We start from the raw sequence: 131,828 nt of genomic DNA, 5'->3' as shown, positions 1-131,828 counted from the left end.
TACTAATGCTATTTGCATTTTTTTAAAAAAAAACTTGTATGTTAAATGTAAAGTTATGGTACAGAAATTATCAAGCACCTGGTAGCTCACAATATACCCTATTTTGATGCATAAAAGTCATATTTTTCCCTCAATTTAAGGGGGAGGCAGTGCAACTATTATGCAAGGAAATATGGTAGGATTGGAGGGCCTCCCCCAAACTGGCAGCCAAAGGAGGCCCTGTAGGCTGCCTGCTGAGTGAGGCCTCCTAGTTCTCATCCTTTCACCTGCCCGCATGCCTGCCTCTTGAATCTATGGGGGCTGCTCCAAGGAACAAGCACATGAGCAGGGGTGAGGCTATTATGTAAGAAAAGCCAGAATTCGAATTTTGTCACCCCAAAAATGAGGTGTGACTTATATGCAATAGCAACTATTATGCAATGAAATATGGTGTGTATGATGCTTTAGGAGAGGGTTACTACTTTAACCTGTTGATGCAGCAGACACATGCACAGAAAAGCCTTGAGCAACTTAAGAACTAACATTCTTTGCAACATAAACATTCAGCTTGACTAGGTAGGTTTGCTACAGCTTTGCTTCTGCTCCTTTAGCAGCAACCCGTGTCCTTGTGATATAGCAGGTGATGCTTCTAATGATATACCAAGGAGGGCTTTTGTTGTCATTGTGAGCTTTCAAGTTGTTTCCTACTTACTGCAGCCTAAAGCCACCTTATCATGGGTTTTATTGGTAAGATTGATTCAGAGGAAATTTGCCTTTTTTCTGATGAAAGAGTATTACTTGGCAAGGTCACTCAGTAAATTTCTATAGTTGAGTGGGGATTCAAACTCTGACCTCCAAAGTCATTGTCCGATACTGAAACCATACATCATGCTGACTCTCAAGAAGAGCTTTACCTGATAACTGTCCATGTTTTACAGTCCTGCTAAAACATAGGACTATTTAAAAACACATATGGGAGCTCGTGGCCATCTAGATGTTGGAGAACAGCAGCTTCCATCATATCTGGCCAGTACAATTCTAAACATGGCAGTTGCAATCCAATTTCTAAACAGTCACATCTTCATCAACCCTTTGTTGTTATTTACAAACACAGCAATCCTAGACCAATCCATATAAATGCATTGCAACCAGAATGTGGAAAATGGTTCATTGTTGCACTAAAGTTCCTCAAATGCCCTGCCAAACATACAAGGATTCTGAATGCAATGTTTAAAAGTTCCTGTTGTGGCTCTGCAGTTACCCGACACATGTATTCTACTCTCATTTTTCAATTGTACTGAACTAAATGTATTAATAAATATATTGTGAACTGCAGCATGTGGCTGGTGGCAGAACAAATTGGGTTGGTTTGTCCCGAATGCTAGCAGCTTTTAGAAGCCTTATCTCAGATCTGGTGTGATAACCGTGTGCATTGTGGTTGGACACTGGAGAAAACAAGCAGCTCTCTCACTTGCCCTGTGGCTAAGCCTTTGTTCATCCTGAGAACATATTCCAGGCCTTGGCTGAGTATAAAGCTGCAGAGATACACAATTCCATTTATGTGAAAGTTAGAGCCATTAACCCCAATGCACAGACCTGGACTGCAATAAATCTTTGGGTAGCTATGATTCCTGAACAGGTTGGGAGGCATTTCTTACCACACAAGTTCTTCAAAGTAACTGGGTGCAATCAACTAAAATAAGAAGCCAAGAGCTTAAGATAAGTATTTCAAGGCATAGTATGCTGGAGAGAAAATAAATCTAACTGGTGGCAACATATCCAGAGATAGCTATATTAGCTATAAAGCAAAATAAAATATCCAAAACCCACAAAACAGTGATACCTTTATTAGGTAAACTAAAAAATGCACAAAATAGCACTTATTCTGATGACATTTTCCCCTTTCTCTTTTCTTTTGAGCAAACTTTTTCAAGTAATCCCTGAGATAAGTTTGCCTTAGGGTCACCACAGGTTGGAAATAACATGAAGTCACACAACAATAACAATGATTTTTAACACCTCTACCTGCTGAAGAAGCCAGAAGCTTCGAAAGTTTGCATGTGAAGATTGAGAACCACACACGGTCATCAACGAAAGGAGTCAGCTTTTTTTTTCTGACCAGCAGCAGTGTAACAAAGAAAGCACTCACTCACAGGGTAAAAACTTTTAACACCTTTTTATTAGGAAGGATGGGTTTTTCCAGCCACAATATATCTTCACTTCACTTCACTTCACTTTATTTCTTAGTCGCTCTCCACCAGAGTGCTCTGAGCGACTTACAATATGTTGTTGTGTGCCTTCGTGCCATAATGCAAAGGAGTTTGGAGACTATTAGGACTTATTAGCTTTAATAGAGCACCAGTGGTAACTGTACATGTATAACACTCTATACTTTCGTAAAATACATGTAACAAGTTCACAGCTCTTTAAAAAGAAAGGGAATAAGAGTTCAAAGAGTCAGAAAATGGCAGCTCATTTGAGTGACAAATTGGCATCCAGGTGCTAAAAGGATTTTCTTGGAAACTGGAGATCAAACCAGTGAAGTTGGAAGATCTGTGTATTTATAGATCTGTCCTAGGGATGTAGAAAGATAGCGAGGGAAAGTTATTTTTACTAAGAAATGGGACATATAGATAAGAAGCACAAAGCCTTTTCTTTCTCTTCATTTCCTTTCCACACAGTCTGTCTTTATTTCTCAGTGTTAGGTGAATGTGAGGATGGGGCTGATGAGTGATTTCAGCTAACGGCAAAAAGCAAATCTGAGCCGGGTGTGCTCCACTACTGCCAATAATTCAGGACCTCATCAAATGGGGACAGTGGGCAAAGTTGTGGGGCAGTATCTAGCTTTGTTCCCTTCCCATAGATGGTCGTGGCCTACCATCCCACAACATTTCCTGGCTGTCCCTGGCTTTCTTGTGTGCTGTCCCTGGCATCTTCAATGAGGATATGGGGAGTCACCCATATCCTCATTTCTTTCTTTTAACATGCTGCCAGGATAGAGCCCAAGAGTCTTGCTGGAAGTAACCTTATGTCATATGATGGACCTTGGCAGACTCTGTCCATGCCCCATCCTGACAGCATGCTGAAAGGAGAAAAAAAATCACATCTGGTAAGATCCTAGTAGTCAAGAAATAAACCAGGTTTGAAGGCTACAGGAACAGAGATTTATTACTTTCAAGCCTGAAAGGATGATGTCTGATACAGAGTCTTCACTCAGAAAGATTGGACATAAAGCATACAATACAGGAGATTTTATTCACTTTGATAGCCATTCAAAACACCAGGACCTTCCCCTGATTGGTTGAAAAGCCAGCCCGGTTTTGATCTGGGCATTTGTTGCTGGGGATTCCTCCTGACATCAGGAGAAAAATAAACAGCTGTCATGTGTGGGTTTGAAGTTGGAGTCCTTTGGTGGGTCCACCCCAAGAAGAGTACAAACTGGTGAAATGTGTTGGGAGCAATATGCAAAGCAGTCCATTATGAGATTAATTGCTCAGTGTAGTTTACACAAAAGATGAGTTTCAGTAAACACAATGGGTTTTACGTAAATGCAAAGAGTTCAGTGGAAAGTACACAGTTAATCTGAGTGATGATATCTGGCAGCAACTTGCCTCTGGATTCCCTTGGGAAATTTGGAAAACTACTTTACATGATAGCATTAACTTCACATGCTGGTATTGTCTTCTCCTAATGGACCCAACCTCACAATAGGTGGGAAGCTTGAAGAAACCCTTCAGGTATACACATAGATACATCGTATGATAGTTTCCCATGAAATAAGTGCTGGATCATATCAGCAGATATACTGGTAGTTGCTCCACTTCAGTGCATCTAGTTACCTTTATTAATGTATGTGTGAACTGCTAAAAAGACAAATAAATGGATACTAGAGAAGATCATGCCTAAACTTGCCTTAAAAGCCAAAATGATTAAACCAAAACCATTGTACTTTGAACTTATCATGAGAAGACAATAATGCTTGAGAAGGTGGAAGGCAGAAGGAAAAGAGGAAAACCACATTCCAGTTGGCTAGGCTCAGTCACAAAAGTCATGGCCCTGAGGTCTGCATGACCTGTGTAATTAAATAAAGAATAGGGGGATTGGGTAGTCTCTTATTCATAGGGTTGCCATAAATCAAATTAAATTGGACTGCCATTTAATTTGACTTATGTGAAGTCAACAACAAATGGTCAATGTAGGGAAAAAGTCTGTAGTCTTTTCGGAATCCCTCTTGTGCTGCTCCAAACAATCCCTTTCATTTCTGTTTCATTCCTCCCTCCCAATGTTTAGGATTGTCATCCTAAACCAATTCAAAACTAGTTGAGAAATGGCACATTGCAGATCTCAATTAGATTCCCTCCTTGATGAATGTGGAATAGGAAATTGGACCTTGAAGTCTTATTTCCAATTTTATTGCTCTTAAATCTATAGAAGAAGAAAAAAGGCTTGTCAGTAAAACAAATTAGGTTCTTAGGAAAATGTAAATAATGAAAGTTGCTGTTCAATGCTAATAATACAGATGTGTACATTTGAAATTGACTAACGCTTTCTCCTTGATGCTCTTTTTCTTTTTTGTGGGGCCCCAGGTTCTAGGTCTTTTCATCTCCACTGCTCTCATGGGTCATGATGTGTGTTAGAAATTAGCATTGCTGAGAAACTGCCAGGATCAACAGCTAGTCACATGAATTTTCCAAATTTGCTGCTTTTCATTGTGGCTGTTTTTGCTTTCTGGCTATCTACCAAGGAACAGACCCTCATAACTATGCTTCACTATAATTGTGGTGTCCTCGGGACAATAAGCACTACTGACTTTCTGCTACACATAGAAATTTGAGATAAAGCCAAAAAAAATAAAATGTCAGTCTCAGATCACTGAACTTTTTTCCAGATCTTTGCTTTTTCTCTCCTATGCCAGTTTGTAAATTCCCAATAGATTTCGGGATAGATTTTTTTTCACCAATGTCTTTTTTCCCATTTTTCCATAAAGTCCAGCTGTGTAGAACATTCAGGTAATATTGAGTCTATAATTTATTCTCCCTTGATTGCAACTTTATTCATCTTCTTCAGAGTTACCACTAGCCTCGTGAAAAGTCCCCTTCCTCCTTTTGTGGTTTAATGGTCAAGCAAGACTTACATACACTAAAGGTTTCAGATTCCATTGAAAGCTAAGCAGAGTCAGCCCTGGTAGTAGTTGGATATGAGCCTTTCAGAGGATGGAACGAAAAAACCACTTCTAAGAACATCATTAGATGGGCAGGGGTAAAGTGGGGGACAGCGGAGGGAACTGTCAGACTTTGTTCCCTCCCGTTGGGCCCATCTTCTTTCTTCCCATGTAATTTCCCTGTCATTCCCTGTTTCCTCTTTGCCTTCTTCAGTGAGAAATCAGCTAAACTCCCAACTCCTGTGGGCTCAATTTCTCTTCCCTGCCAAAACAGAGCCCTGCGGAGTCCTGCTGGAAGTAACCCTGCCTCATGTGATGGGCTCCCTGGATTCTGTTCCAGAAGATGTTCCTCTCCCTGCGTCTGATAAGGTCGTAAATATTCCTTGCCCAATAAAACCCAATCACCTTCAAGCAATCACCATAAGTAAACTGACAACCTGAGGGCAACACAAGAGACAGAAAAGCACCATGCTGCCATCAAGGCACTCTTGGTCTTCATTGTGCTCTTTGTTTAGATATGCTCTTCACCAAGATACAGTCTTCACCAAATTCCATGCCTTCCAGAAACAAGTGTATTTGATATCACAGAGCACTGGTATTATACATAGGTGAATTTATGACTTAATGAGACCATGGGTTGAACCAAAACTTCTTGCATGCATTTCAGAAAATGGGTGAAGACTTATATAATTAACAATACTGATCTATTTTTTACATATTTCACTTTTGTACCTCAATAAAAACATTTTGCATTTTGAAGTGTTGACTGTGTTGTGTACATTCAATGGTAATAATTCCAACTGGATCCCGTTTTAGATTGTTCCACACAACAAAATGTGAAAAGTCAGGGGTAGGGAGGAGTAATTCTGCAAGTCCTGTGAAAAAGTGCTCAAGAAAATCGGGGGGAGGGGGCATATTTGTGGCAGGAATGCTGGTATCAGATTCTGTTAAAAACAACTCCCATGAAGTCCTGGTCAGTATGGCATTATTCAGGAATTTGGAAGCTCTACTCAGTAACATCAAAAGGCACTAAGTTGCCTGTCTCTTGTGGTTCTCAACCATAGAACAATTTGGCTATTATATTCCTGAACTCATCATACAACAGGGAGAAGCATCTTATGGTTCAACAAAGCTTATATGGGAAGGCAACCAGGCTCCAATCCTAATCAGGTTATTTTTGTGCTACTCTCATGACTTACCATGTATCAACTGGATCTATCTACCTTTGTGCTCTTGCATTTTTCCTGGTGACTATTTAATTTGACATGAAGGGTGTGTTGTGTTTTTCTAAGTTGGTTTTGCACCATTTCACATTCTTCCATGCTGATCTCCTTGTGATACTACAAACAAATAGAGTTAAAGGGATTTGGCTGATAAGGACAGAAAATTAAAGCCAAAATAGACAAAAACTGCTTTGTTTGGCTCGGGTTAGCCTAGGATTGTATAAACAAGGGTCATATATTTTGAAGGCAATTCAAATGTAAGCTTTAAAAAATTAAAGAGAGAACTTGCCAGTATATCCAAATTATACAAGTATGTGCTCTCATAAGTTGCAGTGATTACAGATGATCAGCCTTTGGCTAGCAAAAAGGAATAACTGAGGTTAAAGAGCTTATTAGGGAAGCTTTGGTATGGAACCTACATTGAATGCAAAAGACGGAGGATGTTGGAAAATTGAAAGAGACATCCACTGTGCAATGATGAACCCTTAAATGAATGTTATGGGGTGTTCTGACTTAGGAAATTTGCCAGAGTTCTGAGGATATACCTGGAAAAAGTCACAGACCTCACCTGCAAATGTGCCATCAAATGTGCAGCTGAATAGGAAGAATAACAAAAGCACCAGTAGTCCCTACAAATAGAAATCTAGCCCAGTTGGGAGAACACAAAGCTTGAATTTCTCTTCTCACTCTGCTGACTGGATTATGTTTTTCTAAGAGGGTTTTATTTAATATATGAGAGTATTTTTTAAAATGCTATTCAGTCTTCCAAATAGTCAAAGTTTACAAAATTTGCATTTTTGGGGTTATAATTTCCAAAATCCCCCAACCAACATAACTACTGGACCTCAGAATCCTCCAAAAGGAAATGTTCCAGACTCTGAAAAATAGTATGTATGTATACGTCAGTCCATTTCCTCAGTATCCTACCAGAGGAACTGGAAGAGTGGGCGAAGGTTAATACCTCCTTGGAACAAGGCAAAGTTCCAACTTGCCTAAAAGAGGCAGTTGTGAGACCTATATTTAAAAAACCATCCCTAAACCCCTCTATAATGGACAATTATTGGCCAATGTCCAACCTCCAAATTCTGAGCAAGGTTCTGGACCCAGGGATTTCTAGATGAGATGGATTACCTAGATCCATTTTAATCTGGTTTCAGGCCTGGCTATGAAACAGAGGCCACTTTGGTCGCCTTGGTGGATGACTTCCGCGGAGAGCTAGACAGGGGGACTGTGTCCCTGTTGGTTCTCCTGGATCTTTGGCAGCTTTCGATGCCATCGACCATGGTAGTCTTCTGGGCCATCTCACTGGGATAGGACTGGGAAGCACTGTCTTACAGTGGCTCTGATCCTTCCTGGAGGGCTGTACCCAGAAGGTGGTGCTGGGGGACTCCTGTTTGAACCCCTGGCCATTGACCTGCAGGGTTCCTCAGAGTTCTGTTTTGTTCCCCCTGCTGTTCAACACGTACGTGAAACTGCTGGAGTTTTGGAGTATGGTGCCATCTTTATGCAGATGACACACAACTCTACTACTCCTTTCCACCCAAAGGAAACTGTCCTGACTCTAAAACAGTGTCTGTCCTCAGTAATGGACTGGATGAGGGAAAACAGATTGAAACTCAATCCAGAGAAGATGGAGGTGCTCCTGGTTAGTCGGAAGGCAGACCAGAGAATAGAGCCCCAGTCTGTGCTGGATGGGGTTACTCTCCCCCTGAAGACACAGGTCTGACCTTTCGATCAGCAAGTTCAGCAGCATGGCGGTTTAATCCGCTGTGCCATTGGGGGCTCCACATAAACTTTCTCATGTTTTAATGATAGAACCAATTAAGAAATGACATTTATTACCTAGGAACAAATATCTTGTTACATAATGTAACAACCCTATTGAAACGAAAGACTTCCAGCCCCAAAATACCATAATTGCTTGAGGACCTAGAAAATGCCCAGAGATGACATATTTTCTCAAATATGATTAAACGAAACTCCATATACCAGTCCTGTGGAGCCCATACATAAATGTAATCCACACATCCCACCCTCACCCCCCAAATCTGTATTTCTGAGTTAATCTTCTGAGTTAATAATGGATAGCTGAAAAATTAATAATTGAAAATCAGCTAAAGTCTAGTGAAGCTTTCTTGCAATTGCTTACCTGGACTATAAGTGCCTCCATAGAGTACTTTACGAACGGGGAGAGGAAAAATAAGCAAATTGTTTCCTGATCATTGCACAGAAGTTCCTGGGCCTGTTCTGGGTGCAGCTTTCCAGGGAGCTGGGAACAATGGCAGTGATTGAAATTAGCAAATTGCTTTTCATCTTTTCATGCCAAGGCAGTAAATTGAACTTCGGTTAAGGATACAATGGGTTCCAGGGCCCCTCATGAATACCAATATTCACGGTTGTTCAAGTATGAATGGCACAGTGAAATTCTGCCTCTCATATAAAATGGCAAAATCAAGATTTACTTTAAAAAAAAAATAAAGCTATGGATAGTGGAAGATATGGAGGACCAAGTCCACGTACAATACTGCCATATACTGAACCAGATTATCAGTCCATCTAGTCAGCCACTGTCTTCTGTGTTCGTTGCAGTTCCTTCCAGGATGTCAAGTAGAGGGTTATCATATGATCATATCATCTCCCCCTACCAGTCATCTTTCTTCACTGGAGATGCCACAAACAGCACCTGAGAACTTTTCCATGGAAAATGTATGCTTAGTTACCACAGAATCATGGCACCTCTTTGAGTTGTATGATGAGCCATCATTAGCAGGTGTTAAGCATGACTGGTGCTGCAATTAAGCAAGAGGAAGGAATAACCTCAGGTAGCAGATGCTGGAGGAGATTGTTGTGAGATACATGACCATCTTCTGTTTCTTAAGCCAGATCTCTGCTTTCAGGTGTTTTATGGATGTTAGGTTCCATTGTCAGGGTTGAAGAAAACATTCAACAGACCATTCAAATGGCTTCCATACATAGAAGAGGAGGGCATACCATATTATTCTTAGCATCAGGCAATAAACTGTTATGTGTTAGTCCATTCATCATATTTACCTCCATAGGGTAAAAAAATGAGAGCCACTGTTAAAGGCACACAAACAAGCCAGAGTGATATTACATTTCTGAGCAGTCTTAATGTGGGGGAGTAACTACAAGAGCAATACTTGCCAAAGGCAATTTGCATTCCATGGCATTGCTAGAACAAATTACTTTTCTTTTCCACTGGCATTTTTTAAAACCGATATTTTATTACTAAACAGTGTGTGGAGTTCTGAGCATATAAGTACTTAGACAGCACTAAGTAAATACTCTGTAGCCAATGTGGGCTCTAACCATTAATGTAAGCCAAGGTAATGTGTGTTACAGGTCTCTAATAGGAAATAAGTTCTGAGTAGCAATTAAATGCTCATGTAATTCTTGGTTTCATGGGCTCCAAGAGAGAGATTAACTTTGTTTTTCGTCCAAGGGGGTCTCTTGGTGATTCAGAGCTGTGACCCATTAAGAAAACGAGTAAATACAAAGTTTCTCTCTCTCTTTCCAATCACATAATTGAATAGTATTGCTCCCTTGCACTTGGAAAACATGTTTATTTTTGGAAATAAAAACACCACAGCAAAGCACCATTAAGGAGATTGTGCTTTACAAACCTTTCCAGATGATTGGTAGTGGAACAAATAGATAGTTCCAAGTTACTTATTTTACCCAAGTCTGATGAAGCCATTGTTTGCTGCCGGAGGCAGAGCATAAACCTATGTCAAGGTATATTACACTTAAAGCCAGTCAAACTACTTTGACATATGAGGCAGAAAATTCTTACAAGGATCTCTCCCAAGGGAGTAAAAATGCATTAGTAACAAATTAAATAACAAGCAATTTGCTGCCCTTGTGACATCTGAAATGTGTTGCGCAAAGTCCATGGCTCACTCTCCTTAATGGCAGACTTGACTCTACCTGTACTATATGATTTGGTCATCATTTGTCAAAGAAATGTTTTCCTTGGGCATGTACAATTTCCTCAGTCTGAAAACAAAATGCATATAATTGCTGGAAGCAAAGTTCATTCTTCCAGATGAGTTAATATCTTAGGGATACAATTAAACCTACCCCAAATATCTGTATGCCTTCAAGTCATCTGTCAAGTTATGGTGACTCCATGAATGCATAGGGCTTTCCTAGGCAAGGAATTGGCTTTTCCAATCTTTCCTTCTGAAATACAACCTACAGCATCTGGTATACATTGGTGGTCTCTCATCCAAGTACTAACCAGATCTGACCCCACTTATCTCCTGAAATCAGACAGGATCTGGTGCCTTTAAGGCATTATTTGGGAGCAAACCACCTCCAAGTTTTTCTTGCCCAAGAGAATCCCATGAAATTCTTAGGGTCACCATAAGGTAAGAGGCAACTTGAAGGCACATGCACACACTCAAGCCCTATTAAAAACAGTATAACTCAACTTTCAATGAATTACATTTTCTATTGAACTGACTAACAAATTATGAGGGTGTTGTCAAAAACCAGACTCCAAAATGACGAACCCCATAGTCTGCGGCTTCATACGGATGAATTAGGGAGTCTGTCACAAGCCTCAACCCCGAAATACCAGCAGAGTGTTACTCAATGGTCCAAGGTCAAGTCGATAGTCCAGCAAAGATGCAAGCCTTAACAGGATAAGACAACAGAAAAGCTGAATGTCTGTTCCAGGTTCATAAGCCAAAGTATCCAGACTACAAGGTTGAATTCGAATCTGTAAGCCAAGGTAATAGGTAAGTCAAGCATTGAAAATCACAAGATAACAGCAATCTGAGATCTCAACTTTAGAACTGATGTTGCAGCCAGGAACAAGTTTCTAAATGGTTTTCATTAAGCCCCCTGGAATGGTGCAGACAAACACACATCAGACCTCAGGGGATGGCAACATCTTAAGGTGTTTCCAGACAGCAATTTATTTCAAGCAAAAACAGGTTAAAGTAACTCATTTTTGCCCAAGTTGCTGTCCTCATGGGCACCTAAAAAAAGCGGGCTTTCCCATGGGTTGTCCCCACTGCAGTGCAGTAACTACTGTGCTGGAATAGGAACAACCCAAATCCCGCTTTCCTGCTTTGTCACAAATGATTGTTTTCCTGCTTTGTCACAAATTATTACTCTTTTGCCAGAGGCGTCATTTGGACGCCTCTGGTAAAAGTGCAAGAGCTCCTAGTTTACATAATCCCCTCACAAAGCTCCATGAAAACATATGGGGCACACAATAGGCCTGTATAAGAGCCTCTGGGTCTTTCTCTGATTTTTCTTGATCTGATCTGATTCATTCTTGTGAATGTTTCCTCATCCCTGCCACCAAATCGGAAACTTCCAATGAGATAGCCAACATCCTGAGCACCCTATTGTTTCTGGACAAGCACTCATTGTATTAAGTGGAGCTGTGATATCAAAACCTACTTCATCCCATTATCACCTACCCCATCATATTCCTTTCTGATCGCTCCCCTCTCCTGGGTGGATCACTAAATGGACACAAAACTTCAAAATAAGTCAATGACAGTTTATTAAAGTGTCCTGCCACCACTGGGACCAATGAGTGATGATATCGGATGGAGCCCCAGACCAACCAGCCAGCCACCTTTTGGATCAATCAGTAGCCAGCACGGTAGACTTGAGTAGCTGTCAAAGTGCTTTAAATAAACCTGTATAATTTACCTTAAGATTTTACAAATTAAGCACCAAAACATCATGTTTTACAACAAATCAACAGAAAAAGCAATCTCGACTGAGCCCCCATATGTTTTGTGCCCCAAGCGACTGCTTAATTTGCCTCATTGTTGGACAGGCTCTGATGGCACTTAAAGTGGTGTCAACCTGCATTATTTCTAGTATAGATGCATTCTATGTGGGCTTGCATATTCCTAAATGGCCCTGCCTTCCACTGTGTAATTTACAGACTACTTTTTACATTAGGATCATTAGAAGACTAAAATGTTTTGTGCCCATTTTAAACCTGTATGCATTCATATGTCTGGTGAAGCCTACAGGAAACAGCCATATGACTAATCTTATGGTCACAGAAAGGACCAGAATGACCTGGTTCATTGATGCTCTCATTATTATTCCTTCTCATACTTCCTCTACAACAAGGTTTGTAACAAGATATTTTATTCGTTTGCCTGAATCATCTGCATTATTGTTCTGAGGAATCCATTGCATTTTCTGCCCAGTTTATTCTTGATCTCTGCTTGAGGTACACTTTAATCTAGATGACAGGAGTCATGTGATAGCCTAGGTATCAATTAATATAGGGAGGATCCCACCTTAAGAATAGCAGGCCAGACCAAATGATCTGGACTAACTCCCTGCTTCCTGTGTAAGATGAGCTAGAAATAAGTAAGCATAGCACTGGAGTTGTAAGGTTTTCTTCTATAAAGGTTTAGGGTTCAGTTCTCAGTATCTCACAATGCGCTAAGTGTTTTACTCTTTCCCTGTTTTACTCTTTCTTTCTTTCTTTCTTTCTTTCTTATTTAGATAACACTGGGTTAACTGCCCCATCATAAAAAACACAGCTTCGTCTGTGAAATCCATGATATATTTTTAAACCCATTTGTTATTTGAACGCTCCCCTTCATAGTATAGCAAATATGTCCTTGTTTGGACCGCAGATAAATGGAGCAGTTCTGTCATTAAACTATACAAACTCTTTTTAAAGAATCAAGCAGCTCAATATCAACAGCTTTAAAGCACTATCGGCTTTTCTGCTGTAAATGATTAACAAGATTAAACGGGACGGATTGATTGGATTTGGGGAATGTCTAAGTATTAGGGGCCACAGGCACCTGGAGAAAGAAGTTCATTGCTTATAAGGCAAAGACACCTCACAGGTAGGTCATTTTTTAAATCTAATTAGCAGCTATTTGAATACATTTCCTGAGTTACCCACTTTCAGAGGACAATGGTGATTTGTACTTGCATTTTTCTTCTTACTTACTTACATATTTTCCCTCTCCTAATGGGACAGAGTTCATGTATTGCTAAAGGGGTAGGAGAAATGAAAACTCATTTCACTGTGTTTTTGTCCCATGGTGCTTTGATTTGGTAACATAAGACTGCGTTACCAAACAAGCAATGTCTGGAATTGAGAGAGAAGTTACCAAAGCAAGAGAGAATCGCAGGCATACCTGATCAGTGTGGCAAAGTATAAACATTGCTGATGCAATGCGGGAGCAAACTATGAGGAAATATTGGGTTGTTGTGAGTTTTCTGGGCTTTATGGCCATGTTCCAGAAGCATTCTCTCCTGACGTTTCGCCCACAACTAAGGCAGGCATCCTCAGAAGTTGAGGAGTCTGTTGGAAACTAGGCAAGTGGGGTTTAATATCTGTGGAATGTCCACAGTGGGGGAAAGAACTCTTGTCTGCATGAGGTATGTGTGAATGTTGCCATTAAAATGCCTAAAAGATGGCAAATTGCAACATTTGCACTTACCTCAAGCAGACAAGAGTTATTTCCCCCACCCTGGACATTTCACGGATATATAAACCTCACTTGCCTAGTTTCCAACAGACCTCACAACCTCTGACGATGCCTGCCATAGATGTGGGCGAAATGTCAGGAGAGAATACTTCTGGAACATGGCCATACAGCCCGGAAAACTCACAACAACCCAGTGATTCCAGCCATGAAAGCCTTCGTCAACACATATGGGGAAATAGTTTTCCTCCTCTGTTTTTCTACACACCTCAAAGGCGTCAAAGGCGGACTCCCACGGAGTCAATCAAACGATGAAGAACTGCTTCGGGTGGTTGTCGTGGGACTCTGTCTCTGCAGCATGTAGAAATGGGAGGATTTCTAAACTGGACACAAATCAACTCCACTCCATTGCTTGCGTGTAGAAATACCTAAAAATGGGTGTCTGTCCAGGGGATAGGAAGTGGTGGATTTCTCAGTTATACTGTGTTTTATGAAGTTCCCCTCCATGATCCTTCTGTGCATAAGTGGTTTAATAAAGACAGTGTGGGTCCTATTGAAAGACATGTGTTTAAAAATGTGCTGGTTTTTTCTAGAGAAGGGATTCAAAGGGTGGGGGGAGATCATGGGAAAGGGTGTTAAAAGTCTGATGGTCTACTCAAGAAGAGGGGATCGAGAAAAAGAGGGGAAGATCCCATTTAAATTAGTGGTTTAAAACAATTGCCAGCCTGTGTGATGGGAAATTAAGAAGATGGTTGAGCTAGAAAGGAGAGGAAGCAGTTCTTTGTGATGTAGGTGAGTAATTTCTCCATCTTCTTTAAAGAAGATGGACATGAAATGCCATGCAAAAAGGACAATTCCCCTCGCTTTCCCCACAAAATGATGATGATGTCCACAGTCATTATACAGTGCCTAGTATTCTAACTACCATAATATCTATTTATTTATCTATCTATTTATTATATTAATTTGAATCTCACTTTTTTCTAGTGAACTCAAGGTATAGCTCTCATTCTCGCAACAAAAATCACAAAAAGTTAAGCTACGGCTAAGAAAATTACAGATCCAAAGTCACCCAATGAATACTATGACTCAGTAGAGACTTGAATGTGAATTTATGTATTTATATTTCATGTCATTAATATGGATGGTACATCACATAATAGAACCCCCCATAATAAAAATTAATATGATAATAGCAAAAGAAGAAATGAAAGAAGACTTATTTTACATTACAAAGAAATTATTATTTTATTTATTTATTTATTTATTTATTATTCAAACTTATATGCCGCCACTCCCCTACGGCTCAGGGCGGCTTACAAGAACAGGCTAAAATCTAACAATTTAAATACTTCTTTAAAACATCTTTAAAAACATCTTAAAAACACTCCCCCAGCGCTCAGAGTGGCTTACAAAAAGAAGCTAAAATCTAATCAATTTGAAAACAGCAGCAATTAATTATATGTGTCAAAATGAATGAGAATTTAAACCACCAAATGATCAAATAAAATTTTTGATTAACAAAACCATTGATTAACAACCATTATAATAATATATGCATTGCACTGTATTCAAAATATAGGCATCAGAGATATGACATGATTGTAATGTTAAAGTATAGTATGAATTGGGGAGAGATGGGAGGGGATGTGTTTCTTTGAAATGAAGGGAGTAATTTGCTGCAATAGAAATATTGTTGACTGTCAGTTAAAGAAATAAAAAGGCAATAAAAAGACAGCCAGGAATACCAAAGACATACAGATTAAAATTTTACTTTTGCACATGAGACAGAAGAAGATAAAAAATAAAACCAATACAATTACATCATGAAATTAATTATACCAATACAAAAACAATACAATGCAGGCTAGCCTATACACATAATCATGTGCAAGATTTAGAAACTAAATTAAAGTAGAATTCCAAAAACTTTGTAAATCAAAATTTGTAACTGAAATTTGCAACAATGTGGAAAAACAACACCCAGAGAGTGAGGCATGTTTAATTTGTTTTTAAAAGATTTAATTCCAGATCTCTTTCTCCTTAATTTGTAATTAATAAATGATGTGTGCCAAATACCAAACTGTTAGGAAGGCATTTCTAATGTGTTACTTCAAACTTCAGTGCTACAATATTACTTTGTTAATTACAGACTTAAAAATAATACATTGCCCAAATGCACTCAAATTAATCCTCAGATACAACATTGTAGGAAACAGCCCCACAAAACAAATTATAGGAGTCCAGTGTTATCCCTCGTATCTGTGGAGAATATGTTCCTGGAGTTTACATGGACATGCTAAAGCATGGATATGCTAAACAAGCCCTATCGAAATGAAGGATGTCCAGCCCAAAGATACATATAGAATTGAGCTGGAGGACCTGGAAAATGCCTAGAAATGCCATGTTTTTGTCAGAAGTGGATGAATGAAACTGCAGGTTCTGGTTTGCAGATTTGGGGGGGAAGGGGAGGAGGTGTCATGCTGTTTTTAATCACTGTTACTGGTTGACCAGAAGAGGAAGAGAGAGAAGCATGCTATGTCTATGTGTTATGTTGCCCTCAGAAATAAGGCATTGAAGGTAATGTCAGTATATGTGTTCCTCCATAGTTGTAGTTTTGATTTTTGCAGATTTGATTATTCACAGGCTTGATTAAAAATGTTCTTTCTAGGAATCTTTAGGGACCTCATCACACTTACCAATTTAAGCGTCCTAAGACGCTTGCCAGGCAGTTGAGAGACAGACGGACACACAGCCCATCACATGACGTCTCTCAATGTCTGGCGGAGGCCCCACCTCCAGGCTGCATGGAAGTGTCCTAGGATGCTTCCTCATCAACACAGGAATGCTCCCATTGGAGCCAGCACACTTCTGTCGTGGTTGGGCAATGCTTGCCCTTTCTGATGGGTAAAGCGTTGTCGCACCTGCTGTTTCGCCACACTTGCTATGAAACAGCCAGGGGGGGATGTGAGAGGGGGATGTGATAAAGTCCTAAGTCCTCTGAAGTGATCAACTTCCTCCTGTAATTCTGAAGGACCTAGAGATTTCTAGAAAGAACATCTATTTAGGAATCTCTAGCTCCTCCAATGCAATCCAGAAATTGCCCATAACACAGGGGTGGTTCAACCATTAGGCAAAGTATGCGGTTGCTGAAGGCGCCATCCTCCTGATTGGTTGCTTCAGATACCTGGCTTGAGGGAGGGAGTCACTGGCCTGAAGACTTTCTGAAACTCCCAGGATTTTATAGCATTGAGTAATGGCAGTTAAAAGTGCTGCCAAGTTGCATTTGTTTACTTTACAGCAGGCAAAGGCAAACTTCTGCCCTCCGGTTGTTTTTGACTTCAACTCCCACAATTCCTAACAGCAAGGGGCAACCATGAAAACTATTTGCTCAACTATCTATGGCAGGCATGGGGCAAACTTCAGCCCTCCGTGTGTTTGGACTGCAACTCCCACAATTCCTAACAGCCGGTAGGCTGTTAGGAATTGTGAGAGTGAGTCCAAAACACCCAGAGGACCAAAGTTTGCCTCATGCCTGATCTAAGGCAAACAATTGGCATAATAAAGCATACTGGGTTCAAGTTAACTAGCAAAGAAAGTGGGATGATGGTCATATGGGGAGTCAAGGCTCTTCTGGACTCTTGGACCATTTCTTAAACACACTTTGTGTAGTCCAAGTAGACTGAAACATACTTATGGATTATCTGCCTTGATATTCTGGGTCATATGGCTGTGTGGAAGGACCCTCAGGGCTCTTCCACACAGCCATATAACCCAGAATATCAAAGCAGAATAACCCACAATATCTGCTTTGAACTGGGTTATCTGAGTCCACACTGCCCTATATCTCAGTTCAATGTTTGGTGCTAAATTCACAAATATAGTAATTCCTACATAACATTACCATGTATTGAACTGCTTTTTCTGTTGATTTGTTGTAAAACATGATGTTTTGGTGCTTAATTTGTAAAATCATAATGTAATTTGATGTTTAATAGGTTTTTCCTTAATCCCTCCTTATTATCCAACATTTTCGCTTATCCAATGCTTTTATTTTTCAGTGATTGGTTTGGGGGGGGGGGGGCACCAAAATTCTGTTCACTTACACTTGAAAATTACCTAGGGCCAGCCCTGCCATAACATCATTCTGAAAGACCTAGAAATACCTAGAGAGGTGTTCTTTTGTGCAAAACAAAAATAGTGCTTTCTTTAATCACAGTCTTTCATTGGGTCTTGCGCTTCTAACTACAGCAAACTGGAGGGCTGACTGAACAGGGCTACACTACTTTTTAGTACTGGCAGTATCCTGGCCATTTTGTCTCAGTGGGCTTGCTGTTTCTTTCCTGCAGGTCAGTGATTGTACATCCCTCCAAATGTCAAACTCCATTTCCAGCATTCCTCACTATTGAATCTGCTGTTTGGGGCTTCAGGGAGTTGCAATTCAATGATGCCTAAAGACCAGCTGGTGTCTCTCCTACATGTCGAATGCTGGAGACTGGGATTGCTCAGAAATAAGGGAAACAATGCTTCCACCAAACAGTAGGGCTAATAGGAAGCCTTGGTTGAGGGTAAATCTGTGGGACTGGGCCCAGAGTCTTTTTCCCAACTCTACCATGTGTTTATCACCTTTGGCAATGTTCAAAATACCACTTATCAGAAAAAGGAAAGCTCAAGTGATTTCCCAATTTGCCAATGTGCCTGAGGTGTAAAACAGGAGAGAGGGTATGGTTCAGCAGCTACAATGGCTCTATATGAAAGAACTAATAGTGTTGATAAAAGGAAACACGTGTGCTTGCAGTTGGAAAGAGAATTGCTCTTTTTTCTTTTTTGGTTTGCCCAGGGAGCAATGTTTGCTTTTGCCTGAGGCACTGAGGATGCCTAGCTCAGCAATGACACATTTAGGGGAACTAAGCACGCACAACTCTCGCTCTCTCTGTTACACAAGCATTTTGTATTGAGGATATTGATGTCTTTATTAAATCAGACCATGCATCTATTTGTGCACCCCAAGTAAGAATATAACATGACAGTCTATTTGGGACAATATTGCAGGTATTCACATCTGCTTTTAGAAGTCTGATTCTGTACATTACCTTTCAGAAATGAAATGGGAAAATCCATTGAACTGAGGAAGAGGGCAATTCTGGACAGTGGTGATATAGTGCATACCTCAAGGCCCTTGGAAACAGTGGAAGTCAGTGGCAGAGGGAGGGAGGGAGGGAGGGAGGGAGAGAGAGAGAGAGAGACGCCTAGTTCAGACTCCAGATATTGGTTCAGTACCACTACAGACTGACTGGGGGGGGGGGGGTGTCAGCTGGCAAGTTCAGATTTCTGGTTTGTCTCATTCAGGAATATATATATATATTACAGTACTTATATCCCACCCTTCTCACCCATAGGGGACTCAGGGTGGCTTACAATAAAACACATATATAAAAATAATACAAACAATTCAATCAATTAAAATTAAATACATTGAACATTCTGAAAACTGGGTCTGTCATTGAGTTCTAAGGGTGGTAATAATTGATGCTGTTGTTATTGATCGAAGGCCTGGTCCCACAACCAGGTCTTAACATTTCTGCGGGAAGATAGAAGGGAGGGAGCCTGCCTGACATCATTTGGGAGGGCATTCCATAGGCGGGGAGCCACTACTGAAAAGGCCCTGTCTCCCGTCCCCGCCAGCCGCACCTGTGAGACTGGCGAGACCGCCAGCAGGGCCTCACCTAAAGATCTTAAATTTTGAGGTGGGTCATAGCGGGAGACACATTTGGACAAGTAAGCTGGGCCGGAACCGTTTAGAGCTGGCGTAACAGAGGAGTAGTACACTCCCTGTATGCCGCTCCGGTTATTAACATGGCTGCCTCTTTTATATATCCTGAAATATGAAAATAGCTTAGGACTTTGTTGCTCCAAGGCCATGGAGCCAAATGGCAATCCTTCAGTAATACCAAATGAAACAAATCTTGGTGTCCTGTTCTTTGAAAGAATACAGCTGGCAACAAAGCCAATGATAAATTACATTGGCCATGCATGGGATATGGTCTTCATGTGCAGGAAGGAGGGAGTCCATACTGCAACTTTGTAGTGGGTTACAAAATATGTTATGTCCATTCTTGTACTGACTTGGAAACAAACTCAATGGGAAATTTGAGCAGACTTGCTGGGAAGCAGATTAATCAACCTACAATTAAGATGTTTTTTACTGACATCCGTCAGTTAACAACAAACTTATGAAAAGTCACTTAGCAAAGGTTGCTTAGGAAGCTTCTGTACTAGGCTGTGATTTGAATCCAGGTTTCTCTAGGTGTTTTCTGTCTGTCTCTCTCTCTCACACACACACACACACCAACCCACTCAACAACACCTCTACAGGGAAAACTTTCTTATAAAATCTAGGAAATAATCAATACAGTTCAGATACTGTGAGAAAACTCTTAATCGTACCTAGGATCATTGTGATTTTTTTTTTCGTGTCAGGAGCAACCGGAGTTGCTTCTGCAGTGAGAGAATTGGCCATCTGCAAGGACATTGCCCAGGGGACGCCCGGATGTTTTGATGTTTTACCATCCTTGTGGGAGGCTTCTCTCATGTCCCCGCATGGAGCTGGAGCTGATAGAGGGAGCTCATCCGCGCTCTCCCCAGGTGGGATTCGAACCTGGCAGCCTTCTGGTCAGCAACCCAACCTTTAAGTCACAAGGCTTTTATCCCCTAGGCCACTGGAGGCTCCATCATGGTGATGACTGATGATGGTAACACTATGTAACACACTTTTTATTCCTGGGTTATAAATGTCATTTCTTAATTGGTTCTATCATAAAAACATTAGAAAAGTTTATTAAACTGCAAAAAACTTTGTTTTTGTAGGCCATCCTGCAGCACATTTTGCTATAGTTTTTCAATTAATACCTCAGAGTCTCATCCATACGTAGTGTGTGGCAGCCAAAAAAAAGGTTTCTGTGATATAACAATTACTTTCAAAGTAAGTACTGCACAATTAAACAGGAAATAACACTTTCAAACCAGGAACTGATTTTTTCCCCTAAATTTTGTTACATAGTGTAATAATTAATGATGACAATGATTGATGATAAAAACATAATGTTGCTTTTTGAAATATAGGACAGAGACTAGGAGAAATGTTTTATGCTTTTTCCATAGGTTTAGAAGGATTTGTCTCCACTAGAGCTGGTAGTTGTAAACCCTCCTGAAATCTAAATCCAGGGGTCATGCAGTTGTAATGTCCTGGGCTTAGACTTAGGGGAGCCTATATTTGAGGGGGGAAATCCAGTTTCCTTCTTTATTAAATAAAAGCATGAAAATAAAGCATGCTGGGGAGAGAGATCTAAAACATGACAAAATTATATTGTGGATTAAACATTAAAAGGGAAACTGGGAGAAGGCTGGCGGTAGATCAGTCTTGTGTGTGCACTTTCAAGTTGCCATTGCCTTCCTCTGTGGCCGAGAGAATGTAACTTGTCCCATGTCACCAAGTGGGTTTCATGGCTGATTGGAGATTTGAGCCCTGGTCTCCAAAGTTTTTTTAAAAGGTTTTTTTAAAAAAAAATTGAATATGTATGTAGGATATCTCAATTCACAATCACATCACTGAAAAGTCAGAACAAATAAACAGATGATTTTCCATTCAGTTCTTGATCATTTTGGTATATCCTATTCTCTTGACCTTTCCATTTCCATACATATCTACTACTTATATCTACTACTCCATTCATTCCACGTATCAACCTTGCATTGCACTTCCTCCAAGAACTGTGCAAAAGAAAGAGAAAAGGAAAAAGAAAAAAAGAAAAAAAAGTATTTCAGTGCTCTAGTCTGCAAAGTCAGGATTTTGTCCCATGAGCTCACTATTCTATTGCTGGCATGTTATCATTGTTAATGAATACATATTGAGGACCCTTGATTTTGCATCTCTCTTTATTGATACAATTGTGCTGATTTGTCACACAATCATACACCTCACCTTCCTGCACTACTTGTTGTTGTTTATTTGTTCAGTCGCTTCCGACTCTTTGTGACCTAGCCCACACCAGAACTTCCTGTGGGCTGTGGCCACCCGCAGCTCCTTCGAGGTCAAGCCAGTCACTTCAAGGATACCATCCACCCATCTTGCCCTTGGTTGGCCTCTCTTCCTTTTTCCTTCTATTTTCCCCAGCATCATTATCCTCTCCAAGCTTTCCTGTCTTCTCATTATGTGGCCAAAGTACTTCATCTTTGCTTCTAATATCCTTCCCTCCCGTGAGCAGTCGAGCATTATTTCCTGGAGGATGGACTACTCCTGTACTACTGCTGTTCCTTATTTTTTAATTATTTTAACACAATTGTGTGCTTCCAGCATCCAAAACAAAAAAGGCAAATATAAGTATAAAATATAAAAGAAAAGCAACCAGCTTTGGAATAGCATGGGGGGTGAGAAAAGGAGAATCCCACCCCCTGATGTCCCTTTATTGCTGAGGGCATGGAAGAGGAAAGGATCCATTGCACCGAGGTAGGTGATGGGAACATTCTAGGAGCACATGCTATTAGCAGGTTTTGTCTGTTAATAGCTAGGGCAGTGGTTCTCAACTTGTGGGTCCCCAGATGGTTTGGCCTTTAACTCCCAGAAATCCTAACAGCTGGTAAACTGGCTGGCATTTCTGGAAGTTGTCTACCAAAACCCCTGGGGACCCACAGGTTGAGAAGCACTGAGCTAGGGATAGGGGAATCACTGGGAGGAGGCAGACCGGCAGTGGGATGCACACAACATCATTCCAGCCCCAGTGCCTTTTTGTGTGCCTCCTGGGATCAAGTCCGTAGTCCAACACTCTGACCCCTACATCACACTAGCTCGTGTCAGTCTACATTTTAGATATTTTTAAAGAAAGAACAGCAAAGAGATAGTGACATTTAAATGCAGATGGTGGAATAGATATACTACTTCAGCTAATCTTCGTTAATTCCATCAATGCCTTTAAATTAAAATTTAGATCTATCTTGTTGCTGACGTCAAAGAGAAAGCAGGGGAGAAAAGCAACATTTCAATTTCATTATTGTGGAGCAACATATAGATTTATTTTCCAAAACTCTTTTTCATCATTATTTAATAGCTTGCCCTAGGCATTTGCAAGAAAGTACAGCTACTGTTCCTTATTCTTCCAATTTCAATTCACTTTTCCCCCCTTTTTCTCCCTTCTGGCAAAGATTGGGTATGCATCTGTCTTTAAACTTTGTCAGGATCTATTACTCTAGACCAACCTCTGCTTACATATGATTGCAGCATTCAACTTTTGTTTAAAATATCAATTCACTAGGCATTAATTGGGTCCAAATGAACACTGTGTAAACCTGTAGATAAGCTATGAAATGAATTGGCTGAATGCATTGTGTCTAATATCTTTGAATGATAAGCATATATTCCACAGAGCTATTAGTCCCTGTGAGAAATCTACTCATAAAAATGCATCAAGTTATTTAGAGGTGAATGAGAGCATCTATCATTAGAAAAACCTTCCTCGTGGTCATCAATGGCATATATAGCGTGTCCCCACCTCGTAATGTATATAGCCTTTAACAGTTAATAGTAGCAATGGTGATTAATTGAAGATTGTTAATGCATTTATATTGGGCAATGAATGTTATAATAATGATTTATTATTATGCAGATTCCATCTTACATTACAGTTGTATGTAAGGTGTTGAAATTGTTGTCCCTGCAAGTTATGCATACCTTGCCTTGTTGAAACACAGAGTTGCAAACCTCATTTAACACTTCTCTTGTAGTTTCATGACACTTCTCTAGAATTGTAATCTTTAATCCCATTAAAGGTGTATACATTTTTAAAGATAAATTCCAGAACGCTAGCGCTCTCTCTCGCTCTCTCTCTCTCTCTCTCTCTCTCTCTCTCTCTCTCTCTCTCTCTCTCTCTCAGCTTAGATACCTGGCAATACCCAGGTTAGGTAATTTGTAAGCATGTTTATTAGAAAAGTCACTGTTTGTTTTTGGACTTTATGAATGTTCCCATTAGAAAATGCATAAGGATATGAGTAGACTACCACTCCCATTATTCCAGGTTCATCTCCCCCCCCCCCCCAAAAAAACCCCAATAGTTAAAGTTGGTCATGATGAGTATGGGTGTCATGTTTGGTCCAGATCCATTGTTGGTGGGGTTTGCAGTGGCCCAGGTTAAGCCTCCCAAACCCCAACAGTACTTAAAGTTGGTTGTGAGGGGTCTGTGTACTGATTGGTCCAGATCCATCATTGATGGGATTCACAATGGTCTCTGAATGTGCGTGAAATGCAACTCCCATTATCCCGGGTCAATCCCCCTCCCCAAACTCCAGCAGTACTCAAAGCTTGTCATGAGGAGTCTGCGTGTGAAGTTAATTCAGATCTGTTGTTGGCAGGAGTCACAGGGTTCTCTGGAAGTTGGAGTCATCTTGGAAAATATATACATACACTAGCTGTGCCCGGCCACGCGTTGCTGTGGCGAAGTATGGTGGTATGGGAAATAAAATATCTTATATTATCTGCTTAGAACTGGATTATATGAGGCCCCTTCTACACAGCTGTATAAAATGCACACTGAAGTGGATTATATGGCAGTGTGGAGTCAAGATAATACAGTGCAAAGCAGATAATATAAGATTATAAATGGGTTATATAGCTGTGTGGAAGGGCCTTGAGTCTGCACTGCCATATAATCCAGTTAAAATCAGATAATCTGTATTTTATAGGCAGTGCAGAAGAGGCCTAAGTGAGGCTTAACTCTGCCTGTCCCCCGGGCTGAGTGGGTTGCTAGGAGACCAAGTGGGTGGAGCTTAGCCCTCTAACTGGCAGCAATTGGCTAAAAATAATTATTCCTCTCCCTCTAATTAGGACTTTATTTTTCTTTTCTTTTTGTTGTATGAACGTAGAGGCATGGATGAGGGGTTGTGCTGCCAAGTTTAGTGTTTCTGGGATGTGTAGTTTTGAAATTTCATTACCCTTTTATATATATAGATAGCTACATACATACATATTTTCATTTTTATATAGATAATAGATATATAGATATAGATGCATGTTGCAAGTCACTTGACCACCTACTATAATGCAGTCTGAGCCCTGCCACATGCACAATCGAGGACCTTCTCATAGCAACACCAGAGGCACTCCAAGTGGTCAGCTACTGGTCAAAGGACATTTAGTATAATGCCAAGGTTTTTAAAACTTTGTGTTTTAAAATACATTACAACTTGTATTTTTGGTTTGCTTCTGACACAACAAATAAATAGATATAAATAAAGATATTTGTTTGTTTATATAATCTCAGCTCTTAAACAAAATGGCTTTAAAACAAAATCTTGGCAGAGAGGCAGAATAGTCAAAAGTTAGCTAATTTTAACAAAGATTCAAAGAGAGATTTCCAGAGTGATGTATTGATTCTGTCTGACTATATTGGTTTAATTTATCGATGTTATGTTCAATTCACTGATATTAGGTCTAATTTGATGTTAGGTTTTTAACGCTGTTTTCGTATGTGGGGGTCTTGTTGGGATTTTATGCCAATATTTATCTGTTTTATGAAGGCATTGAATGCATGCCGTTGTTTGTTGGAATCCACCCTGAGTCCCTTCGGGGAGATAGGGTGGAATAGAAATAAAGTATTATTGTTATTATTATTATTATTATTATTATTATTATTATTATTATTATTATTACAGTAGAGTCTCACTTATCCAACACTCGCTTATCCAACATTCTGGATTATCCAACGCATTTTTGTAGTCAATGTTTTCAATATATCGTGATATTTTGGTGCTAAATTCATAAATACAGTAATTACTACATAGCATTACTGCGCACTGAACTACTTTTTCTGCCAAATTTGTTGTCTAACATGATGCTTTGGTGCTTCATTTGTAAAATCATAACCTAATTTAATGTTTAATAGGCTTTTCCTTAATGCCTCCTTATTATCCAACATATTCACTCATCCAACATTCTTCCGGCCCGTTTATGTTGGATAAGTGAGACTCTACTGTATTATTATTACTATTGACATATTTCATGTCATATAAATATAGCACCATGATACCATTTTAATTATACTCTGGTTTCTCTTCAGATTGAATTACCATGGAATCATGGAATTTGTAGTTTGGTGAGATGCTAAAACATTCTGGATAAAAAGACTATCCAAATAAACAACTAATCCCAGGGTCCCATAGCATGTTACCATAGTATCAGAGTTCTATCATGGTGCAGTATAAAAGATACCCTAGAAATGTGTGTGAACATAAACTGTCTTTCTGCATTTTTTTCTTTAACTTACCAACTTTGTTTATTGGCCTTACCCCTATGCCTTCATTTGATGCCTATCTAACAGGTGAATGTTTTCTTGCTATGGCGATAACGTTTCAGTGTATCATATGATAGATTTAGGATAGATACTGGTTCTCCTGAAGGCCAATATTTGGAAGTTTGCCAATTGGGCTCTTTTTGTGTAGTCATAATCTGTAACGTTTTAGCATTCCAGATCTTCAATATCTATCACTTTTAAAATCTATTTTAGAGACAGGCTACTGTCAAGTCTAGATGTAATAGATAAGCTAGAGCTATAACAGATGGAAACATATTGAATTGCACATGGCAGATTTCAATTTATTATTTGCAGCTTCTGGGTTTAAAATCTATCCATTCTCCATTTTAATCTTTAATAAAAAGCCTAGTCCTTATATTTGTTATTTTAGAAAAAGTGCTCCACAATAAACAGAAATAACCAACTGAATGGCACAATTTAAACGTATTTTAGTTGTATTTTCTCCTGTGCAGTTCTGGCCTTCCTGCATCTACCTCCCCTTCCAAAACAAAACAGAGAGGATTTCCAGCAGGGAATGAAAAATATATATGTATGCAACATTGTCCATATATACATTGTTGTTGTGTGCCTTCAAACCATTCCAGTGTATAGCTACACTATGGTGAACCTATCTTGAATTTTTCTTGGGAAAATTTGTTCAAAGGGGATTTATATAAGCCTCACTCTGAGGCCAAGAGAAAGTGACTTGCCCAAGCTCACTCAATGGGTTTCCAAGGCCAAGTGGAGGTTCAAATACTAGTCTCCATGATCATAGTCTAATGCAGTGGTTCTCAATCTGTGGGTCCCCAGATGTTTTGGCCTTCAACTCCCAGAAATCCTAACAGCTGGCACACTGATGGGGATTTCTGGGAGTTGTAGGCCAAAACACTTGGGGACCCACAGGTTGACAACCACTGCCCATTTATGCATCCTATTTTATAAAAAGAGGCATATTGTGATATCTTGGTAGGAGTGTTGGACTATAGTTCTCGAGGTCAGCGTTCAAATACCTGCTCAGCCATGAAATCACAGTGCATGACCTTGGGCAAGTCATGCTCTCTCAGTCTAAGAGAGGCAAAGGATTCCTCTCTGATCAACAGAAGATTAAGAGGAGATGCAACTGCACTGTAGAATTAATGCAGTTTCACGCCACTTTAACTGTGCTGGCTCAATGCAATGGAATCGTAAGAGCTGAAATTTAGTGAGACACCAGCCCTCGTTGGCAGGTACTCCAAAACACCTTTTAAAACTACAACATTGATGATTCCATAGCATTGAACCATGGTGTCAAACTGCATTAATTCTACAATATAGATGCATCCTTGATTTAAACAATAGTATTTTCAACTACCTCATTATTAAAGTTTTTTTTTTAAAAAAACCATATATGTTGTACAAAGCTTTGAATGCATAAACTGAAAATGTGAGTATAATTTAACAGTATTATTTGAGAACACAGAAATGCTGGCCCGCTCTAACAACCACCATGTCAGACTACACAGAGTAGCCATTGAAATCCACAAGCATGTGGACAATTTCAACAGAAAGGAGGAAACCATGAAAATGAACAAAATCTGGCTACCAATATTTAAAAAAAAACCCTCTAAAATCGGGACAGTAAATAAAGAACAACACTCAGAAGACAGGGAGATTCCAGGCATGAACAATCAGGGCCATTTAACACCTTCCAACAAAGAATTCCCCCAGGTGGGAAGAAGCCAGGCTTTGAAGTTGCCAGGCCATTCAATGCTAATCAAGGTGATCAATTGTAACATTCACACTTGCCTCAAACAGACAAGAGTTCTTTCCCACCCTGGACCTTCCACAGATATATAAACTCCACTTGCCTAGTTTCCAACAAACCTCACAACCTCTGAGAATGCCTACCACAGATGTGAGTGATACGTCAGGAGAGAATACTTCTGGAACATGGCCATACAGTCCAGAAAACTCACAGCAACCCAGTTATTCTGGCCATGAAAGCCTTTGACAACACAAAATTAACAGAATGGTTCACCCAGCTTTTGAACACTGCCCTATTTGTGACTTTGATTCAGTGGCTGCTTTTGTTGTTTTTATATTCCTGAGGGCAAGAATCCATTTCAAAGAAGGCCCGTGATTCAGACTCATTGAGTCAATGTAAACCTTTTTCTTGTTTTAGCTGGAGAAAATGTCATAGCCTGGCCTTGGATTTCCACAGAGATGCTGTTTGTATCTAGGGCCCTGTTTAAAGGGCTGTGCCAGTCGCCTCTGTAAATCCAGCAAGGTACATATTCCTTTCACCAGGACACTCATGGCAACACCATCTGCTCGCTGGTGGAGCTGATACAGTGAGCTTTAAAAAATATATAACACGCAGACAAACTTTATTTGGATATTCATTTCTGTTGCTTGGGGAAAGGTCATTTTCCTGCCTTATGGGCTATTTATTGCAATAGTGATTATTCCTTTGAGTGCCTGAAATCCTGACACCTTGCAGACGGACAGTTGAAAATGCAAGTTTACTTTTCTTCTCCTGGTGATAATTACCAGCCCAGTACTTTCATATTTGTTCCAACCTGCCCTTAATTTCCAGCTTTCTATTGTATCTACGATAAGTGATGGGAGAAAAGGGGGAGGAGGAGTTGAAAAGCTGGCATTGAATTGCCCCTTACATTCTTCAGGAGTCTAGCAGAAAGGTTATCTCTCTATCCCAAGCCTTTCCTCTTTGGTTTGCCTGTCTGAAGCAACTGTTACTTGGTAACCAACTCTTGCTGACAGATCAGATGCAGAATGCAATAAGTCTCAACACAGTTACCTGATGCTGGAAGATCACTGCCTCCGGCTGCTGCTTCCATGGTCTTCATTAAGGGCTGTTCTGCCTAAAGATGTGTCTGCTACTCCTTTATTCATCTTTACCAAAATATGAGGCCCAAGAGGTTTCATAGCATGTTTTCCACACATACAATGTAGAGCGGGACCAGTTTTCATGACATCCTATCACCAAGCACAGAGCCCTTCCAAGATACCGTATTTAATCAAATAATGTTCACCATTGTGTAATAGTCTCACCACCCTTTTGGGGGCCCCAAATTTGCTATTTTAGGATTCCTCATATAATAGTTGCAAACCCTTAATTTAGACAGCCTCCTCGCTGTAAACAGTTTAGCATTCTCTTCCACATCTCTTGCTGCCCTAAAGAGCTTTATCCACTTGCCAGCAAGTATGCATCACTCACTCGCTTGCCCATCCATCTATCCATTCACCCACCCACTCATCCACCCAAAGACCTGCACACAGTTTCACTCCCTCTCCCATACCCATCCATCCGCTTGCCCACCCCTGAGGTGTTGTGCCTGAAAGGATGGATGGGCATGTGAAGGAGTAAGTGAGTGAAGCAATGGTCAGATGGATCTCTGGGCGTATGAATGGGCAGGTGAGCAAGTGATGCGTCCTTGCTAAAAGAGGGTGGGCAAGCAGATAAAGCTCTTTAAGGCAGGACAGTAAGACATGTGGAAGGGAACACTGAATTGTTTACATCAAGGAAGCTGTCGTCCTTCACGCTGTGTGCTGGTCAGAATTGGTGATCATTAATAGGTGTAAATATAAAAACTATTCAGCAGGGTTCAAGCTGAAAGCCATTGGCTTTCCTGAAGAGCATGGAAATAGAGTTGCAAGAAGGCAATTTTCTGTTAATGAGAAGTTGCTGTGTACCTTGTTCAAAGTTAAAGACAAGCTAGAGAAAAATTCAGTGTGCCTTTTGAGGTTCCAAAACAGGCAAATTTCCATAAATTGACGTATAAGTGTTGGTGTATGTGAGGAAAATGGCTGCAGTGTATATGAGATGTTGCAATGAAAGCATAGGAGGAAGGCCACAAACACAACAATCCCCCAACTCAGTTTAAGGTAAGTCGTGATTGGGTTATAAGGTTCATGCGATGACGCAATCTCTCTGTGCAAAAGAGAACACACCATGCCAAAAGCTGACAACTGACTACACTGAGAACATTGAAAGCTTTTATCAATTTGTCTTGCATATGCATGAGGAAACGCCATATCCCCTTTCTCAAATTGGTAATGCCAATTGGAAGGCTGTGTTCTTCAATATCCCCTGCAACAGCACTATTGCACATAAGGGTCATCTAGTGTCACCATGAGAACTAGTGGTCATGAGAAATTGCCATGCACCGTAAAGCTTGTTATTATAGCTGATGGAAGGAAGTTACCACCTTACAGCATTTTCAAGAGGAAAATGATGCCTAAAAAAGCATCATTGCGGGAAAAAGGTCAATGGGATTTTGGCCTGCATAAATAGGGCTATAGCGTCTAGAGCGTGCTCCCCCTCTATTCTGCCTTGGTCAGACCACACCTGAAATACTGTGTGCAATTCTGAGCACTGCAGTTGAAGGGAGATGTTGACAAGCTGGAAAGCATCCAGAGGAGGGCTAAAATGATTAAGGGTCTGGTGAACAAGCCCTATGGGGAGCGGCTTAAAGAGCTGGGCATGTTTAGCCTGCAGAAGAGAAGGCTGAGAGGAGACATGATAGCCGTATATAAATATGTGAGGGGGAGTCATAGGGAGGAGGGAGCAAGCTTGTTTTCTGCTGCCCTGGAGACTAGGACGCAGAACAATGGCTTTAGACTACAGGAAAGGAGATTCCACCTGAACATCAGGAAGAACTTCCTGACTGTGAGAGCTGTTTGGCAGTGGAACTCTCTGCCCCAGAGTGTGATGGAGGCTCCTTCTTTGGAGGCTTTTAAGCAGAGGCTGGATGGCCATCTGTCGGGGGAGCTTTGAATGAGATTTTCCTGCTTCTTGCAGGGGGTTGGACTGGATGGCTCGCGAGGTCTTTTCCAACTCTACAATTCTATGATTCTATTAAAAGAGTACAATTTCCCTGTGGGATTCATGTATGGGTCCAGGCAATGGGTTGGATGGACTTAGAACTCACAATGAATTGGGTTAAAACTGTGCAGAATAGAAGACCAGGCGCACTATGGAAACAGCTGCCTCTGCTAGTTTTGGACAGTTTCCGAAATCATATTGTGAATGAAATGAAGCAACTTCTCTGTGACAATAAGACACAGAGGTAGTGATTACTGGTGGTTTAATATTCCTCTTGCAGCCACTGGATGTACTAGTGAACAAGCCTTTTAAAGACCGCTTGTGGCATTTCTGTAATGAGTGGATAATGAGTGGTGATCAACATCTGACACCCACTCGAAATGGGAAGTGCCCATCCTTGGAACTGATGTGCACATGGGTCATTAAGAGTTGGGGCCTTATCATGAAGGGCAGTGTTGCCAAAAGGTTTTTTTTTAATGGGCCTTTCTAATGCACTGGATGAATCAGAAGATGATGCACTGTGGGAGAGTGATAGGGAGGAAAAAACAACATCAGTGAGGACAGCACATCAGATAATGCAGACTGTGACAGTGAGTCTTCCAACAAGGAAGATTAAAATATGTAAATATGTAAATTTGTTTTTCTGGACACTTCAGTACTTTTTCTCAAGTTGCTTTCAACATCAGTTTAATAACAAGTTATTGTTTTGGTGAAAAAATACACTTTTTTCTCATGTAATAGTAGTGAACCCTTTTTTATTTAAAAAAAGGAGACAAAAAAGGTGTGACTATTATGCAATGAGATATAGTATGTAATTTTACGATGCTTTTAGCCTTCCTTGTCAAAGAAGACTGGTACTTCATCAAACTGCAATTCCCCTAGTTCTATATAATTGAGCCATGGCAGTAAAGGGGGTATCTAACTGCCTTATTTCCACAGTATAGATGCACCTCTAATATCCAGGAGCCAAGAAGCCAAGCTTATAGTACCTCATCAATTGTAAATGTCTCCAGAGAGACCTTGGCTCACTGGCCCTTCCATTAGACAGAGTTGGGCAATCATCTCAGCCAGACTCATTTGGAGAACCTTGAAAGAGCAGCCAAATATTATTTATTTTATTGTTGTATTTTTTTCTGGCAGGGACAGAAAGAAGCACTTGTAGGATTTTCTACTTCATTTGCCAAAAAAGCTTCATTGGCATTACGTTCGTATGCAACTTTATTTAGGTGAAGCCAGGGAATGGGGGAAATGAGTCCTGCTTGAGACTCTTCTTCAGGCAACAAAATGTCTTATGATACTCTTGCTTCCCTACAGTTAATATCTATATCTATATCTATATCTATCTATATATATATTATAATACACCTACAATACACATATACAAACATGTACACATACACATACATAGACAACCCACCACCCACGTTGCAATTACCCCTCGTCCCACCCTCAGTGCACCCCTCACTTATCACTAGTATTATTCACAGCTTTAAGCAAATAACAGATTGACATATTCATGGATTGGTAGAAGGTTGTGGGGTTGAATACGGGAGGTAGAGAGGGGATGATAACTGTGGTGTGTGCATTTGATTTCTAAAGCCACCTCCTCTGTTAAGAGTACATATCTACAATGGTACAGTGGCAAGGACTGGCACAGTCAGGATATTATGTGTGTGAAGGAATTATCAGTCACAGTCATTGTGGGCTGAAGTATGATGTGGAAATTGCCCACATTTATTTTTTTAAAAATAAATATGCAGAAGAGACTCAAATGAATGGTTCAGAAACATTCTGTTCATGCTCTGCCTGAAAATGTAAGGCTTTCTCCATTCAAATGAATGTAGGATTTGGTGCATATTACTCAATTTTTGGTACTATTTCAAAAGGTCAGCTGAGAGGGTGCACACCTCCTCCACCCAAGTATTTGTAGACAGTAAATCCGTAACACTTGAATGCCTAGGCCTGAAACCCATATGTGCTACAGAGCTTCATGGATTAGTTGATGTTTCTTGTAATGTGAACTTAGCTCTCATAATTTTGAAGTTTTCTCAGCTAACACAGTGTGCACATATTTTCAGAACTTGGAAATGTTACTTTTTAGACTACAACATTCAGAATCCCCTAACCAGCATGATTAGTGGCTGTGCTGGCTGGGGCATTTTGGCAGTTGTCATACAAAAAGTAATTTTTCAATGTCTGGCTTTCTCCCTTCAGCACTAAATGCAGTGTCTAGGAGAGTAATATCAAGAATCTCCCAAAATGGGCACTTTAGTAGCCAAACCAAGTTGATAGCCATGATTCCCACTGTCTAGTACTATAGTGGGTGTTTGGTATATGCTGGGGTTTAGTTCCAGTGTTGTTGTCCCCCTCCCTGTTTACCAAAATCCATGAATACTCAAGTCCCATGATATACAGTGATATAAAATAGTGTCCCTTATATTTAATGGTAAAAGCAAGGTGTGTTCTGGATCCCCCCCCCCCCCCAAAAGCACATACCTGTGTCTGAAGCCCATATGTGTTCATGTCCCATGATATAAAACAGAGTCCCTTACATATTGCAGCAAAAGTAAGATGTGCTTTTTGATTATTATTTTTTAGGGGGAATATTTGCAAAACATGGATGGTGGAATCCATAGATACAGGAAACTGACTGCAATAGACACTGATACTTTAAAAGGTGAACATTATCTGGAAAGTTTAATGTTTCATGACATTCACACTGTGAAGGCATTTCCTTACATACCTCATATTTTTCCTAGTTCATCATAAAAATAGAGATGAGCTAGTGTTATTGCAAATTACTCAAGAGTGAACTGATGATCAGGAAATGCATCTATCATAAACATTGAGAGCTTAGAACTTTTTTTTCTCCCCCATTTTTTGATGGGCACTGAAAACCTTTCTGAATCCCACACATTGTTTGTTCTATCTGTAGGCTTCTGAATACTGGAGGAAGAAAACCATTTGAATATAAAACCTGACACCATTTTTAATTTACTTGGTTTGTCCAAAAATAAAAACATATTGCTCACTTTCAATTTTTCTCCTTAATTCGGTCAAATAAGTGGTCCTGCATTGAACATTTGTTTCATTGGTCTCTGCCTTTGGACAATCAAGCAACTGCATTACTCACTGGCAATGTTGTGTTGGTTCCAGCTCAGCAATTTCATAATTAACTTCTATTACGCAAGACAAGTAATAAGGGAAGCAGACAGCGGAGGGGAAAATGTGTTAGTATGATCCACCAGGCTAACCACGGAAAGGGTCTCGAGATGCCATACAGTTTAAGAGTCTAAAAAGGGTTCACTTTTCTATTAAAAATGGAAACATATGTTGTAACTTGGGATTCTATTAAGTAAAGTTGAGAGGAGGAGGAGTCCCCCCCCCCCCATGTGTCAGTTTGATGCACCAAGAGCTTTCAATAGAAGGGCCTGAGCATGCAGCTAGGCCCCTCACACAATTTGGAGGGAGAATTAGGGGTTGGTTGAATGCCTTCCTGAGTCAACCTCTGGTTGACCTGGGTAGGCATGAAGCCACTCCCCACCCCAGGAAAAACCTGGGGTTTGGGGTGGGAGTGGGGCCTAAATCCCAGGAAGAACCAATATCCCAATTCCTCCTGGGATTTAGTCATGTGTGGAAGGGCCCAGAGAGAATGAAGGCATATGAAAGTCAGCATGATACACTGCTTTGTGTGTTGGATCAAGACTCTACAACAGTGTTTCCCAAACTCTGGTATTTAGCTCCCAGAATCTTGATTATTGGACAAGGCAGTCCAGTCTTCTGAGAGCTGAAGTCCAAAACACCATGAGGACCAGAGTTTGGAAAACATTGCTCTAGGGGCCCTTCCAGACAGGGCCTACATCCCAGGATCTGATCCCAGGTTTTCTGCTTTAAACTGGATTATATGAGTCCGCACTACTAGATAATCAGGGATAAACAGAAAACACAAAGACTGAATCTTCACTCAGTCTTTGCACTTAATTGGCTGACCTCAGGCAAGTCATACTCTTTCGGCCTCAGAGGATAATAGTGACAAACCTCTGATAAATACATTTTGACCAGAAAATTCTACAGTTAGACTTCCATATTTGTTGGTTTGATTTTTGTTCATGGGTTTGAGTAATATGATCTACCTAGGAATCTTTAGGTCCTCCAGTGTGACACAGTAGCCATCTTCTCTCAGAAGTAATGCTGGAGGTACTAGAGATTCCTAGACAGAACAGCTCTCTAAGAATTTCTAGGTTCTGTAACCAACATCTAGCAGACGTTGATCTTAGAATAGGGGTCCTCAAACATTTTAAGTGGAGGGCTGATTCACAGCCCCTCAGATTGTTGGGGGGCCGAACTACCCTGTTTCCCCTAAAATAAGACATCCCCAGAAAATAAGACCTAGTAGAGGTTTTGCTGAATTGCTAAATATAAGGCCTCCCCTGAAAGTAAGACCTAGCAAAGTTCTTGTTTGGAAGCATGCCCGCCAAACAGAACACCGGAGCTTGAACGATCGGTAAATGTACGTACCATAAAGTGTACATGGAAATATTGGTAGTAACAAGAAATTCTTGATAGGATTCACAGTTTATCTGGTTATGCTGGTTTATGATGACAACTACTGTACAGTATGTAATAAATGTTCATTTTTTTTTGTTCAACAATAAATGTGAATTCTTCTTCATGGAAAAATAAGACATCCCCTGAAAATAAGACCTAGAGCATCTTTGGGAGCAAAAATTAATATAAGACACTGTCTTATTTTCAGGGAAACACGGTATGATGAAATAGTAAAAAAAAAAAAAAATAGGATTGTTGTTGTGTGCCTTCAAGTCATTTCAGACTTAAGTCAACCCTAAATCTAAAGTTTAGGACAGAGGCCAGGTAAATGACCTCGGAGGGCTGCATCTGGCCCATGGGCCTTAGTATGGGGACCCCTGTCTTAGACCTTCTTAGAGATTCTTAGAAACATATTCTCTCAAATTAAAAAGGGGGTTTTATTTAGTTTTCCCATTTTCACAGAGGTTTTATGCCATTAACCCTAGTGAATGTGGGCTGACAATAGTTGCTGGGTTGACTGCAGTGACCAACAACTTAACTAATGGACCCAAAGGTGAGGGACACTAAAAGCTGTGGTTCAGTAACATTTGGAGAATGCATGTTTCCCCATTTTTTATGTAAAATTAGCAAATGGGTCCTTGGCAGAGGGTCATCTTATCAGGAAGGGAGGGGCCAAGGTTCCCTTTTGCTTTTCATGTTGGCCCATGGGGCAGTTCTCATGCTGCATCTGAGGGCATTTGAAGCACAATCGTCTTTCTCCTCTGACTTCTTTTGGGAAGATAAGGGATTCTACGAGGGATATTCTTATCATTTTTTTTTTCCTATTGCACTGCAAATCTTAAAACATGGGAAATGTTGTCGTGATATGTCTAGTGTAGGACACATGGCATGCAATTGTCTGTTCTGTGTTGGTACCACCACGTAATTGTTCAATATTAACACAAACCTTTTTTGGGCAGGTGATTTTGACAGGTCAGGTAGCTGCTCTCAATAATGTAGTTTTGAAGACATTGTGTGTATGTGTGAGATCATATACGTGGTCTGTCTCAAAAGTATTGAGAATGGTTTTTGTGTGCAGTGTAGTAGGGCCAGAAAAAACTGTGGGAGCTGAGGCACATGGAGGGAAAACCCAGGCATACAGTATGATTCAGTTGGATCTGAACAGGGGCACAGACAGCGAAACAAACACCTTCCCTTTTCTACCCAAAGCTTTTATATATGTGTATGTGTATGTATGTGTGTGTACATGCTGAATTTGCACTTTTAAATTGTACCTGTTTCGACTTACATACAAATTAAATTTACGAACAAAACTTCAGAACCTATTTTGTTTGCAACTTGGGTGCTGCCTGTATTTAATGACAAGGAGCCTGTTTCAAAGGAGATAAACGTCATTGCATATATGTTCCATTTTTTAAAAAAAAATCATTTTCATTACTTTGGGGAGGGACCATGTATCCAGGGTGCCACTGTATGTGCTGGGGTTCAGTTCCAAGACCTACCCATTCACCTCTGTGGAGATCAACATCCATGATAGACAAGGATGTAGTAAAGCAGTGTCCCTGACATAGAATGACAAATGCAAGGCTTCTTTTGGGGAATGTTGTGGGAAGAATATTGTCATGCGGTGGATGATGGGATCCATGGCTACAGAGGGCGGAGTGTATCGTCTACTTTAGCAAAAATAACAATAGAAAGTGATAAAACAAAAGCATACTGCTCGTAGAAATAATGTTGAGGTGCTTTGATGTAAAATTTGAAAGTGGTCCTTTCAGTTGTCTGTACTTCTCTATTTGCAATGCAGACTCAAAGGTTTTTATTTTTGTTTATCATGTCAGAAGCAAACCGAGGGTACAGTTGTAATGTGTTTAAAAACACAAAGTTGAAAACTTGGCATGATACTAAATGTCCTTTGACCTGTAGCTGGCCACTTGGAGTGCCTCTGGTGTTGCTGTAAGAAGGTCCTCCGTTGTGCATGTGGCAGGGCTCAAGCTGCACTGTAGTAGGTAGTCGATGGTTTGCTCTTCTTCACACTCATATGTGGTGGACTCCACTCTGTGGCCCCATTTCTTAAGATTGCCTCTGCATCTCATGGTGCCAGAGCGCAGTCTGTTCAGCACCTTCCAAGTCACCCAGTCTTCTGTGTGCCCCAGGGTGGGGAGGGGAGTCTCTCATCCGGTATCAGCCATGGCTTGATTTCCAGGTTTTAGCCTGCCATTTTTGGACTCTCACTTGCTGAGGTGTTCCTGCAAGTGAGATGTTGACAAGTTGGAATGTGTCCTGAGGAGGGTGACTAAAATAATCAAGGGTCTGGAATACAAGCCCTATGAGGAGCAAGTGGCTTAAAGAACTGGGCATGTTTAGCCTGAAGAAAAGAGGACCAAGAGGAAACATGATGGGGGCCATGCAGGCCTGTAGCGGGGGGGGGGGGGTTAGGGGTTCAACCCCCCCCTGAAAATTTTCAAGTTAAAAAAAAAACCTTGTTTACTCATGAATTTTACCTGGTTAACCAAATCCCCATGCTAAGTCTATGAGACGCAAAACATTAAGAGCCCCTCCAGTCACTATCTCAAGCAGATATTGACAGGTCTGAACCAGGGGGGCGGGCGGGTCAGGGGTTCAAACCCCCCCCCCCCCCCCCGGGAAATTTTCAAAACCCCTCCCGAAATTTTTTTCTGGCTACGGCCCTGGGGCCATGTATAAATATGTGATGGGAAGTCCTAGGGAGGAGGGAGCATAGAATCATAGAGTTGGAAGAGACCTCATGGGCCATCCAGTCCAACCCCCTGCTAAGAAGCAGGAAAATCACATTCAAAGTACCCCTGACAGATGGCCATCCAGCCTCTGCTTAAAAGCCTCCAAAGAAGGAGCCTCCACCACAGTCAGAGAGTTCCACTGCTGAACAGCAATCACAAGCTTGTTTTCTGCTGCCCTGGAGACTAGGATGCAGAATAATAGCTTCAAACTACAGGAAAGGAGATTCCACCTGAACATCAGGAAGAACCTCACTGTGAGAGCTGTTAAGCAGTGGAACTCTCTGCCACAGAGAATGGTGGATGCTCCTTCTTTTGGATGACCATCTGTCAGGAGTGCTTTGAATGCGATTTTCCTGCTTCTTGGTTGGACTGGATGGGCCATGAGATCTCTTCCAACTCTAGGATTCTATGAGTATCTTAGAAACCCACTTCTTGATTTAAAGCTGGCTGATGTCCGAGCAGGGGATGGGCCGGAGTGTGATGTCAGAAAGCTTGACAAGGGCCATTCCAGTTGATGGTATCCTTCCGACCCGAATGTTTGTGGAAACTATCTGGATGAGTGCCCGGATCCTGTGCCAAGTGCCCCAAAGCCGAGCTCCTGCTTCCTTCATAGAATCATAGACTAGTATAGTTGGAAGAGACCTCATGGGCCATCCAGTCCAACCCCCTGCCAAGTAGCAGGAAATCGCGTTCAAAGCACCCTTCCTGTGGCCTCTCCGTGGGATGGAGCTTGGGGGTTCCTTCCCGAGAGCCCACCCCAAGCGACGGTGCGACCTCGAAGGTGTTCGGGTTGGCTTATGGAAAGACCCCCCCCCCCCCTTGTTTTGGAGGGAGACTAAGCCGCCGGGGTTGCTCCTTCCTTGGCCCTTTGCTTTGGCCTTTGGCGCCCCTCCTCTTGGCTGCCATGACCTCCCCTGCGCTCCTGGGCTGCCCCGTTTGATCTCCGGGGAGAAGTGGAGTCTCTTCGCTGGGGAGAGAGGATTCAAGGGCGGGGGCGTGGCTCAGGGAAGAGCCGGCGAGTATGTCTCTCCCTCTCCCCCCCCCCCCGCCCCATTGCTTCTCCTGCCTTCCTTTGGGTGCCACCCAGGCGCTGCCCCTTCGCCGCCCCCTTCGCGGGGGACCCTCCTCCGAAGCACCTCCCGGCTGTCTCTCTCTCTCTCTTTCTCTCTCTTTCGGAAGCGCAGAGACAAGGAAAAGAGAGAGAGAGGGGTCTCCTGCCTGCGCCAAGCCTTCTCTCCGCCGCTTCCGACAGGAGCCCAGCCAAGAGGAGACACCTGCTGCCAGACTGTGAGTGAGAGATCCCAACCTCATCTGGAGAGATGCCATGGGGTTGGGGGTTGGGGGGGGGGGGGGCTCACTGGGAGGGAGGAAAACTCCGCTTGGAAGGGGCCGGCGGCGCGGGATGAACGCCGCTTGAACTGCCGCGGCTCCGTGCTCTGGGATCCCGGGAGTTGTGGATCGGGAGCAAGACTTTGTGAAACTACAGCCCCCTGGATTTCACAGCCTCCAGCCTTAGCAATTCAGGACTGCAGGGTAGATAGGCGCCCCGAGGCTGGCCCCGGTCCAGAGGACGAGCCCTGCTTGGGAAAGGCGCTGCTCCGGTGCCCCTCGGGTTGCCTCTCCCTTCCCTCTCGGCTCCTGCCGCGGAGGGAGGAAGAGGCGTCGTGCCGCCCGGCTCCGGAGGATGCGCCTTCGTTCTCTCCAGCAAGTCAGGCGGGACCAAGGGCGAGCTCTGGTCCGAGGCGTTGGGAGTTCTTCCTTGCTGCGCGGCATGCCTCGTCCTGAAGCCACATCTGCACCGTAGAGGGAATGCGGCTTGAAAACACGTTAACGGCCGCTCAGTTCTGCGGAATTCTCACAGTATTGGTTGGGTAAGGTATTAGCACTTTAAGACAAGAGAAAGCTTTTGACCCCCCCCCCCCCCCTCCATGATTCCCTAGCAGTGAGCCTTCGCAGTGAACATGCTACATACACAGAATACTAGAACAGAATTATAGAGTTGGGAGAGACCGCATGGGCCATCTAGTCCAACCCCCTGCCAGGCAGGAAGCGCACAATCGAAGCACCCCTGACAGATGGTCATCAAGCCTCCGTTTCAAAGCCTCCAAGGAAGGAGCTTCCACCACACTCCGAGGCAGAGAGTTCCACTATTGAACGGCTCACACAGTCAGGAAGTTCTTCCTAATGTTCAGATGGAATCTCCTGTCCTGTCCGTGTGTTGTCGAAGGCTTTCATGGCCGGAATACCACTCAGCACCAATATCTAACCATATTGGTATCATATTCTTAACAGGTTATGAATATATACATTTCTATTATCCTAATGTTCAGGTAGAATCTCCTGTCCTGTGCGTGTGTTGTGGAAGGCTTTCATGGCCGGAATCATGGGGTTGCTGTGAATTTTCCAGGCTGTGTGGCCATGCTTCAAATGCATTCTGTCCTAATGTTTCGCCCACATCTATGACAGGCATCGTCAGAGGTTGTGAGGTCTGTTAGAAACTCTGCAAGTGGGGTTTATATATCTGTGGAAGGTCCAGGATGGGAGAAAGAACTCTTGTCTGCTTGAGACAGGCATGGATGTTTCAATTGGCGATCTTGATTAGCATTGAATAGCCTTTCAGCTTCAAGGTCTGGCTACTTACTATCTGGGGGAATACTTTATTGAGAGGTGTTAGCTGGCCCAGATTGATTCATGTCTGGAATTTCTCTGTTTTCTGAGTGGTGTTTTTTATTTATTTTATTTACTGTCCTGATTTTAGAGTTTATTAAATAATGGTAGCCAGATTGTGTTGATCAATCAGGGCCAGCTAACTGCACTGAACAAAGTATTCCCCCAAGCAGTAAGCAGACAGATCTTGAAGCTGAAAGGCTATTCAGTGCTAATCAAGGTGGCCAATTGAAACATTCACGCCTGCCTCAAGCAGACAAGAGTTCTTTCTCGCACCCTGGACCTTCCACAGATATATAAACCCCACTTGCAGAGTTTCCAGCACACCCCACAACCTCTGAGGATCCCTGCCATAGTTGCAGGTGAAACATCAGGAAAGAATGTTTCTGGAACATGACCATACAGCCTGGGAAACTCTCAGCAACCCAGTCCTTTCCTTTCATTCGAACCCATTGCTCTGAGTCAAGGGCAGCAGAAAGCAAGCCTGCTCTCTCTTCCTTATGATATTAATACATGGCTATCATATCTCCTCCCAACCTTCTCTTCTGCAAGCTAAACATACTATGAAGATGTTCCTCATAGGGATTCATGGTCACCAGACGTAGATACACCCATAGCCTCCAGATTATACAGAGGCACCTTCTCCCCATTGCCCGCTGTTTGTTCTCCCTCCTTCAGAGAGATGAGAGAAAAGCCCCCCCCCCCCCACACCTCATTTCTGCCTCTTGGTATGTTTCCTAGTTGTAGCCAGAGGTTACCCACTCCAGAAAAGGTGCCTTTTAAAAGCTTGCCATGTGAGATGAGGAAGGTCAGGGTTTTTTTTTTTTTAAATAGACTTGATTCCCCCCCCCCTCCATCAGCGTAGTTAAACTTCATTTGCTTCCCAACCCAGGGTCACTTTTCCACTGCTGAGAGGGAGAGAGAGAGAGAATAATACCAAGGAGCCAGGGAATCCCTGGCTCAGGTTTCAGCTTCCATTCACCTTCCCTCCCTGAACAGTTATGGAAAGAAGCCTCAATAGGTTTAGCTCCTTCCTTTGCCTCCCTGCCATCTCTTGCAGTATAGGATCCCTTAACGTTCACTTGCTATGCTGTGATTATATCTCTGAACAATTGGGAGCCCCCTAAAGTAAGGTCCCGCCTGTTGATCGGTTTCCCTAGGTCTTGGACTACAGTCCTCATTATGTTCAGCTGCCATTTAGGCAAACACACGAAGGTGATGCGGAAGGGACCATTTGAGAAAGGGTTGCCCTAAAGCAGGAGCAAACATGGTGCTATTGACTTGTTCCTTTGTGCATACCTAGTAACAAAAGCTTTATTTGTAAGTTTCGTCATCCCTAGAGTATTTTCCCATGTACAGAGTGCTTTACCAGATTCTCAGTTCCTCGAAAGCATGACAAAAGGCGGATGTGGGCTGCTTTTGGAAAAGTAATGGAGCAGCGATCAAGTGGCTTCCGAAGCCAGCTTGGTTGGCAACATGTCCCCAAGCTCTTCTCAGTATCTGTGTTAGATCATACAGGTTTTACAAAATGAATGTGATAATCATAACAGCCCATTGGCTGTTAGGAATTGTGGAAGCTGTAGTCCAAAACACCTGGAGGGCTGAAGTTTGCCCATGCCTGTCATAGCTGGTGGTAGCAACCACTTAAAAAGTGGGAAGTTGAAATTCCTTATGATAAGCATCTATGGGTAACCTTGCTATTTTTCAACTTGGTCCAACTAGCAAGACTCTTTTGAAGATAATGTGGCGAGTAGGGGGTATGGAATCAAATGTGCCGCCCCGAGATTCCATTGATGAAATGTTGGGTGTATATATAACATTAAAAGATGCAGCAAGTGTATCAAAACAAAATATTCACTTCTTTTATCCCAGCTATTTCATTGGCCTCCCTTCCCATTTCTTTAGCCAGAATCCCAAACTGCCCCGACAGCATGCTATGTGACTGAAGGCAGAGCTGTCTTCTCACTACAAAGGACCCAAGAATCACCCTGCACTCCCTCCTTCCGCTTCCGTTTCATTTTTCTCTTTAAAGTTTGGTTTGATGTGATGCTTCGAAGCAATGAGAGATTAAAAATGAGATGCTTCTAGGCCATATTGGGAAGATTGTGACTGCCAGAGAGAAAACAGCCAGTTCTGCTCTGTTTGAGCCATCAGCCAGCAACAGGAGTGTATCCAGAGTCAATATATGCAAGGAAAAAGGATGCTTAGATGGTACAGCCAGTTTTAGGAAGGCTGCTGCGTGAGACTTGGCAGGTCAGAGAAACCACCAATGTGATAGGAATGCTGTTTGGCAAAGGGACACATATATATGCATACACACACACACACACACACATACACACACACACACACACACACACACAATGTTATATCATTTTGATTTGCTGGCTGCCTCTCTGCTTTTTACTGAATGGTTTCGGATGCAATTCTCTGGATGCAGTTTTGTCCAGTTCATGGCATAGCACAATGGTATGGAGAAGCCCAGTTGTATACTATTTACATTGACAGTGGAACAAAGCTTTCGCCATCAATGTTCAACTGACATGAAGCAGGAAAAGAGTTAAGGCCAGAGAGTTTCGTGCTATGCATTCTGCCGCACAGAGTTAAGCACACATAAAAGACATCCATCTGTCTTTGTTGAGAGCCCAGTGGTCATAAAAACCTAATAAAAAGAAGAAAACGGGTGGTTTACCTGATCTGATTCTGTTCCGGACCTGAAATATTTAGTGTTTTGAACAAGAAAGCAGTGCTTTTCTCTTCAAATAAGGATGCAAAGATTTGAGCTGGTGCTGCCCAGCTTAAGATGTGAATGTCATTGGCAAATAGGTAGAGGATTACAGCCTTAGTCAATGTTCTATAATAGCTGTTATTATTAGGTAATAATCACCCAATCCAACTAACTGTTCATTGCATGCATTTATGGTATAGTGGGATATGCAGCATATTAAATGATTTTGAAAAAATAAACAAAATTATGTACATTCTGGTTTTCACATCTGTGAAAAGGAAAGTTGATGGAAAAAAGGCAAACAGGTACCAGCCTTAAGATTAAAGATGGATTGGCGAAGGTGAATCTTCCCTATATTTTCTCCATACCCCAAATTCCACTTCTGCATACAGATGAGTATGAGGTTCAACATCATTTTGAATCTGAAGACTTGTAAACTAGCTCATATATTTTGACCTTCTGCTCTCAAAATCTTTGGCAATTTGATTGTGCTGGCTGGGACTTCTGGGAGCTGAAAATTCCCAGAGAATGCCATGTAAAGAGATAAGGGGAATAAAGATGCTTTGTCCACCACCATCCCATTTGTAAGCACGAGCAGTCACGTGGTTATGCTTTCAGGTTATTGTATGAAAACTGCCACAACATAGGATTTGGCTATATGTCATGGTTTTGGGGGTTCAAATCTCAGCAAACCTGTCCGCTTAACTTACCTCGCAGGGTTATGATGAAACAAAGAAGCAAATGAGATAATCTTCTGTGTTCAATGCTGAGATCCCTGCACTAAGAGCTGAATATCAATGAGATGATGAGGTTGATGAATAATAATAATAATGGGAATGATCTCCACCACCATGTAGTCCCCAGAGTCTGGAAAGTTGCTTTAAAAAGAAACTTATTCCATTACTCAACACAATGCTCAAAAAGCTTTAACATGTTTGAAAGGTAAACAGTTCCTGTTACTCATTATGTTAGTGGGCAAAGGTATCTTGCTAGCATAGCAGGTTTCTCTGCTTTTTTGTTTTCCTATTATTTTCTGTTAATTTTGAGGAGGATGGCATCAATTCTAGAAAAGGTCCTGTCAAAATGGCTCTTTGAGCACACTTGTAAAAGTTTGAAAATAACTAGACATGATTTCTTATTATGTTAAAAGAAACATTTATTTATTTATTTGCTATATTTATATTACACTTTCTCTCACCCTGAAGGGGACTCAAAGTGGCTCACAGTCTGGGAAAATCCAATGCCGTATATTAAACAAGTAAAAATACAATACATCATATATAATATTTATATATAGTAAAATCTATAAATACTATAAAAACTGTTAAAAGCCATGAAAACAATTCAGAGTCATTATTGAGGTGCTACAGATTATACCGGTTCTCTACCGGCTCAGGTCCAGCCTATCTTCACGATTGCATCTCCTATTACCAACCTGCACGAACCTTGAGATCCTCCAGGGAGGCCCTCCTCTCACTCCCATCATTGTCTCAGATACGATCAGTGGGGACGAGAGAAAGGGCCTTCTCGGTTGTGGCTCCCCGGCTCTGGAACTCTCTTCCAAGAGAAATAAGATTAGCTCCAACTCTGACCTCATTCCAAAAGGAGCTGAAAACCTGGTTCTTTCAAGCCACCATTGGTTAAGATGAATAGCTGATTGAGACCCCACCCCCACCTATATCCTAGCTCTCTGCACTTTATCTTTGCCCCATGTTACCAGTACTCCCAAGATATTGCACAATTGCACAATTATAATTTTATCCCTCTCCCCAAGATTGAAGATTGAAGTGCCATTACGTTGTTCCCAGCCTCTGGCTATGTTTTTATTGTGTGGTGATGTGTTTTAACGATCATGTATTAACTTGTTGTGATTGTATTGTATTTTATACTGTTGTATTTTCTTATATTGTTGAGGTTAGTCCCCATGTGAGCCGCCCAAGTCCCTTCGGGAAGCTGAGGCGGGATACAAGAATAAAGTTGTTGTTGTTGTTATTATTATTATTATTATTATTATTGCACGTATCCAAATGTCTGCTCACAGAGCCAGGTCTTTACGCTTTTCCTGAAGACCAGGAGGAAGGGGGCCAATCTGATATTACTGGGGAGGGAGTTACACAGCCAAGGGGCCACTACTGAGAAGGCCTTGTTTCTCATTCCCGCCAGTCTTGCTTTCGACGGGGGTGGGACTGAGAGTAAGGCCTCCCTAGAAAATCTTAATGCTCTCACCGGTTCATTGGGAGAGATATGTCCAGACAAGTAAGTTGGGCCGGAACCATTTAGGGCTTTATAGGCTAACGCCTATTGTGCTCAGTAGCAGACTGGCAGCCAGTAGAGCTGACGTAACAGGGGGGTTGTACACTCCCTGTACGTCACTCCAGTAAGTAATCTGGCTGCCACCCGTTGGACTACTTGAAGCTTCTGAACAGTCTTCAAAGGCAACCACACATAGAACACATTGCAGTAGTCTATACAAGATGTGACAAGAGCGTGGACTACCGTGGCCAAGTCAGGCTTAGCAATAAGTCTTATGTGTTACATTACTTGTTATGGGTAAAAATATTGCAAGTAACTCATTACTTTTAAATCTGTATCAGCCTGCCTTATAGGATTAACAGGACAAAGTATGCAAGGTTGATTTGAAGATAAATAGTTATAAGAGTCCTGCTCAAAGATGTAGCTTCAACAGGACAAAATGTGGACATTTCCCCACCACCACCCCATAAGAATTCTGCTTCCTCTTTAATAAAGCTTATCTTCAGTCCCCAGATTTCTAGCATTACCTGCCTCTAGAACTTTTATACTTGCTATGGTTACATTCCCTTGTAATTTTACTGCTCCTTTTTATTTTTTGAAAACCTAACTATTTTTAAATGCTTGGCTAAAGCTTTAAATTATAGTAATGCTATAAATTTAGGGAAGAAGGGAATTTTTTTTGAAGGAGACATAATTCTCATGGGTAGAGAATGCCCTCATTAGAGATCCAGCATGGTGTAGTGATTTGAGCATTGAACTACAATTGTAGAGACTAGGGTTCAATTCTGTGCTTGTTTATGAGAACTCAGTGGGTAACATTGGGGTAAGACATGCTCTCTTAGTCTCAGAAAATCCCATGATAGGTTTACCTTAGTGTCATCATAACTCAGAAACGACTTGAAGGCACACAACAGCAACACCAATTCTCATTTTCTTCTCTGTAGTCACATCCTGATGCTGTTTGTGCTGAACAATGGGTGCAGAAAAATGATTTTGCCATTTCTTCTCCCTGGAACCCTCCTGCTCTCCGAGAGAGACTGCTGGACCTCCAGAAGGAGCATGAGAGGCAGCACAAGGGAGGGGGAAGCTCCAGGAAAAAGGGGGAATTGGGAAGTTTGGATCTATCAGCCTTTCCTTCAATAGGGAACATATGACAAACCCTAGTATCTAACAAAAATCATCAAAAAATAGTGCAGCAGATGGTGGTAGATTCCATCCTATTGTTGCCTTCAGCAGCAGGTCAATACTGACATTATTTCCCTGGTGCTCCCGATATGCTTTTGAAAGTATCTCAGCAGTCACAGAGTAGAATTATTAGTTTCTGGGTTTCCCATCAAAATAATAGTTATTAATATATGACAGGGGATCCCAAAACATTGGTTCTGCAGATGTTATGGACTTCAACTCCTAGAAATCCTGGTTTTGGCTAAACTTCATGGGGATTTTGGAAGCCAAAGTCCAAAACACCAGGAGGACCAAAGTTTGGGAACCAATGACCTAAGGAAATGTCAGGCCATGAATTGCCCCATAACATTTTTTCTGATCTTGAGACTCTCCTTGAATCAATACATACCGAAGAGATGGGCTGTTACCATTCTGCTCAGAGTAACAATTCTGCTGAAAGGAAATTACAGAGATGTTTCCTCTTGATTGTTGATTATAGAACAGTGGGTTGACGTGGTGAACCAGATTAAGCTAACATAACAGCCTTTATTCCTTTATTCTGTGCTTGGATTCTAGATCTGTGTATTTCATCCTGAACCACACTCAGATCAACCAGCATGAGAGATTTCTTTGCCTGAAGGGTAGCATTTCCAGTGACAAGCCGTTGCATCATGGACCTGGAGAATGAGCTGCCCAACACCACGGCCTTCTGGACTCCCTACGCATCTCAATTTGACCCCTTTTCCCCAGAGACTTCTGTCACTAATGCCTCTATCAATACCACAAGCCACCACTATGACTTGACCAGCAATGCCATCCTTACCTTCATCTACTTTGTAGTGTGCATTGTGGGCCTGTGTGGCAACACTTTAGTAATCTATGTCATTCTCCGCTATGCCAAGATGAAAACCATCACTAACATCTATATACTCAACTTGGCCATAGCTGATGAACTGTTCATGTTGGGATTGCCTTTCCTGGCTATGCAGGTGGCTTTGGTTCACTGGCCTTTTGGGAAAGCTATCTGCCGAGTTGTCATGACTGTGGATGGGATCAACCAGTTCACCAGCATCTTCTGCCTCACAGTTATGAGTGTGGACAGATACCTTGCCGTTGTACACCCCATAAAATCAGCCAAGTGGAGGCGACCAAGAACAGCAAAGATGGTCAATGTAGCTGTTTGGGGGATCTCCCTTCTCGTCATACTGCCCATCATGATATATGCTGGGGTGAGCAATAACCATGGGAGCAGTAGCTGTACCATGATCTGGCCAGATGAATCTGGTGCTTGGTATGCAGGCTTCATCATCTATGCCTTTATTCTGGGCTTCTTGGTGCCCCTCACCATCATCTGCCTTTGTTATCTGTTCATCATAATCAAGGTCAAATCCTCTGGGATCAGGGTGAGCTCCTCCAAGAGGAAGAAATCAGAGAAGAAGGTCACCAGGATGGTTTCCATTGTGGTTGCTGTTTTCATCTTTTGCTGGCTGCCTTTCTACATCTTTAATGTATCCTCAGTGTCTGTGTTGATTGTGCCAACACCAGTCCTCAAGGGCATGTTTGATTTTGTTGTGGTTCTCACCTATGCCAACAGCTGCGCCAACCCCATTCTATATGCCTTCTTGTCCGACAACTTCAAGAAAAGCTTCCAGAATGTCCTCTGTCTGGTGAAAGTCAGTGGCATGGATGAAGCAGACAGGAGTGACAGCAAGCAGGATAAGTCCAGGCTTAATGAGGCAACAGAAACACAGAGGACATTGCTGAATGGAGACCTTCAGACCAGCATTTGAAAGGTCTGTGTAGCTATCCCCTAATCTCTTTTTGCATCTTCAACTGAAAGCTGCAGCCCCCACCAAGTCAGGTCAAGAGCCTTTTTGACCTTTCTGTTATGGGAATGGAAAATGGATGGGTTGGGTTGGTGCAAGAACAGACTCACTTCTGCAGCCAGAGTCAGGTTGGATTTAAGTGTGAGGATCATAGACTAGAAAAACCTACAAGTGTCTGTGCAGCAGTACATGCATGTCTGAACACAATAAGATTGAGCATTGTGAGCTCTCTACCCCATGTTCCATTTCAGTTAATCTGATGATCTAACAGACAAACCAGCAATCCTTTACAGGACTTGTGATGTATACTTTCAAATGTTACATTCCCTATATTTGACTAAAAACATCTTCAAAAAGAAAAATGGCTGAAACTTGAACATAACCCTCCACCCACCCTAAGCTGATGAGCCATGCAGAATCTGGAAAAGTTTTCATAAAGTTGAGACCATTGGAATCCTCCCTATTCCATATTGTGGATGTTTTGAAAGTTTAGGTCTACATGCTTCTCAAACAAGCAAAATACTGGATGCATACATTTTATTTCAAAATGAAAATTTGCACAGTCATAGAGTTATTCATTAGGGTGGTGAGGTGAATTGTAACTACATAATAGCCATTTCATTCTTATTTATGGACTGAGTAATGGAATGGGATCTTTTAAATAAAAGTACCAGGGATCTTCACAAATACAGAAAGGATACAGCATTCTGATGTCAGGAGGTTGGAGGGTGAGATGGATAGAGATGGGTGCTAGAGAAATATCTGTGGTTGGAACAAGATTCCCCTACTGTGGTTTTACAATAATTATGTGCATTGCTCTATCTCTGTATCGTCGTCCCCTACATAATAGTTTTATCCATTTAAGGCCCTTGTTGAGAGGACAGAACTGCCAAAAACTGTAAGATTTTCTCTCTCGTGCCTGCCCAATGCCAAGTGTCAGATATTTGTCTGAATATTTTGGTTGTGTGGACCAACTCAAATGTCATAAAATCACAAATAAGCTTGGATCCTCCAGTTTGCTTCATATGACTGGCTCTTGTACACAAATCAGCAACTTAAGAAAAGTGTTGTGTTGCACATTGTGGTGTTGGAAGTTGTTCCTAGGAATCCATAAATTTTTGCCAAGGGATTGAATATAACGAAACTTGGATGGCTTTTAAAGTTCTCTTTCCTTCTTCTTTTTAAAAAACGCCCCAGCCATACTTCAGAGATAAGATTCATGATGCCATCTCTATTGTTCTCAGCTTTTTCCTTTTTTTTGCTAAAGTGAGCTCACATATGCCTATTAATGACTTGATGGCTAATTGGTGGCCTTACAGGTGTGGAATAGTCATCACAGATCAAACGACAGAGCAGTATTACCTTTGGATTTTTTTTGCATGTCAGGATCAACTTGAGAAACTGCAAGTCACTTCTGGTGTGAGAGAATTGGCAGTCTTCAAGGATGTTGCCCAGGGGACGCCCGAATATTTTGATGTTTTACCATCCTTGTGGAAATCTTCTCTCATGTCCCCACATGGGGAGCTAGAGCTGTCTGAGGGAGCTCATCCATGCTCCTCCCAGATTTGAACTGGCAACCTTCAGGTCAGCAGTCCTGCCTGCACAAGGCTTTAACCCATTGCACCATTGGGGGCTTCTTTGGTAGGGGAGAAGAATTCCTAAGGAACAATTGTAATCTTTCCCCCAAAAATAACCTAACTGAACTGAGCCAACTGAAAAGATAAGCAACCAGATTGGGTATGGAAAATTCTTTGGTAAGATGTCCCTTTCCACAACCTAGTGATGAACTGATTAAAATTATATTTGCTAGGATAGCTGATGACCCTGGGGATGGGTAGGAAGAGACCTTTGGGGGGAAAGATCTCAAGTATGGCGTCTGTTTCAGATGTGATACCTTGTACAGGATTCCCATAATCTTAGCTTTCACCTAATGTGAGGAAAAAAGAAGGAGACTTGCTTATCATCCTGCTTGAAGGAAGGCAGACCATATCGAGGGAAAGCCTGCCATAACAGAAGGAGGCAAAAGAAAAATTGGTAGGGATATGCATATGAAACCATCTCTTTTGTTTAGTTCAAGACTTGGGATTCCCTGGCTAGAGAATCCAGCTTCTTCAACAAATGGTGGTCCTTATCTGCCCCTTCCTCCACCATTGTGACAAATTGTAGGATACTTTCTATCTCAGAGAAGCCAACGTCTGAAGGAGGTGTTATTATATCCTGTCTTTGTGAGAAACATTTTGCTTCAAGAGTTTTTGCATGCTTTATCAGTCTGAAGTGTTTAGGCATGGACCATTACATTTTATGGCCTCTTCCAGATAGCAAAGGACCACCACAAACAACCCCATCTTCCACAGTCAGTCAGTGATATGTAAGGCCCTGAGCAGGTGGACCTGATGAATACAATCTCATGGAAAATTGAGAAATCACTGCTGTACATTATGATTTCTTTTGTCCAAATATCTGGGTTTTTTAAAAAGTCCAAACATATGCATGTTTATATAGGGAAGATTCTGAGAAATATTGTGGTGTATGTGTGTGCACATGTATACATAAACACACACATCCATACACACACACATACACATATACATACACACATACACCTGAGTCTGCCCAAGTCCCTCTAAGGAGAGAGGGCAGGTTAAAAATAAATATGATTTATTATTATTATTATTATTATTATTATTATTATTATTATTAATTGACACAACAACGTTGTATGACACAGCAAACAAGATAGATATGCTGGATTTCGTATCACAAAATCACAAGTCTAACACTTCCCAAGTGTTTAGGATTGTGTGATGTATTTTCAGATGATGCGTGCAGATCCCAGTAGGGTGGCCTTAATAAAATAATAATAATAATAATAATAATAATAATAATCCACAATATTTCTCAGACATGGACATAAAAAATTGTTCCCCATCATGTATACACATTTAACAGCTTATCATTCTGATGGGTTTTTAACCATCCCCCTGTCCCCCACATCTATACACCTGCAATGGGATTTAAGGTTACAATTATAGAAAAATGTTTCAAAATTACAAGGGAAACTTTGAGTGAGGTTTGCAACTCTATGTTTCGACAATGCAGGCAGTGCATTGCTGCTCAGGGACAACCTTTTGAAAGCCTTCCATAAAATTGTCATTCACAACGGAATTTGTAATTGATTAAATCATTATTATAACATTTATCCTACGATATCGATGTATTTATTGATCTTTCAAATAATTGCCATAGCTACTATTAGCTGGAGCCTCTGGTGGCACAGCGGGTTAAACTGCTGAGCTGCTGAACTTGCTGTCTAAAAGATTGGTGGTTCGAATCCGGGAAGTGGGTTGAGCTTCCCCTGTTAGCCCCAGCTTCTGCCAACCTAGCAGTTTGAAAACATGAAAATGTGAGTAGATTAATTGGTACTGCTCTGGTGGGAAGGTAACGGCGCTCCATACAGTCATGACCTTGGGCATGTCTACAAACAACACCAGCTCTTCGGCTTAGAAATGGAGATGAGCACCAATCCCCAGTGTTGGACACAATTAGACTTAATGTCAGGGGAAAACCTTTACTACTATTAGCTGTTAAAGGGTGTATACATTTTTGCGTTCATGTGTGTGTGTGTGTGTGCGTGCGCTACAGATTCAGATATTCATAGATATCTCTATATAACAATACATTCTTTACTCAATGTTCAACCTTTGGCTCCAAAGCTATGACTGCTTTTCAGGTCATTGGTCCCAGTGAACACCATTGGGTTACTTTTCAGTAAAGATGAGTAGATTCATGCTTCACAAATTCCTCCAAGCCAAGGATGGCTGTGGGACAACTGTTCTTCTCACATGCATTTCATTGCTCTTGAGGTTCTTGTGATTTCTCCTCAGACCATGGGACAACTCTCATGAGTCTAAGTGCTATTTTTTTGCCCCAAAGCCAAAGGCAAAACCAGAACTTGCTGTGACCAGAGGTCCGCTTTAAAAAAAAAAAAAAGGGGGGGGGGACTTTACAGCACGAGGAGCCTTGCACCATGAAAAAGGAGACTCATAGAGTGTCAGGAACCCAGAAAATAATTGTAGGGATTGCAGATGATTCTGAGGGCTCACTTTGAACATTTCTTCTGTACCTCCCCCCCCCTCTCTCAGAAAGATAGAAAGAATTAATTGAAATGCATCATCTATCCAGCTGAGGTTTTATATTTGAATAACAGAACAACAAAATAAAAAAAGTTTTCTTTATTTCTCTCTCTCTCTCTCTCTCTCTCTCTCTCTCTCTCTCTCTCTCTCTCTCTCTCAATCTTGGATTACATGACATCTGGCAAAAGTCTAACTTCCCAATGTTATCTCTTGAAAGTAATAAGAGAAATAATAACCATCAGATTCCCTCTTGTGACAAAAAAGAAACCATGAAAATTAGAACCTACAGTTCTGAATTTTTTAAAAAGTGAAAAGGACTACAAATATTATTGTTCAAGCATTCATTTCCATTACAAATTCCTTTTGTTCTTTGTTAGTAGCAACAATGAAATAGAGATTTAAAAACACACATAAGAGTAGCACAAGGGTTATTTAAACCTCACAAATGAAAAGATTCCATGGTCTAGATCCAAGTCTAAATGACATTTTGGAGTCTCGTAAAGCTTTTTGGCAGCAGCCAGATATACAAATAGGCTGGAGTCCTACCTAGAGCTTGAAAAGGAACTAAAGGTCCACTTTTAGTTTTGAAAAACAGGGTTATTAAAAGTAGTCTTGGTTGGACCTGCAACCTACTTCAATGAAGAATCACTCCTAGAATTCTGGAAGTGGTGGTCCAGAAAAGTACCTTTTGTAATTTCTTTTTCTATCCCTCAGCTTCAGGAAAAAAATACCAGCAAGTCCTGTTCCTGTAGTCTGCACCACCCTTGTTTACATCAAGGACAGGGAACGTATTTCCCAAATTTGTTTTGATTTTTAAAACTAAAACTCCCCCTCTCACATGCCCTCAGGGAGTGTGTGGCACAATTTCTTGCGTTAAGTTCAGAAGCCAGGGTGGTGGTGGTGGGGTGGCTTGGCAAGAATAGCTCTGTGAGGTCTTCTGGAAGCCAGTGTGGTCCTCCAGCCCTTGGTGGTTGCCCTCTCCTGTTTTATACCAACTTTCCCAACCTGGTGCACCCAGGTCTGCTGAACTACAGCTCCCGGGAGACATACAGCCGATTGGGGAAGTTGTCGTCCATTGTATCTGGAGGACCTCAAGTCGGGAGAGCTGACTACATTCATCTCTTAGGTCTAGGTTGTTGACTGGAAACCCACTCTTCTTCCTATAAGATGCAGTTGTGGTTTACCATATGGCTCCTAGGTGAGACTGAAGTTATTCCCTATGGCAATTATGTTGTCTTTGCCGCCTCCTCTTATAGATGGCAGATGGCAGTTTTCCTTCTCCTGCTGCACCATCTCTGTGTATCGCTTGGTGCCTCCAATGGTGGGAATATTTGATTATCTCTTTGGGAGCCCAAGAGGACGTGCATCCCACTGTCCTCTTTGTGGGAGGAAGTAAATATTAACTAAGGCTTTGTAAGGACTGTGTAGGATATATGCCACTGAGGATTATGCAGGAGAACAGCTTGCTACAATTAAGATGAAAAATTATCTCATGGCTGCTAGGTGCTGATAAAGCCTGGTGATATTTTTAAGCCCATGTTTTAATGTTACAGGCACCACGTTGTATCAAAGAGCTTTAGTGGCTTAGTATGTCACAGATGACACAGGGGTTTATTTGTAGAGGGAAAGAGGTTTGCTTCAGTGTTGATCTGTTTACAGCTGACACAGCCAAGCCTTCCTACTCAAGAGTTTCGAATAGATCATATTCTATTGCATGTAACAATTGCTTGACTTAATTCTGCAACACAGGGCAAAGGAAAGACAGGGCACCCAGGCTGTAGGAAGGCAATGGAAGGCAAAAGAGACTGCCAACACTAATGGAAAAGATGGGATATTGGCTTAATAGGGCCAGATGTCATGATTTGAATGAGAGAACAGCAAACAGCCATGCGACTTGTACTATTAGGCAGAGTGAAGCAACTGACTGGACGTTTACACTGGCAACAGTCCAGTTGTTCCTTTACAGCAGGAAAACAGAACTGTGTATTTGGTCAAGCCTATCTTGGGCCCCTTAAAGTAGCCTGTTGCCTCAAGGCAGTGGAGAATGTGATCCTGCCACCATTATTGGCACAAAATTAATCTGTAACTCAGGTGACTTCTTTATGTAGACTGACAATGCGGCACTTGTCTTCTGCTTCGGGCAACAAAGTATCTTGCTTAGTGCTGTATGGAGGGAAAGGAATGCAAGGTGGCTTCCATCTGAGTGAACAAGAAAGAGGTTCTGTGGAAGAAGAGGGGCTTCCAGGCTTAGTGATAAGAAAAAGTTACCATTTGGCTGAAATAATGCACCAATATTTTGAGTCAACTAAAGTTTGGTTAAGAGCCCCCGGTGGCGCAGTGGATTAAAATGCTGAGCAGCTGAACAAAAGGTCAATGGTTCGAATCTGGGGAATGGGATGAGCTCCCGCTGTGAGTAGATCAATAAGTACCACTCTGGCGGGAAGCTAACGGCTCTCCATGCGGTCATTCTGGCCATATAACCTTGGAGATGTTTACAGACAATGCTGGCCATTCAGCTTAGAAATGGAGATGAGCACCAACCCCCAGAGTTGGACACAACGAGACTTAATGTCAGGGGAAAACTTTTACCTTTACTGAAGTTTGGTCTTCAGGGTTTGGTCATAGGACTTATTTCTGCTACAATTGCCCATATGTGCTCCTGTGAAACAGCAGTATCACAGCTGTAGTCCATTCAACTAATAATACCTTGCTTGGGGGATCCTACTAGATGTGTTTGGATTGTGGTTCTTTCTGGCCTTGATAATCCTGTACTCGAAAGCATTGGTACCTCTTGGCTCCCTTGTCATTAGGATGGAGCACCCATTAAGGTTTTAGCAAGGCGATGAACACTGAAAATGTTAAACACCTTCAATAGTTATCTTAAAGTTCAGGCTAAAGCCTGTAGATTCTCAACCCTACTAACATGGCAACAATGGCAACTGCTGTGAAATCTTCCACTGAAAGCTTACAAGTCTATCATTTTTAAAAGAAACGGTGACTGCTAAAGTGATCATGACCTACTGAAAATGACCACAACTCTGTCTTATTCTAGAGGCATTTTTTCTTGCTGGAACTAAAAGTAGTCCCCTCACAGTACCCTGGCATTTCCTACTATTAAGAAGTATTGCTTTATGATGGTTAGTGCTTTGAAACAACTTTCTCCTCTGATTCTTAACTCAAGAAGTATTTGCAGTAAAGACTTTCCTTCTCCAAAGCATGTAATTGTCAAAACAGGATTTTGTCTTTCTAACAACTTTCCATGGTTTTAGCTCTCTAGCATGCCCAAGTGGTATAAAGGAGAGTGACATAAATGTTTATTTTTCATACTTTGCTGTATTTTCAACACAGGTCTCTTTGTTTCAAACTACACAGTTGTAGCATTTTGATACCACTCTAACTGCCACGGCTACATCATATGGAACTCTGGGATTTGTAGTTTGGTTGTAGCATTAGAACTTTCTGGCTGAGAAGTCTAGACATATGTCAGTTAACAATGCATCTGACAAAGAAGCTCTTTTTAACTGTTTTTTTATGCCTTTCCTTCCCCCACTTTTCCTCCTTGTGTCCCGTCTACCTAGAAGGTTAGTTTGCAGAATCAACATTGGGAGAATAATGAAGGAAGGTGGGAGAAAAACAGACTTTCAGTACCAGATTGCAGCAGTGTATTTGCAGTAAACCAAGTAATATTTGCCCGGGCTGTGGTGTAAGCTGGTGAGCAGCCAGCTGCAGCCAGCTGAGACCAATCACTCTGACCAAGAGGTCATGAGTTCGAGGCCAGCTCGGAGCCTGCATTTGTCTTTGTCTTTGTTCTATGTCAAGGCATTGAATGTTTGCCTTATATGTGTAATGTGATCCGCCCTGAGTCCCCTTCGGGGTGAGAAGAGCGGAATATAAATACTGTAAATAAATAAATAAATAAATAATAAAACTTGAGCTGGGAAAGAATGAACCCTCCTCTATCTGATCCTACTGTAGCTGTATGTGCTTGTCTATAAAAGACAAGGTAAACAGCAGTGCCCCAGAAGTGTTTACTGAGTTCTTACAGCCTCAGTAATAATCTCTAGCATGCTAAAAAGCATAGATCTATGGAAATCAAAAGAAAAGTAAAGACTGGTGAAAGATGCTTTCAAAAAACATTAAAACATGTTGTTATTGTTGTTTTAACTTATATAAGGCTTCCCCTGAGCTGGCTATTTCATTTCACATGTACAAATGGTTAATTTATGATAAAAAAAATTGCTGGAAATTATTGACGTCCTCTTCTTATTCAAGTTTAGGAATCTATCCCCATTCTTTCCATGTTATTTCTGCTTCTTGCCCCAACTTTTCTATTAAATGCTAAGGAACACATCTACATTATAAACTGAGATCTACTTGTACCTCAGAAAATTACCCGTGACACTGTAGAATGGAACAATGGCATTTCAATTGGCTGTTGATATTAATTGCTGTCAAGTTGAATCTTATTTATGATGAATCTATCATTCTTCAAGGCACTTTATTGTGGCTTCTTTGATCAAATCTGTAAGGCAGTCTTCCTCTTTCCCTTCTGTCCTCTCTACTTTGCCAAGCATCATTGTTTTGGGTGTCAGGCTGGATTATCTTCCTCTCCCACGATCTCTCCCCTTCTTTGCTATTCCCAAGCTTTTTTTGGTTCATATTTTACTGTTATATTTACTTTTTAACACTTTTCATTGTTGAAATTGTCCGTAAACTATAGAACTCTGAAAGTGCAGGAAGGTGGGCTTACAAGGGTATGTAGAACTATGGTTGCAGGAATGTGGATTGCTGAACTAGCACTACTGTGCAAATGAAGAGAGGCATGATATTGAGAGTGCTTATGTATCTGCTATCAATGCTGTGAATCAGCAGTCTCATGCCATAAAGTCCTGTGCTGGTCTGCTGCCTTCAGGTGAGGAGGAAAAGACCATCTATTCATCATTGCCGAAGAAAGATTAAACTTCTAGTTTAGTCAGGCTTGTACGTGAATTAATAGTGGGCACAATCTTGTTCTTTGTCTCCAGCATCAACACGTCTCAGGAGAATCTTAGATAAAAGGAGGCAGCTCTCTGAATGCTTCCAAATGTAAACACTACACATCCAAGGACATTGTGTGCTGATTCCTTCTTTTACTCCTTGGAAATTTACATTGTAGAGAGAAAAAGACCAAAGATGGGGAAACACTAGGTAGTTACAAGGGAGAACAACAAGGTTCAGGTCCCCTTAAAAATCCTGTGTTTGAGGCAGGGCAGTGGCAAAGACAAATTCCATCTAGAAGCACCTTCAGTGTTGATTCAGCTGGTGAGCAACAAGCTTCCTCTTAGCTGTCCCTACCATCTGATTGTAAAGCCATTGAGAGTTTGAAGGGTGAGAAATAGAATCCCCAGCTGCATATTCACTGATGTTCTCACATTCCTTGAAGACAGCAGCTTCCACAGTCTCTTCCAGTGAACTGAAGTTTTGTTCTTGAATCAGAAATAATGGACCAGCTTCTCTGGAAAGACAACTCATTGACTGTAATGGCTCTTCCCCTATGAAATACAGCCATTGAGGAATGACAGGTGTATTTTCAAGTTCTCTTTCTATTCATGCAAAGAAACCATTGAAGTCCTATAAGTCCAGCAAAAAGCCCACTAGAACTGGTGTTGCAGTAGCAAGCTCCTAGTCCTGCAGCATGTAAGGGATCCATGGCAACTACAAAGAGTTCCTTGGCAAACGCTGAGAGGAACTGTAATACGGCTTTCTGAAGATGAGATGTAAAGGAACACAGGGTTCTTGTGTGCTTTGCTAGTTGGACAGCAAGAAGAATGTGGAAGGGCTTCTGGTTGTGTCACATTATGCTGGAGCTGAGAGGCGTGTGACAGCATCTGTCTCTTTCTCTAACTATTAAAGGCTCTCTCTGGTGACTGCCTTCCTTTTGTGTGTTCAGATGAGACACATGTCTTTCCGAACCAAATATTATCTTGAGGAATAGAATCTGTCCAAGAATATCAACAAAGAAGAATTATCTTGTTCTACTCCCCCTATCTACTTAATTCTCCATTCTTACTTTAATCTTTTTACACACACATTTCTATCTGTAATTTTAAATCCATAAGTTATCTGAAAATATTCATTTAAATCTGTTTCTGTTTAGATGATGCTGACTGAAGTTGCTGTTACATAACATACCTAGGTTTTGACCACGGCCCCTTCCATACAGCTAAATAAAATCCCACACTATCTGTTTTGAACTGGGATATATGGCAGTGTGGATTCAGACAACCCAATTCAAAGCAGATATTGTGGGTTATTCTGCCTTGATATTCTGGGTTATAAGGCTATGTGGAAGGACCCTTAATAATAATAATAATTTTAATATTTTTATTCTTATATCCCGCCTCCATCTCCCCGTGGGGACTCGGGGCAGCTTACAAATGTAGAACAAAAGTACAATAACATCAGGAACCGAACAACAACGCAAATGAAAATTTAAAAAGACATAAATAAAATGACAACCATTAATAAAATACAGGTTAAAATACAGCAATAGAATCATAAAAATGGACTTAGCATGTTCCCACTGAATCAAAGTTTTTACTCTGAGTCTAGCAATTTGATTTAAACTGGCTCAAGCTGATCTGTCAGAATGCCAACTTCAACTCAACTGTTTGTGATACAAGAGCTCCGTTTTCTATTGCTTTTGGTCATCAAATAAACCAACCCTCATGACAAATTAGACACTTTGGGTAGATTAAAATATGTTAGATATATTTATCAGATAGCTTTGCCAACCGTGAAAACCTCCAGCAAAAGCCTCCTATAGTTTACAGGACCTCATAGAAGTCCAGCATTCTTACAACTACCCTGTTTCCCTGAAAATAAGACATCCGCAAAAAATAAGACCTAGCAGAGGTTTTGCTGAATTGCTAAATATAAGGCCTCCCCCGAAAGTAAGACCTAGCAAAGTTTTTGTTTGGAAGCATGCCCGGTGCCTGCCAAACCAAACACCAGAACTTGCAGGATCGGTAAATGTACATATCAGTTGTACATGGAAATAACGGTAATAATATATTAAAATGTTATATTATTTATATTTATACAGTAGAGTCTCACTTATCCGAGACTTGCTTATCCAAGGTCCTGGATTATCCAAGCCATTTTTGTAGTCAATGTTTTCAATATATCGTGATATTTTGGTGCTAAATTTGTAAATACACTAATTACAACATAACATTACTGCATATTGAACTACTTTTTCTGTCAAATTTGTTGTATAACATGATGTTTTGGTGCTTAATTTGTAAAATCATAACCTAATTAGATGTTTAATAGGCTTTTCCTTAATCCTTCCTTATTATCCAAGATATTCGCTTATCCAAGCTTCTGCCGGCCTGTTTAGCTTGGATAAGTGAGACTATAGTGTAGTAACAAGAAATTCTTGACAGGAGTCATAGTTTGTCTGGTTTGGTTATGTTGGTTTGTGATGACAACTACTGTACAGTATATAATAAATGTTCATTTTTTTGGTTCAACAATAAATGTGAATTTTTCTTAATGGAAAAATAAGACATGCCCTAAAAATAAGACCTAGCACATCTTTGGGAGCAAAAAATAATATAAGACACTGTCTTATTTTTGGGGAAACACAGTATTGGAACTCTGTCAAATTGATAAATATTACAGAATTTTCAGATTACTATCAACTTCCCTGTAGTTTTAAATCCACTAGTTCTTGATTAGTCCTGGCGGATAGAATAGACTGGACTTCTGGTTTCCTTCTTATCTTCTGACATCTTTTAAAATGATTAAAAACTGCTATCTGACATTCCAAGACAGTGAGATGTGGTGGTTTGAACACTGGACTCCAACTTTGATGAGCTGGGTCCAAATCCACACTCAGCCATCAAAATCCACTGGGTAAATTGGGCAAGTCTTGCTCTCTGGAAGGCAATGGCAAGGCACCTCTAAACAAATCTTACCAAGAAAACTCCTTCATAGATTTATTTTAGGATTGCCATAAATGAGAAACATCTTTAATATTCAGAACTGAATTACACCACTTTTCTCTAAATTGAAACATATATCCAGGTTTTCAGTCTGTTCTTTTAGCATATGGGAAAATAACATTTTGGTTTTTTTTCAAAGTTTAGAAAAAAGAAAAAAGAACTATTAGCAGAGCACCCTCATTAGCAGAGCACCTCTTGTTCCTCTGCTGAATATCTAGATAATTATTATAGCCCTGTGAATAATTCCATTTTATTCATACTAGTAGCACCATGAGGCCACAAATAAACACTTGACAACTTGTTGCTTTCCATGATAAGTCCAAAGCACAAACTGACATTCTACCACTAAAATCAATAGGATTTTAAAGTGATTATCTGTGGCTGTATCACTGCCCAATGTTGACCATAATTCTCATATTCTCCAGAACTATTATAATAAAGGCAGACAGAACACTTTAATGGTACTAGGAACAGTGGATAATACTCTGCTGGTCTGGAAATGAATTTATATTTTTCTATTCTGTGCTGAACAATAAGGAAAACGTGTTTTGCAGTTCTTTCTTTAAAAAGTACAGATCTGCTGGGGATAAGTTGATTGTGGAGGCATTTACTGTCTAGTGGCCGAATCTCTGGAAATACCTTAACCCCTAATCCTTTAAAGGCCTCTGATGTAGTGGTGGTGAGAGGTAAAATGAAAATGAATGTTTACAGAAATAGACATAGTTGCACTCTCTAAAGAGTGGATAGGTATCTGAAGTTCAAAGATATAAAGAAACACAAAACTGACAACAGCATTTTCTTTTCTGGTATTGAAATCAGGCTGTTTTTATGCAATTGTCTACAATTGCTGATTTAAAATTAAACGTTCTACAGCATTCTGGGTTGGCATTTTCTCCCAATACTCAATACCCAACAATGTCTGTGTATTGGCCATTTCATAAAAGTTGTAGTAAGTTGTGGTTATTTTTGGTGATGTTGAGGATCTTGAAATATCAAGAACTTGAAATGGTGTCCAGAACATTGATGGTGTTCCATTTCTCTGTAGAAGTTTTGTCTTATAAGGAACTAGCTGTGCCCAGCCACACATTGCTGTGGCGTAGTTTGGTGGATAGGATCCCTGTAGTTAGGAAGTAGCCTGGCTTTCAAGCTGTAAGGCTGTTCAGTGGTATTCAAGGTGGCCAACAGAGGATCCCTCTGGTTAGGAAGCAGCCTGGCTTTGAGGCTGCAAGGCTGTTTTGTGCTATTTAAGGAGGCCAACAGAGGATCCCTCTGGTTAGGAAGCAGCCTGGCTTTGAAGCTGCAAGGCCATTCAGTGCTATTCAAGTTGGACAACGATGGATCCCTCTGGTTAGGAAGCAGCCTGGCTTTGAAGCCACAAGGCTATTCAGTACTATTCAAGGTGGTCAACGGAGGATCCCCCAGGTATGAAGCAGCCAGGTAACTGGGGTTTATATACCTGTGGAATAATGTCCAGGGTGGAAGAAAGAATTCTTGTCTGTTGGAGGCAAGTATGAATGCTGCAGGTAGTCACCTTAATTAGCATTTAATGACCTTGCAGCTTCAAAGCCTGGCTGCTTCCTCCCTAGGGGAATCCTTTGATGGGAGGTGTTAGCTGGTTTTGTTTGTTTCCTTTCTGGAATTCCCCTGTTTTTAGAGTGTTGTTCTTTATTTACTGTCCTGATTTTAAAGATTATATTGTTGTGTTTTATTATACCACAGTAATTATTATATATTATATTTATAATCTGCTTTGAACTGGATTATATGAGGCCCCTTCTACGCAGCTGTATAAAATCCACACTGAACTGGATTATATGGCAGTGTGGACTCAAGATAATCCAGTTCAAAGCAGATACTGTGGATTATTTGCCTTGGCATTCTGGGTTATATAGCTGTGTGGAAGAACCTTAAGTCTACACTGTCATATAATCCAGTTCAAATCAGATAATCTGTATTTTATAGACAGTGTGGAAGAGGCCTAAGTGAACCCTACCTGACCCCCGGGTGCCCTTGTGGCTGAGGGGGTTGCTATGACATGAAGTGGGTGGGACCTAAAGTGGCGGGGCCTATCCTTCTGCCTGGCAGCCAGGGGGAAAACGGCTCTTCCTCATCCTTCTCCCCCCCCCCCCCCCCCACCGGCTTTCTATTTGGAGGTCTATGTGTTCCTGTGTATGCGAGCAGGGAGGGAAGCCCCTCCAAGAAGAACAGCCCTGGCAACTGGCTCTCTGTCTACCTGCTCTTCTCCCCGCACCGGGCTCAAGGCTGAGGGGGAAAAGTGAACAGCTCTCAACGGTTGCCAGCCACAAGCTCTGCCCACCACGGCAATGTTTTTTAAAAGTGGCATTAGGCTCCACGCACAGCTGCAAGGTGCTCTGGGTAATGTAGTTGTTTCAGTTGCTGGGGGGTCTCTGCACATGTGTGGTAAGCAATTGGGGGTGTTCTGTTATTTGGACTTTATTTTTTTAGGTTTTTTATTGAAAGACATAGATTGGATAACTATGTCTTTTGTGGCCAAATGTGGCGTTATTTGGTTCAGTGGTTTTGTTGTTTACTCCATGGGGAAAACACACATTACATTTTCACACACACACACACACACATATATATATATATATATGTTTGGTTCAAGATTTTTGAAATGGCACATGTAGTGATTCTGCAAATGCAGATGGGCATGTACATTGTACATTGATGTGCCTGACATGTGCATGCATATTCAGTTATAGATTCAGTTGCAGATTGTAATTGCATAGTGTCGCCATTTGGCATAAAATTTACACAATGTAGTTCCATATGTGGCAATTTCTACTTCGTAATTCCCTATAGGATTTCAGGCTTATTTTATTCCAAAGTATGAATTATAGCAGGACAGGAGAATGGGGGACCTTTTGTTTCTCCAGTGCAGTTAGTCTGAGGAACAGAAAACAGGAAGCTGCCTTATACCAGGTTAGAGTCCATGTCTAGTCCCGAATCTCAAAGTTTTGAGCAGGACTGTTGATGATCAGATGACTTGTTAGAGTCTCATGTTCATGGACTCACTGTAAGTCAACCTGACAGCAGTTAACAACAACAAAAAGCCCATTACGATCTATACTTCAAAGCAGAAATGGGAGTACAAAATGGGAGTTGTTCAAAGATTGTAATGCCGTGCAAAAATAGCCAAGGATGAGTGATGTTGGGTGTTGCATTCAAACATGATGGGTGGGTGAGGGCATGATTTCCACCCCTGTTCCCCAGGGTCTCAGGGACAGAGTGCTTTAACATGATTTGCCATCTGTTTCTTTTGCAGGGCACACTTAAACTTGAGATTGAACTTTCTGAATCTACCCCTCACAATGCAGGATCATTGTCAATTGATAAGGGGTAGCCAAACCCTCTAAATACAGTGGGTGCATCCAGGCTGATTGAAAAGTCCCCATTCTCATTCTTCCCAATTTTATTCTGGGTGAAAATAAACCCACTGGAGAGCTGGCATTAAAAGTCTCTGATCATACTGGGAGCTGAGAGAAAACATTCTTGAACAAACAACATTTGTATGGATTTCCAAAAATAAAAGAAGAAAGAATTGGAACAAATTCTGGGACTTCCTCATCTTTTTAACCAACCTGGACACACCAAATGTGCTTTTTTCACTTTTTTCCAGTTACCATGCAGAAATGTAAAAAGGGTTGAACTATCTGGTTAACGTCTCCCTTCTCTTGGCCTCTCATTTCTGATCGAATTGTTCTCCTTGCTGACCAATGACCACCGATGGCTTGTTCTTTTTTTGGCTTTATTGGCGTTGTCTTACTTAGAGATGGTAGCCTTGTTTTCTTTTACCCGGGACAGGATCAGCAATTTTGTGAGGAACTGATTGGAGTATAGAAAGAGATTAGTTATGCTTTGAAATGCTTTGAAAATAATCTGAAGGGAGCCCTGGCTGGTGGGGTACATGCCGCAGATCGGGAAGGTTTGGCATCTTCATAAATGAGAGAAGTACCTTGCTTTTCCATTACCTACTAAATTTCTTATATAAGAGATGTGTGTGCAACTATATGACCTGATCAGAAGCAATGGAATAGTGTATCCATGGCAACACCATGTCATTATCCAACAAAACATGCACATAATTTGCTTCAGCAGTAGGGGGAAAGACAGACCAGCTCTTGTAATCCAGTTCTGACTCCTCATGAGTTGCTCCAGGGTAACTGGACAAGGAAGAGGTACCTTTCTGCCCAGTAAATCGGTTCTTTCTGCTGCAGTGATTTTCTGACCCTGCTTCTTGGTAGTCCATGCTTCATAGTAGCACTTGCCCCACCATCTTCTACTGCTAGGGGTATCCCATTTTTATTCATTTTTAGCTGCTGACTTCTACCTTCCAGCCAGCCTGATGGTCATAGTATAGTATAGACTGTTAGTCCTTCTGGCAGATATGGTGTCATTTCTGTATCACTCTAGGCACACTTTCGTTTTGTTACCCAACATGTGTGGCATAAACTTGATGGAGAACGTACAGAAAGTAAGAAAGCTATGTCTATGCGATAGAAACTCACTGCCCTCCAGGTGTTTTGCGTCACATATCCCACAATCCCTAACCTGATGGGAGCTGTAGTCTCAAACATCTGGAAGGCATCAGGGAGCTTTCCACCTCAATAGAGAACAGTTATGATTACTTTCCAGTTCTTGGCTAACCGCTGCTTTCTAAGACTCCAAAATATATCTACAGACTGCAGAAATAACAGAGAATAGCAGCTGAGCTCTGACAAAGGCAACATTAATGTGTGGCTCCCTGGGGACATGTGGGCCATTGCCAAATGTTCCAAGTGTTTGATCTGAATTTGTGGAATGAATTCAAGGGGCAAGAGTGCCAGGTTATTTCAGTCCAAGTACAACATTCTGTCCACAAGCAGGTCAATAGGACAGCTTGATTGTTTCAGACAATGTAATATATGATCTCTGAGATTTTTTTCACACTCATACTCATTTCTTCTGTTGTGTATTGAATGGGGCTATGGGTAGATTTAGCATGGCAGTTCTTATACTTAAAAATGAGAACACTGTTGCCAGCTTCTTGCACTATGTATGGTGGAAATCCTGAGCTTCCTAACCCCCAGGTATTTTGTTTCATATTGAACCATTATGTTTCCCAGTTCTTCTTCTTCATCATCCTCTTTATTCAGTAATTTACATCTAATTTACTACACACAGACACTGAAAGTCATAGAATCATAGAATCATAGAATAGTAGAGTTGGAAGAGACCTCATGGGCCATCCAGTCCAACCCCCCGCTAAGAAGCAGGAAATCGCATTCAAAGCACCCCCGACAGATGGACATCTGTCATTCAGCAAGGCAATGAGCATGTCAACTCAATTTACAACACCCTCGCCTCAAAAGTGAGCCTGAGAACAGAAAATGAATTGAAAATTTTTTGTGTCTCAGGAGCGACTTAAGAAACTGCAAATCGCTACTGGTGTGAGAGAATTGGCCGTCTGTAAGGACGTTACCCAGGGGATGCCCGGACGCTTTGATGTTTTTACCATCCTTGTGGGAGGCTTCTGTCATGTCTCTGCATGGAGCTGGAGCTGATAGGAAGAGTTCATCCATGCTGTCCTCGGGTTGGATTCGAACTGGCAACATTCAGGTCAGCAACCCAATCTTCAAGTTAGCAGTTCTGCCGGTACAAGGGTTTAACCCACTGCACCACCGGGGGCTCCAATTGATCAATAAGACGGCTTCATCCATTTACTGTATATTGTGGCAAACCAAAGCACTGCCCGTCTCACTTGTATGCAGGTTCCCCACCCTACTCCTTTCTATATTATTTTCTTGAAGGAAAGATTCAACAATGTGGTTGCAAGTGAATGTTGATGACTGTTCTAATTTGGCCCCTGAAAAGTGAGCCAGAGTGGTATAGCGACATGAGTTGGATTATTTCTCTGGAGACCAGGGTTAAGTTCCCCACTTGGTGATGGAAACCCATTAGTTGACCTTGGCCAAGTCACATTCTTTCAGTCTCAGAGGAAGGCAAAGGGCAACCTCCCACCTCTGAGCAAATCTTTCCCAAAAGATCCCATGATAGGGTCATTATGAATTGAAAATTGTTTGAAGGCAGCAACAACAAAGACTTTGAAAACTATACTGCTGCTTCATAATTAACATTAACCACTTTTAAAAAGTTTGTTATCCCAAAATATGCCTTGATTCTGAAACAGAAGATCTGGATAGAGAAACAGAGACAGATCTATCACTATATTCAAAATTATATTGGTTCAGACTAACTATATGGTGTTCAAATTTCTACCTTCAATGGAAAGTGGGGAGGGGGGGTGAGGAATTGTGTGTTGTGTGTGTTTATGTTATAGTTAGATATCTTAGCATAACTGAAGATAATATTTTAATAACACTGCTATTGTAATGGCAATTAAAGTATAAAAATGGTCTCCAAGAGATGCATTCAACCCCTTAAACCACTCCAATAAAAACTTTTGGAAGACACTTTCCTAAAGAAGGATCAGAAAGTGTGTAGTCCTTGAGACGTTGCTTAACCTGAACTCTCTGTATTTTTCAGCACCAGCTATGCTACCTGGAACTAATGAAACCTAGAGTCCAACAACATCTTGAGGGCCACAAATATCTATTCTTGTCCTAAAAGTTGGTACAGATAGGCAGATCTGAATGCAGGCAGGAAGATAATGCCTTAGGCAAGGTTTATGGTGGGAAATGCCCTGTTCTGGATATTTCATTACTTTGCACAGTGAATAAAAAGGATCCTGAGTGTTTTTTCCCTTGTAACTTCCATCTTCTACATACATCTTTGGCAAATGATGCCAAACTGGGTTTAATAAGTAGATGGCGAACAGACTATAGGCAGGGAACCAACGTGACTTTGGTTTTCTCCATCATGGTCTCTCCACTCTTAGCAAACTCTGAACAGATTCTTGGGCTGCAGATGGGAGCTCACTTCCATGTAAAATATTCCCACTCTTCTTCTGTTTTATCTCTAAAGGCAAACAGCTAATGAGAAATAGCAGCAGAACAAGCTGGATGGGAAACTCTGAAGGAGGCATCTGGCCCATGCCCAGAGGTTCTCCATCCCTGCTATAATGTAAGCCACTTACAACAGAAATCGTTACAATCATTGTTATTTGTATGAATTAGTCACATGAATATTCAGCATTTTCCTCCTATTGCCGCCCTCTTTTTAATTTCCCCCTACTTTAGACAGGAAAAATTTGTATGGAACTATAATTTGATGTTGTATAAATGTCCTAATAATAATTTGCCTAGTATTAGGAGAGTGCATTGATTAGTGCTACAATGGCCAGAATAAGTTGGGATTTTTCGGTATTCTTACTCTTCTCCAACATCCCACCCCAATTCTTCTTCTTCTTTTGCAATGATGGGGATGACAGTCACAACAATCTTCACCAGTAGCAGCTGCTGCTATGCTGCAATGTCCTCAAAAGGGAGATAAATGAAGAAACAGTACCAACCTAGACTTTCTTCCTTAATAACTGCAATACAGGCTGAATAACCCATGTCTCAAATGGTTAGAACCAGAAGGGGTTTTGATTTTGTGTTTTTCCCTAGATTTTGAAATAACTTTTTGCATATCCAGTGTGATACTTTTACCCATTGAGTTGATATTCATCGCTTTATCTACGAATGACCCTATAAAAAACTCCCTCACTCCCAGCAGAACTGTTTGTGGGCCCCTCTAGTTCTCCCAATGTGATTCTATGGCACAAGTATAGTCAAAATCTAGGGTTTGCTATTATCCATAGTTTCAGGTATCCACAAGTGTGTGTGTGTGTGTGTGTGTGTGTGTGTGTGTGTGTGTGTGTCTTGGACTGTATCCCTTGTAAACACTGGCTTTATACTGTACTTGCATAATGAGATATGAATCAGACATTGCTTCATTCGTCTGGAATACTTTGTCTGCAAAGGAATCTTGCAGCACCTTAGAGACTAATTGAGAGAATGAAGTTGGTTTGCATCAGCTTTCGTAGATTAAGTCTGTTCCTCAGATGCATGAAGAGCCTAGGAATAGACTTAAACTTGATGATGGGACCCATGTCTAAACACAAAATGCCTTTATATTTCATGCACACCTTATGCACATAACCAGATGGTAATTTTGTGGACTATTTTAAATAATTTTGTGCATGAAACAGTTTGTGAATATTGAATCATCAGAAAACAAAGGTGTCCTTATCTCCGCTGATTCTGGGTTTTGAAGTATTTCAGATTTCTGGATAAGGGATATTCAATCTGTATTTTCATCATCGTAGTTTTCAGCATACTGATAAGGTAACAGTCCTTCCCACACTGGTTTAAATTTTATTAATGGTTGTGACTAGAATAGACCCACTGAATCAACTGGATAACCTCTGTATTGAAATTCCACATCACACTTGATTCTACTGTAGTTGAGGTTAACAAGACTTTGGCATCTGTGTGTAAATGATATACTGTTGAGCTTCAATGAAGTGAAAACTAATTTTTGCCAATTATCCAAAACTTTCATGGGGATTTATTATTTAATACATTCATCAGGACCCGTGCATGGATCAAGACGTTTGTTTAAAAAGTTCACTGTAATTTCCAAGCGATAAAATAGCATATAGGTTCATTATTGACCACTATCGTGATAAGCAGGACTTCAACAATGCTTATTAATACATATCGACATGCAAGTTTACACTGGTATTCTGGTCCGTAGGCTTTCTTCCTGATTTCAATGATGTCTCACATTGTTATAATTTTCTGTTTCCTTGTTTGGTTGTGTAATTGATAGTATGTTGTTGAGTAGACTGCACACAATCTGGCATACAGATTATTACAGATACACATTTCATTTTCAGCCTGTGGCAGTTGGTATACCAATTTAACAGAATAGAATGATATAATATTTTAATGTGTATGATCCATATATGCATAACTAATGGTGTAATGGAAACTCATGATGTCACTTCTCAAGAAATTGTGCCAGCATAGTTCAAAACTTTTTAAAAGATCTGTGAAGAAGACTAATGGTCAGAGGATGAAAATAACTCTTTCACTTAATGTATATGTGACAGGCTAACAGTGAAATGGAGCTGATTCTCTGGCATGCAAGTTGAGCAAATAAGAAACAAGAAAAGAACAAATGGATAACAGAGTCCATGCCTAAAAATTTAAGCATCCACCAGAATCTGTATGTTTTTCAGTTCTATGTCCTCCCTTGCAAATTTCTTCTTTATCTGGCCTGCTTCTAGATAGCGTTCATACTATTCCTGCTTTTTTGAAATGTAAACTCATTGACTGTACTGTTTAAACAGAAGGGGGAAATACACACTGATAGCAATGGTGATTGACTCGAGGAAAATTAACTATGATCTTACTTTATCTTCTCCTGTCCTTTGCCTTAGGCATCCCCAAACTGAGACAAGGACTGAATTCCTGATGTCTAAAAGTGCACTTTCACCACTGAAATCAATAGGATGCTGGATCTGCCTTATCCTTAGGAAGGGCGAGGCAGCTGCTTGGGTTTCACAAGGAGGCAGCAAATTGTTCTTTAAGCAATTTGTTATTATTGTATTTGTACTATTGACTATTGAGAGATGCGCTTGTGGGATTTTCTGCCTCATGTGCCAAAATAACTAGGCTCGCTTTTGGTTACTATTCATCTTGAACTGATTGAGGCAGAAGCACATTTTTCTGCTTCATCTCAGGCAGCAAAACATTTTGGATTAGACTTGACGTGATGGAATATGGAGGATTAAGAAACCAGCCTCTGTTGCATTTTGAACTCTGGACTACTAACTGCTGAAGCAGCTTCCAAACAGCCCACATGAGAAGTAAAAATATTTATGTTCTTCATAACTACTGTATTTGTGCTTGCTGTATTATATGTTATAACCCCTAAACTGTGACACCAGTGTTAGCAAATGACTTTTCTGTACATGTACATGCTTGCTTTTCATTTTTTTGAATATATACTTTTACAAGATATCTTAGCTGTGAAATATCTCTTTTTGCAACAGAAGACTCCTTGTTGTGAACCTATCTGTAGACAATGGAAGTGCAGAACTGTTTGGAAAAAAGATTTGTGAATAAATTATGGTACATCCATCTGACAAACATTCTTTTCTCACAATAAAGTAGTGTAAATAAGAGTCATTTTCCTCCATTATGAGTAAGCTTTTATTAACAAACACGTATGTATTATACTCTCAGAAGTTACACATAACAATATACTGGAAACAATGTGAGTCAATAGATATTACATGTAGTGTGTGTACGTATGTTAATGTTTATAAGCCACTTTGAGGCTCACTGTTGGGACAAAATAATATATAAATGAATAAATCAAAATAACAGTAATAGTGACATTAACAGAAGTTCACGTAGGGTTTATAAATATACCTACATCCCTTCCCACTAGTATGGTTTAATCATTTTGGAGCAATTGGTATGGGGAAAAATATTGAACTGGAATACTGCAAACTATGCTCACATTGCTGTAACAGAAAAGACAGTGATATAGTACAGATTAACTGGTAATTGAGTTATGATTCATGCTTTTCCTAGGCAACAGCCTTTCCTATTACATTTTGCAAATTCCTACTACAAGACACTTGTCAATCTTCTTTGAAAAGCCATAGCTCCCTCTATGATTCCTCAGCCATGTTTTTCCTGGGGTCTTGTTGGGGAAAGAGCATTCAATTGTCTTACTCTGGGCCTCTCTGCAACCACATTAATTGCAATCAAGAACCACATAATGATATATGTGTTTATCTTTTAATTATGCAACAAAAATCTTCATCATCTTCTCAGTTTCATGGCAGAGTAATGCTTTCATACCACTATGTAAGCAAGAGTGATTAGGAAAAGATTTTTAAGAGACTGGGCCTAACCATCCCCAACCTGGAACTACTCACAGATTCATGATCTGTGGGCTGGAAGGAGAAATCTCCCAACTTAGTGGCTTTTCTCCAAAATCTAGTCACTGAAAAAATGGAGCCTCCATTTTGCAAGCCATAGGGTATCATGGAAAAAGTACAAAAAGGTAATTCTCTAGCTGATTGGAAGAGGAATAACTTGACAGTAAAACAGATGTGACTGTTTGTAACTGTCAAACTGATTAGTTGTACAAGCTTTTAAGATGAAAAGGCTTGGGCACAAATGTTGAGATGTTAACACACGGATGGGGAATGTGGAATGGCTCCAGCTGTGATGGGACGTCAAATCTCATCTGACTTAACAAGCATAGCTATGAGGCTATGATAGCCAATGGTAAAATAATATGAAGGCAAAGGAAGCTCAAAAACATCTGGAGGCCTAGATGTTCTCTGCCAGTCCCCGACCACTATATCCGCAAACTCAGCCAGACAACTGAGGCCTCCCCAAAGGACCCAATGATTTAGGACCTCATCCCCCATGGGGAGAATGTAGGTGGAATCATCTTCTTGGTCTGGTATTCCATGGTGTTTCATCTTTAAACAGGACAGATAATTTTCTCATCCCCACCATGCAGGATTACTTCCTCTTGTTTCTAGCGCAACCATCTGCTTCATTTCCTATCACACGAATGGGTGTTGTCTCCTCCCATTTCAAAGATACCAGCACACTTTTAAAACATTTCAATGAGATCTGCCCTATCCTCTTTGAACTCCTCCTCTCAAGTAGACCAGCACACTTTTAAAACACTTCTTTCAATGGTACCCACACTGTCTTTAAACTATTAACACACCACCTCCACGAACACCCAAACTGAAACATCACAAAACTGAATGTAAATGGACAAATCCATAAGTTCTCATTCCAAGGAAAAATTCCATTTTTAAGAGTTTCTACATGAAGAAAGGAGTGGAGTTGATTCCTACCTATCTTTCAAATCCAACCATTTCTACATGCCACAGAGATGGAATCCCACAGGCAGTTCATGGAACGGGTTGTGCATTATTTGATGGGATCTGTGGGATTCTGTCTTTGTGCAGAAATGGAGGATGATGGGGTCCTAAGTTAAAAAAAGACTCATGCTGACAAGATGACTTCCTAGTTTCTTCAGACTCCTTCCTCACCCCACAGGACAGATTGCACTACAAAGCCGCATTTTAAAAAAACATATTGTGCATGCAGAGGAGATTATAAAAAATATTCTAAGAAAATTGTTTTTTCCCTCTAAAATTGGAGCTTCAAAAATGATGTGCACCTTACATTCCATTGCACCTTATATTTGGTGGAATATAGCATTATATCCCAACTGTTGAGTGGGGGGGAAAAGACTAACCAAATCTAATTCTAAGTTACTATTCCAAATACCATCTATGCATTTGCCTGATATTTTAAATATGAAATTATTTCTCTGATACTTTTCTCACAAGTTTGTGTTAACACTATTTTTTTTTCAAAATTATGAACCCACTATTTGTATTTAAAACTCCTCCATGAGCTCTCCAAATTGCTTTTTTCAAAAATCTTTGGAACAGTTTAAAGAACAGGTTGGATATCTTGCAGGGAAATCTGCTAAGATCAAACTCTTTACAGAAAAATAGAGTGCCTCTTTGTCTTGCAGTTGTTGTTGTTGTTGTTGTTGTTGTTGTTATTATTATCACGCTTTTTCTCTCCATACAGAGACTCAAAGCAGCTCACAACTAAAAGCATTTCAATAAACTAAAAATATACAAATATTAAAACTGTATTAACAACATTAATACTAAAACTATCCAGGTTAAAACCATAAAGATATAAAATCACATCACAAAATCACAGTAGCCCTTAATGGTCTTAAAATGCCATTATTCTTAAAAGCCTGCCTGAATAAAAAGGTTGGAAGGACAGTGAGGAGGAGGCCGTTCTGGCTTCCCCGAGAAGAAGAGAGTTCTGGAGTTGAGGGACAACCAATGACAGAAGGCCCGCTCTCCCGTTCCCACCAACTGGGCTTGAGATGGAGGTGGGACTGAGAGAAAGGCCTCTCCTGAACACCTCAGGGCCTGGGCAGGTTCGTACAAAGAGATGCGATCAGCCAAATAGCTTGGACCTGAACTGTATAGGGCTTAAAGGTCATAACCAGCACTTTGAATAGTGTGCAGAAACAGACTGGTAGCCAGTGGAGCCAGTTGTCCGTTCCTTGTAGCCAGTCACAGTGAACAACCTGGCTGTAACTCTTTGGACCAGCTTAAGTTTCTGAGCACTCTTCTGAGGCAGCCCCATGTAGAGCGCATTACAGTAATCCTGATGAGATGTAACTACGGACCTGTGTCTTCAGGGGAAGTGTGACCGCATCCAGCACAAACTGGATTCCTATTCCCTGATCTGCCATCTGACTGACCAGGAACACTTCTGTCTTCTCTGGATTACATTTCAATTTGTTTGCCCTCATCCAATCCATTACTGATGTCAGACACTGGTTTAGGGTTAGGACAGCTTCCTTGGCTTTAGGTGGAAAGGAGTAGTAGATTTGGGTGTCATCTGCATACAGGTGCCACTGTACTCCAAAACTCCAGATGACCTCTCCCAGGAGTTTCATGTATATGTTGAACAGCATGGGGGACAAAATGGAACCCTGAGGAACCCCACAGGTCAAAGTCCAAGGGTTCAAACAGGAGTCCTCCCACAGCACCTTCTGGGTACGACCCTCCAGGAAAAATTGGAGCCATTGTAAGACACTGCCTCCCAGTCCCATCCCAGCAAGATGACCCAGAAGGATACTTTGGTTGATGGTATCGAAAGCTGCTGAGAGATCCAGAGAACCAACAGGGAGACACTCCCCATCTAGCTCTCTGCGTAGGTCATCCACCAAGGCAACCAAAGCTGTCCCTATTCCATAGCCAGGCTTGAAACCAGATTGAAATAGACCTAGATAATCCGTCACATCCAGAAATTCCTGGAATTGGGAGACCACCACACTTGGAATTGGGAGACCACCACACTTATCTTTTCTAACATAGATTGGAATCTTTTTTCTATCCAAAGGCATATGTTTAGCGGATAGACCACTATGGTGCTAATCTATCAATAAGAATTCCCTGGAACAAGCAATATAAAAACATAATTTATACATTTGTACATGAAAGGCATCCACTGAAAATCTGGAAAAGAACATTACGTTATGTTAGCTTTTGTTCCACGGGTGGAATGCTACAAAGATTTGTAGCAGAAAATAAAGGTAGAGAGGTTTTATAATGCCATAAAAGAAATTGGCTCATGCGAAATTAAGAAAGTACAGATCATAAAGTCTTTTCTCAGTAGCCATGAATATAGGAACTACTGAAACACAATGGTTTAAATTGTGCTCATCCCAAGCATTTGAATGTAGCTTAGAGCAGGATGTCAAATTACAATGGCTGAAATACCGTAATATTCTTGACTATTGGAAGGCTGATTCCCTTTTCCCATCTGATTCCCTTTTCCCACAAGTAAGCAGGAATATAATTTTAGCTTTCTAAGTATGATGTAATGTGTATTTGAAATTCACACTCTGTGTATGTGTATAATGCCTTTGGCAGTTGGGCTTCCTTCAGTTTTTAAAACACCTTTGAAAGGCTGCATTATAGTAGCCCAACTATGGCTGCTCTTTCTTCATTGTTTTGGATGCAGCATACTTTTGGGGAACGGTGAAGAAAAGGCAACCACCAGACGGCATTGCCACTTTTGAAGTGCCCCCCCCCATCCTGGCCCCCATGACATCTTGGAACAATTCTGTTCTTGGAGAAAGAAAAAGGCAGCAAGGCTGACAGAGAAACCGTGACACTTGCTAAGCACAAGACCCAAAAAACCAATAGTAGTATCTGATGGGTGCATTGTTTCTCAGGCCTCTTCTACATTGTCATATAAAGATTATCTGTTTTGAACTGGATTATATGGCCCTGTAGAATCATGTAATCCAGTTCAAAGCAGATTATGTGGATTATCTGACTTTATAATCTGGATGATATGGAAGTATAGAAGGGGCCGTAGAAGGGGCCTCAGAAGATAGTCAAATGTTAATGAAGTTTATTCTCACACATAGGATGACACTACAAAGCTCCTATATATCAGGAGCAGGCAAGATGCATCCCATATGCCTCATGCTCCTGCCCAATTGTTGGTTGCAGCAGGAATAGCTTTAAAGATAGCACACCCCATTTTCACATTAAAACAAGAAGTAAATGGACCATGCACAGTGTTTTAGAAAAGAGCCATATTTCCAGAAGCCTCACAAAAAGAGAATGCAGCCTCTTGAGGTAAGTAGGGCATTTGTGTCCCACGGGCAACATTTTGCCGAATGTATCCCCTTATGAGGAAGCAAGTCCCAATGAGTGCACGTTAATGTCTATCAAAGTAAGAATTAATCATGCCAAAGTATTTTCAGTCTCCATATATGTTTGTGAAAAGTACATAGCAAAAGAAAGGACAGGTGAGAGTCAACTCATTTGAAATGTGTTGCTGGAGAAGAGTTCTGCAGAGACCATGGGCTGTCATTTAAAAAAAAAAAATCAAATAAATGAATTCAAAGCTAAACAATCCTGAATTCCTCTAAAAAGGAAGAGTGACAACTGATGGCAGCACCAAAGAGGAAAATAGAAGAAAACTGCATGTTCTAAGAAGGAAAAACTTCATTTCTGACCAATTCTCTTGTACAGAAGAAATCTCTTGTACTGGAAGACCATCATCCTCGAACTATGAGGGATCGCCTAAGTAAGTAAGTACAGAAGAAATCTGCTTTCAAATAAATGAATGGGCTTAGAATGAGTTGCCAATGTGACTGTTTGCCTTGATATCCTGAGACTTTCACACTGGATTAATGCTAGAAAAATTACTGGAACCATTTACAGTGACTGGTTTGGAAAGTAAATCTCAAACACCACACTTTAAAGGCCTAGCACAAGCCAAACTAGAGCAAACTCAAAGTATTTTTCCTTCTATGTGTTGTCGAAGGCTTTCATGGCCGAAATCACTGGGTTGCTGTAAGTTTTCCAGGCTGTATGGCCATGTTCCAGAAGCATTATCTCCTGACTTTTCACCCACATCTATGGCAGGCATCCTCTGAAATTGTGAGGTATATTGGAAACTACTAGGCTACTAGGTTTATATATCTGTGGAAGGTCCAGGGTGGGAGAAAGAACTCCTGTTTGCTGGAGGAAAGTGTGAATGTTGCAATTAATCACCTTCACTAGCATTTAATGTCCTTGCAGATTCAAGGCCTGGCTGATTCCTGCCTGGGGGAATCGTTTGTTGGGAGGTGCTAGCTGGCCCTGATTGTTTCATGTCTGAAATTCCTCTTTTTTCAGAGTGTTTATTTACTGTCCTGATTTTAGAGTTCATTTAATACTGGTAGCCAGATTTTGTTCATGTTCATGTGTAGTCTGACATGGTGATTGTTAGAGTAGTCCAGCATTTATGTGTTCTCAAATAATATGCTGTGTCCAGGTTGGTTCATCAAGTACTCTGCTATGGCTGACTTCTCTGGTTGAGTGAGTCTGCAGTGCCTTTCATGTTCCTTGGTTTGTGTTCGGGCAATGCTGCGTTTGGTGGTCCCTATGTAAACTTGTCCACAGCTGCATGGTATATGGTAGACTCTTGCAGAGGTGAGAGGATCCCTCTTGTGCTTTGCTGAACATAGCATTTCGTGGATTTTCTTGGTGGATCTGTAAATAGTTTGTAGGTTGTGTTTCTTCATCAGTTTCCCTATGAGGTCAGTGGTTCCCTTGATGAATGGTAAGAACACTTTTCCTCTGGATGGATCTTTGTCTTTACTCTCGTGGCTTGTTCTTGGCCTTGCAGCTCTTCTGATGTCTGTGGTGGAGAATCCATTGGCCTGTAGAGCCCAGTTTAGGTGGTTTAGTTCACCTTGGAATAGATGGGCTTCACAGATTTTTTGTGCATGGTCTGTCAGGGCTTTGATTGTGCTTCTTTTTTGACCTAGGTGATAATTGGAGTTTTTATGAAGGTATCTACCTGTGTGTGTAGGTTTTCTGTAAACTATGTGGCCCAATTGTTGATTTGGTTTGTGGATGACATCATGAAATGGCAGTTTTCCTTCGTTTTCTTTTTCCATGGTGAACTGGATGTTTGGGTGGATGTTGTTGAGGTGGTCCAGGAACTTAAAGTTTAATTCTTCTCCACGGCTCCAAATGGGCTTTTTGGTGCTGTTTCCAGGATTTGTTTTTCAAAGTGTTCCATGTAGAAATTTGCTACTACTAGGCTGAGAGGGCTCCCCATGGCCACTCCATTTTTCTGTTCATAGAATTCATTGTCCCACTGAAAGTAGCTTGAGGTGAGGCAATGGTAAAACAGGGCTGTGATGTCTTCTGGGAAATTCTGGTTGATTAGTGTGAGGGTGTCTGCTACTGAGACCTTGGTAAATAGAGACACCACATCAAAGCTGATCAGTATGTCGTTGCTGCTGAGCTTGAGGCTACAGATTTTTTTTTAATGAAGTGGGCTGCATCATTTATGTAGTGCGTATTGAGCCCAATATGTGTTTCTAACTGTGCAGCCAGAAATTTTGCCAAGTTGTATAAGTGGCATTCATGATGGGTCCAAGCGTGGGTAGAGTCCTTATGGAATTTTGACAGTCCATACAGCCTAGGTGGGAGGGCTTCCGATTTGCACAGTTGTTGGCGTATGTCGTGGTTAGTGGAGGAGTTCTTGATCAGAGTGTGATTTTGTTGGTTGGGTCTTGTTTTAGTTTTTTGTATATTGTGGGATCCAGTTGTCTGATCTTTTCTTTATATTGTTCAGTTTCCATTATTATTATGGCATTCCCCTTGTCTGCTGGGAGAACAATGATTTCTGGATCTGTTTTTGATGGCTTGTCTTTCTTTCCTCATTATGTTGCTGGGGGAAAGTTTTGCCTTTCTCAGGATACTTGCCGTTTCCCCACTTACTTCTTCCGCTTCTTCCTCGGGGAGACGGTAAATCGCTAATTTGACATTGGCAAAGATGTTTTCTATTGGGATCCTGGTGGTAGTAATATCAAAATTGCCTCCTTTTGCTAGTATGCATACTTGGTCTTCAGAGAGTTGTCTGTCTGTCAATTTGATGATAGTCCGTGATGTATCCAGTTCTGGTTTCAGCTGTTGCTTTTGGCATTTGTCGAATTTTTGTTTTTTGGCATGAAGAGCCATGTATTTCTCCATTTTTCTGTAGGTGAGATTGTCTATTTTATCCCTGTCCTGGGTATTCATCTTATGGCTGGTGTTGGTATGGAAGTGCAGCAATTCCTTATCTGTGTTTGTGAGGTTTTTTTTGCAGATGGTGTGATTTCTCTCTCATAAGAGGTTGCATTTTTCCTTCTGCTAACAAGGAAATCATGTTACACAAAAGCTTCCGTATAAGATATTTCTTCCAGGAAACTTCATAGATGTGAATGAGAGCTGACAGAGCCAAGCACTTTGTTCCTTGGATCAATTCATTTTAAACCTCCATCATGCAGGAAAGGCTGTGAGAATTATACTGATATAGACTAGTTACAATCATTTGTATTTGCAAAAGCTGGATGGCTTTCAATCTATTAATATAAATAATCATTTGTGGAGGAAGAGAGGCAGCAAGCTTCATTAAGGATAATGGATGTTTGCCCTTTTCAAAACTATGAAAGCAGACCGAGAGATGCTTTTGGCTCTCACAACATGATTGTTAATAATCTAACAGCTGGAGATCAGTTGCAAAGTGGTAGCCTTAACAATATAAACCTGTGGGGAGCTTTCCCCAGGAGACTAGGGAACACTGACCTTTTGTTCATACTCAGAAATGTCAAAATTCTCCAAAGAAAAGGGGATGCCTTCACATTTGCAACCCTGTCTAGGTTTTGATCTCAGCATGTCATATATTGCATTTTATGGTTCCTTATACCAGTGAGATCCAATCAGTGTAAAGTAGACAAACTGTTTCATAAGCATGTTTTTAATCCCCCCTTCCCTCAGCATTGCCCTTAAAATGTCAACCTTCCATAAATATTCATTTCTATTCAGATTTTAACAGTGACACATCCAACCATTCAACCATATCGTTTGAATAAAACAAACTGCTTTGCAGAACACAAAGCTATTAAATTATCTACCCAATTGTGGATGGAGAGGTTGGAAGAAAATAAATGTTTCTTTAAAAAATTAAGATCACACCGGCAGTGTTGTGATCATATCTCCACCTCATGGCTGAACTGAGGAATACAAGGTTTACAGGAAAAAAAACAGCATTTGTATCACATGTACATCAACTTCAGGGAAATTATTGTTCTCCAAGTCAGAAACTAATGCTTGTATAATGGACTCAAAGCAAATGTATGATGAAGTAAAATTGCTGTAAGCCATGACAGCTAAATAAAAACTCACCTGGAGACTATAAACCATTGTGTACCAGTTCCTGAAGAGAACCAGCCTAGTGTAGTGATTTGAGAGTAGGACTATGACTCTGGAGACCATCAAAACCCTGTGAGGACTTTAAACAAGTCTTATGTTCTCAGCCTCTGAGGAAGGCAAAAGGCAACCCACCTCTAAACAAACCTTGCCAAGAAACCCCATGAGATTTTCGCCTTAGCATTGTCATAAACTGGAAATAACATGAAGGTGCAATACAACAACAAATGAATTGCCAAGGGGGCATATAAGGCCTACTTGTCTATATGTGAAATCCATAGTTCAGGGTGAGGAGGATTTTCAAGCCCCATTTCTGGGCTTCCTGTGTGGCTTACAGTATAAGTTTCTGGTTCACTACTTAGGAAATAGGATGATGGCAGAGAAGTCTCTCTGGTCCAATCCACTAAGGGTGCATCTACATGGTAGAATTAATGCAATTTGACACCACATAAACTACCCTTACTCAATCCTATGGAATCATGGGTGTTGCCATTTTATAAGGTCTTTGGCCCTCTCTGCCAAAAAGTGCTTATGCAAACTACAAATTCCAGGATTCCATAGTATTGAGCCATGGCAGATAAAGTAGTTTCAAACTGCATTAATTTTGCAGTGTAGATGCACCCAAAGGAATGAATGAATGAATGACTATATATATACACACACACACACACACACACACACATACACACACACACACAGTAACTATATATATATATAGAGAGAGAGCATCAATGCTTTTTTCTTCCATTGGGTGCCTTGGCATTTATGAAACCAAGTAATCAATTCCTTGCACATGCTACATATACTTGATAGACCCAATTAGGTTAGACCAATTGAACAAAAGGCTGAATGGTTGTGTTATGTGCCTTAGGGCCAACCTCAACTATGGTTACTACTATAGGATTTTCTTGACATGATTAATTTATTCTTGGCCTTGCATGCCTGAGCCAGAAATCAAATGCCAGTCTTCTAGAGTTCCAGTCTAATATTCTAACCACTCCATCATTCTGGCTCTGTTGTTGATTGGTAAGACAGCATGTAGGTAGAAATTGATTGAATGGGTCTGTTTTGGGGAGAATTACCAATTGAAACTGATGCATCTGTCCATTCTAGTGAACAGATACATCTCAGATTGAGATTCACAGTTCTACCTTTGATAACCATCTTGCTCCAAAGCAACAGCGAAGTTGAAACTACCCACAGTATAGGACGCCCCATCGTATCCCATATTGTCTGCGTTGGGATGCTTCACAGATGTGCTCCTCACATGCCAGGATCTTCAAGACTTCTGATGAAAAGAACAATCACATCCAACCTCTAAGAGCCAATCATAAACCTCCAATTTGGGATGGAAGCGCTTTTTCATTTTGAGAGTACCGGTAAGATGTTTTTGGAACCTTGGACCACCAATGTCTGTTGGAAAGAGGAAATACGGCCCTTGAATGTTGGGTGGCAGCTGTTAAGTATGGGCGCCTTAAGAATGTCTTGAATTTGGGCCCTGGACAAACATGGAAAGCCCTTAACAGAAAAGGATTTCATTCATTGGATTCACACTTTAATTCACTGCAGCTCACTTTAGCTGTATCTAAGGGACAAAGAGATCAGATTTAATTTAAAAATGAAACGAATGGTCATTTAATCAGTTATCAAAAGAAGGACACCAGCAATTCATGGCTTAAGTAAAGGCTATCACTAACCATAAATCAACAGAGGTCGTAGAAAAAATCAGTAGTATTACTTAAAAGAAATATTGAATATTATCCACACTGTTTGGGGGCAATCATTATATGTAAATCTTTATAGAAATGACAAGAGTCCAGGTTGCTTGCTAGCAGGAGGATGAATCATGTGCCCTTGTAAATTCTGACTGCAGTCCCCAGTATTCCTCATCATTTGGCTACACTGGCAAGGAGTTATGGGATGTGCAGTCCATTAACACCTAAAGACTGTACAGGTTCAGTACTAAGGAGATAGTAGGTGTCTTTGGGAAGACGCAATATTACTGAAGGCGCCTATAGATTGATCATTGTGGAATTCTGAAATCTGCAATATTAAAAAAATTACTTACATAACTACATAAACTATTATTATTATTATTATTATTATTATTATTATTATTTCTTGGGGCCCATCTCCAAGTTATCTATCTCATTCAGTATATGCAAGTATTCCAAAATGTAAATATGGAATGCTTCTGACATCAAGCAATTTGGATTAGGGATGCTCTGCCTATGTCATGTACAGATATTATATCACTAGGTCACCAGGGTTACTCACAGCACAAACTTGAGTCAATAGCACCTTAAATATTAGGGGGTTTTTTGGAGCTAGCTATAGTATCTAGCATTGCTCAGAATAATTAAGCCCAAAAAAAGAGCATCCGAGCTGTACATCACTTCAGCTGCTCTCAAGAGAGCATGCCTTTCTGGTTAGCAGACAAACATTTAAATGTTTAAATATTTGAAAAGATGTCACATTGAGGAGGGGGCAAGCTGGATTTTTAAACTACAAATCCCAGGATTCCATAACATCATAGAATGATAGAGTTGGAAGAGTCCTCGTGGGCCATCCAGTCCAACCCCTGCCAAGAAGCAGGAAAATCGCATTCAAAACACCCCCGACAGATGGCCATCCACCCTCTGCTTAAAAGCCTCCAAAGAAGGAGCCTCCACCACACTCCACGGCAGAGAGTTCCATTGCTGAACAGCTCTCACAGTTAGGAAGTTCTTCCTAATGCACAGTTGGAATCTCCTTTCCTGAGCCATGGAAATTCAAGTACTGTGTAGATACACCTCTAGACTTAAATCAAGTAATGTTCTTGCTACCATCATCTTCTTCTACACCATCTACACTGCCATATAAAATCCAGATTACCGTATCTCCTTTGAAATAGATTATATGGCATATAATCTGGATTATATGGCAGTGTAGACCCAAACTCAGCTACAGCGATTCCCAAACTGCAGTCACCCAGCAGTTTAGGACTTCAACTCCCAGAAGCCTCTGCTTCCACAGCCAATGACCAAGGATCCTAGGAGCTGAAGTCCAAAATATTGGAGGACAAGAGTTTTGGGGCCCCTTATATGCTGCCATATAATCCATATTCTCAATACAGATATTTATTTATTTATTTACAGCATTTATATTCCGCCCTTCTCACCCCGAAGGGGACTCAGGGAGAATCACATTACACATATAGGTAAACATTCAATGCCTTGACATAGAACAAAGACAAGACAAATGCAGGCTCCGAGCTGGCCTCGAACTCATGACCTCAGAGTGATTGGTCTCACCTGGCTGCTCACCAGTTTGCGCCACAGCCCAGGCCACATTAGCTGCCTAGAACTGGATTATCTGAGTCTACACTGCTATATAATCCAGATAATCTAGATTTTATATGGCAGTGTAGAAGGGGCCTGGGAGACGCATCAAGATCATATTTAGTACTAATATTCCAGGCTATGGGTGCATCTACACCAAGCATGGGTAAACTTCGGCCCTCCGGGTGTTTTGGATGTCAACTCCCACAATTCCTAACAGCCTGATCTACACAGAAGAATGACTGTTGTTTGACCCCGCATTGACTGCCATAGTAAAATTAAGGGTTTTTCCCCTGACATTGAGTCTAGTCATGTCCGACTCTGGGTTTTGGTGCTCATCTTCATTTCCAAGCTAAAGAGCCGGCGCTGTCCATAGATACCTCCAAGGTCATGTGACCGGCATGACTGCACGGAGTGCCGTTACTTTCCCACTGAAGCAGTACCTATTAATCTGCTCATATTTGCATGTTTTCAAACTGCTAGGTTGGCAGAAGCTGGGGCTAACTGCGGGAGCTCACCCGGCTCCCCGCATTCGAACCACCCACCTTTCGGTCAGCAAGTTCAGAGGCTCAGCGGTTTAACCCGCTGTGCCACCGGCCATAGCTCAGTGCTAAAGAATCCTGGGAGTTGTAGTTTGACAAGGTCTTTAGCCTTCTCTGCCAGAGTGCTCCATACTATGGTTCTATAGCAGGCCTGGGCAAATTTCGGCCCTCCGGATGTTTTGGACTTCAACTCCCACAATTCCTAACAGCTAGTAGGCCTATTCGATAGTATGAAGCCAGGGCAGTGAAAGTGGGGTCCCGTTTCAATCCAACCCGGCTGGAGCGTAAACAAACGTGGGCGAGAGACGTCAAGTGACCAAAGAGACGCCCTACGTGCCCTCTTCAAATATGGCGTCACGGGGCTCAGGAAAGGACGCCATGTCCTCCCTGGCCACCCAGGAGATGCTCTGCCATTTTCAAAGATGGCGGGCGGTGACACGTCAAGGGGAGGGCAGAGGGGACGGTTCCGGGTGGCCAAAGGCGAGGGCTCGGGAGCGATGGCGGCGGCGGGCGGCGAGGCGGCGGCGTTGGCGGCGGCGCTGGCATGCCTGAAGCGGGGCGGTCCGGGGGCGGAGGAGGCGTTGTTCGAGGCGCACACGGCGGCGGAGCTGCGGGCGGTGGAGCGGCGCCTGCGCGCGGGCATCGAGGGGAAGCGCGAGGAGCTGCGGCAGATGGTGGGCGAGCGCTACCGGGACCTCATCGAGGCGGCCGACACGATCGCGGAGATGCGGCTCAGCGCACAGCGCCTCCTGGAGGCCGTGCGGGGACTGCAGCGCCAGCAGCAGCAGCAGAGGCAGGGCAGTGCCAAGGGGAGGAGGGACCCGAAGCCGATGCCGCCCCCCGCCAAGGCCGCCGAGGTTGGGGCCCCTCTCTCTCTTTCTCGCGGGGAGGGAGGGGTGCAGAGGGGCCTCCTTTGCATCTCATGAAGCTACAGTTGGTCAAAGGGGTGCCGCTCCCTATGTCCACCACCTTGCACCTTGATTAGACTACTACTACTATGGACCAAACAACATTCATTCTACAGTATAGATCAGGCATGGGCAAACTTGGGTCCTCCAGGTATTTTGGACTACAGCTCTCACAATTCCTAACAGCTGATAGGGTGTTAGGAATTGTGGGAGTTGGAGTCCAAAACACCTGGAGGACCCAAGTTTGCCCATACCTGGGGTAGATGCACCCAATAGCCTGGAATATTACTACTAAAAATGATCTTGCAGTGTCTCTCAGGCCCCTTCCATACTGCCATATAAAAAGTAAAAGGTAAAGGTCCAGTCGTGACCGACTCTGGGGGTTGGTGCTCATCTCCATTTCTAAGCCAAAGAGCCAGCGTTGTCCATAGGCATCTCCAGGTCATGTGGCTGGCATGAATGAATGGAGCGCCGTTACCTTCCCACCAGAGCGGTACCTATTGATCTACTCACATTTGCATGTTTTCGAACTGCTAGGTTGGCAGGAGCTGGGACTAACAGCGGGCGCTCATTCCGCTCCCGGGATTTGAACCTGGGACCATTTGGTCTGCAAGTTCAGCAGCTCAGCGCTTTAACACACTGTGCCACCAGGGGTCCCATTATAGTGCCATATAGTCAAGATTATCTGCTTCAAACTGGATTATGTAGCACTGTAGACTCAGACAATCCAGTTCTAAGCAGATAATGTGGAGTATCTCATTTGAGAATCCTGATTATATGGCAGTGTAGAAGCGCCCCCAAAACTCTTCCAGTATTTTGGACTCAAGCTCCCATGATCTTTGTCATTGGCTGAGGAAGCAGAGGCTTCTGGGAGTTGAAGTCAAAAACTCCTGGGTGACTGCAATTGGGGAATCGATGTAGCTGAGTTTGGGTCTACACTGCCATATAATCCAGATTATCGGCTTTGAACTGGAATATATGAGTCTACATTTCCATATAACTGCTCAAAGGAGATACATTTTATATGGCAGTGTAGATGGTGCCTGAGAACATGTTGGTAGCAAGAACATTACTAGATTTAAGTCTGGAGGTGTATCTACACAGTACTTGAATTTCCAAGAAAGGAGATTCCAACTGTGCATTAGGAAGAACTTCCTAACTGTGAGAGGTGTTCAGCAGTGGAACTCTCTGCTGTGGAGTGTGGTGGAGGCTCCTTCTTTGGAGGCTCTTAAGCAGAGGGTGGATGGCCATCTGTCAGAGGTGTTTTGAATGCGATTTTCCTGCTTCTTGGCAGGGGTTGGACTGGATGGCCCACGAGGTCTCTTCCAAGTCTATCATTCTATGATGTTATGGCAAGAACTTTACTAGCTTTAAGTCTGGAGGTGTACTATCTACACAGTACTTGACATGTCCAGCTGCTGAGGATTATAGAAAATACAGGTCCAAAACATCCCCTTATCGCTCTCACATTATCTGAGGAAGGCTTCCAACATTATCCCCCACCCCAACATGCCATATCTGTGTCTATTGGTTACAGTTGTTTCTTTCCTGGAACCGGCACAATGTAGGTGATGGACAGTGGCCGCCACTAATCTTGGAACCACCACTTTGAGCAGCTCTGAGCAGAAGAATTCTCTAAAGGACCTCAGCAATAATTTCCAAACTTCTGTCCTTCGTGTGTTTTTGACATCCTCTCCAGAATTCCAAACGTTCTGGGAATTTTAATTATAATGTAAAGTTTTACAAGCAGTCCCCAGGTTATGAACGAGATTGGTTCTGTAGGTTTCTTGTTAAGTTGAATTTGTATGTGAGTTGGAACAGGTACTTTAAAATTGTCACTCTAGCCAAAAATACATATTTTTCAGAAATCTTAACACTCCTGTGGTGTTTGTTTTGCTATCTGTGCCCATGCTCAGAAGATTTCACCTCACTTTCTGTCCCTGTGATAATTGGATTTTGAAAATTTTTGCATATTGTGGATTGGTGAGAAAGCTTCAATGGAGACACCTTTCCCCCATGATAACTCTTTCAGGATTTCCCTTCCTAGGGGTAGATTTCCCTCACTTCCTGTTGTCTCACCCCATTTATAAAGAGCCCCCAGTGGCAGAGAGGTTAAAGCCTTGTGACTTGAAGGTTGGGTTGCTGACCTGAAGGCTGCCAGGTTCGAATCCCACCCGGGGAGAGCGTGGATAAGCTCCCTCTATCAGCTCCAGCTCCATGCGGGGACATGAGAGAAGCCTCCCACAAGGATGGTAAAAACATCAAAACATCCGGGCGTCCCCTGGGCAACGTCCTTGCAGACGGCCAATTCTCTCACTCCAGAAGCAACTCAGGTTGCTCCTGACACGAAAAAAACCCCCATTTATAAGTAGGAAACAGATTTTATTTTCATGTCAGGAGCTACTTGATAACCTGCAAGTCACTTCAGGTGTGAGAGAATTGGCCATCTGCAAGGATGTTGTCCAGGGGACGTTGCCCAGCCCTATGGGAGGGTTCTCTTATGTTCCCACATAGGAAGCTGGAGCTTACAGACAGGAGGTCATCCCTGCCAGCACAAGGGTTTTAACCCATTGCACCACTGGGGGACATTTGTAATTCGGGGACTGCCTGTACATCATGCTTTCATGGTCAGTAGGGCCTTCATGTGTGTCCCATGTTTCTTCAGACGCAGGAAAAGTTCTATTGCTTGGCAGCACAGATCCAACTCCTGCTGCAGATTCCTGAGAAAATCTGGAGTGCCATGGAGTCCTGCCAGTACCTGTATGCCACCCAGTTGTACCTGCTGTGCTGCCACCTCCATGGGCTCCTGCAGTTGGATTCTTCTGGCACCCACTACAGCCCAATTTTGGCACGCTTCCCTATCCTCGCACGACAAGTTGCAGCAGCCAGTCACTTTCGGTAAGTAACCTACTTGCTCTCTCTCTGTCTCTTTCTCTGTCTTTGATTATTGTTTCCTTTATAGCTGTGGTGTCTCTTCAATACACCTTCCTGTTGCAAGACCTCAATGTGGTAGCAATGAAATAAAACTACATCTCAATTATGCAAAATATCCCTCCTCACTCTCCTAAAAAAAACCCCAAAACTTGTAACTGCTATGCTCACGCCAAGCATAGAGCTCACCTTTTCAGTTTTTATCCATCAGAATTGTAAAGAATTTCTGATAGGAATGTATGTCAAAACTTGAAAAACCACAATTGAATTATGTGTGTGCCTTAAGGGTGTGAACACCTCTGGCCATAGTTTGTTCAGGTAATTTAAGCCTTATAACTTGGCAGTCAAATTAGGCCCTTTGCTCTTTTGCATACAAGGAAGTGGATTAGTCACAAAGAATGAGATATTTTTGAGCTGGGCATAAAAACATAAAACATGTGATGTGTTTCATCCCATATTTTGTTTTCTGTATAGAAAGCTTGATTTTAAAAACTTGCTGGCAATTGGGTAGGTAGCCTAAGGTAAGAGACTTCAACAAGAGGAAGATTCTGAAGATTCCCATTGGCACTACATGCTTTCCCCAAAAGTTGGAAAACTCGGTTTGAAAGGTCTGTTCTGTCTCTTCCCAACTTTCTGAAGTAATGCTTCTTTTCCACCTTAAACAGAACAGATCACTCACTGGCTCTGCCGTTCTGATTGTTGCTCTATGTGCGGAGTCCTAGATTACTTGAATTAACACTAATAGTTGTGACAGGTCTTTCCCTTTGCAACATGCATACCTGACAATGACACACCTTGGAGAGTGTGGCAGACATAATTCCCCAATGCCCTGATTTGCAGCATATCAGAAATGCTTTGGTTGAAGTATTGCCAAGTCTTTTGAGGATGGCATTGTCAGATATGCAAGACTACTTTTCGTTCTCAGTGTTACATGGTTTAAAATGACCCCTTTACTCCCTGAGTTTTGCTCTGAAGTTTAAAATCCTTTGTTAGAACTCCTGATCACATCTCATATATTCCCAACTAGGTCAACTATCCTACAGGAGAGTAAGTCTCTGCTGAAATCCCAGACTGTTCTGGATCAAGGAGTGGCGGAGGCCTTGTGTGCAGCCATGCTTCTTGAGGACAGTTCTCCACGCCAGGCTCTTGCAGATTTTCTGCTCGCCAGGAAGTCTGCGATCCAGCAGCTTCTGAATCAGCCTCATCACGGTCAGTATAATTGCATGGTGCAGACATGGCACAATCTTTCTCCTTCTCCAAGACAAATAAAGGGCTTTCATCTTGACAGCCAGCCTGTTGTAATATTTTGAGTGGTGGGCTGGGAGACCTGGGTTCAAATCTCCGCTCAGCCATTAACATGCACTGGGCTTGTCACTCCCCTTGAGTGAGAGGACAGCAATGATAACATTTCTCTGAATAAATCTTGCCTAGGAAATCCCATGATAGGTTTGCCTTATGGTTGTCGTAAGTCAGAAATGACTTGAAGACACACACACTCATTTATCATGAATATACTGCTGCTATGCTTCTTAGCTGTCTAATGAGAATATGTACATGGCTACAATTACTTGCTGACTGAATTTATTTTTAAACAAACACAGATGCTGGCATCAAAGCACAAGTTTGCTCCTTGGTGGATCTCCTAGCCACAACCTTGTTTCAGGCTCATGCCCTCTTCTATACACTGCCAGAAGGAACACCTGCAGATCCATCTCTTCCCTGCAGTTTGCTCTTTTCAACATTGGAGACAATCACAAGTCAACACCCAACAGGTGAATCATAGGGCCCATGCGGGTTTCTTGTTTGCTTAGAGCAGAGCTTTCCAAACTGTGTTTATTACAATTTATGGCTGTGTCTGTATCTCTTATAAGGAGTTGGTTCAACCTTTAGTTTGCTAGTAAAACTGAATTACTGTGTAGCAGACATGTAGGCGCGGGGGGGGGGGGGGGGGGGCTTGAGGGGCTTCAGCCCCCCCCCCCCCCCCAAATTCTCAGGGTGGTCCGCAAGAAGGCTTTACTGGTATTATTTAAACTGTTACGTTTAATCATATCATGATCTGATCACCATGCTCAATATATCCCATCTGCATGGGGGTATTGGGATAATGATACAAAAGGTTTGCTAGGGCAGATCCCCTCACTCAGACTCAGCCCCACCCCCCGAACCAAAATCCCAGCCCCCCCCCCCCCAATCAAAATCCTGGCTACGGGCCTGCTGTGTAGTGAAACGATGCATGCCCACAAACTGTGCCACCAACATGAAATGGTGGCTTAGAAATTCATTTGATCCTCAGTGACCTCATCTCTGTCGTTTCTCCACAATTTTCCAAGGTAAAGGCATCACAGTTTTGAATGAAGAAAGCAAGTTGAGCAGCTCCTTCAAATACTTGCCGCCTTCTGTCACAGAATTCCAGCCAGCACTCAGGACTTTGGCACATCCCATTAGCCAGGATTACCTGAAAGGCACTCTCCAGAAATGGATCAATGTGTGAGTCTGTAAATAACTTAGCCTTTGTGGCCCAGCTGAAAAGCACATTGTATCTTTGATAATGTGAAAATGGTTGTGGTTGGCATTGGTCATCTGAGTTCTGCAGACTGAAGAAATCATGAAAGAGATTAAGGCCTGGACATGCAGAATCATGCAGAAGTGCATAGGCATACTTTCTAGGACCCACATAGAGAGTCTTATCCTGTATTGGTCACACTAGAAATGATGATGTTTTTAGTTATTTTAGGATTAGCATATATACCAAGTTATTACAAAAGAATGCCCTGATTTCAGAAATTCATGGTAAACGTTTTAGTGAACGCATACGTATGAAACCTACATTGATGTGAAAGAGAAGTCTTCAAGTTTTTTTCCACACACATACGTGCCGCCTGGACAGGGTAATTGCACTAGTGGACACCACAAATAGAGCTAGCCAGGAGATGGGGATACCTCAACCAATGGTGTGGAAGTTCCTTAGGCAGCGTCTCTTTATGCACTTACAGCTGGTGCAAGCTCTCACACGCAATGACCATGTTGTGCAATGCAACTTCTCCACTGCCATACAAGAGTGGATAGAAGATGACGGCTATGCTGCAATCCTCATCTTTAGTAACAAGGCTACATTTCACCTTAGTGGTAAGGTGAATCAGTGTCATCGACTGCAGAATGTTGTAACGTGTGTGGAAGGAGCTGGACTACCTTTTAGATGTGTGCTGCATGATTGACAGGAACCATATTGAACACCTTTCAGTGTGAGAAAAAAAACCTTAAAAGTCTTCCCCTTCACATTGATGTAGGTTTTATACATGTGCGTTCACTACAACATTTACCATGATTTTTTGAAATTGGGGCATTCTTTTGTAATAACTCTGTATTGCAGTTCTGGCTCAGCTGACAAGGCTTATGTATTTTTTTCAATTCTGAAATGCTATTGATCACTTTCTGTCCCTGTGATAATTGGATTTTTGAAAAAGGTGGCTTGCTGTGGAAACAAGGATTGGTGATAAAGCTTCAGTTGAGACCTCTTCTCCCAATATTAACTCTTTCAGGAGTGAATTTCCTTTCCTAGAGGTAGATTTCTCTTGCTTTCTGTTGTCTCGCTCCTTTTCTTAATAGTGAATCGTTCGTAAGTTGGATGCTTGTAACTTGGGGACTGCCTATATACTGTCCTTCATCACATATTGAACAAAAAAAGTAAACCATCTAAAAAAAGCCACATAAAATGTTAGAACAAACCCTGAAGTATGGTTTATGATTAGTTAAATGAAATACTACTACCAATTAAGGCCAGAACACATACATGTGTTGTAGAAGTAGTATCTAGAGGAGGGTCTTTTTACTGGGAGATTGCCACCACATAGGCCTGTTTTATGACTTCTAGTAAGCATACCTTCTCCCTATACAACCAGTTCCCTTCAGCTGATCAAAGTAATCTCACAGTGATCGTAAGAGAGAAGCTGCTCCTTCTGATATTCTGGTCCAAAGCTGTTCAAGCTACTGCTATTCCTTTGTATCACTTCTAAAGGACACCCTGAAGAAGAGGTGGGCCACTACAGTTTGAAATTGCTACCACTGCCATACCAGGCCCAAATGTAGCTCCACAAAAAGCACACTGTAGTTGTCCATCCCAGAAATTAACTAGATAAAGCTAGTAAAGGTAGAAATATTCTTAAAAACTATTAACTAGGATTCGAGTAATAAAGTTGCAAGAAAGGACATGCCCACCAAATTTCAGAGGGAGCCATGCCTCCAGCCACTCACTTGCTTGTGTTTATTTCAGTTGTAATGAAGATATTGTTTCTGGGATCACAAGCCTGCTAGTGTATGTGAAAAGCCTCAAAGGTTTGGCTGGGATCCGTGATGCTGTATGGGAGCTGCTCACCAGTGAGTCCATGAGTCAAAACTGGGAAACAGTATGTTGCCGTCTCCTTGACAAGCCCCTCTCTCTCTGGGAAGACCTGTTACGGCAACTCTTTTTGAACAGGTTACAGGTGAGATTGTAATTTATCTTGGCTAGGTAGGCTACCAGATGCCAAGTGTCTAGTACCAAGAAAATGGCTCTTTGTGAGACAATAGCTTTTTCTGTGTAGACCTAACTAGAGTTGTTGGAGATGGACTAAAACATTTTCTTTAAGTTCTGTATTGCTACAGGAAAGAAATGTCCATTATCTGAGGGCTGTCATCTGGCCTTCATTATTAATAACAAATATTAAGGCAATCCATATCAAAGCCAGCTCCTGTTTTGTTTTGTTTTGTTTTGTTATTTCCCTATTGCTTCCTCATATGTCCATAACCCACTCTGAATGTTTCCCATTTGTACATGTCCTTCATACTTGATGTATTTTCTTGCCTATTTTCCAGAGGCAGGAATATTCTTGGTCATACATTCTATTCTAGAGACATTTGAGACTAAACGTGGAGTTTGTTTCCAAAAAGTACCAAATCCAAAAGAAACTGAAAAAGAAGTTACTCTTATAAGTGTCAGCATATTGTTAGTCAGGAGTAGAATATTATGCACAAATCAAACTTATCACAATGTGTCAAATCACTTAGGTATAGGGTATGGAAAATTGCATTCTATAGCAAAAGAATGCACATTTTTTATTCCTGTAAAATATTTCAGGTGAAGTGGTACCTTTTGAAAACAAACTCCACAATACAATCTAGAAGTTACAGTTCCTGAAAATCTATGCATTTGCTTTCATGCCTTAAAACCATTCTTTGAGTTCTGCTTGGAACCATAGGGAGTTATATAATGATCTTTTCATCTTTCCCCCCCCCCCCCCAGACACTGACAGAGGAAGGATTTGATGACATCTCTAGCAGCTCCAGAGAGCTCCTTGTTCAGGCTATACAGGAGCTTGAAGCTAAATTTGATGCATCTGCCCCCAACAAGAGCATCCTCTTTGAACATAACATGGCTTCCTTCTTATGGTCAGAGAATCCTAATGACTTGCCACCTGATGCTGCTTGGATCAGTGTGGGGAACCGGAGCCAGTTCGCCAAGAGTGGGTTGTCTATGAAGGCTCAGGCCCACAGCCCTGGAGTCCAGAGCTTCTGCAGTGCTTTGGATTCCAAACTCAAGGCCAAACTGGACGATCTTCTCTCTTACCTGCCTATGGATTCCCCTTCAACTAAGGACATTCAGCAAGTCCAATCCAGGAACTCTGCCTTTGACAGATTTGCTGATGCAGGGACTGTGGAGGAGTTGTTGCGCAGCCACTGTATCCGCTGTGTGGATCATGTACTGGATTGTGTTCAGGGAGAGCTGCGCCATGCTCAGGAGGTGCTCCAGGGGTGTAAAGATGCTTTGCACAACCCCCAGATTAACACTGTCCTTTTCATGGCGCGGCTCTGTCGGTCGTTGGGGGAGCTGTGCCCACACTTGAAGCAGTGCATTCTGGGGAAATCGGGCTGCCCAGACAATGTGACCAGAGAACTCTGGCCTCTGAAAAAGGTGGGGAAAGGGAAGACTCAGGAAGTGAACCCTATCAAGTCGAAATGGCAAGAACTGAAGGAACGACTGTTGCAGAATAGCCTGGCTGCCTATCAGATCTGGAGTGCCACTGTTGCAAAAGTTAGTGTCCTTCATGGGAAGCGGGTACAATATCCCCTCTCTGTTGCTATTTGTTTTAGTCATTTGACTCATCTAAATTGGTTGCCTCCATTCTTACTATAGCACAATGGAGTTTTTTTGCATCTCATGATCTTTGCCACTACACACTTGAAATCTGCAAGAGATCATAGAAGGCAAAAATTACTAGGAATTAGTCTTTTTGTCCCATGAGGTCTTGCATAATTGCAGAATGTCACAAAGAGCTTTGCTTTTCCTCATCAAGGCAATATTCAGATACAGCAGCATAGGCCAGAGCCGAGGTTAAGGATGCTTGTACCTAATTCTTCTATAATTCTTCCATATCTCCTACTACCATGTTAAGGCCAAAAGGTTGCACTATAATAGTATAATATTTCATTAATAAAGTAAACAGTTTCAAATGAAAATGTTTGAAATAGACCATGATCCTCATACAGCAAATTACAATTCTGAGAAATTTCAAAATTGAAAAGTTGCATGGTAACTATATAATTGCTTTATGGTTTTATAAACCAGCAGAACCAATCTGGTTCTGACTCTTGTTTGTGTTTAGATCCTGGTCCAGTGTTTCGCACAGTCACTGCTAAAGGATGGACCTGGGTCCATTCTGGCAACTGCCACCAACTGGGAGGAGATTGAAATCGAGGAAGAGACTGAAACTGGAAGCAGTGTAAAGTCCAAGATACGGCTACCTGTCCAGGTAGGATCGAAAGGCGGAAGTAGTATAAGGATGACCATAAGAAAATAGTTGTTTTGAAAAGGTACTTTCCTTAAGAAGTGGGAAACTGATACCAAAATAGGCTAGAAACATACCAGCATTGTTGAGCCTTGGCCCGAATTTTCCCAATGCTAATCTTGTGAGTAATGCAGAATCCCAAAATACATACTATGGGCTGATAGCTATTTGGACCTTTCCTCCCACCAAACTTATTTCTAGTGAGGAAGAAGGATAGCTAGTAGGATCAGTGCCTGGTTCAAATGGTCGGGAAGTATATTTTACGGAGCTTGTTTCCAAAAAGTACCAAAATCCATCTGAACAAATTTCACAGGAATTGGAATAAAACATGCTGAGGATATAAATTATTTTGCTATAAAGTGTAATTTTCCAAACCCTGTGTAGAAGTGATTTGATACATTTTGGTAGTTTTGATCTATACATAATATTCTAGCCAACAATGTTCTGAAACCTATAATCATTTTTGGTACCTTTTCGAATCAAACTCCACACATTCTTCAGTGTGTGTGTTTTTCCACCCCTTTCCAAACCCCTTTTCCTGTCTTTCTTAAAATAGTTTAAGTAAGATTTATCCAAATTGAGATTTGTCTAGTACGCTTAGTACCAAATTGTATTGTTGTAACTCAGAAATGTGCATATTTTGACTACGGAATATAAGCCGCTTGCTTGTAAAATTTGATAAAGGTTTGGATTCATGATCGCAGCTATGAATGTGTAGTTACACATTTTCAACTAATTTGTATTCAAGATCCTTGTGTATTCAATAGTATAGGAAATATGTAGTGTTCATCAGAATCCCCCAGCCTTGATTGATCAGGCAGCAGCTGATGCAGACAACACCTATTGATCAGGATACAGCAGACAGATGTTTCCATCCCTCTCCTGCAAGCAGCCCCCTCTACATCAGTCAGGAGCAGGCATCAAAGTCCTGTATCCTCTTTTACTTAGCATAACTTTACATACACTTAGCTAAATAGCAGAGGGGCTAAAAAACCCTCTTAGTGAATTGTTAATAGATATATTGGGATACTGGAATGTGCATCAATGTACAATATGCATAATGCAGTTTGCTGGCTCTGCTATGTAGTAACCATAGCGCTTTACTGGATACATGCATTACAAAACTGATTAGTTCTAATTCCCACATCAGTTAAGTCCAATCCCCTGATATATGGGATGACATAACTCCCATACAGAACTCTGGCCAAAATCCCTGTCACATTTCCTTTACACACCAGAGATTGCCTGGTGTAGGGAAATGAGGATATTAATATGCTGGATCTCAATCAACAGGAGAACATATGCATCACTCACAGCAGCTGCTTCCTGGGTAATCATAGGAGATGCTACTTAATTAAGTAGTGTATGTGGAATTCCAGCTATTATTTATAGCAAGGGTTTCTCAAACTGTGCTCCTCCAGGTGTTTTGGACTTCCAGAAATCCCAGCCAGCTTACCAGCTGTTAGTTATTGTGGAGCTGAAGTTCAAAACATCTGGAGGAGCAGAGTTTGAGAAACACTGGTTTATAGTATTTCCTTATAGCTTGTGAACAGTGTCACTGTCAAACGCATCAAAAAGCTCAAAAAATAACATTTCAACTGTTCTTCTTTTTCATAGCCATCGTGGTGTGTTCAGTCCCTTCTCTTCAGCTTGTGCCAAGAGGTCAATCGAGTTGGAGGTCACACTCTTCCCAAGGTCACCTTGCAAGAATTGTTGAAGACTTGTATGACTGAAGTATTAGCTGGTTATGAAAAGCTCTCTGAAGTGAAACAGGAAAAGGTATGTGTGTTTTGGATGAACTACTATATGTTATTTGATGAGGTTATTTTTCATACTCCAACTCCAAAAATGTGTTTGAAAATCAGAAAGTAAGAAATTCAGAAGTTACTGAGAATGAAATGTGATGGGAGCCTGATTCACTAGGCTTTACCTAGCTCTCTTAGCATAAGCCAGTGTCTTCTTCAGTACAATCAGAGCACACTCTGGTAAAATCTTGTGCTCAAGTGCAAGCTGTGCCTGAATCTTCTGTGTTTGTCTTGTATATTGGTGCTGACAACAGTGTGTACATTGCAAAGCATCAAAATACATATGCCACTATAAGCAAGGATTACTCTTAACGTACATTACTATGTTCAGGACATCTTTTCTAGCTCCTCCCCATATGGAGTGAGCAGAGTGGATCCTAAATAGGGCTGCTCAGTCGTGGATACAGCTTCTGGACTAATCAACAGCCTCAGACCTTTAGATCGACTGAATCCATCATCCATGTGCCAGTCTGTCTTTAGGGTCTTCTAGATTTTACAGTCTTGCCCCCAGCACCCCTTGCTGATCACCATGGGACTTTTGTTGGTTTTGATTTTTTTGGAAGATGTCTATGTGTATTTATTTGTTTAAATGTCAAGATTGGTGCACAGTGACCAACAGACACAGAGAGAGGTTTTGATTTAAAGGCATGGCCCCATGATCCTGACATGTATGTGTTTTATTGGTGTGGTTGCCATGTTGATCCTGATTGTTAGTTCCATTTAGAGCAGGTCCACTAAATCAGTGAAATGTACAAGACTCCATTCTAGTCAGGGTGAGCATAGATTTTGGTCATTGTAGAAAGGTACACTGGATCAGCTACATAACTTGTTGAAACATGCATTAGATGTATAAACTCTCCATGACCCATTACTCTGCATCTATGATGATACTTTTGGTACTGAACACAACATCTAGGTTAAAGATTGACAACTTGTGGCCTCCATTTTGCTAGAGTGTAATCTCCATCCCTCATTTTTATGCTGGACAGGGTTGACAGGAGTTCCACATGAACATCTGAAGAACCAGACTTGTCTACTCATAATTCAGATTAAAGAGACTATTGATTTAAAATTATCTTTTAAAAAGATGCAGCAATCAGCAAATCAAAAATTTCCTTATGCGCAAGGCTTTCATTTTTCTTCCATTATCTCTTTGCAGAAGGAAGGAACGTTACCTATCACTCAGAACAGAGCTTTGCAACTCTTATATGATCTTCGGTATCTGAATATAGTTTTGACGGCCAAGAGCGAAGATATGAAAAGTAGCAGAAACAAACAAGATTCCAGGTACAGTGCTCAGACAATTCTTGCAAGCTTCAACACTTTGCTATATCCTTTGGATTTTGGTCTCTATGTCCTTTGATGGCATGTCGGCCAGCCATAACGACACAGGCTCCGCAGCCATTTTTTTCCAACTGCAGCAGAACGTGTGGCTGCTGAAAACTACTGCTTTCTGTTTCTTTCGGCTACACGTGGAGCATGGAAAGGCAGTCGCTCGCCCACATTGGGCTTCCTTATAAGCCCTGCCTGTTGAGCCAGGCAGATAGCCGGGTCTCCCTTTTTAAAGCTTGAACCCAGCCAGCTTACTGAGGATTAGTCTTCCCTCCGTATTATTTGGGGGAGGGGGGGGGGGATGAAGGGGAAGCCTGGATGGTGCGGGCGCCACCGGCAGCATTTGTGAAGTGGCCTAAGGAGAAAGGATATCAGAAAGGATGTTTTCTTAGGACTGATGCCCTAAAATGACAGAAAGGGGGCTTCATAAGTTCTCCATTGCCACCAATGGGTCGAATCTTCCCGGGTCTTTTAGTTGTTGGATTGAAAAACTTATATTTTCCCAAAAACAGATCTGGGGGCCCACCAAAATCTAGATACTGAAAAAAACGGTTTAACCAAATTGCACACTCCTACTAGGTATGGCTAGAAGCAGGGACAAACAATAACTCCAGGCATTGGGCTATCTAGCATCTCAGATTATGTACTCTGTCCTGTACATACGTGGCTCTTACTGATTTCATTCTTTTTTTTGCCAGCTCTGACTGCAATCATGGATATATAGTAAAAGTGGATGGAGTTTAAGGTTTATGTGTGATAAATTATGACGAAACTGAATACTGCTCATACAGTTTTTCACTACATTGGATTTTGATGCAGCTTAGTCACTCACATTGGGCAGTTTGAACAGGGGCATAAGGAGGCAAGCCTGGATGAAAAATGTTCTTTCCCCTCACCTCCAATCTTTTGTATTTGCAACTAGAATGAACCTTTCTAGTCACCTGGAAGAGGCCTTGGTTTGTAGCAGATGATAAGTAGCAAGATATCCTTAAGTGTAAACAGTCTATAAACAATTCATTCACTCAGAATTGCATGTAATTCATTACGCTATCCACATATACAGGTTAAATAACAATACTGCTTGTATTTGTCCATTTATACTTGAAAACCATGCCAGTGCTCTTGGAAGCATGAAAGCTACAGTAAATTGAAGAAGAGGTTTCATCTAGGGCACCTTGATGGGAACAGATGTTAAAAGACATCTTTATTGTATTGAGGAACATTTTATTGTTCATTTAATTCAGGATGATATCTTTTCTAAGAATTCCATTTCAAATTGGTTAAAGACTGTTCAAATTCCTGCTCCTTGTATTTTCACTTAATCTGTTTTGGAATCATTTATTCTACTTTCTAGGGAATCAAATTTCATCCAAGGACTAGTGTGAAATTCTCTGTTCCACAGCGTGTTTCTTTTGAAATGAACATTATCAACAAGATTGTTTCTGATTTCATTTCAGGATTGAGAAGCACACAGACTTTCTGGAGAGTTATATAGATCCTTTTGACTTGGATGTATTTACTCCACACTTGAACAGCAACCTTAATCGTCTAGTGCAGCGAACCTCTGTAAGTGATCCTTTTGACACAAGATATAATAAGTGTAGCAAAACATGGTTGGCTACTATAAACCAAACCTTATTGGCTCCAAAAGCATTGCAGTGACAGAATATTTTGTAGGACAGGATGTTCACTGAAAATAAGCAAGCGTCATAGCATATACATTGTGCAATACACTTTGTTCCCAGATCATTCCTGTAACCATTGCAGGTTTTAAAAAGAAATATATAAAGGCACCACAATTTCTTTAGTGTTCTGTAGAATTAGCAGCTGCACCCCTAAATCTTGAAACATACCTCTATGATAGTGTCCTATTAATTTCCTACACAACTTTCTTCATCCTCAGCCCACTCAACCTGACCATTTGCTCACTGTTGGAAGAGCAGAGAGAACAGTAAATAAGCTATTTTCTTTGAACATCAGTGACAGTATCTGCAGAAATTTCCAGAGGTCCTTGCAGATGCCTGTCGTGTGTCCAGATAAAGAAACACCAGCTAGGTTTTTTTTAGGAAGCGTGGGGTTGTGAAAGAGATTTTGGTCACTGTAGTTTGAGAAGAATTCCGACCTTCCCAACACCCAAAGAACGGACTTGCAATGGAGTTGGGACTTGCACCACTGTAATTCTTTGACAGGATGCCAGCCAATATTCCTCTCTTTAATAGACATAACCAGGAATACCCTATAAGACAGTATGGGCGACTATATAAAGCTATGACACATCACACTCCTTAACCAGAAATCAGAGTTTGGGAGAGAGAAGTACTGCCTTTAATCAGCCGTGATAGTTATAGAGCATCCTTATATTCTTGTATGCTTCCTGTGTTTCCATGTTTATAGTTGAGTGAAGCCTTTGCATTTGAAATCTCCTGTCCTCAAAACAAGGTGACTCTCCTCTTTGATCTAGGTTTTGTTTGGCTTATTAATGGGGTCAGAGAATCAGTACAGCAGCCGAAGCAGTACTTTGACATCTCAGGAACTGCATAACATCCTACCTCTTACATCTACTCAGATCAGGTAAGTGACTAGAGCTGTAACAAACACAAAGTACTCCTCGTAAGCAAATCACCTTTGAATGAAAACCTTTTCCTTTCTTTTAAGATTTGGACTGTTACCACTCAGTATGTCAAGCTCTCGCACAACTAAATCAGCTCTGAGAAACAGTGAACATAAAGCTCAGGTTGGTTCCTTTCTTTTAACTCATCTATTCCTATTATTCACTGGCTCTTAAGGAATATTAATGTTTACTAAATGCAAAGGGGGGGGGGGGTTAAAATGAGATAACCATACTACATCTATTGAAAACCAGGACTAGTAAATTTCCATCCCCTCAGAAGGTGAAAACTGACCTACTAATTATTAACTTGGAATAGAACAGGAATTAGTAGCAACATTTATATTATTAATCCAGATGTAAAGAGCTATATAATTAATTTTGGTTTATTTTAGTAGTGTCAAAGGACTGCCTTTCTAACTTTGTCTTGTACCCTTCGTTCTAGTATGATGCAGATGAATAACCCCTGAAGAACATTGTTGGGGTATTAAAGCTTGTGTGAACTGAGTGGCTTCTTCTCTTTTGTAGGCTGATCCTTTATGCTTGCATCAGTAGAAGGCTATTGCTCTGACACAAATGTATTCTATATACCATAGAACTTGATAGCTGTCAAAGCTATCTTGTGATATGAGAAAGTGAATATGTTAGCAACTGATCAAAAAATCTGATTTTTTTTCTTCAGTGTTGCTGTGAAACTTGTGCTCCCTACAAAATGTCAAAAGAATTGGTTGGACAAAAAGGGAGGTTTCCTGTGGGATGGTGGCTTTGCTTGCTTGCTGTTTCTTTCATGATTATAGTAGTCCTCTGTGTGCTTTCCAAAAGCTCTTTAAAGCCCTCCTGTAAAGCTTACCTATGCATGTCTATAGAGCAACAGCAGTCTTCTCTTTTATGGCTGTAGTGTGTATTCATATAGCATACATTAGCTGCGTGCTTCATTTATATTTTTTAGATGATAGGAACATACCTTTTACTGATTGTCTCAGTCTTCATTGTGCTATAAATCAGAAAAACTATGTTCCTGTTTAGATATTAAGATGGTGCTGGTCCCCAGTGACAGGAACAAAACTGCCCAACTAACCCTTACAAGCGGAGAGCTTTTGAATTTCTTCACTTTAGATAAGAAAACTAATTGCATGGCTTTAAAATTTGCAAATTTATGCCCAGCATTGCATTTTCTGTAGTTCTTTCTTTCCTTCCTCCCTTTCTCTCATACAGCGTTTCCTTCCCTTTACCTTCTTTCCTTATTCTCTTGCTTTCCCTCATACACCTTCCTTTCTTCCCTCTTATTTTGCTCTTTTCACCCAGCTTTCTCATCTTTTTCCTTCCTTCCTTTTCCTTTCTTTTCAATCTTCCCCCTTCCTTTCTTGCCTTCATTACTGTCTTCCCATTTCCTTTGTCTCCGCTTTCCTTTTCTTTCCCCACCTTCCCCCTCCCCTATGTTTTGTCTTTTCCTTCCTTCCTTCATCTTCCCTTGTTTTTTCTCCCCTCCATTTCTCCTTCACATCTCCCATCCCTTCTTTCCCTTACTGTTCTCCTTGCTCCCCTGTATACACCTTCCCCGCCTTTTCTCCTCTGCTCTCTTTTTTCCCTTTCTTCTTCCCTTCCTTTTCCTAGCAGGCCCCCAATGATGTGCATACCTTATGGGGTCCAAGCCAATTCTAGCTTCCAAGCCAAAATGGTGGCAGCAAAAAGCCTGCAAGGGCCTCCAGTCAGGCCATCTATGTACACAGCAGGGGCCAGCCAGGGAGTAGCCCACTAAGCTGCTCCAGGCCAAGGAAGATTACCAGGCTGCTTCAACCTGGGCTAAGTGCAGCAGCTGTATTGTCACAGAGCCCTGCCAGCCTTTGTAGCCTTCTAACACTAATATGACAGTGGGTCACATAACCTAGCAGCAGCCAATCTGCTTTGCTCCCTTTCCCTTACCTATGCTCCGAAAGGAGTGGATTTTTTAGTCAAGACTACACCATTATTTTAAGTTGGGTCATGAAGAGTTTGTTTAGCAAGTTTGGTCCAAATCGATTTGCTACCAGTCAAGCCACTCCACTTACATGGATGCCGTATGGGTGGGGATTTACTCACTGAACTTTGGGATGAAGGATGTAGTCTGGATGCTTCCCAGTTCTCCAAAGTTTATTTGCATGCATTGGTCTTCCACTTGGAAGTCTTTTCTTTTTTTGAGCCAGCATATATAAACACCCCATTCTTCTGTGTTCTCTGTAAAGCATTTAGGGAAACAAAGGCACCCCTCATCTCCTGCAAATGTTGACCAATGAGAGCTGTAATTGTAAGCTTCTTTATCTGGCTTCAAGCAGTTCTAGATATCTTGCTTGGAGTTGCACAGCCTAGATTTTCTTAGAAAGGGATCCACTGACTTTTTTGTCCTTGTTAATAGACTCCAACTACTGCCCTTATGAGAGGAGAAGAGACCTTTCGCCCTGGTTCCCTATTCAAGCAGCTTGCAGCAGAGGAAGACGACACAGCAACACCGTCTTTGTTTAAACTTGGCTGGCTTTCAAGCATGACTAAATGATGAGCCAATAAAATATGAACTCTTGTATTCCTGGCATTATATGAGCTTTCACAACTGTCATTTCATTACTCTTCGATGTCTAGTATTTAGCACCAAATGTGACTATATGGGATCAGTTCTTTAGGCAACTTCAACGGAATAATAGAAAGTGCAGTTTTTAAAGACCCAATTCATTGAAGTACTGAGCACAGCAAAAAAAACACACACTGTTTACACTCCTGTTCTGACTTTAATAATAAAAATCCTTCTCCCTCTATAGATTCTTACCACTGTTTCTAAATAGCCATAATGTACATGAGCCTCTGGAAAGATTAAATTACCATAAAAACATATTCACTATTTATTGAAATTAAAAAAAAAGACTTATAAAACTGAACACAAAGTGTTTGAAGGATTTTTACATAAAGCATCAATTACTATTGAACAGATTAAGATTTCAGACTGGACTTATTATGCACTCCTGTAATACAGGGGTGGATTCTTAAAACCATCGTGACACGTCAAAGATCTCCACCCCGCTGCCCCACAACAAAAGAATCCTATAAAAATTGCTCCAAAGCCCCTTTTGCATTGCAATAGTGCAGCAAATCACACGTAAACAACTGCCTGCTCACCTGTTATTCCAAATGCAGACTAAAAAGGCAACAGGCATTTTGTGCAATTTTAACAAACTTTTAAGTTGAAATCTCTCCTCACGCCATGCCGCATCGTCCCCCTTCACAGAAGGCAGGGAACTGCTGGACTCATCATGTTGGAGGACGGCCCCGGCTCTGTAAGCTATGGAAGTGCGCCTCCTTCAGAATCTGGTTGATGTGGAAGTAAGGACCTTGGCATAGTGCAGACTGCTCAAGAAAGGACTGAGGAGGTGTCACAGGGCTTGATCCAGGCATGATCTGGGGAGGGCTGGTTTCTGGCCCACTCCTTCGGTCAGGACTGCTTATGCTGCTACTGCAGCAACTGCTAGTGCTGCCACTCTCACTGCTTGAGGACTGTGGAAGAAGAGATGGACAGGACAGAAGGCACATTAGCATTTGATCCATTTTTTAAAACAAAAACCTGCTCTTCAGCTGATACCAATTTTGATCATTTTATAAGGTACTCGCAAACCTCAGTCCAATGCTCAAACCATTACATCATACTAGTTCTCCAATGTTACTAGATAACCTACCAAGTGGAAATTCCACTGAGTTCAATGAAATTTAACTTAAATAAATGGCTGTAGGATTACAACTTGTGTATGCTTGACAATCCCTAAACTCACAAAGAGATTTTAGAGTTGAATTCGTGTAGTTCATATTAACCAAACACAAAACAACTATTAACACAGATGTGTATAGTAGAGATTTTCTAGTTACATATCATATTTCATACCTGAAGTATGAACATACAACTGACAAGGGCTACTCCACCCTGCTCCCTTGCCTTAGAGGATCTAAATCAGTGGTTCCCAACCTCTTTTTGACTAGGGACCACTCTTGAACATTAGTACCAAAAGGGTTATGAATCAGTTTTTGGTCAACTATAGATTTGGTTTAGTTATTTGTAGTGTTAATTCAGAAAATTGCATTTGATAGAACACATCAGCTCAAGTTTCTCATACAGAAAATATGCCATCTAGTAGTTACCATCTGCTTGCCCATAAAAAACCATATTTAATAATCTAGAGCTGATGTAGTCTATCCAATGCAATGGTCAGCTCTGTGGAAAGGAGCGGTAATATAATAAAATAATATAAATCAATAAAGAGGAAGGTTCATGGACTAGATTTTCATTCTCACGGCCCACTGCTGAGCCATAGCCCATAGGTTAAGAACCACTGATCTAAATAGACACTTTTGCTTAGTAGGCAATGGCAATAGCTCGTGTCAGGAAAGGTTAGTGTGAGGATAAAAAATGCTGCCTGAATAAACCTAGTTCTATAGAGGTGCCATGTTATTTCTCTTCATGAGATTATCCTTGAGTATGAATGTATAATAACTCCTGTAAATTGCTAATTAAAGCTTCTGAGGACTTTAGTCATCGTCACTGCTTTTAGTCCAAGTTATTTCATGTTTTGTAGATAGTATAACAAAAATAACCCAATATAAGAAGTACTTCCCCTTTATACCACTCTTAACTATTATGAGAGCATTTCATGGCCCTCCAGATTTTGGATTGCTACTTCCAGCATTCTTTATCAATGGCTCGTAGGAGGATAGTTTGTTTGAAAAGCTATAAGCTGTTCATCCCTGTCCATACAAGAAATATGTCTCCTGCTATTCATACAACAAATATAAGGTAAAGGTTTTTCCCTGACATTAAATCTAGTCTTCTCCAACTCTGGGGGTTGGTGCTCATCTCCATTTCTAAGCTGAAGAGCCGACGTTGTCCGTAGACACCTCCAAGGTCATGTGGCTGGCATGACTGCATGGAGCGCCGTTACCTTCCCACTGGAGCGGTACCTATTGATCTACTCAGATTTGCATGTTTTCTAACTGCTAGGTTGGCAGAAGCTGGGGCTAACAGTGGGAGCTCACCCTATTCCCCGGATTCAAACCACCAACCTTTAGGTCAGCAAGTTCAGCAGCTCAGCGGTTTAATCCGCTGAGCCACTTGGGGCCCCTACACAACAAATACAGCAACAATAATTTTTAAAGAAACAATCACTGATAAAAATAGATCCATAATTTCTAGGCACTTGCAGTAAACAAAGTAGGGCCTAAACACCTTAGACACCAGAACCTGTCTGATTCTGGAAGTTAAGTAGGGTCAGTCCTAGTTAAAACTTGAAAGGGAGACTGTCAACAAATACCAGGTGCTACATTTCAGAGGGAGGAACTGGTAAAGCAAACTCAAAAATTCCTTGGCTAAGAAACCCCTATAAATTTTAGAGGTTATCACAAGTTGACATGTGCCTTGCACATATACACAGAGTAAACAATATATGATTTTGGATGTAACAATAAGATTGATTATTTCACACCAATGTAGTGACTATTTATTTTCACTCTGCCATGGTGGAGTTAAGTGTAAGCAACTCAGGAAAACATGTTAATACTTCCCCCCTCTTTGAACCTTCACACAAGAGACAGAACAGTAAGTAATAGATAAGATTTTCAACCTGATTGTTGCCAACAATATAATTTTGTTAAATAAACGACCAAATATCTCCCCTTTTAGAACTTACTGAAGAATACAGCTACTCTAAATAAATCTATAATTATCATCCTAATATTTTCTTTAAATATCTCAGATTTATTAATCAGCTTGAATGGGGAGAACAATATCACCCTTCAGTATTCAAATCAAGACTGATCACCTTTTCAAAATGCTTTAGGTAGAGGACTTTAATTTAAAAAGAAAAAAATTACAGTGATAGAATAAAATAATATGAATCTTTCCCCTTCCATAATTCTATCTAGATATTGTATTAAGTAGGAACAAATAAGTAAAAGAAAACTAGGTCAGGAGCAGTTTTGAAAATATCTTACCTCTGTGTCCCATGAATCCTGAAAAACAGCATTTCGGCTGCTGCGTTTTGTTTGTGGTATCAACCCATCCTCTTCTATGCCATTTCGTCTTCTCTTTCTGCAGCAAGTAATGGAACAACAGTGGAAAGTTAGCTTAGTCAGTGTTCCAATTATACAATTAAGTTTTAAACTTATACATTTTTAAATTATCAGAAACTTAACTGTTTTGGAATTATATTTTTCTTCAGTTATCCATTGTTAATAAACAACTGGATATGAAGCCTAAGATAAATTGTACCAAAAATGCAGCTTAGGCTATTGATTTAAAGGGATCTTTCTACCTGCCTTTACTTCCAATATTGTATGGAAGAATGGACAGAAATTCTTTTATGGAATAATCACCTCTTAAAAATAGCACCTACCGTGTTTCCCCGAAAATAAGACAGTGTCTTATATTAATTTTTGATCCCAAAGATGCACTAGGTCTTATTTTCAGGGGATGTCTTATTTTTCCATGAAGAAGAATTCACATTTATTATTGAACAAAAAATGAACATTTTATATATACTGTACAGTAGTTGTCATCACAAACCAGCATAACCAGACAAACTGTGAATCCTATCAAGATTTTCTTGTTACTACTAATATTTCCATGTACAACACTATGGTACGTGATCCTGCATGCTCTGGTGTTCTGTTCGTTGGGCATGCTTCCAAACAAAAACTTTGCTAGGTCTTACTTTCGGGGGAGGCCTTATATTTAGCAATTCAGCAAAACCTCTACTAAGTCTTATTTTCTGGGGATGTCTTATTTTAGGGGAAACAGGGTATTCTTTCTGAGGCTCAAAATGCAATATTAAAGCGACTTCCAAGCTACAAGCCTTTCCAAAAACACTACTTGAAATGATATCTTTAAAATGTTTTTTTTTTAAAAAATATATATTAAACTTTATCTGATTTTGTTTGGATTGGGTTGCTGTGAGTTTTCCGGGCTGTATAGCCATGTTCCAGAATTATCTCCTGATTCGCCCACATCTATGGCAGGCATCCTGAGAGATTGTAGGTCTGTTGAAAACTAGGCAAGTAAGGTTGATATATCTGTGGAAGATCCAGGTTGGGAGGAAGACCTCTTGTCTGTTTAAGACAAGTGTGAATGTTGCAACTGGCCACCTTGATTAGAATTGAAAAGCCTCACAGCTTCAAAAAGGTGGCCAATTGCAACATTCATACTTGCCTCAAACAGACAAGAGTTCTTTTTCCCACCCTGGATATTACACAGATATATATACCTCACTTGCCCAGTTTCCAACAGATCTCACAACCTCTGAGGATGCCTGTCATAGATGTGGGTGAAACGTCAGGAGATAATGGTTCTAGAACATGGCCATACAGCCCGGAAAACTCACAGCAACCCAGTGATTCCACCCATGAAAGCCTCCAACAACACATTTGTTTGGATTCCTGTTTTGTCTCCCTAAGTTGTGAAATTGTACATTTATTATTTTTATCTTTTAATTTTTGATCATGTGTTGTTATTTTTGATGCAGATGTGAATTTCTTTTGGGGATTTTGGGGGGTTGGTTATTTTTGTCTTTGTTCAGCTTCTTACAGCACTGAATGTTTGCTGATATCTGTTGTAAACTGCTCTGAGTCCCCTCGGGGAGATAGGGCGGGATATAAATAAAGTTTCATTTTTATTTTTATTACTATTATTATCTGGCTATATTAAATGAAAAGCTATTTCTATAAAAGATACATATTGAAATGTATTTCTATAAAATACCTATTAAAATACACAGCCCTTTAATACCATCCCAGGGAATAATTGAATTTGTAGCTGGGTGCGAGACTTCAGCAGTCTCCGCTGTAGAGAAAAGGAATGAACTGGGGTATACTTTCGAAATATCGCTGCTTGACATCTCTTTAACTGTGTTGTTGAAAGTTTTCATGGCCGGAATCACTGGGTTACTGTGTTTTCTGGGCTGTATGGCCATTTTCCAGAAGCATTATCTCCTGACGCTTTTCCCACATTTATGGCAGGCATTCTCAGACGTTGTGAGGTTTGTTGGAAACTGGGCGAGCGAGGTTTATGTATCTGTGGAAGTTCCAGGGCAGGAGAAAGAACTCTTGTCTGTTGGCGGCAAGTGTTAATGTTGCAATTAACCACATTGATTACCTAACACAGTGGTTCTCAACCTGGGGTCCCCAGATGCTTTTGGCCTACAACTCTCAGAAATCCCAGCCAGTTTACCAGCTGTTAGGATTTTTGGGAGTTGAAGTCCAAAAACATATGGGGGCCCAGGTTGAGAACCACTGATCTAACGCTTCCCAACAAAGAATTCCCCCAGGCAGGAATCTTTTAAGCAGAGGCCATCTATCGGGAATGCTTTGAATGTGGTTTTCCTGCTTCTTGGCAGGGGGTTGGACTGGGTCTCCCACAAGGTCTCTCCCAACTGCTACAAGGCCTTTCAATGCTAATCAAGGTGATTAATTGTAACATTCATACTTGCCTCCAACAGACAAGAGTTTTTTCTCCCACCCTGGACCTTCCACAGATATATAAACCTCCCTTGCTTAGTTTCCAATATACCCTACAACCTCTGAAAATGCCTGCCATAGATGTGAGTGAAACGTCAGAAGTGAATGCTAATGGCATATGGCCATACAGCCCAGAAAACTCACAGCAACCTATCTCTTTAAGTACTGTGACTTAATGCTATGAAATCATGGGATGGGATGTTTAGTGAGGTACACACGCATCTTTGACAGAGAAGGCGAAGGTCTTTGCAAAACTACAAACCCAAGGATTTCATAGCGTTGAGCCATGGCAGTTAAAGTGGAGTCGGACTGCATTCATTCTATGGTGTGAGGGGCCCCATTTCCTGAGAAGGAATAGGAACGCTTTTTATAAATCAGAAAACCTAACGCCCTTCAGGTGTTTAAACCATCGAGGATTGAGAATGGTGGGAGTTGTAGGCCCTAGCCTGGACAGGGCTGTCTATTGATGTTCTTATCACTTCCCAACAGAAACCAACGGCCGTCCTCCGTAGAGCCGCTTTGAGCCTCCCTCCCTCTCGGGACCATGACTATTTTTCCCCCGCCGGCCACCGTCTCCTTCTCCCCTTCGGCCTCTCTGTCTGCGCCTTCTCGCCTTCTCTCACCTCTGCCGGGCTCCTCGCTCGCTCGGCAGTGCGCCCCGGCAACTCATGGCCGGACTGGGCCGCTGCTCTCCGGCCAAACCGCCGGGATGCTTCGCAGGCCCCGCTGTGACGAGCCCCAAACAATCCCCGCAGCCTCCTTCCTGTCCTCTCCGCCAGCCACACTCGCCGCTTCCGGTGTGAGAGCCCCTTGCGCAAGCGCCTTGACAGCGAGCGCCAGAGAGGCAGCGCCACGCCTCCCTCTCGCTCTCCTTCCCGCACAGGCGCCCTAGCTGCCCCAACTGAAAGCCCCTCTCCGGCGCGCAGGCGTCAACAGACAGCAACCGCTGTGACGTCGCACGCGCCTGCGCCGTCAGCGTGACGTCCCTCCTTGCCTCGCGCATGCGCGGGAGGCAAACGAGAAGGAAAGCATACCTACGTACTAGTGATAGTCTGGGAGGACCCATTGAATCCACTGCCAAATAATCTGGGATAAACGGAAAGCCTGGGATAAGATCCTCAGATATAGGGCCTGTCTGGAAGGGCCCTTTGAAAGCACTCGAAGACACACAAGAACAAAAGCATATAGTAAAGAGTCTTTAATGTGTTGTCGGAGGCTTTCATGGCCGGAATCACTTGAGTTGCTCTGAGTTTTCCGGGCTGTATGGTCATGTTCCAGAATCATTCTCTCTTGACGTTTCACCCACATCTATGGCAAGCATCCTCAGAGGTTGTGAGGTATATTAGAAACTAAGCAAGTTGGGTTTACTTGTCTGTGGGAGGTCCAGGGTAGGAGAACGAACTCTTGTCTGTTGCAGGCAGATGTGAATGTTGCAATTAATCACCTTGATTAGCACTGAAAAGCCTTGCAGCTTCAAAGCCTGGTTGAGTCCTGCCTGGGGAATCCTTTGTTGGGAGGTGTTAGCTGGCCGTGATTGTTTCCTGTCTGGAATTCACCATTTTTCAGAGTGTTGTTCTTTAATTACCTTTCTGATTTTGGAGTTTTTAAAATACTGGTAGCCAGATTTTTTTCATGTTCATGGTTTCCTCCTTTCTGTTGAAATTATCCACATGCTTGTAAATATGAAAGGCACCGCAGACTAACTCAACCAGAGAAGTCAGCCATAGCAGAGCACTTGATGAACCAACCAGGACACTGCATGTTATTTGAGAACACAGGAATGCTTGACCAGTGACCACTCTAACAACCACCATGTCAGATTGAAATCCACAAGCATGTAGACAATCTCAACAGAAAAGTTGAAACCATGAACATGATCAAAATCTGGCTACCAGTAACACTCAGAAGACAGAGAAATTTCAGCAGACCTCACAATCTGAGCATCCCTTTCATAGATCTGGATGAAACATCAGAAGAGAATGCTTCTGGAACATGGCTATACAGTCTGGAAAACTCACAGCAACCTACTGATTCTGGCCATGAAAGCCTTCAACAACACATACCTAGTGATAGTCTGGAAGGGCCATTTGAAAGCACTCAAACACACCCAAGAACAAAAGCATAGTAAAGGGTCTATATCAGTGATTCTCAACCTGGGGTCCCCAGATGTTTTTGCCCTTCAACTCCCAGAAATCCTAACAGCTGGTAAACTGGTTGGGATTTCTGGGAGTTGTAGGCCAAAAACATTGGGGATGCCAGACTGACAACCACTGGTCTATATATCATCTTTGTCATAAGATTGTCCTTACTTGAACTGCCATGGCTGAATGCTGTGGGAGTGGTGGTTTGATGAGGCACCTTGACAGAGGAGGCTAAAGATCTTGTAAAACTGCTGTTCCCAGGACTGCATAGCATTAAGCCATGGTGGTTAAAGTGGTTAGAAGTTTCCTTGCTGAGGAAATGCCTTGCTTTGAACTTCCTTTGAAATAACAAGAGTGTGCATATTACCAGCAGAGGAAGTGACTGTTCATAAAACATTTATGGAGGTGCTGTTGCAAACTGCAAAGTCAGCCTCTATCTATCTGAACAAACAGGGTGCATGCAATTAGAGGGTTATTCCTGGAAGTCTGGGTATCAGGAGTGTGCCAACTGCGCCAATTCCTGGAGAAGTCAAACCTAGACATGGGGAGGTTGTGGGTGAGATTTGGGGGGGGGGTATGTTTTGAAATGCATTTTAACTGTATGTGTTACACCATGTAACACAATTTTCATTTCCTAATTGGTTCTGTCATAAAAATGGGGAAAAGTTTATTAAATTGTGAAACTTTGTTTTTTCAGGACAGCCTGCTACTGTTTTGTTGGAGATAGCAACCTTATTAAGCACCTTCTATTTAATGTTTTGTCTGTTTTATAATGTATTGGTTTATTTCCTGAAGTGTGTCTTCTTTGGTTTTCAGTTTTCTCAGCTGTATGTACTTGAAGCAGTGGGAGGGGCTGCAGACCATGTGACTGGTTCAATGACTGTTTAGAATGCAGTTTAAAAGGATGACAGTTGAGGCTTGAGTCTGTTAGGGTACAGATGCCAATGTTAGGAGTTAATGACAGGTTGAGGCTTGAGTTCCTTGGAAGTAGACTGTCGTAAAAGAGAGCTATACAGAGCAATATAGTTTTAAAAAGACTATTAAAGACGATAAGTTAAAGATACAAACTGAAACATTTTAAAGCTTAACCTGACAAGGAATGTACCTGTATATTTAAATACATGAAGTTGTGAGTAAAACAAACATGTTATTTTAAAGAAGTTACTTGAATCTTTGTCTGCTGAGAGCATTGAACATAAACAAAATATTTACATGCCCAGTGATCAACCCAACAAACTAAAGGAATACTCCTGAAACTCTGCTACCCAATAGGTGTTAGGATATGTAAGAAATCATTTAATGTGTGTGTCAACTGCAAAATAAGATGCATGAAGCTGATTGGTTGAGCCATGTCTGGAGAGCTGTTAAGTCTGGGAGTTTTTTTATACTGTTGCAGTTTTGTTCAGGTTTGAGCTAAGCAGGTGCAGAGACTGTTGAAAGAATGAAGCAGAGAGAGAGAGAGAGACAGAGTTTGAAGTCTGTTTATTTCGTGTCAAAAGCATTGCATAATAAATAAGTTTAAAAGAGATAAAATAAAGGAATCACAAACAGCTAAATAGTTTTAGAGCAAAAGTTAGCAACAGCTATTGCATTGTCCGTAGCTTTAAACAACTCTTCCTCTGTGCATGAGGCAGGGCATTGTGGGCAAGCATACATATGAGGAGTTGTTTGTTCTGCTCCACGGTCACACAAGGTGGAGGAAGAGTTTGAAGTGTGCTCTTGCTTCATGAGCTGCTGAAAGGAATTTATCCACATGGACAAAGGAAAGACTATTTTAGATCTCTCATGAAAGGACATTTATGTGAGTTGGTGCAACTGATCACATTGTACATATGTTGTTCTGGATTTAAGAGGAATAAATTACTTGTTCTTTATTGTTCACCTGCGTGGCACATATCTTCTGTCTCTGGCAAGGCGGTGTGTGGACTACACATTTTGATTTTTCATTACGTAACATTAGGTTATGATCCTAACAGGTCATAATCCAGTAGTCCAATCAGTTTTTCCATGAATATCTCATCCAGTTTCAACCCATTCAATATACATTGTGTTGTGGCAGCCATAAAAAGGAAGTTTCTGGAGTATAACAACTACACTCAAAGATAGGATGGCACAATTGAACAGGAAACAACACTTTCAAACCAGGAACAGACATTTTTTTCAATATTTATTACATAGTGTTAAAGCTGAAGGTTTTCTGCTGACTTTAAGTCCAGTTGTGTCTTTCTCTGGGGGTTGGTGCTCATCTCCATTTCTAAGCCAAAGAGCCGGCATTGTCCATAGACACTTCCAAGGTCCTGTGGCCGGCATGACTGCACGGAGCACTGTTACCTACTCGCCAGAGTGGTGCCCATTGATATATTAACATTTGGATGTTTTCGAACTGCTAGGTTGGCAGAAGCTGGGGCTAACAACAGGAACTCACCCTGTTCCCCGGATTCAAACTGCTGACCAGCAGCAAGTTCAGCAGCTTGGTGGTTTAATCCACTGCACCACCTGGGTCACCTTTACATAGTGTTACATTATTATTATTATTATTATTATTATTATTATTCCCTTATAACAGTTGGCAACTGAAAAGATTGTGTGATACACTACATCCCTGGGCTGCCATGGATCAGTTCACTTTGGGAGCATCCACACTGCAGCTTGATATTGCTTTAATGCCAAGGAATCGTGGATGTTGTTTTATGAGGTGTTCAGCCTTCTCTGCCAAAGAGTGCTGGGGCCTCACCAAATGACAAGGCCCGCCACCCCACAGCATTGAGCCAGACAGTTCAAGGAGGGTTTATTTATCCTACAGCGTGGCTGCCCAGTGGAGAAAGCTCCCATTGAGATCCCACTGAGACTGCAATGTGGTGTTGAAGGCTTTCACGGCCGGAATCACTGGGTTGCTGTGTTTTCCGGGCTGTATGACCATGTTCCAGAAGCATTCTCTTCTGACATTGCACCCACATCTATGGCAAGCATCCTCGAGGGAGTGTTGTTGGAAACTACACAAGTGGGGTTTATATGTTTTTGGATGGTCCAGGGTGGGAGAAAGAAGTCTTTGTCTGCCTGAGGCAAGTGTGAATGTTGCAATTGGCTAGCCTGAGTAATATTAAATAGCCTCGCAGCTTCAAAGCCTGACTATTGCCTGCCTGGGAAAATCCTTTGTTGGGAGGTGTTCACTAGACGCTTTGAATTTCTCTGCGGGGATTCCTGGTCCGGTCATGTGACAAGAGGCCACGCCCCCTCGCGGCCGGAGCTATACTTCGCCCCGCTTTCGCTTTCAATTCCCGAGCGCCGGAAAGTTCATGGAGAGGGGATTCCTGCTGGGCTGGAGCTGAACAAATCAAGGTAAGGGACGGTCAAGGAGGAAAGGAAAAGGATGGAGCCTTTGTTGGTGGGAATATGAGCTTTATTCAGGCAGGAGTCCTTCCAAGGAATCAAGCAAGCTGCTCAACCCACCTGCGAGTTATTTTGTGGGGCATCTACATTGTAGGATTAATGCAGATCAGCACCACTTTAATTGCTATGGCTCAGTGCTGTGGAATCCTGGGACTTGTAGTTTGGTGAGTCACCAGCACTCTCCCTTAGAGAAGCCTGTGAAACCACAACACCTCTAATCCTCTAGTGTCAACCCATAGCAGTTAAAGTGGGGTCAAACTGCATTCTTTCAACTGTGAGGGTGGTGGATTGCCTTAGCCAGCTGAAGGAGGAGGCCATTCCAGTTCCATCTCGCCTGTTTTACCACGAGGTATGAGATTGTGTCTTTCTTTCGTTGTATTTTATGTGGCTTTGGTCGTTTTCCAGGATTTCAACAGGTTTGTTTTTCACAATTGTCTGCCGTAGGTTTGAACTTGTGTTATTTTTAATGTTGTGAGCCACTCCTGAGTCTCCCTTAAGAGACGAAATGGGACATAAATAATAACAACAACAACAACCATAATAGTTCCCCCAGTTTCTTCTCTTAATACTGTTGGGCCTACACGTTTGCGGGAGGCAGATTTGATGCTGCACAGATTCGGTTAAATGGTTCTCTGTAAGAATCTTCTAGGTTAGGCATGGGCAAACTTGGGGTCTCCCTCCAGGTGTTTTGGGCTTCAACTCCCACACTTCCTAATAGCCTCAGGCCCTTTCCTTTTCCTCCTCAGCCACTTAAGCGAAAGGGCTTGAGGCTGTTAGGAAGTGTGGGAGTTGAAGCCCAAAACACCTGGAAGGAGAGCCCAAGTTTGCCCATGCCTGCTCTAGGTCCTCCAATATGAACCTATGATCACTTTTCTCTCTAGTAATCTCGGGGTCCTCCAGTGCAATTCTGTGGCCAGTTTCCAGTGAAAGGTGGTTATAATTTTATTTACTTAATTATACCCTGCCTTTCTCCGTGCGGGGACTTTAGAAAATTATGCTGAAAGAAACAGACTTTCCCAGAAAAATGTTCTTTCAGGTTAAAAAAAATCAAATTCTGTATTTGTGGCTCCCCACTTTAACAGGGACCCCGTGCCCCTAACTCAGAGATATTAAACACTACATTTCTTAAATTTTACTGTTACTGTTGCTGCAAATAATCTAATGCTTCTTCATTGTTGTTCTGTGCCTTCAAGTAATCAATAATAATAATAATAATACCATCTGCCTGCAACAAAGAACTGGTGGGATCACAAAGCCGGAAAGTTACAGAGAGTGAGCATGTCAAGCTACTCTGGGACTTCCGAATTCAGACAGACAGGGTTTTGGAGCACAATACTCCTGACCTCACGATCGTGTTAAAAGTCAAAGTATGGATTGTCAATGTTGCAATCCCAGGTGACAGCAGGATTGAGGAGAAACAACTGGAAAAGCTGACACAATATGAGGATTTAAAAATCGAACTGCAAAGACTCTGGCACAAGCCAGTCAGGGTGGTCCCAGTGGTGATTGGCACACTGGGTGCAGTGCCTAAAGGCCTTGGCCTGTACTTAAACAACAATCGGCACTGACAAAATTACCATCTGCCAGCTGCAGAAGGCCACCTTACTGGGATCTGCTCGCATTATTCACCGATACATCACACAGTCCTAGACACTTGGGAAGTGTCCGACATGTGGTAAAATTCAACAGCCAGCAGAATGTCTGCTGTGGACTCAACTTGTTGTGTTTCAAATAATAATAAATTCCAGGTATTTTATTTCTTACCCACTTCCTCGTGGCTTCAGACCTATGGTGGTCCCATTGCTTATGGTGGCCTTATTTGTGGCACGATTTATTCAGCAGGGGTTTGTCATTGCCTTCCTCTGAGGCTGGGGCCCCTTCCATACAGCTGAATAAAATCCCACATTTTCTGCTTTGAACTGGGATATATGGCAGTGTGGACTCAGATAACCCAGTTCAAGGCAGATATTGTGGGATTTTCTTCCTTGATATTCTGGGTTATATGGTTATGTGGAACAGCCCTGAGAGAGTGGGACTTGCCCAAGGACGCCCAATGGGTTTCCACAGCTGAGCAAGATTCAGACCTTGGTTTTCAGAGTCACAGCCCAATGCTTAAACCACTAGGCAACAATGCTACTTGCCTGTAAATACATAGGAAGGAAAGCTTTGTGCATATAAAAACTTTCAGGCTGTAAAAACAAATGTTTTCTTTCCATCATGTTGTTGAAAAATCAGGGATGTAGTTATGGAGAAATGAGAGCATTGCTCACTAAAGAAGTCTTCCCATCCCAAATGAAGTGTCCTTTCAGTTTCCAAATTTCTAGCATTCTAGTAAATTAAAACTTTCCTTGAATATTTTTTAAAAATAATAGTTTTGGCAGACAAAAGTTGGGGGCAGGAAAGAAACTAAGAGAATATAAACCCAGAAAATAGAAAGATGAAAGCAGTTTTAGTGTCCTGCAGTCGGCAATTCTAGGAATTAGGAGAATAAACAAAAATTTCATTTGTGGAGTAGAATCATTATGACGGAAATGCCAGTTTCACCCACATCCATCCACCCATCACTACAACCCTGCCTGCCACCACCAGTCCTAGAAAAGGCATAATTCATTCTTTTTCTTATAGTCACATAGATCAAAAGGTTGTATTTAAATCACGTACTTTGGTGACTTGTGGTCCTAGTACATAGTACATACCTCATCGAGCCACAGCCAATTCAACATAGTTTGTGGCAGCCACAAAAATGAAGTTTCTGGAGTATAATAACTACTTTTAACGTACAGTAGAGTCTCACTTATCCAACATAAACAGGCTGGCAGAATGTTGGATAAGCTAAAATGTTGGATAATTAGGGATTAAGGAAAAGCCTATTAAACATCAAATTGTGTTACGATTTTACAAATTAAGCATAAAAACATCATGTTTTACAACAAATTGACAGAAAAGGCAGTTCAGTACATGGTAACATTATGTAGTAATTACTGTATTTATGAATTTAGCACCAAAACATCGCAAAATATTGAAAACATTGACTACAAAAACACTGACTACTAAAAGGCAAACTGTGTTGGATAATCCAGAATGTTAGATAAGCGAAGGTTGGATAAGCGAGACTCTACTGTAATACCAAACAATTACAGGAACAGAAAATGTTTTAAATTTTGTTACATAGTATTATTTTCTGTTGAGGCTGTTTCTGAAACTTGTTTTAAATCACTCATGCAGCACAAGTCCGTGTTCGACAGAATGAGATGACTTAAAGGCACCAAAAGCAAGATGAGATGGTATTGAGCTAACTCTTCTCAGCACATAGAAAGTCTGCTAGTTTATAATATGATGTATATATTTAGTTTTAAAATACTTATTTACTGTATTATTGTAATGTCTTATTTAATTTACTTCATAAAGTTTTATTAAGTTGTATCAAGCTTCATTGTTTGGTTCAGTATGTTGATACAGGGTTAATAATAAAATTTATCATCATCATCATCAGTTTATAATGCCTTGTTTCCTTTTTTCACATAGAAAAAATGGCCAGCAGTCCTCCAGGAACAGTGATCTGCCCCTTCTGCAAAAAACCATTCAAACGGCTCAAGTCCCACTTGCCTCACTGCAAAATGGCAGGAGACCCAGACTCGAGGGATGGGAAGGTCTATACTTCTGTCGTACCTGAATCACTGTCAACTGAGAAGAAAGGGAAGATCGAAAGCACAGAAACTGCCTCCAAAAATAAAAGGAAGAAGAGCAAAACTGACCTGACAAGGAACAAAACCACAAAATCCTTAGACTTGAAAATAGCTGGGATGGCATCAAGCAGCAGTTTTGATACACAAATGCAAATGGAGCCTGTTACCAAAAAGACACACAAAACCAAAGGCAATGAGCAAAGCACCTCTAAAGAGGTCTCTGCACATCCAGCTGAGAAAGTAGTTTCAGAAATTACGCTTGCAAAGCACTCATCCACAATGAAGAAAGGCAGAAGTGAAATGACATTTGAGGGAAATGAGTTTGCGCCTGGCCTTGCATTAGAGCCACTAACTCAGAATAGAAACCCTGCATCGGATCCTCTTAACCAAACAGCAAAACTTTTGGTCAAGCATACACATGGTGAGGAGGGCTTTGAAAAACAGAATGTATCTGGTTCTCCTGACTCTTCCACTGAAGATCTTCAACCTTTTCCTCAGGGAATTACTGACAGGATAGAGCTGGTGATTGAAAACCACCAAGTGAGAGTGCTGAGAAATCGGCCTTCTGTTCAAAATAGCCCACTGCATGAAAATGCTGCCACCAAGCGCAAGATATATCAGTGGCCTGTGAAACCATCTCCTGAAGGGGAAAAGACTGACTCAACTAATGGGCAGCAGGTTGTTATGCTCACACAGAGTGGGGCTCAAATGAGTGCTTTAGGGCTTGCAGAGGATGTTGGACATGGACAGATGGGAGAGGGCATCACTGCAGTTAAAGCGCACATAGTGCCTGATATGTTGCCTAGGGACAATGGCAAAAAGATCTCTAGCAATCCTCTTCAGCTGGCAACAGGAGTAAAAACGTTAATAGACAAAGATCCTTTATTTTTTAAAAGAAAAAGCTATCCTATAGGGTCACATGTTTGTACTAATCCCAAGTCACAGACCTGTGATGCATTTGCAAAAGCACTTGAAGAAAAAGATGATAAAACATACTTGACAAGCCCAGAAAAAGGCACTGCTTTACCTTCTGGGACTCTTGTTACCCCAGGGTACAATACCTTAGAAATACCTTTGAGAGCACCAGCACTCCACTTGTCGGAAAGGACTATTGTCTGTGGGTTTTCGCTCCTGGATAGATGTGTGGAGCCAAGATCTTTAGGACTGGAGTTTTTCCCTGAACTGTATCCTAACTATCTCAGCCTGGGCTTGTTTTCCCGGAGGCCTCAGTGGAATGTAAGAATCCCAGGACCTCAAGTTCTTATTCTCCCTTCTGAAGGCGAGCATGGTAAAAGGGAACACTTTTCTTTGCTGTTTCTGACATTACATTGACTAATGTGCTTACATAGTGTGCTTGCTTCATAGAATCTCTTTCTGTTGTAATTTGTTTGATTTTTAGATATAGTAGGGCAGACCTATGATTCGGAGAGGAACAATGTATTCCAGTCCACATAGGATACCATGCAGTGATTCCAGCATCACAAAGTACATAAAGGGTGGAAATGTGTGTGCTAGTCATAAAAACCTGTCTTGCTGTTCTGTTCCCTAGTTCCTCTGGCAGAAAGGTGTTTGATGGATGTAAAGCTCCACGATTTGCCTGCTTGGCTAGCCACGCGTGACCTGTCTCCACAGGGGATGCTCGGAGTAACATGCAGAGGTGAGGAAAAATCAATTACTGTGTCTTTCAGTCCCACCTCGAGATGGGTGGGCAGGGGTTGATGCAGCAGCTTTCACGCTAACACGAAGGTCAGGGTTGACTGGGCAAGTCTTGTTACTGCACATTGATAAGAGAGAAAATAGCTCAACCAGGATGCTATTGACATGAATCATCAAATAGCTTCTGTGTTTTTTGTTTCCTAAACAGCCTGGAATAGATACTACAACAAGTACATTAATGTGAAAAAGGGCGGAGTGGGTGGGATCGCTATGCTGCTGCTCGGCTACTGCATCCTCAGTTACGCATGGACCTATGAACACATTAGTAAGGCTTTTTTTCCTAGTGTTTTATTGACTTTCTCCACAATATTGCCTCAGCTGATAGCTGATATGGACACTCTTTATCAATTGTTGCCATACATAAGATGGTTTCTATTTTTAGTATTTAATGCAGTGGTTCTCAACCTATTGATGCCCAGATGTTTTGTCCTACCACTCCCACAAACCCCAGCCAGTTTACCAGCTGTTAGGATTTCAGGGAGTTGAAAGCCAAAACATCTGGGGACTCACAGGTTGAGAACCACTGATTTAGTGCATAGGGGTTTTGCTGTTTGGGCAGATCCACGTGCAATGTATTTGAGAAATCCTTGTTCTCATTTTGATGGAAAACAGGATCAGAAATGCTACTCGGGCTAAAAGGTTTTGAATTCATGCCCATTGAACAGAAAGCAGCTGTCAGCAAGGCTAGTGACATTTCTGCTTAGTGTTGTCCACTAAAAGCTAGTCGTAACCAAATTTGGGTGGGGGCAGTTAGAAAATTAATGTTCAAGCCATTATGGCTGCTCTACTTCATCTCTTTGAGTATAAGGACAAGCAGAGGCTTCATGCTTTTTTAGGACTGCAGGACATAAATGTAGAGCACCAATAAGTAAAAGCAATAAATTAAAGGATTGCTGAAGGGACTAAAAGAGCAATACCTGTTATCAACCATAACTATATGGGTGCCCAAAGACATAGCATAAACTGGATAGATATGTTACTATTCCTTGAAAGTTTTGGATGAATAATGTGTTAATTTCCCCCTTTTTTCATGCTAGAACAAAGTCGTTGGCGTAAATACCATTGATAGGAATCCAAGAGCATTTCCTGGAAGGAGAACACATGGAAACAGAGTGTGGATTTGTTCCAGTAGAAACATCACAGCGAGGAAAAGTTCTACAGGAGTCACGCATACACGAGTCTATGTTCATTTATTTATTCTCCTTAACAAAAGGTTGCCAGTCATGGTATAAATGGACATATTATTGAAATGTCTAGGGACTAAAAGCATGTTACCAAATGCTAATTGATATAGTATCAACTTGATGACAAGTATATTTATTAAAAAACAAAATCTCCCTTTATAGTTTTAAGAATTTTAAGTACTTTTTCAGGTTGCTTAAAGGTATCTGGTGTTAGTCTTGTGGGAATACAACGTGTAGAATTATGCACGCAGTTGTTCTTTTGCAGTGGTTGGCCCTTTCACAGCCCTTTTTATAAAGATTGTATACAAGATATAGTGACTACAATTCAAATATGCCCAGGCCTGCTCTGCCTGTAAAACTCAATATTTCCATGTCAACTGGACTAGGCAAAGACTAGTTTGTAAAAAAGGTATGAGACTTTGAGCATATACAACACTTTTCAAGTGTTGTTATATTTATTTGTATCCCATCTTTCTCCCAAAACTGAGACTCAAATTGGCTTGCAGTTTTTTAAAAAACATACATACAGGAGCCATTGTGTTTTCCTAGCAGTGGAGGCAACATATATTTTTCTTCAATTTTGTTACTCAACCCAGTTTTTCAGAGCTTCCGAAGCAATTCACAAAACTTTAAGTCTGACTCCCCTTGCTTCTCCATACATCCTGGCAGTCTTGTAAATATCTAGGCAGAAGGAAATCCTGATGATTTCAAGGTGACTTCTTCTCAAGAAAAAGGCAGAGCAGAGCCTTAGTTAACAGAATATACATGAACTCTAACGTATTCCTTCAAAAAAGAGTAGGAGGTCAGAACTCTCTAAAACTGGCCATCTGTCAAGTCTTTTGCGTGTTGAAAGGTCCGACCATATATCAGTTTCCTACTAATGGAACAGAGAGTCAGGTCTGAATACCCATTCTTATCCTGCCATAGGCTGTTCTGATTTGTACCAAGGAGTACATAGGAACATTTCTAGTAGAAACTCACAGTCAAATCCTTGGTATATCAAGGGTTTGAGTTAAAAACCTGTGGGCATCAAAATTAGTGGATGATGAAGTCCATTATGTAAAATGGTAAAATCATGTTTTGCTTCTTGGACATTTTTTTAGTGTAGGTAGAATATTTTTAACTGGATATAGAAGGTTGATTTTATGGTAATTCTGTGAAGCAGGTCAGTGACTGGGAGTCCTCAGCATCTTTTTCAGCAGAGTGTCAATGACTAAATGTAATAAATAAGTAGTTAGATGTTACTTGATGCAAAGGATGCCCCCACCCAATTGCATGAAGAAGCAACAGGAGTGGTTGAGAGGTATTTGTCACTCCACAAGGTAGAAGTCTAGTTTTAGCAGTGTAAGAAAAACTATGTGGCATATACAAGCAGTCTGTGAGTTACAAACATCCAATTTACAAATGACTCATAGTTAAGAACAGGCGAGACAATAGGAAGTGAATGAAATCTGCCCCTTAGAAGGGAAATTCACTCCTGAAAGAGTTTTCATGGGGAAAAGCTGTCTCCTCTGAAGCTTTATCACCATTCCTTGTTTCCATAACAAGATTTTTTTTTTGCAAAAGCCAATTATAAGGATAGAAAATGAGATAAAATCTTCTGAATAGAAGCACAGACAGCACAACAAACACCATAAGGTGTTAACCCCTATGCTATCTAACCTAACACACACACACATGGCTTTTTCGTGTCAGGAGCGGCTTGAGAAACTGCAAGCCGCTTCTGCTGTGAGAGAACTGGCTGTCTGCAAGGACGTTGCTCAGGGGATGCCCAAATGTTTTACCATCCTGTGGGAGGCTTCTCTCATGTTCCTGCGTGGGAAGCTGGAGCTGATAGACGGGAGCTCATCCCACTCCCCAATTCGAACTGCCAACCTTTTGGTCAGCAGTCCTGCTGGCACAAGGGTTTAACCCATTGTGCCACTGGAGGCTCCTATATATATGGCAGGGGTTACACTTAAAAATGTACCTGTTCCAAATTACAAATAAATTCAACTTAATAACAAACCTACAGAACCTATCTTGTTTGTAACTTGGGGATTGCCTGTTCTCTGCCTTCACAACACCACCTTGCTGCTTGTTTGCTCTGGTTATTGGCTTGCTACCTACTGAAATACAGCAGTGTCAGTAATGCCTACCTCTAGCGCCTGTTGTAGTGTGTGGTCTTGGCTGGTTGCTGTTTTGGTCAGTTCACTTAGTCATGGGCTTATGTCTGTGATGCATTGGAAGAAGGTAGCCAAACCAAGCAAGCAAGCATAACTGCTGCTGGCACCATGGGTGAGATGAGGGGGCTGTTGGAAGGTATATCTAGTGGGAAAGATTCTAGCTGAAGTTGTTACCTTGTTCTGTTAGGTAAATGCAATAGTTCAAATACTTTCTGTTTATTTAAAGGCCAATGTGGTATGAATACAGGTTGAGTATCCCTTATTCATAATTCTGAAAACCAAAATCATCCAAAATAAGCCACTGTCTACATGTGATAATAGCACTTTTGCTTTCTGATAGTTCCATGTACATAAACTTTGGTTGAAGTACAAAATTATTTTTAAATGACCTTTAGTTTATGCATATAAGGTGTGTGTGAAGCATAAATGAATTACATGTTTAGACTTGAATTCCATTTCCAAAATATCTCATTATGTACAAATACAGGTATTCCAAAATCCAAAGCACTTTTCAACCCAAGCATTTGGGACAAGGGATGCTGTATAAAACATATTTCTGAAAACTAGTATCCATGCAGGAATTATGACAAACCATACACACATTAGTCAAGAAGTCTTCTTTGTCTATGAACCAGCACATTCTTTAAGATCTACCGGGGAGACTCTTCTCTCGGTCCCACCTCCGTCTCAAGATGGGGACAAGGGAGAGGGCCTTCTCAGTGGTGCCGCCTGGCTTTGGAAAGCCCTCCCGAGGGAGATCAGGTTAGCCCCCATCCTCCAAACCTTTTGCACATAATTAAAGACATGGCTTTTCTGACATTCCTTCGACTATGTTTAAATAATACATATGAGGATTCTCAGATTCTTTATTAAGCACGTTACAATTCTGAGACCGAATACTGCTGTTTTACCTACAGCAATTGCTGTATTTTATTTTTTTACCAGGGGGTACTGTGAATTTATGTTTTGTTGACTGTTTATTATCTATGTTTTGTTTTGGACTTGTTGTATTTTTCATGTTACAGCTTGAGTGTTCTGTGAGCCACCCTTAGTCCCTCTGGGACAGTGGTTCTCAACCTGTGAATCCCCAGATGTTTTGGCCTTCAACTCCCAGAAATCCTAACAGCTGGTAAACTGGCTGGGATTTCTGGGAGTTGTAGGCCAAAACACCTAGGGACCCACAGGTTGAGAACCACTGATCTGGGAGATGGTGTCAGGATTGTTAAAAGATTATATTATTATTATTATTTGAAACACAACAAGATGAGTTCACAGCAGACACGCTGCTGGCTGTTGAATTGGATCACACGTCGGACACTTCCCAAGTGTCTAGGACTGTGTGATGTATCGGCGAATAATGCCAAATTATTATTATTACCACCTGCTAGCACAGTTGAACTAAATTTTGAACTAAAAATCAGTAAACTAAGATTGCTAGGCCATGGCTATCTTAGACCCTGAGGTTTCATGGCCCTTGCAAATGTCATAAAAGGTAGGTTCTGGAGATGCTAAAAGGGGATGGAGATGCACATGATACATTGCCAACCACAATTGCAAAGCATATTCAGTTTAAATAAAACAAGAAAATATCAAGCTGTCGAAGGCTTTCATGGCCGGGATCACAGGGTTGTTGTATGTTTTCTGGGCGGTATGGCCATGTTCCAGAAGCATTCTCTCCTGACGTTTCACCCACATCTATGGCAGGCATCCTCAGAGGCTGTGAGGTCTGCTGGAAACTATGCAAGTGGGGTTTATATATCTGAAATTTTCAGGGTGGGAAAAAGAACCTTTTCTGCTTGAGGCAGGCATGAATGTCAGATGTGGGTGAAATGTCAGGAGAGAATACTTCTGGAACATGGCCATACAACCTGGAAAACATACAACAACCTAAATATCAAGCTGTTTCAAGACAGAGCTCTTGCCTTGAAATTCCTTGCCTTCAGAGCTGAAGAAGAGAGTCCAAAATGTGAAATCCCTAACCAAAAGATGCCAGATAATTCTTACCTCTGTCGGGATGTAATATATGCATTTCCACAGTTGTCTGAGCTGTGTGAATAAGGCAGGCAGCTGAAACATTTCCACTGCGAAATCTGAACATTTACTGGACTTTAGGCCTTGTCAGTAGTTACTGGCAGTGGACTGTAGGTGGCAGTCAAGGGCCAATAGAAAAGATGGGAAGGAGGGCGTGACTGTCATAAAAGAACTGATTAAAATGCTTGACTAAAGAGAAAGGTATCCTGTCTTTTTTCCCTCCAGTTCTGACTGAGCAAAATTTGCATGCACGAGCCGCTAAGTAAGTGTCCACGTGATGGCTTTTTAAAACACAGTGAGTAGGACTCCAAATAAAAACGTGTGCTTTTGTTTGGCAAACCTCACAATCTCATCTTGACCAAACTCCATTAAACTATCCAATTCTCGGACTCCTCCTTTCATGAGCTACTGCATGCAGCCTATTTTCAGTATACACCCAACAAAAGCAATAAAAAATCTCTAGTTTTTGAGAAGAATAGGCTCTGCAATGTTTAAATACCTTCAAGGGCCCAGATCTTGTCTGATTTTGGAAGCTACGCAGCACCAGCCCTGGTAAACACTTGGTTGAGAGTCTGCTAATAAATGCCAGTTGCTATAGGTTATATTTCAGTATTTCTTGCTATATAACTGTTATTTTGGACATCAACAACACCATGGCAGGACTTTGTTGGTCAATTACTGGCCCATTTTTAAAAGCCTCCAGGAAAGCAAATGGGTGTTGTGGGCCTTGAGATTAGCTTTTGTGAACAGGGTGAATAAAAAAATCTTTTTAAAGAGTTTTTAAACTCTACATAAAGAGGCATTTGAAAGAATGGGCTCCCAGAAATCGTCATCCGCTTGGAATATGTGTAAAGACCCCAAACTGCAGCTTTCCAAACAAACAGCAAGCGGCACTGTTGTGTGCTTTCAAGTTTTCAATTTATGGCTATCCTAAGGGTTTCTTGGCAAGATTTGTTCAGGGGGAATCGTCTTTGATGCCTTCCGATGCTGAGAAAGTGTGTCTTATCAGTGGGTTTCCATGGCGGATTGGGAATTCGAACCCTGCTCTTTAAAGCCATAGTCCAACACTCAAAAGCATGTTGGCAAGTGATACTACTTCCTCATTCTTTAGTTGGGATTAAAAGATATTACAAAAACTGGCTATTTGGGTAGCAAACAGTAAATGCTCTGCCTAGCTGTTTACCACAAAACACTATTGTGGTATTTTCTGCCTTTATATTCTGGGTTATATGGCTGCGTAGAAGGGCGCTATATCCCAGGATCTGATCTCAGATTATCTGGCAGTGTAGACTCATATAATCCAGTTCAATGCAGATAATTTGGGATCAGATCCTGGGATATAGGGCAGTGTAGATCCAGCCTCAGTATCCACAAACCAAATGATAACTAAGCAGCAGGATATAAGGAGGATAAAGAAGTGACCAGAGTTTTGGCTTCAGTAACTCCTGACTTCTAAAGGTTAGGTAAAACAATTAAAACCTTGCTTATTTGTAGGTAATTCAACTCAAGTAAGGCTGCATTACAGTCAGATTTTTTTTGAAGAAAAAATCAAACTGTCTTGATTTATTTTTGTTTTGTTTTTTGCACATGAAGTAAAATTTCCCAAGGGAATTGTGCTTGCTTTGCTAGAGAGGTGAGAAAATGAAAACACCAATGGCTACTTCAGTTACCAGAGCGTAGTTGTGAACAAACCTGTCACTCCTTCATCTCAGCATCCCAGCTCTTCTTGAAATACAGGTTGATTATCCTTTATCTGAAAGGCTTGGGACCAGAACTGTTTGATTTTAGAATATCTGGATTTGCATAAGAAGATCTCTTGGAGATGGGGCATACATCTAAACTCAAAGGTCATTGATATTTCATATGCACCTTAGGCACATAGTTTGATGGTAATTTTATACAGTATTTTATATAATTTTGTGCATGAAATCAAATTGTACATTGAACTGTCAGAAAGTAAAGCCAACCATGTGGATTTTTAGAAATCCAGATAATTGTGGTGTTGGAGGAAAGAACCCTGGACCATAAGAAGATCCAACCAGTCCATCCTCCAGAAAATAAAGCCCAGCTGCTCACTGGAGGGAAGGATATTAGAGGCAAAGATGAAATATTTTGGCCACATCATGAGAAGACAGGAAAGAGAATGATGCTGAGGAAAAAGGAAGGAAAAAGGAAGAGGGACCAACCAAGGGCAAGATGGATGGATGGTATCCTTGAAGTGATTGGCTTGACCTTGAAGGAACTGGGGGCGGCGACAGCCGACAGGGAGCTCTGGCCGGGACTGGTCCATGAGGTCATGAAGACTCAGAAGTAACTGAATGAATGGATAAACAACAACAAAAGATAAGAGATGCTCAGCCTGTACAGTATTATGAAATAACTGCAATTGTTCAAGATGTCCAAAATTGTAGTTATGCTAAGGACAGAACAAAATCAAATATTTTTTGGAAACTATTCTATTTGTTCTGTGTATTTATTCATAGGCATCAGATCATATATAGCCATGTCTAACATCCACTGCTCTGCACAGAAAGTGTTCAAACATATCTAGTCGCACACCACACTTGGTTAAAATCAATACAATTTAAAATATCTAAGTAGCATTGGTTAGGGTCCCACTCTGGGAGAAAGGTGGCATACACATGCAATAAATGAAAAAAATGAAAAGAATGTTTATGAAAGTTCTCAAGGTTAAAGCTCAAATCCACTTTGGCTATGTGATAGATACCATTAATCCTGAGAAAACAGTATTCCTGAAAGGTTCAAAAAATAATTTCTATTTGTATTGATTTTACTCCTATTGAAATACTTTTCTACAGTGAGCTTATGACTGTCCTTCCCCCATTTTATCCTACAGCAGCCCTGTGAAACAGATCAGGCAGAGGATGAGAATGCATGCCTTGCTTAAGGTCATTCAGGAAGTTTCCATGGCCTCGGAGGGAGGGCGAACTTGAATCCATCTCCCAAATCTTAACCTGAACCTCGAGCCACTACACTACATGTACTCTTTCCCTCTCTCTCTTGTGGAGTGAGACAGCATCTATTCCCTCTTCTTTCTACTATTGAGAGCTGAGTGCAGTCTTCTCATAAATTGCCTGCCCAGCAAGCTTTCTGCTCTGTCAAACTGCAGCAAGCGATGCTGCCAAAATGGAAACGACAGGTGTCTAAGAGGATCGGGACTAAAGAGCTCTTCTCAGACGGATGACGCTTTCTCCACTGGCATTGCTCTTTGCTTTCCAGGAATAATACATGCTCCACTTCTCCAGGTACTGGAAGGTTGAGTAAATCCTCAAGGGAAAAATGTTACGGAGATATAAGCGGAGATCCCTTATTTAATGCCACATTTCTTGGTCTCAGGTCTGCTGCTCATTTAAGCCTCCTTGGTACAGCTTATGGGTACCAAAGATTGGGCATAGTCCAGAGCTGAGATACCAACAGTCCAACAGGCACAAAATAATGGGATTCACATTGCATTGTGCAAGGGCAAACAAAACCTGCAACCAACCAGGCATAGTTAAGATTGCTGTTCTCAGCATCCCACGTCATTGGGTATGCCAGTTAGTATCCATGGGCTTTGCAATCCAACATCACCTGGAGAGTTCTACGATTCCCAATTCAGTATTGTGTAGCCATGTTGATTACATATCAATTAGTCAAAAGGGTTGCAGGGAGGGATTGTTACCAAAATGTTTTTGTATATGGTATATTGAAATGTGGGGTAACCTTTTATGACATTGTACAAAAATAAATTTAGAAGGACACAAGCTACTCTATTACAAATGCAGGTGGAAGCCAAGGCCATCAACTTGTAATAATATGAATTTGTCCTCCCTGAAACCTTCCACCTAATGAAGCACTTTACATTTCCATACGAAAAGGGGGGTCTGTTGGAATATCAACATTTACACAGGCTTGGCATTGTACAAGGGCAGACAAAACCTGAACCCTGCCACTTGGGTGATTTCCCTCCATGCTAGTTCTCTCCTGGGTTTAGTTTGAACTGGTAGTGCTTATGACGAGTTATGGAAACCACCTTTTATATTGCAAAGCTCCTATCATTTTTTGCTTGTATGTGTGCTTGTGCAAGCAGATGGAGAGAACTCTAGGGCTCTACTTATTGGAATCCACCCCGAGTCCCTTCAGGGAAATAGGATGGAATAGAAGTAAAATTATTGTTGTTGTTGTTATTGCTACTGCTATTACTTTTAAGGCATGTTCTTTCTATTGTTCTAGCTCTAAAAATGAATGCAGATTCCTTGAAAAAATCCTATAACCACACAGGTCTCAAACATGATCACAGATGCAACATTTTGCAAATCTGGAGCACAGCTCACACAGTATCAACACTCACAAGTACCTCTACTGGTTCCCAGTGGACTGGCTGAAGAGATTCAAAATACAAGAGAGGCCAAGCTGTACTCATTTATACTAAGTGGGAGCATCATCCATTCTCCTTTAGCTCTCTGTCATACGCATCAAGCCATATGTGTGTTGGGGTGCACGCACACTTTCATATGATCTCAGAACTACAGTTCCAGTCCTGCCTGTAGTCCAGAACTTTTCCCCTTCTGTGAAAAGACTAACACAAAAGAAACGTTCCCTTTCATCTGGCCACATGGCCACACCGCACTGCATTGGCTACTTAGGAAACAGAAGACCAACCTGCCATTCAGCTGAGCATAATGGCCTCCCTTGGCCAGCTGCTGCTGCTGTTATTTCTTTCGCAGAACAATGGATCAGTGTCCCAGGCTTGCACGTCTATTGTATTGAATGATAGCTCTCACATAGATCTTACATTGTCTGCCTCTGCCTTTGCTTGCAGAAGAAGACTGGAAAAAGAGCCGTGATACCCTTTAGTGTGCCTTCACTTCTCATTACTGATCTGCCTTAGAATTATTTGTAATAAATAAGAGATCCCGAGTAAAATACTAAACAGTTTCAATTGTAGGAAGCAATGAAACAGAGAAACATGGTGTCGCAGTATACCTGAAGCAAGTCCACTACCAGATTCAGCTTGGCGTGATAGATAGGCTGATAGGGCACGTGGGAGAGGGAATCGGGGATCAGATAAGCACAGTTCGAGAGACAGAATGTTATGAAATCACCAGCAGCAAAGGTCCCCTGCCCTCCCTGTTGTGTGCCTGCAGCATTGCTGAATAGCGTCTTTATGGAACAAGTGAGTCTCTATGACACAAATGAGGGCTTTGTGGGTGAGGCAGATAAGGTCAGAAATGGAGCTGTAACTAGGCGCATGTGGCTGGGAAGCACATTCTACAGATCAGTGTTGTGACAGAGAAATCGCTTGCAAGGTGGCTAAAGGTTTAGCAATAAAAGGAAGTACACAGGTTGTTGCAAAGGGATTGAGGTAACCTAAGAGGACTGGGTTTTTCAGTTCTTCCACATAGTTTGTTGATTAGATGTACCTTGTAAACTCACATCTTGGGTGGTGCAAAACAAGGACAGCTTCTATGCAGTGGAGTTATTGCGGTGCATCTGAAATATAACCTGTCGTCCTATTATTTCTTTTGAAGCATTACTTGGTTATGCCAAAGCCTGCACAATTTTTGACCTATTATGCGGAATAATATTCCACAGCAATTTACCAAGAACTTACTAAATCTCCTTTGAACTGAAAACAGTGGTGGGGAGGGTGTGTTGAAGTAGCTCACTGCCAGCTCACAGAGGCAAAACCTTCATTTCATTGATGGATCATATGTAGCCATGAAGACTAGACACTTCTGTATGTAGTGCTTTTGGTGTGCCTGTGATTCAAGATTCCATAACAGCCTTAACATCATATGGATTGCTAGAGCAACCTTTCTCCTTCCCTATGTTTTTTGTCTCACAGCTACCAAACATTGGATATGCTAGCAGAACACAAAGTCAATGGGAAAGGAAACTATAGCTTTCTAGATGATGAGTGGATGCAATTCCCAATGCTCATTACCATTGGCAATGCTAGCTAGGGCTGCTTGGATTTGCAATCCAAAATCTACACTTTGCCAGCCTCTGGCATAATCTTAAACTTTGAAGAAAGTAGCTGTACCTATACATCAATGCTGAATTAAGATCGCATACACTCCTGGTTTTACTTTACCCACATCATTCTGATTTACCAAATATCATAATAATACAGTCTAAACTTTCAGACTTTTTGAATAATGTTTGTTACTGGGTTGTTGTGTGTTTTCCGGGCTGAATGGCCATGTTCGAGAAGTATTCTCTCATGACGTTTTGCCCACATCTATGGCAGGCATCCTCAAAGGTTGTGAGGTATATTGGAAACTAGGCAAAGGAGGTTTCCAACAGACCTCACAACCTCTGAGGATGCCTGCCACAGATGTGGGAGAAACGTCAGGAGAGAATGCTTCTGGAACATGGC

General features: G+C 41.4%; 4 protein-coding genes across 12 annotated transcripts; 3 read left to right on the top strand and 1 right to left on the bottom strand.

Moving 5' to 3' along the window:
• Positions 1–13,160: 13,160 nt before the first annotated feature.
• sstr2 (somatostatin receptor 2) lies at positions 13,161–71,185 on the top strand. Of its 6 annotated transcripts, XR_010002987.1 has the most exons (4): positions 39,131–39,571; positions 47,673–48,889; positions 68,031–68,129; positions 70,435–71,185. XR_010002987.1 is itself a non-coding variant. In XM_062970856.1 (3 exons), exon 2 carries the CDS (start codon positions 47,768–47,770, stop codon positions 48,884–48,886), a length of 1,119 nt encoding a protein of 372 aa, XP_062826926.1. In that variant the 5' UTR covers positions 13,161–13,229; positions 47,673–47,767; the 3' UTR covers positions 48,887–48,889; positions 68,031–71,185. The 6 variants fall into 6 exon arrangements, 4 of the variants coding, with proteins under 4 accessions (XP_062826926.1, XP_062826924.1, XP_003217084.1 ...); XM_062970856.1 differs by lacking the exon at positions 39,131–39,571 and adding an exon at positions 13,161–13,229 and having other exon boundaries at positions 68,031–71,185; XR_010002988.1 differs by lacking the exon at positions 68,031–68,129 and having other exon boundaries at positions 39,130–39,571; positions 47,673–48,957.
• A 13,433-nt stretch (positions 71,186–84,618) lies between these two features.
• cog1 (component of oligomeric golgi complex 1) lies at positions 84,619–103,173 on the top strand. 2 transcript variants are annotated; one of them, XM_062970853.1, is made up of 15 exons: positions 84,619–85,068; positions 87,785–88,017; positions 89,078–89,259; positions 89,652–89,822; positions 90,381–90,537; positions 92,321–92,531; positions 93,329–94,117; positions 94,689–94,835; positions 96,489–96,650; positions 97,836–97,963; positions 99,466–99,574; positions 100,470–100,579; positions 100,664–100,742; positions 101,062–101,100; positions 103,009–103,173. In XM_062970853.1, the coding sequence occupies exons 1-14, from the start codon at positions 84,634–84,636 to the stop codon at positions 101,077–101,079; spliced, it is 2,931 nt and encodes a 976-aa protein (XP_062826923.1). In that variant the 5' UTR covers positions 84,619–84,633; the 3' UTR covers positions 101,080–101,100; positions 103,009–103,173. The 2 variants fall into 2 exon arrangements, with proteins under 2 accessions (XP_062826923.1, XP_062826922.1); XM_062970852.1 differs by lacking the exon at positions 101,062–101,100.
• A 182-nt stretch (positions 103,174–103,355) lies between these two features.
• vcf1 (VCP nuclear cofactor family member 1) lies at positions 103,356–110,035 on the bottom strand. Its single transcript, XM_003217037.4, has 3 exons — positions 109,757–110,035; positions 106,617–106,713; positions 103,356–104,135 (listed from the first exon to the last, which is right to left on the bottom strand). The coding sequence occupies exons 1-3, from the start codon at positions 109,801–109,803 to the stop codon at positions 103,893–103,895; spliced, it is 387 nt and encodes a 128-aa protein (XP_003217085.1). The 5' UTR covers positions 109,804–110,035; the 3' UTR covers positions 103,356–103,892.
• A 4,069-nt stretch (positions 110,036–114,104) lies between these two features.
• On the top strand, positions 114,105–123,257 carry mtnap1 (mitochondrial nucleoid associated protein 1). 3 transcript variants are annotated; one of them, XM_008104104.3, is made up of 5 exons: positions 114,105–114,613; positions 118,190–119,638; positions 119,900–120,007; positions 120,215–120,331; positions 121,104–123,257. In XM_008104104.3, the coding sequence occupies exons 2-5, from the start codon at positions 118,195–118,197 to the stop codon at positions 121,130–121,132; spliced, it is 1,698 nt and encodes a 565-aa protein (XP_008102311.2). In that variant the 5' UTR covers positions 114,105–114,613; positions 118,190–118,194; the 3' UTR covers positions 121,133–123,257. The 3 variants fall into 3 exon arrangements, with proteins under 3 accessions (XP_008102311.2, XP_008102312.2, XP_016846730.2); XM_008104105.3 differs by lacking the exon at positions 114,105–114,613 and adding an exon at positions 114,634–115,013; XM_016991241.2 differs by lacking the exon at positions 114,105–114,613 and adding an exon at positions 115,513–117,948.
• The last annotated feature ends 8,571 nt before the right edge of the window (positions 123,258–131,828 follow it).

The sequence above is a fragment of the Anolis carolinensis genome, chromosome 2 (genome assembly GCF_035594765.1).
Source record: "Anolis carolinensis isolate JA03-04 chromosome 2, rAnoCar3.1.pri, whole genome shotgun sequence".
In the NCBI taxonomy this organism is placed as follows: Eukaryota; Metazoa; Chordata; class Lepidosauria; order Squamata; family Dactyloidae; genus Anolis; species Anolis carolinensis.
The sequence above is the reverse complement of the archived record's forward strand: the minus strand, read 5'-3'. Positions and strand labels throughout refer to the sequence as shown.

Excerpts from the sequence above, each read along its gene's own strand:
- sstr2 (XM_062970856.1), top strand. The coding sequence starts at position 47,768 with ATGGACCTGGAGAATGAGCTGCCCAACACCACGGCCTTCTGGACTCCC.
- cog1 (XM_062970852.1), top strand. The coding sequence starts at position 84,634 with ATGGCGGGCGGTGACACGTCAAGGGGAGGGCAGAGGGGACGGTTCCGG. Across the intron at positions 99,575-100,469 it reads GTCTAGTGCAGCGAACCTCT|GTTTTGTTTGGCTTATTAAT; the intron begins GTAAGTGATCCT and ends TCTTTGATCTAG. Across the intron at positions 100,743-103,008 it reads ACAGTGAACATAAAGCTCAG|ACTCCAACTACTGCCCTTAT; the intron begins GTTGGTTCCTTT and ends CCTTGTTAATAG.
- vcf1 (XM_003217037.4), bottom strand. The coding sequence starts at position 109,803 with ATGAGTTGCCGGGGCGCACTGCCGAGCGAGCGAGGAGCCCGGCAGAG. Across the intron at positions 106,714-109,756 it reads GAGCGAGGAGCCCGGCAGAG|AAAGAGAAGACGAAATGGCA; the intron begins GTGAGAGAAGGC and ends TACTTGCTGCAG. Across the intron at positions 104,136-106,616 it reads AGGATTCATGGGACACAGAG|TCCTCAAGCAGTGAGAGTGG; the intron begins GTAAGATATTTT and ends CTTCTTCCACAG.
- mtnap1 (XM_008104104.3), top strand. The coding sequence starts at position 118,195 with ATGGCCAGCAGTCCTCCAGGAACAGTGATCTGCCCCTTCTGCAAAAAA. Across the intron at positions 119,639-119,899 it reads CCCTTCTGAAGGCGAGCATG|TTCCTCTGGCAGAAAGGTGT; the intron begins GTAAAAGGGAAC and ends TCTGTTCCCTAG. Across the intron at positions 120,332-121,103 it reads ATGGACCTATGAACACATTA|AACAAAGTCGTTGGCGTAAA; the intron begins GTAAGGCTTTTT and ends TTTTCATGCTAG.